The sequence below is a fragment of the Chenopodium quinoa genome, unplaced genomic scaffold (assembly GCF_001683475.1).
Source record: "Chenopodium quinoa cultivar QQ74 unplaced genomic scaffold, ASM168347v1, whole genome shotgun sequence".
In the NCBI taxonomy this organism is placed as follows: domain Eukaryota; kingdom Viridiplantae; phylum Streptophyta; class Magnoliopsida; order Caryophyllales; family Amaranthaceae; genus Chenopodium; species Chenopodium quinoa.
The window spans coordinates 383,147-527,325 of NW_018743893.1; the positions used below are offsets into that span (position 1 = coordinate 383,147).

The 144,179-nt window shown below is 34.1% G+C and overlaps 10 protein-coding genes, 1 long non-coding RNA gene and 2 pseudogenes across 11 annotated transcripts; 2 read left to right on the plus strand and 11 right to left on the minus strand.

Annotated features, from left to right (window-relative positions):
- Nucleotides 1–9,770: 9,770 nt before the first annotated feature.
- Nucleotides 9,771–14,883, minus strand: LOC110686650 (CASP-like protein 4A3). Its single transcript, XM_021863253.1, is given in 6 exon segments — nt 9,771–10,228; nt 11,119–11,254; nt 13,952–14,430; nt 14,433–14,492; nt 14,494–14,715; nt 14,717–14,883. Coding segments are annotated over 6 exon segments (1,182 nt in total). The 5' UTR covers nt 14,807–14,883; the 3' UTR covers nt 9,771–10,033.
- A 2,948-nt stretch (nt 14,884–17,831) lies between these two features.
- LOC110686651 (protein EXECUTER 2, chloroplastic-like) lies at nt 17,832–25,373 on the minus strand. The gene is made up of 11 exons (XM_021863255.1): nt 24,902–25,373; nt 23,494–23,610; nt 23,343–23,408; nt 21,134–21,240; nt 20,965–21,046; nt 19,469–20,155; nt 19,152–19,278; nt 18,895–19,064; nt 18,706–18,780; nt 18,521–18,613; nt 17,832–18,407 (listed from the first exon to the last, which is right to left on the minus strand). The coding sequence occupies exons 1-11, from the start codon at nt 25,256–25,258 to the stop codon at nt 18,306–18,308; spliced, it is 1,983 nt and encodes a 660-aa protein (XP_021718947.1). The 5' UTR covers nt 25,259–25,373; the 3' UTR covers nt 17,832–18,305.
- Nucleotides 25,374–26,251: 878 nt separating this feature from the next.
- On the minus strand, nt 26,252–32,613 carry LOC110686652 (E3 ubiquitin-protein ligase SIS3-like). Its single transcript, XM_021863256.1, has 10 exons — nt 32,356–32,613; nt 32,217–32,255; nt 31,950–32,016; nt 31,744–31,817; nt 31,205–31,343; nt 31,035–31,127; nt 30,834–30,902; nt 28,837–28,956; nt 27,309–27,422; nt 26,252–27,091 (listed from the first exon to the last, which is right to left on the minus strand). Exons 1-10 carry the CDS (start codon nt 32,382–32,384, stop codon nt 26,681–26,683), a joined length of 1,155 nt encoding a protein of 384 aa, XP_021718948.1. The 5' UTR covers nt 32,385–32,613; the 3' UTR covers nt 26,252–26,680.
- Nucleotides 32,614–32,887: 274 nt separating this feature from the next.
- Nucleotides 32,888–34,444, minus strand: LOC110686740 (annotated as a pseudogene).
- Nucleotides 34,445–34,994: 550 nt separating this feature from the next.
- On the minus strand, nt 34,995–36,092 carry LOC110686741 (glutathione S-transferase T3-like). The gene has a single exon (XM_021863348.1). It carries the CDS (start codon nt 36,090–36,092, stop codon nt 34,995–34,997), a length of 1,098 nt encoding a protein of 365 aa, XP_021719040.1.
- Nucleotides 36,093–38,876: 2,784 nt separating this feature from the next.
- Nucleotides 38,877–41,038, minus strand: LOC110686611. The gene is made up of 5 exons (XM_021863211.1): nt 40,652–41,038; nt 40,278–40,523; nt 39,889–39,970; nt 39,340–39,554; nt 38,877–39,213 (listed from the first exon to the last, which is right to left on the minus strand). Exons 1-5 carry the CDS (start codon nt 40,900–40,902, stop codon nt 39,093–39,095), a joined length of 915 nt encoding a protein of 304 aa, XP_021718903.1. The 5' UTR covers nt 40,903–41,038; the 3' UTR covers nt 38,877–39,092.
- A 5,292-nt stretch (nt 41,039–46,330) lies between these two features.
- Nucleotides 46,331–49,860, minus strand: LOC110686742 (protein MAIN-LIKE 1-like). The gene is made up of 3 exons (XM_021863349.1): nt 49,801–49,860; nt 47,152–48,861; nt 46,331–47,015 (listed from the first exon to the last, which is right to left on the minus strand). Exons 1-3 carry the CDS (start codon nt 49,858–49,860, stop codon nt 46,914–46,916), a joined length of 1,872 nt encoding a protein of 623 aa, XP_021719041.1. The 3' UTR covers nt 46,331–46,913.
- Nucleotides 49,861–54,435: 4,575 nt separating this feature from the next.
- LOC110686653 (polyamine oxidase-like) lies at nt 54,436–62,972 on the minus strand. Its single transcript, XM_021863257.1, has 9 exons — nt 62,674–62,972; nt 57,188–57,437; nt 56,819–56,971; nt 56,432–56,675; nt 56,179–56,325; nt 55,924–56,073; nt 55,566–55,820; nt 55,349–55,430; nt 54,436–54,857 (listed from the first exon to the last, which is right to left on the minus strand). Exons 1-9 carry the CDS (start codon nt 62,783–62,785, stop codon nt 54,775–54,777), a joined length of 1,476 nt encoding a protein of 491 aa, XP_021718949.1. The 5' UTR covers nt 62,786–62,972; the 3' UTR covers nt 54,436–54,774.
- A 2,955-nt stretch (nt 62,973–65,927) lies between these two features.
- Nucleotides 65,928–68,622, minus strand: LOC110686654. Its single transcript, XR_002504269.1, has 2 exons — nt 67,286–68,622; nt 65,928–66,173 (listed from the first exon to the last, which is right to left on the minus strand). It is a non-coding gene; the product is annotated as an uncharacterized LOC110686654 (long non-coding RNA).
- A 3,114-nt stretch (nt 68,623–71,736) lies between these two features.
- On the minus strand, nt 71,737–77,304 carry LOC110686655 (polyamine oxidase-like). Its single transcript, XM_021863258.1, has 9 exons — nt 77,092–77,304; nt 74,500–74,749; nt 73,965–74,117; nt 73,498–73,741; nt 73,247–73,393; nt 73,015–73,164; nt 72,671–72,925; nt 72,451–72,532; nt 71,737–72,074 (listed from the first exon to the last, which is right to left on the minus strand). Exons 1-9 carry the CDS (start codon nt 77,249–77,251, stop codon nt 71,989–71,991), a joined length of 1,527 nt encoding a protein of 508 aa, XP_021718950.1. The 5' UTR covers nt 77,252–77,304; the 3' UTR covers nt 71,737–71,988.
- Nucleotides 77,305–79,307: 2,003 nt separating this feature from the next.
- LOC110686656 (polyamine oxidase-like) lies at nt 79,308–85,327 on the minus strand. Its single transcript, XM_021863259.1, has 9 exons — nt 85,079–85,327; nt 84,535–84,784; nt 83,960–84,109; nt 81,912–82,155; nt 81,140–81,283; nt 80,674–80,823; nt 80,306–80,560; nt 79,905–79,986; nt 79,308–79,715 (listed from the first exon to the last, which is right to left on the minus strand). Exons 1-9 carry the CDS (start codon nt 85,203–85,205, stop codon nt 79,657–79,659), a joined length of 1,461 nt encoding a protein of 486 aa, XP_021718951.1. The 5' UTR covers nt 85,206–85,327; the 3' UTR covers nt 79,308–79,656.
- A 17,746-nt stretch (nt 85,328–103,073) lies between these two features.
- LOC110686743 lies at nt 103,074–108,614 on the plus strand (annotated as a pseudogene).
- Nucleotides 108,615–117,693: 9,079 nt separating this feature from the next.
- On the plus strand, nt 117,694–126,778 carry LOC110686744 (transcription factor bHLH168-like). The gene is made up of 4 exons (XM_021863350.1): nt 117,694–117,828; nt 118,628–118,729; nt 118,786–118,956; nt 126,713–126,778. The coding sequence occupies exons 1-4, from the start codon at nt 117,694–117,696 to the stop codon at nt 126,776–126,778; spliced, it is 474 nt and encodes a 157-aa protein (XP_021719042.1).
- Nucleotides 126,779–144,179: the final 17,401 nt, after the last annotated feature.

Sequence of the window (144,179 nt, forward strand, 5' to 3'; positions counted from 1 at the left end):
TAAACCACTTAATTTGAGGGTTTTTTTTTATTATTTTTTTTTGTGCGAACGAGGGGCTAAGCCCTAAAAAAAATTAAACACGTTCATCAACTACATTTGGATAGATCTAGCTAAACACGTTCATCGAATGACTATTTTGACAATCATTTAATAAATGTTATGTGCGAAATAATACCTGCTCTCTTCTCTGATCTCCAATAACCTCCAACTAAAGAAGCATAAAATATTTTATAAATAAATTGTCAATAAGCTCTACGGAGTACCCAAAAATAAAGAATCCATGTTACAAATTAATTAAGGAGAGCCTATAACTTGTTTTAATTTTGACCTCATATTATATTACGAGAAGACAAATAGTTAATTATGCATTTACCAATTTATTGAATTAGTTGAAGGCCTTTAAAACATTGTAATCTCTCGTTCTTTTGATATTAAGAATTTCAAACTGTTGCAAGTATCTCGATGTTACCCGTATTGTATTTGACAATTTTTTATTGGAAAATTTGCTTTTAATGATCCCACCTTTGACTGATTCGCTGTTAATAATCCCACCTTTTAATTACTATCTAATAATCCCACCTTTATACGACATTCTCTTCTACTGGTCCCTTGTGACCGGTAACTTGTATGTTGGATTTTTTTACAAAAAATTTACTAAATGACATGTATCACTACACGAGTGGATAAAAAAAATATAAAAACTAAAAGAATAAGTTAAAAAAATATTCAAGGCGACAACACTTCACCTCCTTGTTCGCCACCTCCCTCCTCACGCACAACACACACAACCACAACAACCACCGCACTTTCTGAGCAACAACCCGCTAAATTTCACCTCCCCGTTCGCCACTCTCTCCCTCATAGCCCGTACTTCCTCAACATCAACACCGCAGAGTGGATAGCAGCAACCCAACCACCCCAATCACACATTGCAACCACCGTCGCGCCACCCATGCAACTCTTACGCATATCAATACCAACCCAAATTTCACCCAACAAATTGTGATTATTGAAGCATCGCAACCCCAATGTTCGCTCCACCATCGTACCATCAAATTCACCCATACTCCCTGCGATTAACAAGAGCAGACGGTTTTCGTTGGGTGAGGGTGGGGAAGGGGGTTCCAGTATTGGGAGGTGGGGAGGGAGGTTTTCGAAGGGTGGAGGGCGTGGGGAGGGGATGGATGCCGGAGGGTTTTGGCTAGGGTGGTGTGGGGGTTTGGGGTTCGCTGGTGGATTACTTTTGTTAATTTTTTTTTTTTATTCTTTAAACTTTAGTTTTTTTTTTTTTTTTTTTTTTTTTTTTTTTTTTTTTTTTTTTTTTATAAATCTATTAACCAATCATAAAGTGACACGTAACACTTTAACCTGTTAAAAACCAGTTACCAACAGGTAAGGGATCAATAAAAGAGAATGTAGTATAAAGGTAAAATTATTAGGTAATAATCAAAAGGTGGAATTATTAACAGCGAACTAATTAAAGGTGGGATTATTAAAAGCAATTTTTCTGTTTTATTTATTTTTTTAAAATTTGGGAGAAATCGTGCAATGCCAATATAAGGGGTAAATGGGTAATTAGGAGATATCATAATTCATACGACAAAAATTTAAAAAAAAAAAAAAAAAAAAAAAAGAAAAGATGGAGGGTTAAAAAAGGCAAATCAAAAGAGGTATCTGTGAAGTTGTCGGACAGAGCCGTATGGTAATTCCGTATACGGTCTTGGGCTCTAAAAAATAACCTGTTTTTATACTGAAAGTTAGAGAAAAGCAAAAAAAAAATTCTTAAAGTCATAGTGCTTCTGACCACTTGTCAACTCCAATTCACCATGTCAACGCGTGTTATCACGCTCCTTACCCGTCATTCTCTTGTCAACACCTCATTCAAAGGCTCACGATTATTTACCAGTTTATGGTTTACCACTATGGACTATGGATATATTTTCTTTGTGACTTCGTCCTAAAATAATTTTTATATCTGAATGATCACACCATATAAGTGAGGTTACTAATTTGAGAGTTACTTATTCAGAAGTTACTCGGTCGGTCAAGATTACTTGGATGGAGAATACTTATTCAGGAGTTACTTGATCGGTCAGGGGTTAGTCGGTCGGTCAAGTATTACTCTCACATAGAAAACACGTTAACCAACTTAATAACCCTAAAATAAATAACCCTTGACCAATTGAATAACCCTTGAATAAGTAACCCCGGTCACACGGTGTAGCCAGCCACACAGAAAAAACACCGAAATTAAAATTATCAAAGTTGATAATAAAATTCAAGTGTGTCAATTATTTTAAAATAGAGGGAGTATATATAAAGGTAATTGTGTAAGATTATTATCAAAAGTAGACATATAACCAAAATATAATGATAGAAAAGAAACCGAGAGAATACTTCGTTTCCTATTATAATCACAATATTTACCCTATTTCACCCTGCCCTATATCTCGAAATATCTCAATTGTTAATTATAAAAGGGGTTGAAGTTTTTGAGAACAAAATATTGATTGATATGCATGCACATTGGAAGAGCGTAAGATTGGGAACAAAGTCTTAGGAAATTCAACTTAATTTTGTGTTGGAACTTTGGGAGTACAATTGAGAGTTGGGAAATTAATAACGTAGAAATAACACTTCCGTACTTGTAAAGTACGTGTACCTCGACTTTAATCACTTTACCAAAATAAATTAAAACAAACTAAATAAAGTACTATTGTTAATTGTTCATAGTAATAGAGCCAAAAGTATGAAAAACAAAAGAGTACCCTTCTTTCCTTATAATTCAACCTTTAATAATCACGAGAATATTTTTTAATTAATCTTGTAAAATGAAATTAATCTTCTAAGATTTGGATTATCTTGGTTGTACGGTCATAAAAGTTGTGCATGCTACCTGGCATGCGCAGTGGTTAATTAATCTCCATTAATCATTAATCTTTGTTAATTATATGGAGCATGTGAACTCACTTATGATTCTTATACAGGTATCTTGTAGATGTGATTTTGGATATGGTGGGTAATTATTTATAATGATGTTCGATTACAAATTTAATTTAGTTGTATAATACAGAATTTTTTTGGTAATACTAGTACGTGTGTATCAAAAGTTGGTGCTAATGAATCTCTTAAATATCAATTATAGCTGTCAAAATTCAGTATTTGTTGATACAAGTCGATGTGTTAATTATAAGCATGCATGTACAAAGATGATAATTGATTTTGAAATGAAACTTCGTTTGCATTTGTTCACATATGACATATGTGAGATCTAATTTCTATTATATGAAGCATATTTTATTCATTGCTTCTCAATTCTTATTAAGATACAACAAGAGCGAATTTGATACCGTAAAAATTCAAACATTTAAGTTTTAAAACAAGACATTTTAATAGGATGAGTAGGATTATTTTCTGAAAAACCACTTACGAAGTGATTTGGTATTTACTAATCTTATATTTTAGTATTCTTTTGTACTCAAAAACTTGTATTACTTTGTACTCCATAGTAGAACATGCCAGCTTTGGATTTTCCAACACAATCACATGCTTAAAGATAGCCTAAAACTCATGTAATTGCAATATTGCATACAATACAAGTATTAGCAAACATATTACTCCGTACTAAAAGAATAAAATAATAATTCTTTATTTGTTCCTTTTAAAAGTACATGCATCCCAAAAATGCTCATCTTCATCTTCTTTAATAACGTATTAATTATTTAAATTTATTTATTTATTATTATTTTTTTATATGGTAAAATATGGGGGTGTCCCTCTTATCACAGGAGGGATTAATATTTTAAATTTATAAGTAAACATTATGAGAAATGTTATGTAAATTTATATTGAAATTTTTTTACAAAATTTCACATGACAATGCATGTTTTCATACACATACAGACATACTTGTAAGCTAGTAAAATTAGCAATGACGAAACTTTGACCACATAAATAATAAATACTCCGTAAAAAAGAAGATTTTAAAAAACGAAGGTAGAACACATGAATGAATAAAATAAAGCCAACAGAATAGAGAGTGGATACAGTATGAAATAAAAAGAGTAGGCCCAAAAAGGTGGGAAAGAGAAGCAAGGGCCAAGGCAAGCGGCAAAGGTGCGGGGCCAAGACGTTTTCGAGCACAGATCGGTGGACTGCAGTGCAGTGTAGTGTGGCCCTGAAAATGAACACAAACACAAACACAATCAATTGCAGTACAGCCTAAGCACGGACGTATGTACTACTAATTTATTATGGACTGTCTTCCTTCCTATGAAGCCAGCTATCCATGTTCACTCGCTTAATTTATGTCCTTACCCTCATTTCCACAGATACTATCATAAATACTTTCCGTACGATGGAGGAGACTTGTGTATCAACTATCTCTGTGACTTTGTGTCACAGTAATTCTGATACCATATCAAAAGATTAAATTAATAGTTGAAGTTTAGTAGAGTACTGATTTTACTAGGATTAGTCCTAATTATTTTTTTAATTATTATAAATTTTAAATATATATCAACATCTGTTAACTATTACTAAAACAAAACGTTGATGACGTCACCATTGTCCACATGTCACTCACATAATAAATTTTTTCCCGCCTAAATGCAAGGATGATGTCAATTTTATTTTTTTTTTCTTCGGAGCTACCATATTTAATAATTTTGAAAATTGATTATTAGAAGTTTTTACATTACAACTATAACCTATCAATTTATCTTTAAAAAATGAAATAATTGTAAATAGCACACTAATAAATAAACTCCTACATTGAAATACAAGTATGTATTAGACGACGTTGAACAGGTAATATATCATAATTTTGATGAAAATCTAAAACTATTAAATTTCAAATATTTTTGTAGAGGGTGCATAATTCTTATTTATATTTATCCATTTTTTTAAAAAAAAAAAAATATACAAGTACAAATTATAAAAATTGATTTTATATAAATCGTGCATCGCACGGGTTCTAACCTACTTCAATTTCTAGTTTTTGTATTTTTTTTAATGGCCTTAATTCCTAATGCACTTAATTGAATAAATGGGTGTTTTTTTTTTTTAAGCATCACCCATCGTTACTTTCGTTTGTTGACAAATAGTGATGTTGGTTGAGGATATTTTTTAAACCTAGAGTACATCAAATGTGTTATTTGCCGAGTAGATCAGGGATTTAGGGGCACTAATTACGTTGCGCATGAACTTTTAAATATCCTTGATTGATGTTGTTGGATTCATTCTTATTCATTTTCTTAGGTACAATGTTTTAGTCGTTTCGAAATTAATATTAAATTTAGACTAGATAAATCCACATTTTTAAATTATGTGTCACAATAAGTGAACACATTGTATTGAGACTCATCATGTAGTAATTATATGAAGTCATCCTCCATTAAACCTTAGAAAATCTCTTGTGCGTCGGTTAGAGATATCTAGGGAATCATAGTGATTAGTTAATGGTAAATAATTAATTAAATTCATAGATATTGATAGGTAATGAACATACAAAATGCACCACTAACGCCAAAATACAAACAAGCTAATTGGACAATTTGTTAACTTTGAAAAAACAACGGATTTGGACGTCGAGTAATGTTTGATTCTTAATATATCCCATAAATATTTGGCATCTTCTTCCAATTTGAGCATTCAAGCAACATGAAGGATAATGAAGCAACGTGCATGTTATATTAATTTTCGAATATAAGAATTAATCCAAAATAATATGGAAATAATAAACATTAAAGATAGATAGTATAATATATGGTTATCATTTTGATGTATGTGGTTGGGAAAAATTGCAATTTTGGTTTTTGGTTGCTCTAAATTAGCCAACAATTTTAAGCAATATAATTCAAGGCTCACATGATGTTGCCTTGGCGATTTTAGTGAATGAAAGAGATGTTGGATCTACCATTTACCATTCATATATATCAAGGCATTCTTGTTTTGAACAAAACTACAAAAGTCTATAATCTTTGTCTTCATGTTTTGTTATTTCTAGTTCTTTAAATTAAATAAGGTTGGTATATTTATGTTAGATTCTTGTGGCTAGATGAATTTAGTTAGAGAGAAATACAAGTTATAAACTTGAAATGCAAATTAAATGGCAAACTTGTAAATAAATCACTCAATATAGTACTGCCCACAGGTAAAATGACTAACATCGTAAGCAGGTGTACTCAAAATATTAAAAATTTGCCCCTTAATATGTATGTTTCGTTTATTGAGAAGACAAATCGGGGCTTACTCATTTGGTCATCACAATATCAAGATTTTGCACTTTTAAGATAAACACATCTCTAAATATCAAACAAATGTGTATGACAACTTATAATAATACTATTACGTATTTATGTGACCATGCATCCTTGCTACTAGCAAATTACAACTTACAACCAATACGGATAAAAGACTCATGTTTATGGTACAAATCGTATAATTGATAAATTCCTGCTTATATATGATCTATGATAAGTCGTGTATCGTGCGTGTTTTTAGAGTCCATTTAGGTAGTTTTCGAGTCTAGATTAGTTGTTCATAGCTTATTTTAGCGTGGTTTGGTTTGGTTGTGATCATATTATGCTTTTATGTGTAGTTTCGTTGTTTTTGATGTATTTCAGGATGAACGAGACTAATTTGAATGGTCACGAGAGTTTGTTACGATGAAGGAGTGGTTTCCCATCGCCCTGGCAGGGCAGCATTGCCCTCGCAGCCAGGGCAAAGGAAGGAGAAAAGATTAGCAAAGTATTACTACGAAGTATCCTGCTCCCATCGCCCTGGCAGCCAGGGGGAAGAGGATTTGTGCTGTTATAAGCTTCGAGGGCAACCAATCGTGGAGTATGTCTTGCGCGTCCGACCGAGCAGCATTGCCCTGGTAGACCGGGCAGACAAAGTACGATGATTGAAGACTTTAGAAGAGGCGCGAGACATGAGAATGCTATGCGCGCCCGACCGGGCAACATTGCCCTGGCTGCCCGGGCAGTGTGTTGCCGACCTATATTTCCTACTTTTTCGGGATTTATTATTTCAAGAGATATAAATACCTCTTGTAAACCCCGATTAAGGGACTTAGTTGTTATTTTTCAGCTTTGAAACCTTCATTAGAACCCTAATATTCTCTCTAGATCTAGATTAATTTGCATTTTGAAGTTTTGATCTTTGTTCATCAACAATTGGTACTTTTCCTTATTCAAGCATTTGGTATTCATCTTTTCTTCCTCTTTTACTTTTATTTGCTTATTAATCATGTTTTCTTCATTGAATATTGTTTTTGCTTCCGTTAATATGTGTGAGTAATCTGTTAATCCGGGATCTTGCGGAACCCGAATATGATTGATGCATGAATTAAATATTTAATTTCTCCAATAATAATCCCAATTGACATGCTTAATTGATTGTGCTTATGCCAATACTAGATTAGAGATAATTAGTATTGTTATTATTCCTTTATTTTAATCGCAACGAGAGTTGGGTTTTAACGGAATTGAATAAATTAATTAAGGGTTTTGAAGTTCATCATGAGAATAGTTGAATGAATGATTAGGAATTTAGAGTAATGTTCTTAATGTCTCTAATTTGCATGATTCCATGAGAATAAGTATGATTGTGATTAGAGAAGCCATTGATAACTCAAGAGAAACCTTTTGGTATTTTCTATGGATTACTTTTCCTCTTGTTAATTGATTTATATATTGGGGGTAGAATTATTATTGTATTGTATTCGTGGTAATGCTTAATCTTGGATGTCTTTAGTATTTGATCTACCATATTATTTAGTTTAATCGTCTTACTTTGATATTTAGTTATTAATTCTCATTTATTTGATTTGGTTACTTGTTTAGTAGTTACTTGAGTCTGTTTAAGTAGTTGAACGATAGTCTCTTTGGATCCGACCTTTACTTGCCCGTCTACATAATAGTGGTCTAGTTAGGTTTATTTTTGTTAGGTTCGCGACACGCCTATCAATCTACTCAGGCCATATCAAGTGTCCCTTTACAGGCTAACCATACAAGGTCACCGAGTACAATTACATCATATATGATTACATTATGTATTCAAATTCATGTTCACCTCAATTTCCATTATAATTAAATGTAATTTGGAATTGTAATTTTTAAGGTGTTGGTTTACAATTTCTCACATTAGTTCCAATAAAGTGTACATAGTACATGATTCATTTATCATTAAAGGAACATCAATTAGCAAGCTAAGGGCTTGTTTGACATCGTTTTTAGTTTTTAGTTTTCATTTTTTTTGAAAACAAAAAACCAAAAATAGGAAACAAGAAAAAGGTGTTTCCTCTTTTCTGTTGTTAGTTTTAAAAATTATCATGATTTTGATAAATTTGACTAATTTTTGATTCATTATATGACATATATCATATGGTTTTACAAAACAAAAAACCAAAAAATAGAAAACCACAATAATGCCAAACAAGTCCTAAGTTGTCAGGCTTTGTCTATAAGCTTTTTGATGGGCCCAAACCAAACACTAAACTGAAACAATTATAGGACATCATGGGCCCAAAGGCTTATTATCTAAGCCTGCAGTTCAATCTCATTAGTGCTGGCAATTTAAACATGGGTCCGACTCATGTTTTGAAGTACTTTGAGAGTTCGTTATGTCAATAATTAATTCATCAAACCAATTAAATAATCACTTTGTGAACCAAATTGATCACTCAATTGTTGGTTGAAGGTAGCCATATTTTTTTTTGTGGTTGTGTTTTTGTTAGGAATATCAATGATTGTTTGATTAAACAAGGAGTAGTTAACTATTCGGGTTTTTATTAGGGCGTGTTCAACAACAACTTTTGAACTAACTTTCAACATCCCACTTAAGTCTAACAATAAAACATCTCCCTTTTTAAATAACAGGGTTTGACACATCTGTATGATCCAAGCCACTACATCATATCTAGGACTTAAAATGCCCACACACTTATGATCCAAGTCACTATATCCAGGATCAATATAGTGATGTGTTGTGCTTACCATGTTAATGTTGTTCTAGATGGTGTGTTTGCATGGAAATTGTGCACATTTTTGGGTTTGATTTTAGGTATTGTGTCTCTTATCTTTTATAGTTATCAATTGTGAAAAGTTTGCACTTTTAATTGTGCATGGTGTAACTTATTGTACAACTGTTTGTGCAAATTTAACCATGTAAACATAGAGCTGTCAAATCATATGCGTAGTTTGAGTCTAGTCAAGTTAGGTCATTTTGATGTTAAGATAGTGGTAGGCGGATCGAATTTTGGTTGGAATCACATCGGATTGTTCCCAAATTTAGCCAATATATCATAGCTCTATGTATGTGTGGGATTATTCGTGTGTCGATGTATGTGCATGTGCAGTTGCGTTTATGTACACACAAATTCATAAATACGTAAAAGCCTACGATGGTCTTATAATCTTACCTAGCCGGTTAGCCTAATACCTTGGCTAAGATACACAACATATGGAACATGAACCGTAATTAAATCCATTCACAATTTTGAATTACATGAACTTAAGTTTGTAAAATAAATTCAACTTTTCGAAAGGCAGGAATTATTTGTGTTAATTGTGTAATCTAATGGCCAGGTATCTTATCGTGCAAGTATACTCAGCAGTAATCAATTAGACGAGGTCCTTTTTGACACTTAACTCTAATAACCTACGAAGAATTAGCTAAGCGCGTATTAGAGAATGATTAGTAAATAAAAAATAAGCGCATATTAGAGGATGATTAGTAAATAAAAAATCTCAATTATTGAAAGGAGAAAAGAAAGAGAACCCATTAAGATTCAGCAAACAATTTATAATGGTAGCCAAAATTATCATCAATGTCACTTTGACAGCATAAGAAAAACTAAACAAAATTATTTGGAACATTATCTCTAGATTTCATTGCCATTATTATTGTCGTATAGACTTATTCACAGATTGAAATTCACCTCTCTATTCCATATATTTCCTGTACAAATTCTATAGCTAGCTAAAAAAAATATTGCTGGTTGATACAGAAATGCCATAACTGTGGTAAATCACGGTAAATCACGGTTGCAGAGGTTGTAGCCTGAAATTAGAGAGCTCATGGCAAACCCCAAGAATGCCAAGAAGGCCATACTAATTGATGCACTAGCCTTCTCTGTAAACTCATCTTTCCCCCAATTAGCTTGCCAGTCATCAACCCTCGAGGCTGCTGCTGACGAGGCTGATATCAGAAGGTATGCAAGTATCTGCAAAGTTCAAAGAAGCGTTCTTAGTAACCATGCCTAAAATAAATTGCTACATAAATTAAGAAAGTTTGATTAAGTAACGGTATTTGAAGACTGAAATCTACATATACATTTGTAGATGAAGTTGACATTTCCTTCTCAAGATCTGTGCTCCAAAAATCAACATGCTCAAGACAAGTCCTCAAATTACAGAGCTATCATAGAGTGTGAAGACTGACATACTAACCCTTATAATTTGATCCTCTAACCACACAAAAGATAGGAATAGATTTCTTAGAAGATGATGACGAAGTTCAGTCCGTATGTTCTCATAATAGTCACATATCCACATAATTATTTCTTCTTCTCTTCAACCATTGCCTGGTGATCATTCCGTAAATTACCTGCCATCTCAAATCTTTAGGTTTCCCTTTACTATCGGAGCTGCTGCAAGTAGTTTGTAGTAGCAGCTTAGGCAGGTTCATAATTCATCTGCCACTAATCATCATCTTGTACTACAACATGCAAATAGGTTCATCTCGTTGGTGATAATTAGAGTACAAAGTCCATACTGTCTCCCATCAGAATGTAGACAAATGGAACATTTTTCTATCTGCTACAACCTAAACATCGATGCTAATGGCAAGTCCTCAAGATCTGCCAAATCCAATCCATACAGAATTAATGCAACCAAACAGTGACCTCTAAAAAGCCTAAATTCATCAAACTGACAACTGTGGCTAATCTAGTATAGACGTATAGTCCATAAACAATTATCATGACTTGAATCTTCATAAGTTCATATTGTGATAAAGCATATATTCCCATTTATGAATTCAAGAACTTGACACGGCATTTAATGTCATAACAACCATATTATGAGTTATAAAAGTTTACAAGAAACTACTTGCCTGATCCATAACAAAATCAAATTGATAGCGGAGATGATGGGTGATCACATGTTTTCCAGTGACCATATGGCTGGTGACATCATATGCCTGAAATGCTGAATATAAAAATCCAAGAATGTTCACAGATAAACAAAACCTGCAATGAAAAACTAAAATGTCACTTTTCTTCAAAAAAAAAAAAAAAAAGGTGTGTGGCTGATAAGTTTGGCTGATTACTATATTCATTAGAAGGAATTTTCGCTCACGTGTCAAATTAAATTTTAATGATCTGGAAGTTGGAAGGGGACTAAGGGAAGTAATATTACAACAATCAGATTTTAACCCAGCTTATGCATGACTTTAGCCATATATTTAGAAACTGCTGCAGCATCAATGCACAAAAGTGATAAGCAGCTTTGACAGTGGATGTATTGCAGGTTGCGCAGAATCAGACTAGTCTGCCCTGCATCAATTATGATTTTAATGAAAAAAAGGGGCTAAACAGTAGTAATAGAGAACAAGAGCAGGACTAGATCTAGGGGTTTGTAAAGTTGTAAGCAGAGAAGGATGTGTGGCAAAGTCATAAACCATGCAGGTGCCCAATTACACTCAAGTTTTGAGTGTTGAATGAAAAACAAATTTTCTTGCAAAAGATTTCTCTAAGTTCTTTAGACTTGTTTGAAACAAGTCAATGAGACAGTGACTTAGACTAAGATTCTTACCTCTACTCTTAAGTGTCCATTAAGACCTTTCTAGAACTTGAAGGTGGTTCATGGATTAGGTCCTGAATTTAAACCCTAAAAAACAATTCCAATCTTTTGGGAGGAAGGCTTTGGTTTTGTTGATGTAGTTTGAATTCTGATAGCATTTGTCCTTAAGACATTCAACCAGTGAGCCACCTATCTTTATTCCCTAAAACTCCAAAATTAATATACCTTAACCATCATATTCAGAATTTTCAACCAACATTTGACCTATCTATGAAACAAAATCCCAAAATATCCCAATTTAATCCATTTAAAGCCCATAAGCTTCTCAAAGACTTTTAAAGCTTCTAAAACCCTCAAAAACGAATCAGAACACTGAAACTCAACCAAACTCATCTTCCAACACCAAAAAAAAAACAATAACACCCAGCTTAAGCATTAACTTTTTTACCCTCACATGCATCAGTACAGGAAGAGAGTTAAGAGATACAAAGGTGGATTAAGATGGACAGAGAGGACTAGAGGAGGGTAAGAAATGACAATGAAATGGGTGTGCTTTATTGAAGTGAGGATTGATGACAGAAAGTTGCTTCTTTAGGATATAAAGAGGAGAATAATAGTTTAGAACACAATTGTATCGAAAGGTGAGAACTGAGCACATACCGTTAAGACTACTCACAATAGCACATAAAGCCTATCAAACCACAATAGACTGCCATTGTAAGTTCTATTTAACATAAAATAACTAATAATAAAAGAAGAAAAAATGATCAGGTTGACCCCCCTTCGTGCAAAAGAGATGTAAAGCTCACATACAATACCATGAACATAGATAATGGGCAAGAACCTTAACAAGCAAGTAGCAATTGCTTCAATAGCCTAACATGCTACCATAATTAAAGATCAATGCCTCAACTACAGACTGTTCTAAAGCTTTGGTTTAGCAAGCTAGACAAATGGCAAATGTCAAAAGACAAGGCCCCCACGTAAAAAGAAGATATTTATTGTACTCAAAACCCGTGCAAGTAAGTAAATGACTTTAAAGTACATACGGTCCGTTTGGTTAGTGGTCATAATTATGGGAAAGATGATAAATTTGTGGGTAATTCTATTAAAAAATCCCATGTTCACTACCATGGTAATAGAACTCCATCCCCATACATGTGATTTTCTTTATGAGTTTCCATTACCACCTTGCAAATGGTAATGGATGGTAATAAAAATTTATGAAGAAAATGAGGGTATAAAGACAAGGCACACTGCACACATTACCATTGGTAATGACATGCAACTTTTTTCACAAATTACACATAAATTCATTATCATTCCCACAATTTATAACCATCCACCATATGTGCCGATATGGAGACAATAATTTCGTACCCAACTAATCATGTTTAATTCAAACTACACGGCAGAAATATATATGCAATTATGCATTCTGTATTGACAACACTATCAATTTAATTAACAAAATTTGAAAAGAAGGATGCTTGATAACCTTTCCAAGAATTTAGGAGACATTCGGAGACAGAACAAATTAGGCAAATTCATATCCTATGACTTTGTTAAGAAAAACAGTTACTGATTCCAGCTACCTTCAACGAAAAGCACAAGATTCAAATTTTGAGAGGAGAAAAAATGATGGAAAAAAAAAATGTACCAATCTCAATCAGCAATAATGCAGAATTAAAGCAATAACTATGCAATATCACTAAAAATAGGGGAAAAAAACTTTGAGAACATATAAATCCCAGAAAATTTTATTAATTTAATGAGCTAAGATGATGTTTCATGAATTAAGAAAATAATACTATTCCCATATTTTTTTAAACACACAAATCATCATCTAAACACTACAGAATTTACACATAAATATAAAATATTTTTATCCAGCAAAAATAAAATAATAGTCAACGAGCTTAGTCTATTGTTTAAGCATTGGCACTTTGGCAGTCAGTGATACACAATACCGCCTCGATTGAATCCCGTTTACATTACTGCCCTTGTCTCTCTTGACACCACCAATTAAAATATAAATTGAAATTAAACCCAACTACATTAAAAATGCCAAATAATTCAAATAAAAACCAATATTTTATGCAACAGCAACAAAGCAGAAATTTAGGGAGAAAAAAAAAAAAAACCTGTATTCTTTGTAACGATCAAAGGAATCACCACTCCAACCCTGAGTTCGATCAGCAGCCATAACCGAGAAAGAAATCAAACAAAACACAATCTCAAAAACCCTAACCCCTAAATTCACTTTCTCAACAACTTCCTCTTTCTTCGATTTCCTCCCAATAATATTCTCAACACCCGGAAACCTAACTTTTCTCTCTCCTCCAATTCGCCCCTTTCTCTCTCCTCCAGCACCCCCCGAAACGACGCCGGTTTGCGTCGGCTCTTCTTCCCGGCGATGAAGGTTGACGTTGACGAGATGGTGCGGAGGAGATGGGAAATTATCGGCGTCTTTGGGAGGTGCAGGTGAAGTTAATGGTGAGTAGTATTTTTCGAGTGCTAAGATTGGGCTGCCATTTTTGGGGAAGTCGAGCTCGTTGTCGTCGGATCGGTGGGGTGAGTCGGATCGGAGTGGGGATTTGGGTGACTCGTCCGAGTTTGAGTTGGGTTTGGACTTGGGCTGGGTGTTGTTGGGCTTGAGTTGGGCTTGGTTTTGGGCTTGGAATTGAGGTTGGAATTGGGGTTGGGGTTGGGCTGGTGGTGGTGATGGTGGTTTAGAAGGTTGAGAGACTGATAATGGTGGTGGGCGAGGTGGTTTATGGTGGGTGTTGTTCTGCATTTTTTTAGAGAGAGAAAATGAATGAATGTGAGATGGGGTAGAGAGAGAGAGAGAGAGAGAGAGAGAGAGAGAGAGGGAGAAGATAAAGCGTGGGAAGAAGAAGAGAGTAATGTTTGTTTAAACTTTGAAGCTTTTCAAAAGGAGTTGATAATGGAGGTTTTTGTGGGTCCTTTTTTTTTAAACTTGTTTGACTGTTTGACATAAAATTGGAGCAGTTTTAGAAATTTTGGGTTCGTTTTTCAGAAAAAAAAAAAAAAGAAATTTTGGGTTCTTATTAATCAATTTCTTTTGATTAATTAATTTTTCCCTTACTATTCCCTTCATTTTAATTTTTTTTTTTAAATAATAATTGTATTAGATTCTTTGTTTATATTTGTTCTTGTAGAAGTATAATTTAAACCATTATTGTCTTGTTCTCCTCATCAATAAAGGGAATATGTGATATTCAACAAAAGATAAATTCAATTTATTAGTAGTAAAAATAAATAATTTCAAAGAACAAATATAAAAGGGTATTAAAAAAATAATTCCACCTTGAGTAGTCGGCTCAAAATAATATCGTCTTTAAGAACTATGGAAACAAATCCACTTTTAACATCAATCTTCTCAAAACGATTGGTTTGTCGATTTTGAGAAGATTGGTGTTAATGTGTTATAGGCGGGATATTTTCAAATTTCTCAAAAGGGGAATTATTTTGTGCATACCGCAAAGGCCAAAGGGTGATTATTCTTTTCAATAAAATTAGGATTTCAACTCCATATATAAACCAAATATATCCAACACTTACTCTCTCCTTTTCCTTTACGAAAAATTTTGGATGAGTCGGACTCACGGTGAGTCCAATATATCTGACAATAATAATCTAATATCTGACAATAATATTATAATATATTAATATATGACAATAATATTCTAATCTCTGACATTAATAATCTAATTTATGACATTAGATTATTAGGTTATTAATGTCATATATTAGATAATTAGGGTTTGTTCTATTCATCTAATTTTCACTTATTTCAGATGTAATAAGTTCAGATAAGTTCAGTTCAGGAGAAATAAGTTATGATAAGGGGTATTCAATTACAAAAGTTTAGGTAAGTTTAGATAAGTTCAGATAAGTGAAAATCAGGTGAATAGAACACATCCTTAAATATCATATATTAAAATATTATTGTCATCTATTAGAATATTAATGTCATATATATATTAGAATATTATTGTCAAAAATATTGACTCATGATGAGTCAGGTCTCATGCAAAAGCTACAATTTAAATTTCATTACTCATTCAATGCTCTAAGCCTCTAATTTACATTTTTGTTCATTTTGTCTCTCCCAAACATGATGGATGCAACTACATATTACGAATAATTAGGTTGAGAAAGTAAATATAAAGGTTATATCAACTTTCAAATCTTAATTTTTCATGACCATTGATGAATGATTCGTTGGTTTTTTTTTTTTTTTTTTCATTGATGTAGATTGAGTGAATGTACGTAGCTTGAGGGTATGAGTGAATTTCTTTTGATTAAACCTTAAAGCTAGCTAATGCATTTATGAAATCATAAGGGTGTCTAGTACATTCATTTAAACAACAAGGTGCGTCATATAAATTTTCTATAAATAATATAAGCTCATCAAAAATAATTTTAAGCTTAGCAAAAATAATAGTGTTGCCAAGATATATATATATATATATATATATATATATATATATATATATATATATATATATATATATATATATATATATATATATATATATAGCAATTGAAAATATGAGTGAGTTATTTGTCCTTAATCTTTCATTCATATTTTGCATGTCAGCCGACCATCTAATTATAAGAAATCGACTATAAAGAGATCACCAATGCAAATTTTTTACCACTTAATCTATTTAATATCCCTATAAATAAGTATGTAAGTACATCATGCCATCATGGTACTATAAATAGATGAATATGTGATTTGCAACTCTTTTCACCAACACAATGCAACGCGGTTAAGTAAAACACAAATGGTATATGGTACCTTACCTCAACTTAGACCACATGCTACATTTTTAATAAGCTACATTGTATATACCAAAAGGCTCACGAAAGAAAAGCATCATCTTCTTTACTTTTTAGCACTAAAATCCTCTAGTTTTCCCCTTTAATTAACCACTAAAAAGTACAAACAAAAACAAAGAGTAAGAAAAACTGCTTTTGATGTCTTAAATTACAAAAAGAATCCAAAAAATCATATTGTTTTGCTTTTATCTTATTCTTTCCACTTAAGAAGTTGAGACTATTTTTGCATGGTTTCCCACTTTTCTTTCATCTTGAACAAATGAACAATAGATTCACAAATCACAAGGTGCTTTTAACAAAGTTATTACCAACTTCTTTTGCTGTGTCTATATTGATGATTACACCTTCAATTATTTCATCATTTTTTTTTTTTTTTTTTTTTTTTTTTTTTGTGCTTTACATTCTTTTAGTCTACCAACCACAAGACCACAAATATCTCCACTCACTCATTCGAAAGGTTGGGCACTATTATTCAGATTATTGTGTTTGAACTTAGCGTACATTCGAATCCAAACTAACGTAATTCAAACAGAATACAAAATTATTTAAATTGATACATACCATTAATTTTATCATCCTAGTTTGTATCTAAATTTTCTAAACGTATGCTTGCTTTAAATAACTTAATAGCAATAAAAGTGTTTATCACATTACTATTCTAACAAATTTTTAGAGCTTCAATGACATATTTGTATTGTTGGCCGTAGGAAGTTGTCAAGTTTATGTTGATTTTTAACTATAATGTCAAATTCGTGTCAATTGTTACGAAACTTAATAGATGCCCTTATGTCTCCTCAATTACACTTTAGAATCTATTGATCACTCTTTCTTAAAAAAAAAAAAAAAATTGTTTCCAGACGTACTAAGTGTTACAAAAATTGAAAAAGTGTTTTAATCATGAGCCGCTACTGACTCCTAGATCTTAAAATTTGTAGCACACAAAAATGTCGTGGCAGTGGCTTCCTATTACAAGAAAAGGGCTTTAAAACATAATTTGTTGATAAAAAATAGCATAAAGGAGTGAAAGTAAGCCCAATTACGTGTGACTTTCTAACTTGGAAGCCAAAGTTGATAATATCAGCATATAACAGATAAATTGGTAAAATGGTAAAAGTTATCTCAATGGAAAATATTAAATTTTAAAAAAATAAATAAAAAGAAAAGCCCTAATCATGTGAAGCTTTTGTATGATACTAATATATTACATGCCCAATATAACTGAAACTTTTATCACATCTCTGAAAGACTGAAATCTACCAAAGGGGAAAAGAATAGAAGAGGAGAAGTCATCTAAAGTATGTATACGAGGTTAAAGTATCACACCTTATCATAAAAGCAATATAGTGTAATAGTTAATGACTATGCACATACATGATAAATAAAGACTAATGTGCTGTAAAGTATCCGGATACATTGTGTTGAAGAGCTGAAGATGTCCGCAGATGGGAGGGTGGGAGCAGTAGTGGCAGCAAGGGGTGCAGCGAGTGGCAAAATTGTTCATGTTGTGTACTAAGGCGCAGAAGCAAGGGCAGTATCATACCAGCCTTTATGTTCTCACAGTCTCTTTCTATATTTTTTCTAAGCTAAGGGTGTAAATGTAAGATAAAAAGATGGAAGTCCAATAGCTCACTCGGGCAGATTTAACCTGTTAAAAAGAACGAGGAAGCTTTGCTCTGGGACAACATAGAGAAAACCAAGATCTGCTCCTCGGAAATAAGGTCCCACACCCTGCATAATCAACCTCATAAGAAACAAATCGTTCAAGAGGAAATAGGATGAATGGACGGCACTTCTGGTTCTCTTGCAAACAATATTCATGGTATAAAACCTGCAATAATTACCTTGCCATTCAGTTGGAGTAGTTCACCCTCAACCCACTTGGGGTTCTTGAATCCAAATTCTGCAATCCTTCCTTGCCCTTTATAGCTTGTTACCTGTACAAAAGCAGATCATAGATTATCGAATTTATAATAGTTGACCAACCTGTGTGAGCACAAATTTTTTGCACATCTTAAGAAAATAGTACCACTCCGAGTTCATCTGGATACATGCTCCGATTGGAAAGACGACTCCCTCTCCCAATTTTAGCACGGAAAGTCACCTGATAGCACAAAACATATAAGCAAGGAAGATTCACACAGTGAATGCAAGAAACAATAGACAAATAGTCGGAGGATATGACAAAAGCATCTGTGGTAGTGGGAAATATACAAACCTGACCAGCGGGAACATTAAGGTCTCCAGTAAGCTTAACAGCCTCAACATATTCGAAAAACTCCATACCTGAGGAGTCCTCTAGTTCATTCCCATTGTTCCAGTGACCAAATTTGCGCCTTAATTGAACTATCTCAGTTCCATAAGGTCCAAAAGAACCAACATATAATCCTGCATGCCATGATTAAACTGTATCTGAAAACACTATTCCAACTCGAATATGCTATGTTACAAAGGGTGAGAAATAGCAATCTTTACCATCAAATGGATCTAAATTGCCTCTGGGAATCTGTATTCTATTAAATTTTGTGTATTCAGTAAGTTTGCTCTTCTTTTGTGCCTGACTGACTGCAAGTTTAACAATTTCACGCACATTCTTGGATACCTAAGGCAGGTTCAGCAGTGTATAGTTAGTCTTCATCTATTAAGGAGAAAGTAGATAACAGAGATTTCAAGTCTTTGCTTGGTAGGAGTGGAAACAGGAAAGAAAAAAATAGAGTTAAACTCTGAGATACAATACAAGATCTTCTTCTTACAGGTGTAACGGAAAACAGTAAATGCAGTCTTTAGCTAACCTTCGGTGATATTTTCTCACTGCCCAAAAATGCCTTGGCAACATCAGAGGGCATGAGATCAGAAACACCTTGAGCTGCCAAAGCAGCTACTTTGACATTAGATGCCAAACTTTCTTCACTTCCACCTATACCAGGAATATGTAAAATGAAAGAATCTTTTTCTGTGTCACTAATTTCAGCTGGTGAGCGGATATAATCCTCTTTAGATAAGACATCATCCTCATTATGGACAATCCCACCAACAAAAACCTTCATATCTAGATCTTTCTCATCTTCACTAGAATCACTATCTCCTTCCATCCTAATCCCATCGCTCTCACCCTCAACCTCATCCAATTTATCAACTTCATCATCAGAATTTTCATCATCTTCCTCGGAATCTTCCTGTGTCAATTGCTTCACAGCATCACTGTCCACGACTTGGTCTCCGATACTAATGTTCATGACCTTAACATTCAGTCCTGGAATTTTATCTTTAAGAAAATTAATCACACTCTTTATTCCTTCCTCAGTAGCCCCTTCAATGTTCAAAATTTTCTCTTCTTGTTTCTCTGCCTTGTCTTTGTTAGCCTGATCATCCACTGCAGACGAATTTTCAGCCTCACTATTTGGTGATTCTCTGGTTGGTTTTGGCTGCAAACTGGCAGAGCTCGTTTGATTACCTTTGGATCTCTGTATGTACACAACCTGCCACAGAAACATATTCTCAGTCATATGCAATAGGTTGAAGGGCTCAATTACATTGGCAACTTAGTTCTTGACAATAAGTACTGGCTTCATTTATCAATCAATTAAGCTAGTATTGCACAACCCCCCTCCCCCCCCCAAAAAAAAAAAACACACACACACACACTGCAACGAGCCAAGATGCTTAGCCACGTGGCCTGATTACATATAAGAGCAGGATCAAGAGAAATCGTGGGAAGGCGAGGTAGTGGATCAGCAATTTCAGAAAGAAGAAAACAACGGTTGGCATAGGTATATAGGATCTTTTTGACAGCTTTTGCTGTGAGAGTTTGTGCATATAAAAAGGGGAATAAGGGTAAGGCATAGGTAGCTTTGGTGTAGTGAATGAATTGTGAGAGTAGTGACCTAAAGTCACCTTGTGGAGATTGGAGAACTCAAGCCACTGTTTGTAAGAAACTTCCTTGCTCATCAATTAAAAAGCCTCCTATGTTCCCTCAACCTGATCTTATTTAAATAAATTTCCCTCACTGTGATTATTGGTAGTAAAACAACAAGATTAGTGTAAAGAGAAATATAAAAAGAAAAAAGAAAATTGGTAAAATGATTAGAGGTCTCATGCAGGCATAACTAGATGGATGGGATGAGACAACAGGGAGATTGTGATATTCAAAGAGGTGCTGGAGTCCCTAGTCCCTCATTTTTCTTTTTTTAGAAAGATATGAACCAAGCAATAAGATATATTCTAGACGACGTTATATTATTAATGAATTTCCTAAAAATAAGGAGATAAAACAAGTCTTACAACTCACTTGCATTGCATATGTACCATCAGTGTCTTTAACAACATATATTTCAAATAATGTGGTTCCAGGAGAGGCAGTTACAAGCTGTCTGTCATCAAGTAAAAACCAGTAACCATTAGTCGCGATTGAAACCTTCAGTATGTCTTCATAGATTATTAGCACAATATCTTCTCACCTTGGTGTGTAAGTACGGCCAATGAACTTGCCAACACCAGGAGTGATACGTACAAGCCGGCCAAATGGGTCATCTGAATCCTTTGCATTGCCTATCCACCACCCCACCTGCAGTTATATGTCAAAGAAAATTAGGGGGGGGGAAAAAAAAAAACACTATATATTCTATAATGGCCTATTTTCAAGTTTTAATACTTAATAGCACAGTCTAGTTTGAATTTCAACAATTAGCCAATTCCAGTATTCAATTGCATAGTTTTAGTATAAATTTGACCTATATACTTTACACTGGAAGTCTTGAAACACTAAAGTACGCCAAGGGTTTAAATTGACAGAAGCAAGTTAGTCACTCTCAATTCCATCTGCAACGAAACCAAAGCATGCCTCCGTCACTTTTTTTTTTTGAAACCAAAAAAAAAAAAAAAAAAAAAAAGGTGACGGAGGCAATAAAGAAGACACTTTCTGTTACAATTCAAAGCTCAATAAACTAATTAAACAGTCATCGAGTCGGAAATGCTAACTTATGGACTATCCAGAATTGCAGGCTGTATTGTAAGGTCTTTAACAATGCTCATGATATGAGAAATCTTCATGCTATCAAGACCACTATCATCACCATTCATCACCTCGCATACTATTATATTAAAGTCAAGATTGTCTTCCAATAATCAGACAGCCAAATGCACTCCCCCCAAAATCCCTTTGACTCAATGATGCCAAGGTTAAATACCACCACAATGTACACTTGTTAAAGTCAGTTACTAATCTTTCTAGCCTTCCTTCTCTTCCACCCCTACTCTAAACAAAAAACAAAACAGAAGAGGCAATAAAGGGAAGCAGACTCTCCCAAATAATAATGAATAACACTCAATTGTATGTTCTACAACCTAGGATTCTCAAACAACCATCAAAACAGTGGTGACTCGAGGTAGCATGACATATTGCCAACTTCTAAAGGACATAGCCTAAGCAACTGCCACATACACACCATAACAGTCTCCCTCAATATTTCTTGAATCATAAGCTAATATGTTTGAGAACAAGATACATATGTCCTGTTCTAGTGCCCCATAAGGCCAAAACCATCCCTTTCATGTATGCCAAGCGTGCAGCCACATAAGACACTAAACGACACCATTTATACATTGAACAAAAAAATATCAAATCACCAGAATCCCCCAATCATGGAGCTCAAAATTTCAAAAAACAGAAAGATAGCAGTACGAAAATATCTAGTTGATAGAAATGGGTTGATTTGTTTAATGTTAAACCAAGAGTCAAGCCTGGTCTTGATTTTATATTTCTTTTAATGCAACAAAAATTTAAGCTTCAAGGCATTTGACCTGTTGAGCTAGAGTCAAAAGGTTAGGAGTGAGCCTTGATCAAGGTACTTGGCTTCACAAAAGCAAATTAATCTTGTATTAAACAGTTAATTTCCAGATAATTCAAGAAAAAGTAGCATGCTTATAATCCAGGTTAGAAATGAGCTTCAATTGAGCTTATTGGCTCTTGGTTAAATAAGTTTTTTGCTATATAAGTTAATAGAAAGTTGCATGCCCAAAATTTATATTGTACTTGAGCCAAGTTGAGTAGCAGTCCAATCTAGCCAAGTAAAAAGTTAAGCAATACTCCAGGAGTCCAGATGTGATTACCGACCTATCACCAGTCCATCACTACATGTTTAATTAATGCAACCTGACAAATAAAGGTCACTAAAAGATAGTCCTCTAGAGAAGAAGAAATATAGCACAGAACAGAAATCACAAATGGCAAGAAATATAATGTACAAACAACTGTAAACTAAAATTACTGCAGAACAGAAAAGCATACTATATGTAATGAGCTCCAGCCGTTTCACTTTCAGCACTAAGTGACCCAATGTAACCCAAAAGCCTTGGCAGCAAGCCACCAAGCTTCTAAATCCAAAATCTGTCCGCAGATTAAATTCTACCCATGACAACTTCTAATAGGCTTAGTCTAGCAATATCATGGTAAAAGTCCACAAGAAGACACCAGCTTACCAAATCAAATTCCAAAAAAAAAAAGGTAGGAAAAAAAAAAAAGCAAATTAATGTTGCCTTCAATATACCAGTTCAAATGAATAAAAGACAAAAGGTGAATAATTGTTTATATCATGCATGTAGAATTCATGGATGCATAGCAAGCAGCTAATTGGGACTCAAGACAGGTCAGGAAACCAATAATATTACCAAACCACTTCCTGTGCTTTTTGACAGCATCGAGGCATCATGGTAACGCTCTTCAGCAATTGCATTCTGCAGACAAAGAACAAAGATTCAAATGAACAATTTTCAGCACGTGTTTCAACTTCAAGGATTACAAAACTAAGCAATAATGTACCTTCAATTCAGACATTATCTCAGCCACAGTGTCTTTTGAAGTAGCTTCCACAATAGCAGCTTTCAATTTTGCAGCTTCTTCAAAATCCTCCTTTTCAACAGCTTCCTCAAGCTGGAACTGCAAAAGGAAAATTAAAAATGTGTAAGTACACGCATTTCTTGAAAGCCAATCCACATTATTTAGAATGAATTGCTGCAAAATTAGTATCAGTTTCACAACACTGGAGGAGTTTCGGTAAATATTGAATTGTAGGATACATATAGATTTGGACTACTTAATTTACCGTTTGGCATTTAGTATATACTCCACAGTAGAAAAGATTAATATATACTGTTTTAAAAAACCTAATAGGAGGAGCATATTAGAACATTTGAAGAAATGTGTTGCAAAAGCCCAAAAAAAAAAAAAAAAAAAAAAAAAAAAAAAAAAAAAAAAAAAAAAAAAACCCTAAAATAGTACTAATTTGCTATTTAACAGTTCTAAGCAGAATCCAAACAGTTAACAGATAAATTGTTCGTGTAACTGCTAATTTAGAAAAATCTAATATTCTGTCATCAAATTGTCAAATTTGCCACCGTGGTCTGCTATTTCCTAACGGTAGCTTCTTTGCAAAACAAAGCCTACGATTCTAGACTTTTAGTTCTTGTTTTCCTAGTTCAAAAGATGGACAAAGCTAGATAAGGATATTATCCTTTATGATGACAGGTTTATTGGCTTACGCTATTTTTCTTACTTGTCAGCCTAAATTGAGTCTAATGAGAGTAAACAATACGGATTACCTAGTAGTCGCGAAAAGAAAATTTGAGACAGCATTTACAATCACAAGATGACTAGACCCTATCAAAAAGTCCCCTCTCAAAACTTCTGCTTCCTAGCAGACAGCTTCAATGTATAGAATTTTAACATGATACAAACCTACTTGCAATCACCACCATCAGAGTATACAACTGGCTGAATTTGCCATTGAGCCAATCAACAAACTCCATTCTTTTTTCCTATTCTAATGCAAGATAAGATTCATTGCAGCTATAAACTATTAAGAAATAAAAAAATAATAATCATCATAATAATAATACCCTTACAAAAAAAATTTCTATATTAGAAACAGGGCAACACTGATCTTCATCACATTTGACAATTTATAAAAAAAAAAAAAAAAAAAAAAAAAAAAAAAAAAAAAAAAAATCTTACATAATAATTCAACAAAATTAAAGGCAAAAAACCCACAAAATTCAAGTATTTCTAATGATTACACAAACTGGGATACAAAATTCCCCAAATAGTAAACAACCCAGAAAAAACAACAAAAAATCGAAACCACCCAATTGATAAAATTCCACTAAAAACCAGAAATTCATATTGAAACTATAAACAGGGACAAAAGTATAAAAGGGCTATATAAAAGTACCTTAAGAACAGAGGAAAAGCTCTCAGCTTGTTCAATTTCAGAAAAGTGACGATTCCATCGATTCCAATCCCAATCATTGCTACTATTAATGGAATTACTAATACTGGTATAATTCTCATTATTGCTGATATTACAACGGCAACACAAATTCGACAAGCTGAAAAATCTGGGATGACCCAAAAAATTTCTCAGAGAAACACTGTTACTGCTGCTGTTAATATGATGTTGCTGCAATTTCTTCAAGATGAAATTGTACGACGAAGAAGATGAAGATGAAGATGGAGGAGAAGATAAAGAGCCGGTAGTTTGGGGAAGAGGGATTGTGCGGCCCATCCCCCATGGGCTCGTCATCGCCATGTTTTCTTCTCTTCCTGATTGTGCAGACTGCAGAGGCAACTCTGTGGGTTCGATGGATTGTTCTTGGAGAGAGAGAAAGGGAGAGTGAAAGTTGTGGGCTTTAGACCTCTTGTTTCTACGTATGTGGATAGACCTTGTGTAGGATTTAATTGTTGGCTAATCACAAGTTGCCACCCCAAGAATGTAAAGAACACACCCGATTCGACCTGAAAAATATCTGATTTAGATTTCGACTTGAGTAGTAGACACAATAATTTATCCCGACTCAAGTTTAAAAATAGGCCCAACTTGACCTGACCTAAATGAATCCGATCTGGACACCCGAATTGACACATCTGTTTATCCGTAGTTATACTATCGCACAACTCTTTTTTTTGGTCGATTAATTGGTACTCCGTACATAGTACTCCTTTCAATTTTTTTCCCTAAACCGTTCTTTTAAATTCTACTCACTTTGTTCATTTCTATATTTTCTCGTACTTCATTCATCCTTTCTTTACACAAACCCATCTTTTTAAACTCTCTCTTACTTATATAGGACGGAGTATGTTTTATTATGATTAACCTAAAGAGTGTAATTTGGGAAAACCTTACAACTACTCCCGTTCAAAAAAAAAAAAAAAGGTACCATAGTTACCCTATAATAAGATAATATGTAAAAACTTAAAAAACCAGGTCAAAACGGTGGAGGTGAATAATCAAACTAGTCCTTTCCAACTAAACCCCTAGCAAAGTATGAGGGAAATTTGTTAAAAAAAAAAAAAAAATAAATAAATCTTTAATCTTGGGAAAAATTGAAACATTACCATTAGAGAGAGTAAACAATGACAAACGTAACCCTCTTTCAAGAACGGAGGGAGCACCTACTAATGAGAGAGTTAATTAGGTTAGTCCAACAAGTTGCGCTTCATTTAATGGTATATGAATAATATGGTTATGTCTTATTGAGGTCTTGGTGGGTCTAAAATAAATAAAAATTTCAAGATGTCAACATGATAAGAGATATGCTGATATATCATTGAAACAATCAAACTCACCTACTGATAATTGCTGTATTGACAACAAAAATATCATAAAGGCATGACATTCACATGAGATAAGATATTCAGAAGGCAAAATGCACTGTAATGGTTTCCTCTTTTGCGTAGAAGGTGCATGCATTAACCTGAATAACTTTCCTTTCAGTTATCCAGGTAAATGAAGCCTGGTTAGCATTATGTACATTTCATTCAATTAACCTCACGGAAAATATAAGTGCCGATTCTGTACTTGGCAAATTCCTGAGACCAAAAGTGAGTTCCTTCACATAGCATTCCCGACTTTATCCTATGAGGCTGCTTAACTTTCATTTTCATCTCTACTATAGGTCCATGCATTTGCAGCTAAGTATACTGCCAAAAATTTTAAGGTGTCTGGAATGCCTTAGTGAGGAGGGGCTGAAGACGGTGCAGCAGCATCATGCTCAGCAGCACAGGGTGAGGGGTTCACACGAGCAAGGCCTGGATTCAGATGCAACCCTCCATTTTCAGCAACTTCCAAGGCATTTTCAGATTCATTACCAGGTCCAGCATTTATAGTCCTTACAGGACGCAGCAAACCATGTAACCTCAAGCGATGACTTTGGCTAGGAGTTTGGGATCTAACATATTGAGTTGCTGTCACAACAGTAGATGAGGGTCGTTCCTGTTCTGAGTCGGCACGAAGATTGGATATTGCACTAAGATCAAGGTTTGGAAATACGGAGCAGCGACACCTAGGACATTTCACATTCAGCCGGAGCCATTGATCTATGCACTCGACATGGAAGTTGTGAGCACAAGGTAAGCCACGAACCTGACCAAAAATTGTAGTTCAGAATAAAGTAAGTATCAAGTACAATAATATGATGATGAGTAATGACTCGTAAAAGGTAGGAACAATAAATTGAGTTGACAATCAGATTATTTACAATATGTATGATACTGCCTAATAAACTACTGCAAATCATAGTATGATAGTGACAACGTAGTAAAACAATCATTTGCAACCGGCGGTACAGAAATATATTTACCTCATTTCCAACGCGGAACTCCTCCAAGCAGATAGGACATTCACTGCAGTCAGTTGGAACAGCTTTCAACATGAACTTCGGCAATTCTTGAATGAGAGCTTCCACTGCTTCCCTCTACATGCAAACAAGGATATTATACATCATTCAGAAATCATATAAAAAATTATCCACCACCATCATCCTCCTCTAAAAGTAAGCACAAGAAAGAAATTTAAAAAAGAGGGGGGGGGGGGGGGGGGGAGAGAGAGAGAGAGAGAGAGAGAGAGAGGAAACAAATGACTAATAAGAGCTAATAAAATACCCATTCTTTCGGTCATTAGAGAGAATGTGGTAGCCAAGACATACACAAGCATGAAAAATAGTACAACCATATGAGATGAAACTAAAGACAGAAATAGGCAAAAAAAAAAAAAAAAATGGGGAGCCAGAATTCAAAGAGAACGAGGAGGTCTTGACCTCAAAAATTGTAATGAATATGGTGGATTACAGTTAATAAAGATCTGGTTATAGATCTGCAAAACTTTTAGTTTCTGCATCATCTCTCTCTCTCTCTCTCTCTCCCACCCTCTTTCTCACACACTCTCTCTCTCTCTCTCACTACTTTTCCTTTCCTCCCCTCCCTCCCTCTCTTTCCATATTCTCTCTGACCAGGTAGAATGGCAGAGTGCAGGAATTGCTAGCCACAAACTGCCTTGATCCACACTGCACTTCATCTAAGTCTTTCAGCTAGCCAGGTGAAGCAAGAAAACTCACGATTGCAAGCATATAGCCTGATGTAGGTCCAGGACTCCAGGGGCTATGCAGATAGCTGAGGGCTTCGATCGATCCAAGAGTTTCACTGCTTAACAAAGGCTAATTGCTATTGGATGATAGGCGCGCTCAGAGTTCCCCATGAAAAGCTTCCATAGATACACTCACTAGCGAAAAGCTGTCATGGAACAACACTAGCTTCATGGCTTGGCAGCATGCCCACACAAAGTCATGGACATCCATTGGTTGGCTCTTTCAAAGGACAATTTTAAGTTCAATTTCAGACATTAGCACATACCAATTTTGGCTATTTAGGTTGTGTAAGGCCTTAGGGTATTTTCGAACTCAAAAATTTTTATCTATAACCTCAAATTAAAGACCTAATGAGTCCATATTCGTGAACTTAGGTTGTTTTAGGCCTTGAGGTATTTTCGAACTCATTGATTTTTGTCTATTACCTCAAACTTCAGGCCTAATGAGTCCATATTCCTGAATTTTAATTATGCATTGGACTTGTACTTGGCAATCTAACCCAACTCTCAATAATAATTCATTATTTATAATCTCAGAAAGTAACTAAAGACAAACCACAATAACTACAGCAGGCAGAATAAAATATTTGAAGCTCTTTAGATATTAAATGGTATTTAAGAGCCAAGTTTAAAAAATAACCAACAGTTATTTTGGAAAACAGATGTCTTTATGAAAACTAAACGTCATAGAAATTTCAACTAGGGATAATTTTCAGGATCTATAATATTTGGAAAATGAATGGTACCTGAGCTGCAGTCAAGTAAAGCCCGGGATGGTATGTAGCAGCATCTTGGCCCATGCCTCTCATCTCTTGCCCAACAACTTCAAATGCCCAATCAGGTATACGTATCATGTCTATCAACACCTGACAAATAAGATATTCGTAAGTTTTTCTACCAGGATGGTGAAGGAAACAAACAACGTAATTTGAGACTCAACAGAAATCAATCAAGCATGCTTATATTTTAAAAAGCACTATTAGAGATTTCACAAAAGCAGGATTGTCGGTCTTTAACACAAAGATCATTAGTAACAATTGCACAATCCATATAGTGTCAGACAAGAAACAGGGTCTTATCATTAATTTCTACACCATCTTCAGGCCGGGGCCAAGCCCTCATCTTGGAAACACTTTTCAGCAGGAAAATAACACCTTTCAACACCATGTTCATTATATCAATAAATTAAGCAAATTTATTTATTGTTTAAGATAAAGGACTAATTTTTTCCAAAAAAAAAAAAAAAAAAAAAAAAAGAAAAAAAGAAAAGAAAAGATAAGGACTAATTTGGCAATAGCTTTTGTAGCAACTTTGAGTTTGTGACAAATCAAGACAACACTAATTCATATATTAGCATTCGACATAGTAGTGGTGATCGTTGAACACTATTGTTTAGACTTTAGAGATACGATAATATTTTGCAAAAAAAACTAAGTTAGTTTGCTTTCAGTGTAGAATTCTTGCAAAAGCTACCAAATCTAGACTTTAGAAACTATAGAGAAGTCATTAATTTAGGTATTGGACTACTTTTAACAGTTGTCAAACATTTATGTTAAACAACTACTTTAACAGCTCATTGAGCCATTATTCATGTGCTTGCCTAGTAAAACAATTACTTTTGCCAAACGGGAACATCATACAGCCCAACATGACATCCAGCCCATAGAGTATGACAAATCGCCAAAATAAATGCTATTTTCCATGCCATCTTGAAGAATATTCTACACCAAACACCACCTCCAAGTAACAACCAAAGACTTGGTAGACGTGTCAACTCAACAGTCACACTCACACACAAACCCAGACTGATCAAATATTACTAAGGCCGAGTTCTCTTCAACTTTTCTAATACAACTTCTTTATATATGAACATCAATCAGGAAAAAGAAAAAAAAGAAAACACACACACACACACACACACACACACACACACACACAATTCTGAGTAGTAAAAATAAGTTTTGATGAATGAAGATCCGTTTTTAACAGTAAAAAATCAGTTCAACAAAATCACTGCTATTATTTTCTCTATTAATCAACAATATATATAATACGGAGTACATAATTAATTTGTAAAGAGTAAAAGAATCATTATAATAATTGACATAAAATACAAGCAAAAATCAGTCATAGTGAGTACTACCTAGTACTAGAAATCAATTTTCAGCAATGAAAATCACAACTGATTGGCAGATATTTGTCTACATCATTAAAAAAAAAAAAAAAACAGTTATAATTGGTAAAAGTTTTATTGATCAACAAAAGTTGGTTTTATTAGCAAAAAGAAGTTCTAATAAAAAAAATAAAGGTTCAGTAGAAATCAATTGAAAAGAACATGGCCTGGAACTAGTGTAGTGCAAAAATGAACATGGTAAAAAACTTGAAAACTACACCAAAAAGGAAACACAAACGTTAGATTAGCCAAAATTAGACAAAAATAAAAGTTAAATGGCTGGATATACTTCATGCAAAGTAGGCTATAATCTCTATATTCATTTTAGTGAACCAGGGAATTAATTGGTGGAGCTAGGTCATATCAAACATGATAACTAAATCCTGGAGATCTTGCAAAAGATGTCTTTATCTACATAAAAAGAGTAATTTCAGCAACGACACAGCAGGTAAAAATAGCAAATTTTAATAAATTTATATTTACTAACAAACCATTTTACCCTTGTCGTTACAGGAAAAAACAAACAACACCCTAATTCAGAGACTATATTAAATAGGAAAAACTGATTACCCTATACTCTGAAACAGGAATTCCTCCCTGATGAGCTCGGAGCATGTGAGCTTGCCTTCGTGATAGCCACTGTTCACAGGGAAGCAGAATGATTATGAAAACTAAAAAGAACGGCTACATTTGAAAATTAAGCAGTATTTTTATTTAATCCAGAACAGCAATGTATCAAAGATGAAAGAATATAGAGACTTTTATCTATACCTTTCCAACACAAAAGAAAGCAATGCAAAATAGTCCTGAATAGCTAAACATCAACCATATCAAGAAACCCCATTTTTGACCTTCTTCAGGCAACTGCACAAATAAGAAGACAACTTAGACTGGTTCATGGATTGCAGGAGAAACAGAAGACATTTGATAAGGTAACCTACACAATCTTTGGCTCTGGTGAACCACAAGGTGCCGATGACAGTCCATCCCCAAAGAAAGGGATAGAGTAACAGAGAGAGGACTGAGAGAACTGCTACTCTACCACAAAAGCGAGCATACCTCTGCTGCCAGCCAAAGTCCCTAATTTTTTTTTTTACCAAGCATTAAAATTTCAAGTTGATGAGCAAACAAAAGTCGTTTACTATGAAATTATGTAGACTTGTAGTGACTCATAAATCAATAAGAGAGCTTCACACAATGACAACAGATTTTAGCAATTAAAGGGGGAAGGGGCAAATAGAAGAGTCCACAGACAAGCATTTTGATGATGAAAAATCAAGCTACTCCATAGTTCCTAACAGTCTTAACTAAGGGAAACTGAGAAACAACTTTTTCCATGTCAATTGCAGCATTTCAACTCTCAACCAAATTGATTCTATCAAAACTATGAATCAAAGACACAAAAAACCAGTTTCATCACAGGTAAAAACGCTGCAAGCACTCGAAAAGATTCTACAAACCAAATAGAAGGAATGCTTACGGTCCCATTCCAGCCGAGAGTCCATTATCCACAAACATCAAAAGTCGAAACACAAAAATAGTAGTGTAATCAACCTGCCCATCAAAAGTTGTAACACATTGAATCATCAAACCATATGCAACCTAGTTCAACCAAAATCGTCGAGGATTCCGGGTAAAAATTACCACAAATCAACAAGCGAACAATAAAATAAAATCAAAACCCACCACAATCCATATGTGCAAAGGGTGTGTACAAAGATGGTATCGTTTCCAGTTAATAGCCACTATAATTCTGAGATCAATGTTGTCAAAGAGCACAATTCTTTAATAATCAAAACCAACATAAATCCCTAAAAAAGCATATAATTTATTAATTGATTACACTATTTATATTGAAGATTAACACAGAAAAACTCAAAATCATTGATCAATTTAGCAATTAAATTCATCCAATAAAAAAAGATTGAACAATATAATCACGTTAAAGGATACACACTAGTGGCGAGCATCGACAGAAAGAATCCATCATACCTACGAAATATGATCGAAAACCAAAATTCATCAAAATTAAACTCGATTTAACAAAAGAAATAACAAAATTGAAGTAGTAATTTCCAGAATAGAGCAGAACCATTTGAAATCGACGCCTCTGATAGCCATTAAAGAGAAATCAAAAACCCTAAATTGGGGATTTCTAAAGTGAATTGAATTGCATTATAAAAAAATCAAAATTCGATTCAAAGAAAAAGGGTATTGAATGTTGATCGAATCGAAAAACAGTAAAGGAGTGCAGCAAAATGAAACGTTCACGCCAAAGTGCAGAAACAGTGATTGAGAGGAAGAGAGAGAGTTTAGGAGAGAGAAAGTGGTTTGTAAGAGCACCATTATTGGTGAAAAAAAAAATGGTTCATGGGTGACTATCACCCTTTCTCTCTCGTCCACATCAACCCAACAAACCATTTACAATATTCACTCTTAACAATAAACACTAAACAATGGTTCATCATCAATACTCCCTACCCCACCTTATTTTATTTTTGTAAATATAATCTTTTTGTTTCATAATTATAATTTATTAACCGATGTCAATGTAATTAATTGACGTATTTAATATTTTAATCGTGATTACTAATTAAGAAATTATCGCGTTTTTTTATCAGCTTTTTAAAAAATTAATTCTTGTGATTAATATTTTTTAAACAACAACGCAGCTAATTTTAATTAACATAAAAAAAAGGAGGTACAAATCGTGATTACAGTTCTACAACTATAATCTAGTACATTTTATTTAAAAAAAAAACACAACTACACATCGTTTTGTAAGATGTCCTTAGGGATAACCATTTGTTGTAAACCTAGTTGCCTAAGTTTTCGTTGTTACCAAATTTATTCCATATATGTTCGACCAAGTCGTTTTTTAGCTGCAAATGAGTCTGTTGATCCTCAATCTCTGTTCTACGAGACAAGTATAAGCCGATATCCACAATACGATCAGTACGGTACTCGGTAGTGTCCTCATTAGCGTTCCCTCCAGCATTCATAAACTCATTGGTATTAACGTTATTTTGATACGTCTCTCGTTCATCTTCAACGATCATATTATGTATTATGATGCAGGCGAGCATGATATTGTGGAGTATGTCGGTATCCCACGCCTAAGACGGCTTTTTAATAATGGCAAAACGAGCTTGAAGGACCCCAAATGCACGTTCAACGTCTTTTCTTGCAGCTTCCTGGTGTTTTGCGAATAAACGATCCTTATGAGTTTGTGGACTCGTAATGGATTTCACAAAAGAAGCCCATCTAGGGTAGATTCCATCAGTAAGATAATACCCATTCGTATAATGATGACCATTGACTACGAAGTTGACAGGAGGTGTCCGACCCTCTAAGACGTCTTCGAACACAGGGGATCGATGAAGCACATTAATATCGTTGCAGCTACCTGGCATCCCAAAAAACGAATGCCATATCCATAGATCTCTGTCCGCAACTGCCTCCAGTATGAGAGTTGCAACTCCTTCTCTTCCTTGATACTGCCCCTTCCATGCGTGTGGACAGTTCTTCCACTCCCAGTGCATACAATCAATGCTACCTATCATGCCAGGAAATCCACGTTCTTCCCCAATACGTAGCAATCTTTCCATATCTGCGATGTTTGGACGGCGTAGGTACTGATCCCCGAACAGGTTGATGACACCTTCTGTAAACTTTTGGAGTGCCAATCGTGAAGTAGCCTCACTTATACGGACATACTTATCACAAGCGTCTGAAGCACACCCGTAAGCTAGTTGTCTAACGGCCGCAGTGCACTTTTGAAGTGGAGACAAACCAAGACGACCTGCCGCATCTCGCCTTTGTTGAAACCAAGGGTCATGTTGGGTCACTGCGTTGAGAAGGCGCTCAAACACATGTTTACGCATTCGAAACCGGCGCCGGAACAAGGAACTTGGATAAACTGGGACTTCCGCGAAATAGTCATTGTATAACCGTGCATGACCTTCTTCGCGTCCCCTATCCTTTCGGGGCTCAATAGATTTTCGTCGGTGTTGCTGAGTGGCAGCCTGAATAATTGGTGGAATGTACTCATGCATTACGTGTTGTATCATAAGACACACTTCATTACGTTGTTGAACTCTAAGCTCCCTTCCCTCATCATCCGAGTTAGATGAAGATGAAGGGGAATCGGTTGAGCTTTCGTTTAAACTATTTGAATTCATTTTGTACGTAAGAAATGTAAGATAGAGTGAGGTTTGCTAATAGTAACTGCAAACGATTTATGTGTTTGTGTGTATACAAAATGAAAGAATGGTGTTTATTTATAGTGAACTAATTTGTAATTCTTCTTCAGAAATAGCTGAATATAAAGAGACAAAGATCACATGAGATATGACAAACAATGAATTACAACCACACAGAAATTGAATGGAGAAGAAGGGTTTCACATGGGCTATGACAAACACTGGATTAGAACCACACAGAAATTGAATGGAGAAGAAGGGTTTCACATGGGCTAACAAAGGGGAAATTAAGATACTGACACAATTATATATAAAGAGACAAATTGATATAATTGAATAAACAGAATAAGATCACATGGGCTATGAAAATGGGAAAGTGGAAAAGATACATTTTATTGATTAATTGATAAAGTACAAACATAAGGAAATGAGTACAAGAGGTTGAACTGGAATTGAAAACTTATCACTACTGAAAATGAAGAACAACAAAGGAATTGAACACACTTAACTACAATAAAAATAAAGGACACTAAGCATCATTATTGAAACGTTGAATATTGTTCCGAAGTATTACTATCATTTCGTCTTCCCATTGCTCTCGGTTTACTTTCTGTTCTAGACGAGATAGTTGCTCCCAGTTGATCCTATATTGCTCTAGCTCAATTTTCCGTTGTTTCCTTGCCTCCTTGCGCTCTTGTATTTCAAGTCTCTTCATTTCTGCTTCGTTTGACACATTCATCGACTCCCCAAAAAGCTGCAATCGAGTGTTGAATGTTTCTAATTCCTTAAATGCTTGACTTGATGGAGCTTTACCCTTCAACCTCGACTTAGCCTTTTTAATACCTTCAGCACGAGCTACTCTCTCATCACCGACACCCACGCTGGTTGGTGTGGTAGGTGAGGAATTGTCACCCTCATCCCGTGTCCTCTTCCCACTACTTCCGCTCCCTACAGACTCATCCGTCAGTGGAGTTGAATGTGGACGTCCCACCGATGGCTTGAATGTTTGTTGGTCCAAGAAAGACCAGAATTTGTCCCACTTCCTTAGTTGGATCCATTCCTCGTAGAAGGTGAATCGTCCGAACGAGTTCTCATGGATTTTGTGGGCCTCTTGGATAACATCATCTTCGTTATAGCCACTTCCCTTTCGCTTTCGGGCCTTATCATAGCTTCCGCACCACTTTAACATGGCTTCAGAGATTCGCATCCACCTTCCCTTCAAACTACTAATAGTTCGTAGGGATATTTCATCTGGATTCGATTCCCTGGCAGCATCGTATGCGTCCAAGACTCTCTTCCAAAATACACCCTTCTTTTGATTTGTGCCGATAATTATGTCGGTGCTGGTGTTCATGTAGCCGGATATAAGAGCCGCAGTTTCTGATCGCGACCAACCTCTATTGTTTGAACCACCAACACGATATTCAGGAGTTGATTGGAGTGGTTGCTGTAACATTTGACTGAAGTTTTGATGGGGAGAAGGAGTTTCATTTCCCTCACCATCATCCTCACATTCTTCATTTGCCTCATCTTCTTCAGATAAGACATTGCTCGATTCCCAAATATTGGGATTCGGTTGTTGTGACGGAAAATAACCAGATGCAGCACCATATTCACCGTAACCCATTGGTATCATGGATGGATGTGGGAAATTTGAACTGCTTTGAGAAAAATTAAAATTTTGAGGGAAATTTGGTGGATTATATGGGAAACTTGACTGGGGTATTTGAGGATAAACTCCAGAAAAATTATGGGGAATATTTGTGGATGTTTGTGAAAAATTTGGGTGAATTGGAGGAAAATTAGCTTGATTCGGGATCATATTTTGACCCATTTTTTTTTTTTTTGCTTTCTATTTGTTTTGGGGTTGGTATTAGCATCCATAATTATAATTTATATTTGGAAAAAATAAAAATTTAATAATAATAATAATAATAATAACAATAATAATAATAATAGAAATAATAATAATAACGATAATAATAACGATAATAATAATAATAATAATAATAATAATAACAACAACGATGATAATAATAATAATAATAACAACGATAATAATAATAATAATAATAATGATAATAATAATAATAATAATAACGATAATAATAAAAATAATAATAATAATAATAACGATAATAATAAAAACAATAATAATAATAATAATATTAATGATAATAATTAAAAATAATAATAACAATAATAATATTAATATTGGTATAAATAATAATAATAATATTGGTAATTATAGAGGGGATTTTTGAAGAGAAAAATATAGTAGAAAAAAATGAATTTTGAAAGTTGAAAAAAATATATCAATATGGGTGTCTATTTATAGAGGGGAAAAAAATAGAGTCGTTGGTAATTTTTTTTTTTTGATTTGTATTTTGTAAAATATATCCGTTGCAAAATTACAACGGATATATTTAAAACAGTGCACACGTGTCAAGCAGCGGCTGGGCCAAGTGGCGCGCTCCCAGCCGCTGATTTCTATTTTTTTTTCTGAGCTACAACAGCAAAACGACGTCGTTTTGCACCATGAAACAGCAAAACGACGTCGTTTTGCTATAATACCAGTCCAAAATATTGGTGGGGCCCACAGCGAATTAATTCATGGAAATGCTTGCTCCTGCAATGGAACCCATGACCACTCAACATGAACCATTAAAGGTTTGCCATTAAGCCACCACTTTATTTGTTTATTCATTGTGAACAATTAAATAGTTCACCCTTAAAGATGCCCTAAGCACTAAGCAGGGGGTTGAACTGACAACTGACTACTGAAGAAGACTGGTGAAGATTAAAAGAAAATGAAAATGGATCATCATTTTTTACTAAATAAAGAAAATTCTAGATTATGGAAATTTTGCTAGCAAAATGGAAGGTCCTAAATTGTAAAACACTTTTATTATGGATGATCCAAAATGAAGAAGAAATTCATATTTGTTAAAATTTGATTTATACTGAGTATAATTTGTAGATATAAGATTGTATCTTAATTTATCTTACTCGCTCGAATTGTCTTGTAAAAAAAAAATAAAAAAAAATAAAATAAAATATTTGTCTTGCTAGCTCGAATTTAGGTACTTCCTCGGTTTTGTAATAATCGCAATCACTTTCCTTTTATATCTGTTTCATAATAATTACAACACTTTTCTTATTTGATAGTGAGGGATAGCTTAAGTGGTTAGAGCTTCCCTCCCGCTCTTAGGAGATCTTGAGATCGATTCTCATCACCTGTATTTATCCTTCTTTGGTAAGGACTAAGGACCCACCCTATAATTTTCCTACTATAGTAACAATTAAATATATCTCCACTAATTATACTTTATATTATAAAATTCTTTTTTTTGTCCCTACCCTATTTTCCTACTATAGTAACAATTAAATATATTTCCACTAATTATACTTTATATGATAAAATTCTTTTTTTTGTCTCTACCCTATAATTTTTCTAAACACCTACTTAAGAAACAAAGAGGTACATATTAAGTATTTCAATTTTTGCTGACTCACGTACGAACAAACGTATGCCTTGTGTATGAATTTTGTGATTCTATTGTTTGTTATCCCTAGAAAGTTATTGTATGTAGGGACTTCTAATTCTATCTCATAATAATCAAATAAAAATAACAACAATATACTTTGTAATTTGTTCTCTATTAATTTTGAGTGGTCACTTTGAGTATACAAATAAGAGCGTATGAGCGGTTTATATTAGCACAAAATAAATTTCAGTTTTTTTTTTAGGGAAATAAATTTTCGTTAGGGATAACTTAGGAACAAAATAACCTTAGGGGTGATTATGTAATTGAAATGAGATTCGTTTTAGTAATTATTTGTTAACTTTTTCATGTGGTCAAACAACCAAAATAAAATGTTTGTATATGGCGGCTTTCAAAGTGGTCTATTTCTAGTTTAGCATTGTCATAGCAGACTTAGCATGTACAAGAGAATTTCTGTAGTAAAAGTCAAGAGGAGAGGAAACCAACAAGCACCCAAGGTAAGTGAGACCTTATGGAAATTAAGAGGAGATTCCTCAAAATTCTATAGTTAAGTCGCCTTCTTACTAATCTACTGATGCGAGACAATTTTCCTATGAAACCTCTGCACTACAAGCTAAAGTGTCAAGCAGGGTCGAATCGAGCCTCTTCAAAGCGCACGCACCTCATAACACTATACCAACTGATGTCACAAACATGGTGAGTTTACTGCAGGAAGTTTCAAATGGCCTGGACTATAACAACTAGCAAGATTAGCAACTATCCAGGCGTCCAGGACATTGGCACGGCCCTTGGCCAGTGCATAGTTCGACAACGTGTTTGCTTAGGCTACTTAAAATGTTTTCATGAGTTCAGCAACATGCACAAGCACTGTATTTGATTCTGAAGAGCAGAGCAATTGACCAAACCTCAGAATCCTTCCTAATTTATTCATTATCACTGCAAAATGCAAATTGCTTAACAACCTGTGCTTGTTAGGGCTATTGCGGTTATACGTATGACTTTGTAAATGTTTCTCATACACCAGAAAGGCAGAAACAAGATTTGTCATACTCATACAGTACTCGATCAGCATTCACCAAGTATGTACAATAGATGTGCAAAAATTGTACGAAGAAATTAGTCTACCTACAGTTAGGTGGATTATAGCACTTATATACGTTTGATGCAGGTTTCTTGTATTCAGGTATACTCTTTTCATCAACAAACCTCACCTCTCCTGGGCTGAAGGAAAGATCCCTATGCCTGAAAATCGAAGTGATAGCAACAATAAGTTATAAATCCTAATGATATTAGACTAAAGCAATAAAATTCTTGCCGTAGAAGTTGTGCATATATGGTCATATGGATTATTGAACATTGTTAGTATACCTACGAAGATCAAGTCCAACTAAGCCAGCTTGTAAAACTGTTAAATTGTCAGAATCTGGGGACACGATGATCACAGTATCTCCGGAGTACTGAGTTTCAAGTATCGACATGAGCTGTGTTACACGTACAAACACATCTTCCACACTCTCGTTAGGGGTTCCATCATCAATAGGAGGCGGCTTTATGTTGGGAGATAGACCATCTGATGCATAAACCTGCTTAAGCACTTCAGCAGTAAACAGAAGAGCACTACATAGCAATTCTGAAATTATTGTCAATTTTCAGAATTTGGTTTGAAGCATTGAGAGTAACATGATATATAGTCGCATTTTGAGCTTAGCTTAAAACTTAATCATATAGTTAGTACTGTAAAACTAATCATGTTAAACTTGAAAATTGACCACAAAATAATTAGAGCTACATTTTCTTGTTACTTAAAACTCAAAAGGACTAGCAACAATGTATAAAGTATAAGCACATAATTTGCCTTAATTATTGCTATCTCATTCAGTATAGACTAAAACTTATTCAAATGGATCATAACCACACCTCTGTAACAGATTCTAGCGCCTTTCCTTCATAAGCCCCTAGCCCGCGAGCATCCAGAAAGCTATACTCAGGCACTATGTGGCTACAACAAAAGCAAAAGAAGAACATCCAAGTCATCTAAAAGGCTAGACATTTACTTACTGACCATCAACTTAATAACCCAAATTTTCTTATAAAAAAGCACATCAATTAGACTATTACTTTATAAATTTCTCTAACATTGATAGAAATTAACAGTCAAAGTCGTCAATAAGTCCATATAAATCAAATTAGAGTAATTTCATGAACTGAACAGTGAAATTATGCTCAATTCATCTTTGATCACACATTATTGAGAACAAATTTGCTCAATTTAATCTCAATTATTAAACTAATTGAATAAAATTTACCTACGATCAATTTTATTAACAGAAGCAATAACCTCAGCAGTTTGGTAAGCTCTTTGAGTAATAGAAGGCCAAATCCAGCAACTCCCATCACAAGCACCCATTTTCTTTAATTCCAAAGAAGCCCTCACTGTCTGTCTCTTCCCATTCTCCGACAATCCGCTATCGACCGATGTTTTCGCAACCGGGTTCGTATTGATCACCCCCAAGCTTTCATACTGTGACTCCCCTGCCCTCACCAGAAAATACCTTCATCAATTCCACAAACCCCAAAAATCATTTTTTTAAACAAATGAAAATTTCCATCTAATTCAATACAAATTACTCAAAATGTACAGATTATTGAAACAAGATTAATGGTACTTAGTTATATGTACCTGTTGTTAAGCCGAAATGGGGGCATTTGGAAGAGTCCTCGGGCATCGGCGGCGGGTGGGGGTAAAATGGGAAATTGGGAGGTGAGGAGAGAGAAAGAAGGGGTAATAGAGAGAGAAAGTGAGGTGAGGAGATGACGGCGGTTGAGATTGCTAGAGTCAGTCGAGGAGAGAGAAGGGATTGGTGGTTGTGGCTGTGGTTGTGGTGGTGGAGGAAGGTTGGGTTTGGAGGTGGATATTGTTACTGACTTCATTTTTTGTGTTTTCAAAAATTGGTTTGAAATTCTGTTTTCTGTTATCTTGGACAAGGTGCTGGTAATTGTGATAGCTGAAAAGTGAAGGGTCAATTTACATCCGACATATTTGATTGTTGTTAATGAACAGTTGTAATGGTAATGATTTTGTAAGTAATTTTACCGAAAAGATTTCATATCAGTGTCTATGGTAATACTATTCTCATTTCAAATACTTTATTTTCTACGCAAATATTCATTATCATCCATTACTATTTTAGAAATGGTATTGTGTAGTCTCAAAGATTTGTGAACAAACACATGTATGTAGGTATTTTTTGACATGGTAATGAGTAATGACCGTAAAAATTTGTTGCAAAATTATATAATGTGTTATCAAGCCTTGGGCTAACCACGTGGTAGTGATGCTGATAGGCACAGTTCTCATCAACTTTAACTTCAGTAAGATGTTATTGTACTGAAAAATCAAATAAATTGCGAAGTATAGTGGATTGATCCTATATTAAGGTCTATGGGATCATATAATTATCAATTTGGTTAATGCAAAAGTTCTTTTGCTTTTGCAGAGCAAATTGCACTTTGGTATTGGTATAAGCGCTTTGGGCCGGACTTTGGGTTGTAGCCTTTGTAGGCATTGATCCAAATATCAAAACGATGTCAGTATCGTTTTAAGTAAGGTGATACAGTTTGGGGCTAGAAAAAGTGTTGTTACTCGTTAGTGCTCATATTGTACTTTATTATTATTTTTTTACGTCACTTGTATTTACGCGGAGTTTTAGGAGAGCTATTTGTTTTAATATTACAAGCTATGAGACACACGCTACGTGTGTACAACATAGATATTTTACTCGTAATATTGTTATTGTAGATTTTTTCAAAAATCGATACTTTCATAAAAACTTTAAATTAAAGATCATATTAAAAAAAAAAATAGATGATAACAATTTACTCAACTTCTTGAACCTTAATCTTAGAAAATATTGTTGATTGTTGAGTTTTTGTATAAGAGATTCAAGACAGAGAAAACATTTATAGTAATATTACGTATATAGCTAAGAAGATGTGTATACTTTTTTCTTTTTAATACATGTTAAGGTTTTTTTTTTTTTTTTTTTTTTGGAAGGAACTATATTGGTGTTAATTTTCTTAATTTTAATAAAAGTATGTACGATTATCTTTTAACAAAGGTTTTTTTTTTTTTTTTTTTTTTTTTTTTGGGAATCTTTTAGCAAAGTAAAACATGGATCTTTTCAATAATAAAAAAAGATGAACGTGGTTTTAGGGTTGGTTTTTTTTTTTGATAATAATATTGGTTTGAGGGTAGTTAGTTAGTTTTATTTTTATTTTTTATTATAAGGAACAGATGTTTTTTATTTTATATATTTTTTTTTGAGCAGTTATGAACATTTACAAAAAATGAATAGTAATTTAGCAAATTGAGAAGGGCATTTTGAGAAAAAGGTAAATTTATCAACCAAGATGTCCTTTCTCTTTATATAGTACTACAGATATTGTACAAGTGGGAGCAAATAGGTGATTAATTTATATTGATAAAAGTATAATGTGAACCATAAAAAAGATCGTATGTAAAAGAGAATGATTTTTTTAATCATATATATAGGGACCATGAAAGATAGAGAAATGATAAAATAATTTGGGTTGGGTTTAGAGAAGAGAGAAAAATATTAAAATATAGTACAAAGTTACCAAATATAGAAGTGATGCATTTAAAAACAACACCCAAATAAGCTAAGGCAAGTGATGCATAAAAAACGGAGGGAGTATGTGTATTTATTTACTCCGTATGATAGAACAGAAAAAGTGATGTTAGTAAATTCAACAACATAAATTTAAAATAGGGAGCTACAATGAGATTTTTTTTTTCCTGCTCCGTTTAGTTATGTTTGATATAAAATAATTTTAATGAAAAAGTAGTTTTCATGGAAAAAATAATTTCAAGGAGAACCAAGATTACAAATTAGTTTTCCTTTGTTTGGATCCTTGCAAAAAAAAAAAAAATAAAGAAATTAAATATAGGAGGCAATGTGTAGTAATAAAAAAACTGAATCGCTATTCGTCGTTCGCAAATTACTGGGTGACGTTCACATTTTTAATTGAAATGACTTTTTTGCCCTTGTGAGTATTTTATCTATTTAAGGGTCCACCATGGGTAAATTTAGTTACCGACAACATTAAAAACATTACCGAGCCCACCACTTGTGTTAAAAAAATACCGAGCATTAAAAAATCCCGGTTCCACCATTGTACGGCAATCCCGAGGAATTTTAAAATCCCGGGGCAGAAAAGGAAAGTGTACGGAGTGGTGTTTTACGATGGACGACGACAACGTTCACACGCCGGAGGATTTGACGGAAGAATCTGTAAGTATTGCGGAATTTTTTTTTTTGAATATAGGACATCCGCCCTTTATTTCCGGAAATCTGGGGGAGATCCGCCCAAAATTTCCGGATGTCCCCCAGTACATCCGGAAATTTTATCCGGATGTGAACATCCGCCTGAAATTTCCGGATGTATTGGGGGACATCCGGATATTTTGGGCGGATCTCCCCCAGATTTCCGAAAATAAAGGGCGGATGTCTTTTTTTTTTTTTTTTTTTTTGTTTTTTTTACGTAATTGTTATTGTTATTATTATTATTATTATTATTATGGTTATTAATATTAGTTTTGTTAATTTTGTAAATTTTTGTTATGATTATGATTATTATTAATATTATTACTACTATTATTACTACTATTGTTGTTATTATTATTATATTAGTTATTATATGTTAATGTTACGTAGTTACTGTTGTTATTATTAGTAGTATTATTATTGTTATTGTTATTATTATTATCATTAGTATTATTATTGTTATTTTTATTATTATTGTTATTGTAATTGTTATTGTTATTATTATTATTATTATTATTATTATTATTATTATTATTATTATTATTATTACTACTACTATTAATACTATTAATATTATTATTGTTATTTTTATTATTATTATGATTATTTGTATTATTATTGTTATTATTATTGTTATTATTATTGTTAAATTTAAAATACTAATCCTTGTGTGTTTTATTTGTTTGTGTTGTTATTTTGTTAGGATTCGGAGGTTGAAGACGACGGTGACGTTGTGAATTACAGTGCACATTTTGTGACAGACACGGTTTTTCTAACGTTTGACGATGCAGTTACATGGGCGGATGCTGTTGCAATAAATCTGGGATTTATTTTGGTGAAAGCGTCTTTCAATAAACAGAGGGATGGTCGACCAGTTCGATATTTAAGATGTGACCGGGGACGCAGGAGTAAGCCGAGAGATCTTGAGAACGCAATTCGGAAGGACACCAAAACCAAGGGCATTAGTTGTCCTTTCTACATCAAGATATGTTATGAGTTCGTCACCAATACTTGGTTTATCCGGGCGAAAGATGATGTAACTGGGACCCACAACCATCCAATGATTGCGTATCCAGAGGGTCATCGTAAAATTAGTGGGTTGAGCCCGAATGCGAAGCAGGTTGTGCGTGACATGACGAAGTCAAAGGTTGCACCGCGTAACATCATGGCGACTATTGCGGAGCAATTTCCTGATGATCATCCAAACATCAGACACATCTACAACTGCCGGAATGACTTCAGAGAGGAGATGTCTGATGGGAGAGGAGTTGTTCAGCAATTTCTACATTTGGCGAGACAGAGTCAGTATGTTTACTGGGTCATGTCCGATGATGAAGGTGTTTTACAGCACGCCTTTATGGCGCATCCAGTCATGGTAGACATCCTACGGACGTACCCCTATGTGATCGGTATGGATTCCACTTACAAGACTAACCGATACGGGATGCCGTTTTTTGAGATAGTTAGCGTGACACCGACAAATCAGAATTTTCTCGTCGCTTACGTGTTCATGCGCAACGAGAGCACGGCAAGCTATCGATGGGTTTTGCAGAGGTTGAGAGATGTGATTGGGTATAATAAGGAGTCGTCGGTTTTCCTAACAGACCGTGAGCTTGGGCTATGTGCTGCATTGAGGGAAGTGTTTCCAGGAACCTCGCACTTACTTTGTCGATGGCACATTAACAAAGATGTGGAGGCTCGGGTCACTGCTATGTTCAAAAGCAAGAAAATCGGTGCGTCTTTAAAAAACGGAAAATGGAAACGTATCATGGACGCTGCAACCGAGGAAGATTATGAGGCTGCTGTAGAAAATATGAAAGATAAGTGGGCAAGTTTTCCAGCAGTGATACAATATGTAGAGAACACATGGCTTTGTCATAAAACGAAGTTCGTGACATTTTGGACAAACCAAGTTCTACATTATGGCAACACCAGCACTTGCAGAGTTGAGAGCCAACATTCGGCCGTGAAGATGTGGTTTGATTCCTCGACAGGTTTGGTGTTTGCTTATTGTACTTCATGTATGTAGTTTTATTTAGGAATTTCAGTTACAAATCATAACTGTTTTTCTTTGTAATGTGCAGGTTCTTTGGATACCGTATGGGTTCGAGTTCATAGCCACATTGGTAATCAAATCATCGCAATTCGTAATGGTTTGGAGGCATCTAGGTCGAAGATAGGTCAAAAGTACCGACAGTTGCCACTGTCACGTATAAACGGGAAGGTGTCTCAGCATTGTTTGAAGGTTCTCGATGAGGAGACAAGGAGGATGAGGGAGCTGAGTTGTCAAGTGCACGAACGATGTGGATGTGCAATGCGTGTGACCCACGAGTTGCCCTGTGCATGCTAGATACATGATTCTCTAGCTGCTGGGACAAGATTGTACATAAGGCAAATTCACCCGTTTTGGAGGACCTTGGTTATTGGTTCTGGAGACGGTGGGACGATGCCTGGCAATGACTCGACCGAGGATGCCGCACATTTTCGTTCTCTGATGGAGGAGGTGTTTGATAGTGATCCTGCTGTTCTTCGAAACGTGTCTCGCATCATTGAAGAGGAGCTGCATCCGGATCATTCCGATCTCAGAGAGCCTGCTGTAAACCACCGAGTTCGTGGTCGACCAAGAAACAATGATACAAGACGTGATCGTTCTTATTTTGAACATGTAAACCGCCAACTGAACACGGCGCACGACAAACAGGTACGATTGAGTGTTGTGTTTTTCACATAAATCAGCGTTCACTAAACTATTAACTGAAACCTACATTTGTGCAGGAGATGTAAACGACATTAGCCAAAGCCGTTATCGACACATGCTTCCAGGGCCGATGTTGCCTTACATCACAGGATGGAAGGATGTCATTGGCGATGGGAACTGTGGGTTTCGTTGTGTGGCCGAGTTCTTCTTCAGTGATCAAGGTCGATGGTATGACGCTCGAGAGACTATAGCGAATGAGGTCCTCGGTAATCGAGCCCTATATGAGAGGATTTATGGACTTGGAAGACTTGAGATCAATGTGCAGCGTATTCGATGGGACGGTGGGGCGGTTGATTCCCGTCATTGGATGGTTGCAATACAAGATTTATTTCCTATTGCGACTTGGTTCAACGCAGCGGTTATTATTCTTGGTGTAGGCCAAACACCAACTTGCTACTACCCATGCCTCACGATATTGCCGTTGCGGGCAAGAAGGGGGGTCACAGCACCGGAGCGAGAGTTTGTCATCGCTACAGTTGGGGCCTCACATTTTATTTGTATTGAACTTGCACCTGATTCGCCACTTCCCTCGGTTGCAGGTTGGTGGACCGAGCACCACGACCCAAGTGTTGACGGTTGGGATCAGCGTTACGAAGCTAGAAGGAACATGTGGGATGCCTTAATTAGATATTGAACATGTTGTTGGCGACAAATTTATGTTAAACAGTTGTCGTTATGTAATTTGCAACGAATTGAACTTAATTAAACAAAATATTTACTAAACCACCAAAACAGTTGTTCAATACTTAAAGTACGTAACGAATAAATAGTACATAAACGAAATTCGTACAAGGGAAATAAAAAAAAAAACAGGAAGTTCACAACCCCATCATCGCCCTCTAATCAGCTCGTAGCGCCTCAGCCATTGCTCTTGTATCACGCGATAGGCTCGGATACTCCTCCAGGGTCCTGTTGATGATCTCCATAGACCGACCCATCCACTTCAATTAAAAAAACAACATATTAAATAAATCACAAGTTTTTTTTTAAAAAAACAACATATTAAAAATCACATATTATAAACAACATATCAAAATAGCAACTTATTAAATTATACCAAAAAATTCAACTACTTACGTAATCCGTGTTAGTTCTCTCTGGCAGTGTGCGACTCTCATGTGATGACGCAACTGGAGAAACACGTGGATGAGAAAATCGGTACAACCACTGCATGTAACCAGGACCGACTGTAGGAGCACCACCACCAAGTCTGGTGAGGGCACCTACCACGACACTAAAAGACATACCAGGGACAAACCGAGTCCACATCACAGATGTCATCTCTGGCGGAAAGTCAACCCGATACATCTTCAAGTTCGTCGGTCTCTTAGCCTTCTCAGGCCTGATAATGGCTGGTGGAATGCCCTGGACGTATCCAAGTTGCCGAACCACTCGATCAGGCATGTATGGCTCAATGATGCTACGATACTGGATGCAGCCAATGAAAAGAGTAGCAGGCACGCGTCGTGCTGGATCAACTCCGTACGGTAGCCAGTTAACTTCATTGTCCGTCAACTGATCCAACCTAGCCCGAAAAGCGAGAAGGCGCTCCATGCTCTTGTTAGGGCACCCCGATCCAACATCCCAGGCGGACGCACGAGGAATAGCAAGCTCTCTGGTCAAGGTCCCCTGCTGAGGCCGGAAACACGGAAAGTACTCGTAGATCCACGCCTGCAGAAGCGTAAGGCAGCCAGCGATAGAATCAGCATCTCTTCGTGATGCTGTACCCAATTGCCGGTACATGTATGCTAGCACAGCAGAACCCCAGGAGTACTCACTAATCTGAACATCCTCAACAAACAGCTCGTTGAGGAAGGAAGGATGAGTACGGTTTCCACTTTTGTCCAAAAACAAACAACCGCCGAGTACTAACCACAGGTACACCTTGTAATGGAAACTGAAGGGCCTCTGCGCCTCCAAGGTCGACTCTACTATCCTCTCAGTCAGGACCCCACTACCCTGCCATATGGTTTTGGTACCGCACTTCTCATTCAGCTCTTCCTCAGTCATATCTAAGGTAACCGAGCACGCGTCCCGTAAAACGTCCGTGCTAGGAGTAGTGGAAACCATGGTACCGTCGACACGAAGCCCTAGAATATGATACACATCATGCAACATGATCGTGATCTCCCCAAAAGGCATGTGAAACGTGTTCGTGTCTGGCTGCCATCTCTCAACAAAAGCAGAAATTAAGGGCCAGTCAAATCGCCGAAACATGATCCCGGGTAAATGAGATAGACCAGTGCCATCGATCGGTTCCAGGTGCTCCGGCGGAAGACGAGCGCGCCAGTTACCCAATTCAGAACACAGCTGTGTCCTGCTCAAACACCGCAGCACGTTTCGCTCCTGCCCACCCCATATGTAGGCAGACACGTGACCCCCAAAACTCGGAATGACGGTACCATCCTCAGGCCCACCTGACATCGGCTCCTGCACCACCCATGAATCTGACGAGCTGGTAGAAGCTTGACCTGGTTCACTACTGCTAACATATCTCCCATGGTCACCCCTATACACAGTACGGTAATCCAGAGGGTCGTACTGTGCATCTCCAGCAGATTGACTTCCTCGATCTTCATCCTCATCCTCATCTGATGAAGGCACTCCAGTAGACGAATACATGGGGGCGCTCCCCTGTGACTGGTGGTCCCCCGACCAAGCACCAGCAGTCCCATACTGCTGCTCATGCTGAAGCGGTGCATGTGAAGGTCCTGCACCACTTAACTCCCTCCTAACAGACGCATTCAAACGTCTTGATCTTGCATGACGAGGACCAGAACCCTCAATCTGCATTAAAAAAATAAGTACAGAATCATATTTCAATAATAAAAAAAATCAAATCAAAACTATAATAAATCAAATCAAATAAACAATAATAACAGCATTACAAATAATAACAATAATATTATTCTTACAATACTAATACACTACTAACAATAACAACACACTAACACACTACAAATAATTTTAACACAATAACAGACCAAATCAAAACTATAATTAACCACAAAACTGCCAAAATTTAAACGCAACAACGACAACCCAATAAAAAAACAATTACAATAACAATAACAACAATTTAAGTAAACAACCATAATACATAACAACAACAGCAGCAAAAACCAATACAAACCAAACCAAATTCACATAACAATAACAATACATAGCAACAACAAACTTATTAAAATAAAATCAAGAATTATTGGTAAACTATAATTATTGTAAAACTAAATCAACAAAAAATACATATCAATAACTATTGCAAAACTAAATCAACAAAAAAATTATTTTAAAGCCACAAATGAAGGACACAAATTACTTAAAAAAAAAATAAAAAAAACAAAAAAAAGTTAGGGACACAAATATTTTCATATTAAAACATGCACCAAATCAACAAAACCGAGGACAAAAAAAAATGAAGAACATAAATTAAAAAACAAAGGAAAAACAGAAAAAAAAACGTGGAAAACAGAAAAACAAAAAAACAAAATAAAAAAAAGGGGAATAATAGAAAAAAAAAAAAAGAAAAACGTGGAAAACAGAAAAACAGAAAAAAAAAAAAAAAGGGAAAAACAGAAAAAAAAAAAAAAAAAAAGTGGGGAATAACAGAAAAAAAAAGATAAACGTGGAAAACACAAAAACAAAATAAAAAAAGGGAAAAACAGAAAAAAAAAAAAAAAAAAAAAACCTGGAAAATGGACATCCGCCCAGAAATTTCGGAAGTACTTCTGCCTGAAATTTCTGGAAGTTCCCTTGGACTTTCGGAATTTCTGGGCGGATGTCCATTTTCCAGAATTTTTTTTTTCAAAATTCAAAAATTTAAAACAAAAAAAAAAAACTCACCGGCTCGCCGCCGCTAAACCTGGGCACCGGCCGGGTTGGCCCGCGTGCCGCCCGGCACGGCCCGCCGTTCGGCGCAGCCCGGCACGGCCCGAAGTCAAGCACGGCACGGCACGAAGTTCAACTTCCGTGCCACGGGCCGTGCCACGGACACGGTTGAGAATTCCCAGGCACGGCCCGACACGAGCACGGGCATGGCCCGCAGGCACGACCCGCAGGCACGGCCCGCAGGCACGGCCTGCAGGCACGACCCGTAGGCACGGCCCGCGGACCAACGACTATAAAACGGCTAGTTTTTTGCCAAAAATTCTATAAATACTCACCTCCATTTCATTCCCAAATCACAAAATCACAATATCTTCTTCTTATCTCTTATATTCTCTAAATCTCTAATAATCCTTATTTTCTTAAATTCTCTAATTATTCTCTTAAATTCTCTAATTATTTTCCTAATATCGGAAAAAATTAAAAAGTTCGTAATCGTAATTAGTGGAGCGTTGAAGCACGGTTGTAAGATCTAAACTAATCTTAAATTTATTATTGTTTTATTGTTATTATTAGAATAATCTTGTTTAATTATTATTGTTGTTAATTGTTATTGTTGTTGTTATAATTGTTGTTATTAATTATTATTATTGTTACAATTGTTGTTATTATTTATTTTTGTTGTTATTGTTATTAATTAATATTATTGATATTTTTATTGTTAAAATTGTTGTTATTAATTATTATTATTATAGTTAACCACTTTTTATTAAAAAATTAATTGTTAATTATGGCATCGAACAACCCATCATCTAGGTCTAGGGGGAAAGGCCGACTTATCCGTAGTAGTAGTTCTAGGGAACCACCAAATACAACGAGCCCCCAAATTACGAGTCAAACCAATGACCTCATTTACTTCCCCCCGGGCTATGAGCCATATAATACGTCGGGATTTCCAGCACCACCACTAAACCAATTTCCACTACCACCATACCAATTTCCACCTAATTATATCGGTAATCAACAAAACTATTGTTCTAGCCAAGGTAGCCAAGAAAGTACCCGAATTCCCTCCGGTTCTACCCCTTCTACTGCCACTCCCACTAGTCCCACTACTAACCATCACACACATCATGAATGGTTAACCGAAACTGAGATGCTACTTTTGAAAAACCGAAGGAGTGAGGTATGGCGTTATTTTGTCCTAAGTAAAGATGGTGAACAATGGGAAAAATGTAAAACATGTAATAGTGTATTCACGGCAGTTACCAAAAACGGGACGGGACACTTATCTAGACACATGAAAGCTTGTGCAAAACCAGCTAGTGATCCAACCCAGCCCAAAATTTCCCAATTCCATCCATACGGCTTTACATACAACTATGAGAGGGATAGGGATGAACTAGGAAAAATGATAGTACACGCCGAACAACCTTTTCTTTTCTCGGAAAGTGACGCATTCAACACCTACATTAACAAAGCACTACAATCCCAACATAAAAGAATCTCTAGGAAAACCGTTCGTTCCGCCGCAATGAAAAATTTCCTAGAGTACAAAGTCCGGTTACAAGCCGAATTGAGTAACCTTAACTGTAGAGTATCTTTAACAGCCGATTCTTGGGATAGTGGTTATAAATATCACTATTTATGTGTGACTTGCCATTGGGTAGATGATCAATGGATGTTACAAAAAAGAATAATACATTTCAAAATGCTGGAATACCCACACACCGGCATTAACATTGCTCACCATTTAATGCAAGCAATAGACGAATACAACCTTCGAGATAAAATGATGTCTATGACTTTTGATAATGCAACCTCTATGACATACACAGCTAATCTTATCAAACAAAACTTAACCGATGTACTATTAGACGGTGAAGCTCTTCATACTAGATGTGTTTTCCATGTACTTAACTTATGTGTACAGGATGGAGTTCGGGCAATTGGCCCATACTACAGCAAAATCAGAGATGCTATTATGTCTATTAATAGCTCTAACATGAGATACCAAGAATGGAAGAGTTTTCTAAAACAACAAAAGATAAGGGTAATAAAAATTAGAACCGATTGCCCAACTAGGTGGAATTCCACCTATGACATGTTAACAAAGGCAATTGAGTACAAGGGCCCGTTAACATTATTTTACAACCAAAAATTTCCACAAAATGCTTTGTATGATGATGATTGGAAAAACTGTGAAAGATATATGCAATTTTTACAGTTATTATATAACATGACGTATTGTTTTTCTACTGTTTACAATCCTTGTGCTCAAAACTTTCTTTCTAATGCATGCTTACTCGCCCAACTTTTCGCTGATCATCGCGATCAAAGTGATTATGATCAGTATCTTCCAGCAATGGAAAAAAAGTGGCGTAAATATTATAGTGAGATTCCTTTGATTTATATTTTTGCTTCCATATTAGATCCTAGGCAAAAGTATGAAAACACATTTATGTTAGTTGACATTTACTTTCAATGCATGTTTCTTGACGATGATGTAGAAAACTATAAGACTAATGTGAAGGATCAGTTTTTTGCTTTATATAGTCTATGAAGCCAAATATGGCACCGTTCCTCGCTCAGGGCCTTCCCAACCATCCAAAAACGTAAGTAAGAAGGCCAAACATTTATTTTCACAAGCTACTAACTTGATTTCAAGGTTTTCAGGTGATTCATCAATCAGGAGAACGCAAAGCGACGTCTCGGAGTTGCAGATGTACCTGAGTTACGACTTCACCAAAGGCATGGACGACGATGAGATAAACAACCTCGACCTCCTTGCATGGTGGAAACAACAAAGCTCGAAGCATCCAACTTTGGCGGCAATGGCACGAGACATTCTTGCTATCCAAGTTTCCTCCGTCGCCTCCGAACGAGCTTTCAGCGCATCCGGAAGGGTTTTAGACGATAGAAGAACAAGTCTAAAACCCGAAACACTAGAAATGTGCGTGTGTTTCAAAGATTGGTTGGATGCGGAAAATCGCTCACAAGACCGTTCTTACGACCACAACGACAACGAAGAAGGAACCTCCGCTTCCGGTTCGGGTTCGGCTAGTTCCCAATCTATGCAACTAGCCGATGACCTTGAAGGCGAAGGCGAAGACGAAGACGAAGACGAAGACGAGCAAGAAGAAGGAGAAGAAGAATAGACAATTATTGTATATTGTACGATTTTAAAAATATCAATTTTATCATTTTCCAATTTTTGTTTAATACCATCATTGTATGATTTTTATCATTGTTATCATTGTACAATTTTCTCAACTCAAGTAATAATAATATAAAGTACGCATTATTCACATCCAAAGTCCAATTTGCCTTTTTTCCCCGTTTTGTTACAATTTGTAAATTCATATTAAAAAAAATAAAATTATACCAATTACTAATAAATCATAAACATTAAATTTTAAAGTAATAGTATAAAGTAAATATATAAATATAAATATTGAATATACAAATTATAAAACATAAATATTCAACTTATAATTATAAAATTCATAACTTAATAACTTATAACTTATAAGTTATAAACTTATAAGTTACCTTATAAAACTTATAATTATAATTTTATAACTTATATACATTATAAACTTATTAATTTATAATGTTGTCATTAAAAAAAAAAAAAAAAAAAAAAAAAAAAAAAAATGAAAACTGCACCAGCCCGCAGGCCGGCACGTGGCCGGCACGGCACGAGCCCGCCAGGCACGAGGGCCGTGCCGTGGGCTGGCCTGTGAATATGGCCGGCACGGCACGGCACGGCACGAACCAGCCCGTGGCCCGCCAGGCACGGCCCGCGGCGGCCCGGCACGGCACGGTGCCCAGGATTAGCCGCCGCTAACGCCGCCACCACGACCACCAAACGTCAGCCTAACTCTCCGTCGGTCTGCCATTGTCGGATTCAACGTTTGATTGCAAGTTTTGCTTGTGTTTGAGTAGCCTTCTTGGTTTTTTTTTTTAAAAAAATAAATTCTGATTTTTTTTTCTTCTAATTTTCAGATTTTTTGGAAGGTTTTAGAGAGAGAAAATGTCAAAGAGTGATTTTGTGAGATGAGAAATGTCTCGTAAAGCCCTAACTTACTTTATCGAGTATTTATATACGGAGGGCAATTTAGGAAATTCATGTAAAAAATGTGAACGTCACCTAGTAAAATGCGAACGACGTTTAACAACACCCAATTAAAAGGAGGTAAGGAGAAGGAAGGAAAATCTGGCTTTCTTGTCTTGTAAAAGAAAATATTCATTCTCCATCATTAAGGATGCAAGTTTTCAGTTTCACCATTGCGAAAATTTGCCACTCTTCACAAACCAAACAAAGACAAATGGAAAAAAAAAATTAAAGGGGGAGAAAATTAATCAAATTTGCTTAAAAACACAGTCAAATTAATCAATCAATGGCGTTGTTTTTTCTAATATCACGATATTATCTTTGAAAAATCAACCCCATATGTCTATTTCCACCATTTGATTTGATCAATAAAAAACAAGCTCAAGTGTACGTCATTCAATAATTGAGGACATGAACTATTTAGTACAAAAAGAAGACAAATGATATTAATTAGCACGAGATTCAAAATGATCTAAAATAAACACGTTGGTCCACAAACACCTTAATATTTATTCTCCTAACACAATCATGCATACTCATGCATGAAATGCATTACGTACGGAAACTTCTAAAAGCCACAAGAAAATTGAAACCTAATTAAAATCAACACCGAATTTGCAAATCCTAATGAAAACCCCAATGATTTTCTCTCTTGTTCTTTGAAATAAAATTTCATAAGAACATAATTTAAGCTTGGATTTTCATTAAGCAATTACAACACAACTTTATTCTTGAAGCATAAAACTCGGTACAATTAATCACATCCACCAATATAAAGATCCTAGTCTTGGTGACATCTTTTTCTTGAGCAACTTGTTGACCTCATTTGCTGTACTCGCACCTACCATGATTTACCAACAAAGTTAGATTCATTATGTTCGTTGAAGATGTAAAAGTTTTAAACAATGAAGAAATATCTGCATATTAATCATGTACTCCGCGTGTTATGTGATCCTAATTTTTTTTTTTTTTTTTTTTTTTTTGAAAATGACCTCCGATAAAATGTGGACTAATTAATTATTAAGGGATGAGGAAAGAAGGGGGAAGAAATACCTGCATAAGAATGAGGCTTATTAAGACTTGAGGGTTTCATGTGTAGATACATCAATAAAACAGATTCAAATACTTGTAATAAAAATACATAATAATGGGAAGTTTAATGACCGATAGAGTTCATGCTAGTGACATAGATTGATGTTACTAGGAGCCCATCCTTGATTGTTTAATTTGTTTGTGCTTCAAAGTCTTGTGTTTTTATTTTTTGTTTTTGATGTTAATAAAATTTCGCAAAATTAATTATTTAGGGACACAAAAAGAAAGGGGAAGAAATACCAGCATAATAAGCACCATCTGCATATCCAAAGAGTTCCGCGTGTGTATGCTCTCCAGTGAAGAAGACATTTTCAACTGGAGCCTAATACATATGCACAAGATCACTTAAATTCATTACATATAGTCTTCCAAAATTCATGCCGAACAACAACACTGATTATTTCAAGACTATGTATAGCAAAACCCTTATAGCGAGGCTTATATAAATAAAACTTACCTTAAGGTTGTTATGCTTTTCAGTTGTGTATCCAACAGGCCAATTAGTGAAAGTGCCTCTGTATAACCTATCAGAATACCATCTAGGAATCATTATATCAGTAGCATCAGGAATGTCATCTCCAAATATTTTGCGCAGAACTTCCATTGCTTCTGCTTTTGTTTTCTCATCTGGTTGTGCCTCTATCCTCTTTGACTCGTCGTCTGTAACTGTAACGAACAAAATGTTGGCTCCTGGATACTCCATTTCTAGTTGCTGCAATCATACCAAATTTACATGTAATTTTTTTTTTTTTTTTTCAGGCAATTGAAACTGAAAGTTCGAATTACACTAGGTATTTATATTTCACAAAATGTACCTGCCAAATTGCATAATATCCACGCCTTTCATGGACATAAAAGAAAAACTCGTTTCCTTTTCCGGTAGGCCAGAATTTCTTAGGGAACTTGAGGAAGATCTTTGTGTATATACCTATGCTGAATTCATTAATGGCGCGCCTTTTCCAAAACTGCATTTCATTCAAGTTGATTCCAAATTGGTTGAGTTGGTACTATAACAGTAATACCGGAAACACACGTGGTCTTACTTAATTAGCTAAGGATGAAATACTTACGGGTAATTCTGGTTTAAAAGAGATGAGATCACTTTGGAGAACACCAATACTCGGAGATAGAATGACAGCTTGGCCTGTGTATACTTTGCCGTCTTCTGTTTTTATTGTCACTATTCCACTCTTTGAGTAATCAACCTCTTTCACAACCTGTTAAATTAAATTCACGACAGATAAATGAAACTTTTATTTGAAGACGAATGGAGTATAAGATACAAAATATAGGATTACATAGTAATTTAATATCTAGGTATACCTGTTTAAAGATGACCCTAGGGTCATTGACAGTATCATTGGTGTAGGTGAGGTAAGTTTTGGCAATTTCATGAACAATGCTCTCGAATCCTCTGGAGTCAGCTACGAAATACTCACCCTCACCAAAAAGACTAAATTCTGGCCTTGGAATTATATGCTTAAGACTTGTTACCCTTGGTGCCTCTGCTTGCTCGCCGTCGAAAGAGTAGAAGTCAATCATCTTTTCTAGGGGTGTTTTTGGCTCCCTGTATGTCCAATATTTCAATGACTAATATCATCAGTACGTAAATGTCACATGTACTAAAAAATACATATAATATGAGATCTTATTAGATTTATATTACGTGTATTTTTCAAATATGTAATTTTCATAATTTTATTCATTTACCTTTTATTAAGACGTTCACCTGCCAAAAGGGACATATCGTCATCTTTCCCTTTTTCAGCATTAAACCTTTCTGATATCTTTTCTGCATAATCTTCATTACTCTCCGCCATGTCTAATGCCGCATCCACCTCTTCTTTCGAATACAGTCCACCCCTTTAAGACAACAATAATATAACAATGAAGTTAGTACATATTTACCTATCAATCGCCGTTAGTTGTTTATTTAGGCTTTGTTCTCTTTAACTAGAGTTATCTACACTGATGACTCTATAGTTACAAAAACAACAACAAAGCCTTAGTCTCAAAATGATGACTATATAATAACAATTGGTATAAAAATTTATTTATGAATTGATCCAAACTACTCACTCTTGCTTGTAGGTGTTATATGAGACATTGCTGAAGTCCGAGTAAAAGGACTTAAGCTTGATTTGCTTGGCGATTTCATACATGGGATTCTTAAGAGGACCTTCTGCTCCGTGAAGCCAATTTGCTCCCTTCTCAACAACATGCCCTCCAAATTCAGTCTTGTGAATCCTACCACCAATCCTATCTGTTGCTTCCAAAATGATAAAGTCCTTGATGCCTTCATCATGCAGGTTCTTAGCTGCTGAAATCCCTGAGATTTGTAGTAGAACGTATAGTACATTGTTAAAATTGCAACTCGTACTTTTTATTAATTTATTATTATTGACTTACCACACCACCTTTGACATATATTATTAAACCAATCCGATCTAAAGTAAAATTCGATTTTTAATTATCAAATCTAATCCAATTAACTTTCTTATTTAAATCCAATCCGAATTAGAATTCGGATATTTGGATCCGATCTGAAAATTCAAATTAAATTGCCTTGCAACATTCTAGGTCCTAATGTGATTATTAAAACAAATATGCAATTATAAAATTCAAATCTTGAAAACATAGTTGTACATGATTAATACACAACTATTGTAATTAACATTGTTTTAAACAATTAATATTAACGTAATTTAAAACATAGTTTTACCTGATTACTATAAACAATCTTTATTAGTAAACTCATGTTTTCATATATATAAAAAATTTCAATTTAATCCAATCCAAATTAATGCTTCGGGTTGAATTGGATTGAATTTTGATTGTAATCTGAATAATAGACACCCCAAATTTTAGTTATACAGATTCATAAGTAAAAAATAACAATTTTGCAAAGCATTTAGCAATAGGTACAAAATTACAGTTTTTTTTTTTTTTTTTTTGTTTATTTCAGAGAATCTTATTGAATAATCAATTCCATTTTCTATTAATCTCCTTTTATTTTTTCACCATTTACAAGTTGTTTTTATTTTATCTCCTCTCCTCCATCATATCGTATCTCAACATTTCTTATAATAAGTTAATGATAAAAGATCGCCTTATTCAAGAATTTATGTAAGGATTTTTGTATGGATGCTCAATCAAAGGGTGATGAACTATATATAATTATATCATTTCAACCAAAATTAAAATTAAATGTTCACTTCATCAATTGGTGCTATCATGTTAATTAATAATTATTTTCTTAGCTTATAATTATATTATATAGACTTTAATATATAGAGCATGTATAGGTTTTAATTCCCTACTATATATGTGTTAATATGTAATTTGAATGTACTATACGTTTAGGTTTAATTTCCTATAAGTCATTACTTCGTATTTTTAATAACTGTTGATTGTATTAGTTTATTACTCAAAAAATGACAATTTTTATACTATAATTACTTCAACAATACTGGTTAAAATCTTAAAATTTACTTTAAAATCATAACTATAGTGCGCTCCTACACTTTTATGAATAATGCAAAAGTTATATATGGTACAACTAATATAAAAACACATGAAGATCGAAATAATAAGAAAATAAAGTTAAAATAAAATAAGTAATGTCAACCAAAAAAATTATTAAAGTTCAGCATAATTATAATGAGCCAACTAAACTTAAAATAGGATAAAGGAAAGGTACAATTTTAGAAAAGGAAAATAATTGTGAATATGTAAATACAACCCTAATTGACATCGAAATAAATAAAGCAGCATACAACTAGGTTAGTTTGTTAGGTAGTTAAAGTCTTGGGGGTTAGCATGCATTAAGATCGAATACCTTCGTTCTATGTTCGTCTGGAATCAATCTTCAGGTTATAGTTAGACTATCAATTGTAATATTTAGGTATGGATAGAATATATGGTCTAGTTAAAATATATGTAGTATATAATTTTATTTGTTATAAAATCGGATTATATGCAATCGACAAAGTAAATTACGAAGTATATGTTTCTAAACATGAACTTTTTTATAATTTGAGGTTTACACAGCTTTTAAAAAATGGTCTTGAAAAGTAAGGACAATCACGGATGGTATCTTTCTTGTCCTCGTTGAAAATCTTTTTTCTATGTACTAATTACTTTATCATATTTTATTTATTAGAGTAATTAATACATTTATTTTGACTCATGTTATGACTTACGGGATTAAGGTTTTGATTGATTGGGGTAACTAAAACCTTCACTTTAACTTTATATTTCTTCTTCTTAAGTTAGGTTTTGCATTATATCAAGTGGAAATGAATATGGGCAAATAAATAAGTAAAGGGTGTGATCAACTCTGGCATGGTAGTCTGTAGACCTAGAGCACAAGATGGGTTTGAGTTCTAAGGTAAACAACCTAAGAAGAAGCTACGAACAAAGGACAAACAAACTACTCGTAGGATGGAGGTACAAAGATTATGTTGAGTTCATGAGCAAACTCACATGTAAGTGAAAGTGTTGCTCCACATTAATGTTATAACAACCACTTAATAGCTGCAATAAAAGCTACTCCGTAGCAAATAAATATTGTGCAACGTGTTAAAATCACTTGTGTTATGTTCTTGCTTATTCTTTTTGTTCTTAACCAAAAAAAAAAAAAAAAAAAAAAAAAAAAAAAAATCAGAGAGCGGGATTGAAATCAGACACTTACAGTCAAACTTGGAATCGAACTTCATGTAACAATTGAAATTCTTGAATTCGGCTACTCTAAATCCAAAAACAGAAACCCTAAACCAATATTTATCTTTATCATCGAGTTAGTTGAATTCTAAACAGTACGTACATCCGTACATCCACTTCACTAAAGGAAGTTGTTGCTCAAATTATTTTTAGTTATACGGGTTATTGCTTTTCCCCTACTTTATTAGCAAGAGATTAAGTTTCCAAATTAAATTGTGTTTGTGATAGATTTAGTTAGGTGGGTATAGGTTAATTTATTGTAAGACGAGTTAAAGTTATATTAAAAGTATTTAAAGTTACCCTTTATACTACAAAAGTTACCATTTCACAAATAATATATATTATCTTACAAAAAACATATGATGTACTAGATTAATCATATTAGCCTTTATATTATGTAATCATGAATCTATAAAAAATTACACATTAAAATAAAATTCAAACCAATGACAAATTAAAAGTTATCCTTTAAGGGGTTAAAGTTTCCATAAAAATAGTTAAAGTTACTCTCAAACTGACCGTTTTACAATAAAATTAACAAACACCCGCCTTACACAAGACTTATTGAAGATTAATTGTAATAATAGAAAAAATAAATGAAATAACATAAAATTAAAATGTGTTAAGTATAATGGTTTTGTGGATACTATTTAGAGAATGTATAGGTTTTAATTCCCTAATATTTTAGGTAATTTGAATGTACGTATAGGTTTTATTTCCCATAAATTATTATTTTTAATAACGTTGAATTGTATTAATTTATTATACAAAAAATGATAATTTTACACTATAGTTACTTCAAATTTATTGAGAATCTATTGTTTAAAGCTCAAAATTTACTTTAAAATCATAATTATTGTGCGCTCCTAAACTAGTTTTGTTTTTTTGTTTTTTTTTTTTGTTCTACCCGCTTCACCCTTTGGGCTAATCCGGATTCGAGAATCAATTGTGGGTGGTTAGGTTCCACTCCCCTCCTAATATTTGTTGTGGGGGGATCGAACACACGGTTCTCCCTACCAAGTGCAGTACCAATCACCAGTGCACCAACAATCAATTGGTGCTCCTAAACTTGTATGAATAATGCAAAAGGCATATATAGTTGCACACCATATACAAAAACACATGAAGTAATAATTAATAAGTTTTAAAGTAAAAAAAAAGGAAAAATTAGAAATAATAATCCCAGCTTTCATGAATATTGGTAGAATAATCCTAACTTTTGATTATTATAAAATACTCCGAACTTTTTGGTGGTTCCTCTTTTTCTTCAATCTCAAAATCCGGTGACCGGTTGAATAGGTTAATTTTTTTATTTTTTTTAAAAAGTGACACGTGTCACATGTTAATTGGTTAAAAAAACTAAAAACAAACAAACAAAAAAAATTAAAAACAAACAAAAAAAAAATAAAAAAAAACCCAGCGGTCCCAACCAAACCGTTGACGCCAATAATTTGCCACCCCTTAATGCCGGCATCTGCCCCAACTCCGCCGGTTTCCCCCTTCCCTCGCCTAACCGTCGCCCACTGTTACCCCTCCCCCCTCCCGCCGGCCAATTGCCCAGCCACGCACGAAATCCCTTTTCATTTTCTCTCTCCTCTTAATTGCCCCTGGCCACTAAATCCGGCGACCTGTGCGCCGCCGCTCGCGAAACTCCTTTGGAATGAATCCCTTCCCTACTCCCAAAAACACGTAACCCACCCCTGAAACCTCCGTTTTCGTTGGTGGGTTTTTGGGGTTTTGACTGGTGGCTGCGATTTAGGGGTTACGGTGGTTGCGTGGGGTTTCGGGGAAGGGGGAAAACGCCGACTCAAGGGGTGGGGGGAGACGCGACGGGCTGGGCTATGGTGGTGGAGGTTAGGGTGGATCGGTGGGGTGGCGGGTTGGGCTGTAGTGGTGGAGGTTAGGGTGGATGGGGGAAGGGGAAGCTGGGTGATTTTCTGAATTTTTTATTTTTTTTAATTTTTTGACCAATCAAGATTTAATTTTTTTTCTGTTATTGTTTTTTTGTATAATTTTTTTTTAATTTTTGGACCAATCAGGACTTGACATGTGTTAAGTGACCTGATATAATAGGTCATTGACTTTTGTTGACCAGTTAGGGATTGAAGAAAAAGAAGAACCCCCAAACTTTGGATTATTCCAGAATAATCCAAAGTTGGGATTATTCTAGCAAAATTCATGAAAGTTGGGATTATTATTCTAATTTTTCCAAAAAAAAAAAGGTTAATTTAAAGAAAAAAATTATTTAAGTTTAGCATAAATATAATAAAAAGAACAAAACTTAAAAAGTTAAGATAGGATAAAAGAAAAGGCACGAGATCAGAAAAGGCAAATACTTGTGAATATATAAGTATAACCCTAATCCGACATCGAAATATATAAAGCCATTTACAACTAGGTTAGTTAGTTAGTTACTTATTAGATAAAGTCTTGAGGGTAGTACTAATATCGAATCCCTTCTATGTTCGTCTGGAATCAATTTTCTGGTTAATGAGACTATCAATTGTAATATTTAGGTACGAATCAGATTGACTACCTGATCAAGACCATTAAGTTAAGATGATATACTTAATTACGTAATATATAATATTATTTGTTATATATGTGGATTATATGCAATAATTGACAAAGATATATACTGTATATGCATGTTTCTAAACATAAACTTTTTATAATTTTCCATATAATACGTATTAAAGAAGGAATATTGATAAATCAAATATGCATTAAAAACTGTGCATAATATGAGGTGTAAACAACTTTTTTTTTTTTAAATGGAGGGAATAGCAGTAAGTATTAGTTTGTTCTCTTGAAAAGTGAAGAAAAATGCGTGTGTGTCTCACCGGACATTCCAGCTCCAACAATGATGACTGAAGGGAATGAAGCTGCGGAAGCAAGAGTAACTAAGAATACCATGAAAATCAAAAGATGAAACTTCATTGCTTCACCCTTCATTTTTTGCCCAGGCCTAGAAGAAAACTTTTACGAAATTAATAGTTTTTCTATATCTAGAGATATATTATATAAAACCCTAGAAAAAGAAAAGTAATGGCAAAGTATTGTAGTAACGGGCTATAACGTATCTATATTTATAGGCCACTTGAAAAATAAAAATATCAAAAAATGAGGTGGAATTTAGAGTTACAACATTGTATGAGATAAGGTTATAACGTATCTATATTTATAGGCCACTTGAAAAATAAAAATATCAAAAAATGAGGTGGAATTTAGAGTTACAACATTGTACGAGATAAGGTTATAACGTATCTATATTTATAGGCCACTTGAAAAATAAAAATATCAAAAAATGAGGTGGAATTTAGAGTTACAACATTGTACGAGATAAGGTTATAACTTATCTATATTTATAGGCCACTTGAAAAATAAAAATATAAAAAAACGAGGTGGAATTTAGAGTTACAAATATTTCAATGATTTAACAGTAAATAGTGATAATGAAAAGTACTTGTTTCCAGCTCTGCAAATAATCAATAGCCTTCTTACTGCCTTAAACGTCCAATCAACAACCGAGATAAGGTTATACGGCATGCATCACGTCCCAAAATTACGAGAATGCATCACGAAACTACTACTATACTCATGAACGATACAAAGTAATTAGACCAATAAGAGTTGGTTTAAATGGTAAGCAACTTGATGTCGCTTAAAGGAAGGTCTCGGGTTCGAGACTCACCGTATACAGAAACTCTTGTTGGGAGACTCACCCACCATAAGTCAGGTGTGCAACTCGGATCGGACCCGCATGTAGTCGGAGCTAAACTCCGGTGAACTGGGTGGGCATCCTAAAAAAAGATACGAAGTAATTAGTGATGACCAATTTAATTTGTGTTTCCTATCATCATTAGTGACTTGTTAATATTGTAATCCCTTTGCTTGTGTTTTTCTATACTTTAGGATGTTCTAATTTACTTAATTATCATATTTTCTTTACAGGGAGTGATCAATACCTTTACTTTAGTTTTTTTTTTATTTTTTTTATTTTTTTTTTTTAGAGTGTATTAGGTTTTGCGTCAGGTCAATAAGAGTGGTTATTGGGCAATTAAATAATTAAGAATAGGGTACAATTCAAACCCAGCATAGTAGTAGACAGTAGACCTAGAGCATGAAATGGGTTTGAGCTATACATCGAACTAGGAAGGATGTGTATTGTATGTAACTACGTATATATATATTACTTCGTATATAATTAGCTAAAGCTAAGGTTGTGCAGTGACACATGCATACATGTACTTAAATCGTGTAGTTCTAATTAATCACTTGAGATTTTTTGCTCAATATATTGTGACTCGTCACCTACCCTTGAATCCTTGATTGGCTTGAGAATCCCTGTGACCTGTCACCCTTGGGAATGGGTACTCGTTCTTCTTTATTGAAGAGAGTGAAATTTTTAAGGTGGAGGGGATGTACCAAGCTTGGTATATTATCCAGCCTTTCATTCTTAAAAAAAAAAAAAAAAAAAAAAATTTAAAGACACCCAACTTTTGAGTCTTTAAACTGAATTATTTGCTTCGTAATTGAAGGAGTTTGGTAATTATTTTCCATATTAATAGAGTTTCAATTTAGTTATTTTTGTGTATTTGTTCATAGGATCTTGCTAACGAACACCCTCGGTACGTTAGATAAGCATTTAAAATATTCCCTAAAGTGACATTAATTTAGGAATGCATGCCAAATTAAATTCAGGCGTCCATCGGTGTAATTAATGTTCATTTTAATCCAATATTTCTACTTATCTTATCTAACGCTCTCGGGGCGTTCATTAGTTTTTGTCATTTTCAATTTTTTAGTTATTCTTTAGAGAGAGAAATAGAAAATTTCCAGAGATAAATTCTAGAGATCGAAGACAAGGGATGCGCACTTCAGAATTTTGTCATGATTTTGATCGTCATTTTGTTAATGGTGTGATTGTATGAATCTGTATGTTGAATTTGAGATCAATGTGACAAGATTGAGTATGATGTTCTTTATAATATATTGTTTTGTTCCTTGCTATTTATAACTCTGAAATCAATGTTCTTTATAAAATATTGTTATGTTCTTTTTGTATATTTTTTATGTTCTTTTGATATATCCCTTATGTTCTTTTGTTTAATCCTTTATGTAGTAGTTCTTCTAAGTTTTTGTTCCTTTTGTTAATCTTGTATGTGTTTTTAGCGCCGATGTTCTTTGAATTTAGTCATTAGAGCATCCACAATGATAGTATAAAAGAAGTTGCTTGCAATTTATAATAGTCGGAGCCACATGCTCACCATTGTGGAGCTACATACTCACCATTGTGGAGCTACAAAGGTTGTAACTAAGGCCAAACCTTGTAGCTCCATGGAGCTACAAGGTTTTGCTCCTCCCAATATATTGATTTGTTTAATATTTGTATGTATTTGTTTTATGTATATTTTTTTTTATTTTTTTATTTTTGATTTATTATTATTATTCCCAATTACAAAAATAAATAGCTAACCATTGTGAAGGTTGTAGCTTACATGTTGTAGCTTATTTTAACAAAGAAAATAATGATATGGCAATTGTTAGCTACAAACATAGGTAGCTAGCCTATGTGGATGCTCTTATGTTCATTAAATTTTGCCCATATGTTATTCTTTCTTTTTTGACAAATAACATATGTTATTCTTAAATTAGTTTTTAACGCCATTTTTTAATTAAAATTATACTTCCTCCGTCCCTAAAAGAACGACCCTTTTGGAGAGTTTTCACGGGTATTAAAAAACTTAAATGGAAAATACAAGAGTATGGGAAAACTAATAAAAGTACATTGAAAGATAAATTTGTATGCGATTTGCAAAAAATTAGAGAGAGAAAATAATACTCCCTCCGTCCCCGAAAGAATGACCCTTTTGGATTGATTTCGCGGGTATTAAGAAACTTAATTTGCAAGTACAAATATATGGGAAATTCAAGTTACAATAATTTGCAATTAATACATAGAGAGAGAAAGTCCCTTTTTTTGTCCTTAATCGATTTTCCAACAGAAAACCTTTAGGTTTTTTTTTTTTTAATCTTTATTCCATGTACAATCAAAATGCAATAATAATAAGGGACTAATCCATGTAAAATGATATTAACCACTAAGATTTGAGTATTCTTTTACAACATTCAATAAAATCAAAGTACACAGATTGCAAATTTGGCAATTTCATTCCTAAAAATATTTTTAAACATTTGATAACACCCTAAAAAAAAACAAAAATCTGCGAAATCACTCTGTAATCCACCGTCATCATGCCTTATTCTACGATTTGAATGTTGCTGTTGAAGCCTTCATTTCTGTTTTCAACAAACACATCGTTTCCAGAAAACATTAACCCTAACCAGAAAATCATCATATCAAACGAAAATTAAGATCAATGAAATTCCATCCAAAACCCTAACCCATATAATTAAAAATCAAAACCATGACCCAAAATATAATCATATCAAAACGAAAATCATCATCATTGAATACACAATTAAGAAACTAAGCTAATTAAAGGAAAAAAAAAATCAAGGGTAGAGGGTAAGATATGCAATACTAAGTGCTATAAACCGGGTCTTTTTTAGAAATTTTTCGGGGGCTGATTCGCAAGGACTATGCGAGCACCGATTTGGATTTTTTTCCCCAATTTGTCAATGAAAGTGGCTGAATTGAGGAGAGAGAAGAAGATAACACTACTAGAAAACAGTTAATCAACGACGGAAAAAATCCGTCGGAAAACCCTGAAATTCCGTCGGAAAGCATCGTCGGAAGACCCTTTGTAGGTATTTTGCGATATTCCGTCGGAAAGGTCTATTCCGACGGAATTTCCAACGGATTTTGTTCTGTCGACGCTTTTGTTGACTTTCAGTGAAAATCCGTCGCAAGGTTCCGACGGAAATTTCCGTCGGAGTGGGATATTGTTCCGACGGAAATTTCCGTCGGTGGGGTGAAAATTCCGTCAGAAAAATTAAAAAAAAAAAAAAAAACAGCCCCCCACCCCCACCCCTAACCCACTGCCCCACCCACCCCTAACCCACTACCACCCCCTAACCCACCACTGCCCACATTAACCAACCCCCACCCACCGTAACCCACCCAGGCTACACCCTTAACCCTTTTCAACACCACCTGCGCCAGCCCAAACTGGCCCACGCCCACATCCACCACCACGCCTAACCACCTCCAACCCATCCATGCACACCCACATCACGCCTAACCCCACACCACCCAACCACCTTCACCCAGAATAAATACAAAAAAAAACAAAAATTCATTAAAAAAAAAACAAAAAACGGAACCAGATTAAATAATACAAAACTGAATATACAAAATCAAAATAAAAAAAAATATAAAAAAACAGATCTAATACTCAAACGAAAAATTGAATATACAAAAATCAAAATCAGCAAAAAAAACTCAGAAATTCAAAATTACCTCACAATACAAAATAAAAATAAACATACCTTTTGAAATTTCATTTTTGTTGGGTTTAAATGGTCAAACTCGACCATGAAAATTCCAGATCTGGAATTTTCAAGGTCGAGTTTGAACAAAAAATCGTTAAATTGTAATTAGAGTGGTACGGCGGTGATGCGTGAGGACGACGGTGGTGCGTGAGCACGACGATGCTGCTGGTGGTGGTGCGTGACCACGACGGTGCGTGAGCAGAGGAGGGCGAGGAGAGGAGAGAGAATGAGAGAGGAGAAGAGAAACGTGAGAAGATAGAGGAGGGAGAAGGGTGAGGAGATGAGAGGATGGAGAAGTAGAAACGGAGAAGAGAAGAGCGAGGACCACGACAGTGCGTGAGAAGAGAAGGGAAAGAGGAGAGGGGGGAGAAGGAGAAAGAGGGAGAAGGGAAAGAGGCGGAGTAGAGGAGTGAGAAAATAGGAAGATCCGGTTTTTAAATGTAGGGTTTTGTTTTTTTTTTTTTTTTTTAACCTGAATTCCGACGGAATTTTCCGTCGGAACATAATTTTCCGACGGATTTTAGTTCCTTAGGAAGTTCGATATTCCGATGGAAAAATCCGTCGGAAATCTTCGACGGACTTTGTTTCCATTGGAAATTTAACGTTCCGACGGAATAATCCGTCGGAAATCCTTTATTTTCCTACGAGTAAATATTTCGTTGGAAATTTCCTACGGAATTCCTACGAAATAAAAAATCCGTCGGAATTTCTAATTTTTCCGACGGAAATTCATGTCCGTCGGAAACTGTCCGTCGGAAATAGATCTATTTCTAGTAGTGTAAACTAGGGTTCTTCTAGAGAAAAAACCCAAAACCAATGAAAATATGAAGAGAGATAAAGAAGGGACAGAAAAATATAATGGCAAGAGAGAAAAATAGTGTAGAAATTTAGGGAGTGGTTGGCACAAACATTTGAAAAAATTATGAGGGTAAAATAGGGAGAATGAGCTAGAAGACAAAAAAAATTGAGAATATATGGGTAATTTTATGATATTAATAGTTGTTGGGAAAAACAAATGGGATGAATATTTTGGGATTAATCTAGCCAAAAGGGTCGTTCTTTCTGGGACGGAGGGAGAAAAAAAATACATGGAAAAAGCAAAATTTTCACGGGGAAGCTAATTTTGCACAAATATTATTGTAAATTGGAGGGTATTTTAATGTAAATGAGATTAACATTTTTGGACTAAAATTTGGCCAAAAGGGTTGTTCTTTTAAGGACGGAGGGAGTATTAATTTTGAATATCGTGGAGTATTTATTAATTATATATTGTTTTTTTAAATTATTATTTAATATAATATTAATTTTAATATAGTAAGCGTGTTGACTGTTGAATATATGCGTATGCAATCTTATCAAACTTATTGAGCTAATTAATCTTGGAACAAAAATTAAGAGGATATGCATTATTAGAACGCATTTAACCTTGATCAGTACGCAGTATACCTTGACATTTAATACAAATTTTCTTTTTTTTTTTAGAGAGGTAATATAACAAATATTTTTTTAGTTCCCTATAGGTAGCCCTTAAGGCTATAAATAAACATTTAATAATCTTCTTTATTTGGTATTAATTTAGAAATATATGACAAAATTACGTGCAAATTAGTTTAATTAATGTTATATTTTCATTTTTTTTTTTCATTTTTAGTTCCTTATTTATAGCCCTAAAGACTATATATATTATATTCCAATTTGTTAATTATTTGTCATTTAGCTTCCAATTTTGTTATTATTTTGTTAATTGTTCTTGACACTACTTAATTATGGGGAATTGAAGTAGGAACACAGCGTGACATATGACATGAAATTCAAAATAATGTGACAAACACTATTTAATTATGGGGCATCTCTCGAATCGTTGAAACAGACAGTGTGACATTTGACATGAAATTCAAAAAAATGTGGCACGTGTTTAATCGGACATTGACGATGAGGTCTACGACACAATCATTGAAAAATATGTGGCTACTCACTCCCTCCATTTCTTTTTTATACTAGTAACGTTTTCATTTTTTGAGTTTTCCTTTTATTTTATTTTATTTTATTTTTTAATACAAACCCAAAGCCACTATTTACATTTACCAAATTATTTACCTATTTCCAAAACAAATGTTCTCAATTACCTACTCCCAAACATTTTTCTTAACACCTATGAATAAAACTTAAATGCATGTAACTTTAGAAAAGAAACAAATGGAGTACAATTCATTTCATACCATCACAAAAGTACGCAACTACTCTCTTTGTTGTTATTTTAATGCTCCACTTTAACTGACACATACGCTAAAGTAGATATTTGATCAATAATATCTTTAATAATCAATATCGTATTTATATGAGTATAAGAAAATTAATTATATTGTATTATGTGTATATATAATATATATAGAGATTCCTGGCCAATGACAATGACAATAACAAAAAACTACACAAAAAATCTCATTAATAATTGAGATTTGAGACGAGACATCTTGTTTTATGCATGAGACACCTAGATTGCACATCAAACCTCTTTTAATTTCCAGCAAACATAATTGAGATTAATTACTCGTACTGTAATATTTTTGAATTAGTGATCCAACTTGATATTAATCACTCTCGCCGTTACTGAGAGAGGGTTATGTTTATCATTTTAAGCGTCCCTTTTAATGATTACATTTCAATTATAACAACATAGAAACAAAATACTCCATCAGTCTTTCAAAGATTAATTGCATTGTGTAGTTGAATCAGTTAAGAGCCAACATAGAGTCCACAATATCTGCTGAACCACTGCTGCTCGGATATGAAGTCATGATCATATTCATCACTAAAATCACAACCACCTCCATTGTTAAGTAATAAAGATGTGAAATGGGCTTAACACGTTTGTAAACTAGGTATAATATACCACATGATTCAACCAAGTAAGTGAACAAGCCATCAATTTTTTGTTCTGCTTCCAAACCACGAGGCTTAATGACATTTTTCATATTCAAAGTAACGGGATCAATTACTACAAGCAGACCCTTCATACCAACGGCATAAAAAGTACCCTTATACGCAATTATATCTCCAAAGTGAGGACGGATTGTTCCGATGTGGTCACATTTGGATGATTCATTTTTAAAGAGTGACAAATGACCATCAAAGGCAAGAGACAAAATATAATTATTTCCTGAAATTAGAGACGAGAGCACGAGCACCTTAACTGCCACCATATAATCGACATTACCGAAACAACCAACCAGTCATCAAGGGTGTATGTTCTAGCAACTTCAAATATTATACCGTCGAGAAAATTTACCGTTGTATTCAGTGTTGGCATAGGTTGAAGTATATATATGTACTGTGCTGTGTGCAGGAGAGATTATTGGATTCATGATGCGCCAATTTACCATATTTTGCGTGCATCTTAAAAGGGTAGTTAATGAATTCAGATGGAGCGACGGTGCTTGATCGAAACAGAGGAACACGGAGAAAGCATCGGAGGAGAAAGGGACGAACGCCATGAGGTGCAGACACTACGGAGCCTGCGGCGATCGGTAATGGTGGTGTTGAGGCAAGCAAGCAAGAGGGAAAGTATGCGACTAGGGAAAGCATGACATTTTTATCTTGTTTATAATAGATAGATAGATTGGGATAAACTAATATGGAATAATAGAGATTGAATTTGAAGTTGGATTACTTATATTAGAAAAGTTCAGAGTTCCAGTAAGAAATAGTCACGAACAATAATATGGATTCAAGGACTAATTTTTTAAAGTTTTTCGGAAAATTTCTGGGAAACTACCTTATAAAATCGATTTTTATGAAAAAGTTATCTGGATTAGCTATAGTTGTTGGTATATAGTGACAATGTTTGTAGTTTTGCATTATTCCCTAAAAGCTTGATCAATGTACTCCACAAGAATAGTATCAAATTAATTTAATTATTCAATTATACACATGCTAAATTTTAGTTTCTTCTTTTACTCTTGCCATGTAGTGTGTTACTGTCACAATAAAAATAAGAGCATAAGTTTAAAGTATTGTTAGGTTGACATGAGAATATATATATATATATATATATATATATATATATATATATATATATATATATATATATATATATATATATATTTCATTAGAATTAAAATCACACATTAATTTTTCTAGAAATTGGCTAAGCATATTTGGTTGTTAAGAATATATTTACAAATCATGAGAATTTTGTGTTTTATGGGGAGCTTATTGGTAATTTATTACTAAAATTTTGAGGGCATTCAGTTGAAAATTCACATGAATTTGTCATTTCTACGTTTTCACTTTTTATGGTCAATTAACAAATCCCTATATTCAAAATCATACAATTTTTTAATAATTTCCCTTTTTTTCAACCAACAATACCTAAAGTCATTAAAAAAAAAATTAATGGATTTTCGATTTAGTTCAAAAAAAAATTATACAAAAGAAAATAATTAATGTGAGATTCAAAATATTCTGAAATAAAACATGCTGGTCCACAAACACCTCAATTTTTTATTTTCCAACACCCGTGAGTTGCATTACAAACAGAAACTTCCAAAAGCCACAAAGAAAATGAAACTTAATTAAAAAGACCACTTCACTCTCTTGTTCTTTGAAATTAAATTTCAAAAGAACATAATCTAAGCCTGGATGTTCATAATCAATTGCATACACCTTTATTCTTGAACCATAAAACTCGGTGCAATTAATTACATCCACCAATAATATAAAGATCTTAGATTTGGTGACTTCTTTTTCTTGAGCAACTTGTTGACATCATTTGCGGCCCTCTTACCTACAATGATTACGTGATAAAGTTAGATTCATTGAATTGACAATAAATGTAAAAGTTTTAAACAGTGCAAAAAATGTCTACATAATAATTATGTATTTCCGTTTAATACAATCTTAACTTTTTAAAAATGACCTCTTATCAAATGTGCCCTAAATTATGTAAGGACCCCAAAAGGAGGAGGCCGAAAGAAATGTCTATATAAGAATGAGGCGACTAAAGTCTTGTGATTGTATTATTTGTTTTTGAAGTGAATGAAATTTTACTTAATTATTTTCAAAAAAAAAAAAAAAATCAATTCTTGAAATAATGACCTCTAATCAAATGTGTTTAATTATTCAGGGGACGCGAAAAGAAGAGGGGTCGACGAAAGAATTACCTGCATAATAAGCGCCATCTGCATATCCAAAGAGTTGCGCATGTGTATGCTCTCCAGTGAAGAAGACATTTTCAACCGGAGCCTAATACATTTGTTCAAGATCATATGCATTAATTATAAAGTCTTTTCCAAAAAAAAATTGAATGCCACTGATTACTTTCAGGACTACTACGTATAGCAAATAAACTTATATATATCGCGAGGTAAAGATAAAACCTACCTTGAGGTTGTTATGCTTTTTAATAGTGTATCCAACAGGCCAGTTAGAGAAAGTGCCCTTGTAAAACCGATCAGAATACCATCTTGGGATCAAAATTTCAGTAGCATCAGGAATGTCATCTCCAAATATTTTGCGCAGAACTTCCATTGCTTCTGCTTTTGTTTTCTCATCTGGTTGTGCCTCTACTCTCTTCGACTCGTCGTCTGTTACCGTAACCATCAAAATGTTGGATCCTGGATACTCCATTTCTAATTGCTGCGAATATACGAAAATTGTACATTTATTTATTTTTTTTATTTGTTACACACTTGAAACCGAAATTAAAGCACATATTTATTTTTTACCTGCCAAAATGCATAATATCCACGCCTTTCATGGGCATAAAAGAAAAACTCGGTTCCTTTGCCGGTAGGCCAGAACTTCTTAGGGAACTTAAGGAAGATCTTGGTGTATATACCCAAGCTAAATTCAGCAATGGCGCGCCTTTTCCAAAACTGCATTACATTCATGTTAATTCCTCAACCAAAATTAATAAAACTCGAATAGTCTAGGCCGGCCTTGGGGCATTGTACTTACGGGCAATTCTGGTTTAAAAGAGATGAGACCACTTTGGAGAACACCAACACTTGGTGATAGAATTACAGCTTGGGCTGTGTACTCATTGCCATCTTCTGTTTTTACTGTTACTATTCCACTGTTTGAGTAATCAACCTCTTTCACAACCTGTTAAATGAACATTCACGACAGATTAATTAAATGAGACTTTTATTTGAAGATGAAGGGAATAATTAAGATTCTTAGACTTGTATCTAGGTATATATATATACCTGGTTAAAGATGACTCTAGGGTCATTGAGAGTATCATTGGTGTAGGTGAGGTAAGTTTTCGCAATATGATGAACAATGCTCTCGAACCCTCTAGAGTCAGCCACGAAGTAGTCATTCTCACCAAAAAGAGTATACTCTGGCCTTGGAATAATATGCTTAAGACTTGTTACCCTAGGTGACTCTGCTTGCTCACCGTCGAAAGAGTAGAAGTCAATCATCTTCTCTAGGGGTGTTTTTGGCTCCCTGTCCACCAATATTTCAATGTAAATAATATCATCGGTAAATGTCATCACATGTACAAATCTGTAGGACGTTTAGTAGATATAGTGGTTGTTTGGCTGATATATAAATACATACATCCTACTTTGGTAGTTAAACATTCTAATGCAAATCTAGTTCTACTATTAAACTCAATATTTGTATTGTAGCACACGCACATTGTATGATAACTAACGTTGTTAATTACCTGTGGTTGAGACGTTCAGCTGCCAAAAGGGACATATCATCATCTTTTCCTTTCTTAGCACTAAGCCTTTCTGATAACTCTTCTGCATAGTCTTCATTACTCTCAGCCATGTCTAATGCCGCGTCCACCTCTTCTTTCGAATACCGTCCACCCCTTTAAGACAACAATACATAACAATCGAAATTGTTTAGGCTTTGTTCACTTTACCAGATATTTACGTGCTATTATACTTCCTTCGTTTCATATTAGATGATATATTTCATTTAGGCACGTTTGCCAATGCATAGTTTCTAACGCAAATATCCTTTATTACGTATTAGCAAAAATTATAAAAATTTGATGTTTAAAAAATAGATGTTGAAACAAATCTAGACTAAAACATGACTATTTTTTTTCTCAACACGAAATCACAAAATTAAGTAAAAGAAAGTTATGTGAATAATGCACAAAGTCAAATTGTGTCATCTAATTTGGAACGGAGGAAGTATATGTTAACAGTTAGGTAGAAAAATTAATTTACGACTGCTCTACTCACTCTTGCTTGTAGGAGTTATATGATATATTGTTCCAGTCCGAGTAAAAGGACCTAAGCTTGATTTCCTTGGCGATCTCATACATGGGATTCTTCCGAGGACCTCCTACACCGTGAAGCCAATTTGCTCCCATCTCAACCGCATGCCCTGCGAATTCGGTCTTGTGAATCCTACCACCAATTCTATCTGTTGCTTCCAAAAAGATGAAATCCTTGACGCCCTGATCATGCAAATCCTTTGCTGCAGAAATTCCTGAGAATTATTGTAGAAAAATAATGCACATTGTTAATGTTGTAATAAACCAAACTACAATGTTTTTGATGCAACAAAATGAGAGATTCATATATGTAGACAAGTTCGAAACTTTACAACCAGATTTATTGGCTCGTGTCAAAAAAAAAAAGGGGAAAAATGCTTTAAGGAGGTTGCATATATGAGAGTCTCAAAAAAGAAATAATAAGTTAATTCACCAAGTTATGTGTGATTTTACCATGCATTCATAAAATAATATTAAGTAGGTTAAATTTACCTTATCTAAGTATCTTACTACTTATTTCATATCAGATTAGAAAAAAAATAGGTTCAGATAAAAAATAATAACATAAGTTCATATTAGGCCTTATCATTTTACTTGCAATATTTTGTCACTAAATAATTTTAATTCTGTAAAGAAGAAAAGTACTAAAATTACACACTTCGTATATGGAAAACACACATTAATACAAATTTATATGGCATCATTTGATATTTTCTCCCCGTATAGATTAGAGTATATGAGGTCAATGTTGGTCAAATCAACCAATCTGTTAATTTCATATCAAATAAAATAAATTAAAATTAAATTATATCAGATCTGAAAAAATACGTTCAAATTATATCATATCAGGAAAAACAAGTCAAACCAAATTAGATATAAACAAAGATAAGATGAACCAAACATAGCTTAATCTAGTAAATGTATTATATGCTTATATACCGCCTTAAAAATAATGCAAAAATAAGTATCATAGTGACTTGGCACTTATGCCAATTGCCAAAACACCACACCTTTGACCATAAGTAGTTTTTAATTACACAATTCATAAACAAATATACGGAGTAAAAAAAAAATTACCCCCCATAGAAAGTTTGCAATAAGAATTTATTTAGATGATTATTAGTTTTTCCTTATGTGAAAATAAAATAATGCAAAAGGTAAATAGTAAAACTTATAAACATTGGAAGTAATAAGTTAAGTTAGAATAAAATAAGTAAAATTTACCAAAAATTATTTAAATTTTGCAAAAATAAAATGGGATGAACCAAACTTTAAATAGGATAAAAGAAAAAGTATAACATCAATAAAAGCTTATAATTGTATGTAAAGAAGTACATACAAGTGTATAACCCTAGTAAAAGACATCAATTTAAAGAAAGCAATATACTTCGTATATACTTAAGTTGTCAAATAAAATGTACTTAAATAAATGACATTGAATTTAAGAGAATTAATGTTGTGGATCTGATTCACAATAATAATAATTGTGGATCACACCCAATGTACATTGTCAGCCGATGTGATTTTGTACATAGTGAACCTCATTTTACATAATGCATGACCTTAATTAATTTTAACATATTGACCTTTATTAAAACTTGTGTGTACTAATTAATTTACAATTAGATAATTGTATGTTTACTTAATTTACAATTAGATAATTGTAGCATTTGAGATCCACACGTGCAAGCCAACTTTATGTTGAATATAATGACCCTAATTTTAACATAGTGACATTTTATTATTTATATTGACCAGTATATTAAAACTCTCATTATAGTATATTTATATCTTATGCTCTTTATTATAACACAATGATTTCTAATTTAACATAATAACATTTATTTTGACATAGTGACCTTTTTATTAATATAACGACTTTAACTTTAAAATGTTAACATTTAATATAGTATAGTGACCTTTTTAATTAATATAACGACTTTATCTTACAAAGTTCAACATTTAAACATAATAACCTTAATATTAGTGGTCCGCATAAATTAATGTGAACTAGGTCTATTTAAGAGTTAATATAAAGAATGTTCTAAGAAGTAAGAATGTCAAAATGTTTGATCGATAAGGACTACTATATTCGTCTGAAATTAGTTCTCATATTGTTATTACACTATCAATTGTAAACAATAAGATACGGATTGAGAATTGAACTACCTAAGATATATATATATTAATTACTCGTATTTATATATGTTAATATATGGGATTTGGATTGAGAAATTATACTCGCTCCGACTAAATCCATTTGTTTACACTTGAAGTCCATAAGGCCAATGCAAATGCAAACTATATTATCAATAAAGATATAAGTTAAACACATATTTATATTTATGTGTGATCTTGATTGACTTGTCTCGGTTTATAGTTTTCAAGCGTCAGCATTTTATAAATTGTAATAATACATATCTAAAAAATATTGATAAATCAAACACGCATTGACAAATGTGCAAAAGTGACTTGTAACAAGCAAATTTTAAAAAATGGAGGGGAAAACTTGATTAGTTCACTCTCTTAAAAAGTAATAAAGAAACAAGTGTCTCACCGGACATTCCAGCTCCAACAATGATGACTGAAGGGGATGAAGCAGCAGAAGCTAGGGTAACTAAGAATACCATGAAGATCAAAAGATGAAACTTCATTGCTTCACCCTTCATTTTTTTTTTTTCTAAATTATATTTTTCTATATGTAGAATATATAACATAAAAAAAAAAAACTAGAAAAAGATAAGTAGTGTGGCAAAGTGTTGTAGTAACGGTGCATAACGTATCTATATTTATAAGCCAATTGAAAAACAAAAAAAAAAAAAAAAAAATCAAAATATGAGTTGAAGTTTAGTGTTAGGTGCCACGTAGTAGCCTATTACTCGTACAAGTATTTCAATAATTTAGCAGTAAATGAAACGTGATGAAAATATTACAATTATTATTATATCAAAATTCCAGCTCTGCAAATTATCTATAGCCTTAAACGTCAAATCAACAAGCTAGATAAGGTTATAATGTATGCACCACGTTGATAAATTATGATAATGAATGTGTATTATATATGCTACTGATAGTGATACACCACAAGCTAAAGCTAAGGTTGTGTAGTGTACTAGATCGATCATGTACAATCTACGTAGTTCATTCGAAGTTAAGTCTGATTACCGTTCTAATTATTTATTTGCTTATAATTTTTGGTATTGCATTTCCTATTTGTCAACCATATTAGGAAATAGTTTCCTCAAGCTTCTAAATCCATAAAGAGTAGTCTTGCTAGCTAAATTCTAAACTAGAATACTAGTTTTACTGAGTAAAAATGTGAATCCATATATTATATACTTCTTCGGTTTCTAATTGCAACACTCCTCTAAAATGAAAATGTTAGAATAGTTGCAACACAATATAAAAGGAAGATTTTTATGGTGAAAATTGTACTATTACCTTTATTTAAAACTCATGGCCTTCTTGATTATACTCTTAACCTCATTTTAAGTGTATTATATCATGTGAAGTCCACTTTTCTTAAGTATTGTGATAAAGTGTGTGTTGCAACTATAAGAAAACGATGAAACTATATACTAAGTAAACTTTGAAATTAGGCCGAAAATGAGTTACTTACACAGAAAATTAAGATAATATCTCTAACCTCTGATCTGATTTTCCAAATTGAAGACAACAACTAACCAACTACCATGAAAACCTAACAGTCCTTAAGATTAAGACGTACTGTACGTACTGTGCCCTCACTCTTGAAGAAATCTGAAATCCTTCATCGTTTTAGACGCGCCGTGCTCAAAGAACCCTTCTTCAATCACTTATCGCAAAACCAACAATAATCCATATATACTTAACCCAAGCACGATGAACTACAAAAAAGAAACCGGACATTTATTAAACTAATAACTAATTAAACCGACTTAAAATAGCAAAGAGGATTGGAATCAAAGACACCGAAAGTCAAACTTGGAGTCGAACTTCATTCGACCTTAACATGTATGTGGCAATTGAAATTCTTTCGGCTACTCTAAATCCAAAAACAGAAACCCTAATAACCTAATCTTTACCTTAATCATCGACTTAGTCGAAGTAAGTACATCCACTGCACACACTGAAGGAAGAAGCTGCTCACATTTTATTTAGTTTTATGGGTTGTTGCTTTGCCCTACTTCATTAGCAAGAGATTAAGTCTCCAAATTAAGTTGTGTCTGTGATGGATTGTCTTTTCATTTTTCACACATTAATTTTAATTTATTAATGTCTTGATTAATAAATGTCGATTTGGTGAGTAACTATCTTTTTATTAAAAAAGTTGTGGAAAATTACCCAAAAAAATACAAAATATTTGGGTAGGACTACCTTTTAACAAAATCAGTCATTTGTGAGGCCCTCCTTTTCGTTTCACCTTGAACTACCCTTTTATTCCAGAATACCTTATCCAATTATATATTATCTCAGTAATATTTACATTTTTTTCCTCATTACTTCTACTATTTGTTTTTTTTCTTACACTTATCTGAATTTTCTTAATTCTTCGATTTCTCCTTATATATTACTTTATCCATTTTTTTTAGATCCACTCACTCTTTTACACTCTCTTCTTTTATTTTGCCTTAATTCTTGTGCAAACATTAAAAGTTAAAAACATTTTAAAACGGATATATTACTTTTAACAACTTAATTACAACCTTACAAGAAATTTAATTAAGTTCGAAGATAATGAGGTCACTCATCCAATACACCAATGCTGGGAGACAGAATAACAAGGTCGGCTAATTGACACAATATTTCTTAAATTTCCATCTTCCGTTTTTTACTTTACACTACCTTTTCATGGGTCAATTTCTTTGACAACCTTTACAAATTAAACTAATTCTCACACATAAATAAATACGAATATAGGAAAATCACTAGTACTCCAATGACAAATTGACAATTAAGAAAGTTTCATACAAAAATATCACATTGATAATTGAGATGGCACATCAAAACTCTTTTCCAGAGTCCTAATCAGTATAGTACGGAATATTAATGAATTTATAATCCAACAATATTAATTAATTACTCCGTAATAATTAATTAAGGACAGAAACCCAGGCCATAGTTATTCTTGTTTGGAGCTCAGCTATCCACTGCAACTCTTATTCCTCAAGCATTTTATTACATCCTTTGCAGTATCAGCACCTGCAAAATCATATCCCACGTGATTTGTAAATTAATAAGCTGATTACTTTTACGTTCTGGTCTTTAAATGTTATTCTTATTTTGACGGGTGAATTTTTTTTTCTCTCAAAAAATAATACTTAAAGTTGTAACAATTTTTAAATATGGAAGTAAATATAATAAAATAATTGATGATATGGTCCCAAGTACCTGAATAATATGCACCGTCGGCATATCCAAATAATTTGGGGTGTGTATGCTCTCCTGTGAAGTATATTTTACCAAATGGAGCCTATACCAACCACAAATAAAATTGTTTATTTTAGTAAACATTCTTTTCATAAATATAATCAAATTAGACGTGCAAATTTCATATAATAGCATTAATTAAAGGTAATATAATGGTGTAAGCCCAACAGTATTAAATTAAATACGATTAATTTAATTTTATTGTGCTAGAGTTAGACTACGCTCGGGCAATCTTTGACCAAGTGTTGTCAAATCCTTGCTCCCGGTCAAATCCGGGGGTGTACATTCGTATTTTGTAAGATTAATTACGAGTATATTTTAGTGGTGGTAAAATAATACGGAGTAATAAGAGACAAGTTTACCCTCAACTGGTCATGGCGCTCTTGAGGATAGCCAACCGGCCAATTAGTGAAACAACCACGGTAAAATCTATCAGATTTCCAACGAGGAATCATAATATGTGTTGCGTCAGGGATGTTTTTCCCAAACATTTTTCTCAATACTTCAATTGCTTCTGCTTTTGTTTCTTCATCGGATTGTTGCTCTACTCTTATAGCCTCGTCGTCTGTTAATGTTACAAACATAACGTTCGATCCTGGATATTCGTTATCCAAATGCTGCAATTTGTTTTCATTAGCACGTACTTATACACTAATACTAAGTAATTAATCATGCACGTACTTTAATTATCTAGCTATGGAGTAATTAATCATTTTGATTAATAATGTACCTGCCAAATCGCGTAATATCCTCGTCGTTCATGAACATAAAAGAAAAATTCAGTGCTGTTGCCAACAGGCCAAAATGTACGGGGAAACTTGAGGAATATCTTGGTATAAACTCCAATGCTAAACTCTGCGATTGCGCGCCTCTTCCATAGCTGCTTAAGTCAATTTAAGTACGTGTACATCATTAACATAAGTAAAATAACAATTATATTCTTATAACAAGAACTAATTATTCTACTTGTTATGATATAATATAACACGACAGCTAATAAAAAGTACTAAGTCTACTCGTTATGATATAATATAATACGACAGCTAATGAAAAATACTAATGTATTAGTGAATGCTTATAATTATAAATTACTCCGTTTATGGTAATTACTGATCTCAAATATATACAACGATTATACGAAATATAATTTTTATTTGTTACAAGTCCTTGGTATAGTGGTATAATGAGTAACTTACAGGAAGTTCTGGTTTGTAGCTGATAAGTTCACTTTGTAACACACCAAGGCTAGGAGACAGAATAACGAGTTTGGCATGGTATTGCTTCCCATCTTCCGTTCTTACCGTTACTCCACCTTTTGATTGGTCAATCTCTGTGACAACCTGTATCAATTAAATACCTTAATATTAGTTTTATGTACTTCTTAATTACGGAGTATATAACTTTTTGATGCAAAAACGGAGTATATAATTAGCATAGTGGATGGATATTCATATAATACTGGTATATATATTTCTAATTTCTCGACATTCTCGATTAGAGAATACAATTCAACTAAACAACTGGCACGCATTGTAAAAATAAATAAATAAACTCAAGTTGCATGCACTTATTTAGAAAGATAAGATATTTTTAATACGGTAACATGACTAAATTCAGATGATTTAGGGGGGTTTAATGTCAACATTAGTAAATAATAATAATCTATTTAGAAAAGAAAGATCTAGCCAAGTTCCTTAATTAATACTTCGTAGTATATTATGTACGGACAAGTCAAGCCTAAAAAAGAAATTAAGCCGTCCTTACAAAAATAATTGAGAATTCACATTACTTGAATATATAATCAAATTATTGGTAAGAAGAGACGTACTATTATGCTAAATTTAATCAGCCATGAACCCATGAACATGTATTAAAATTTTATATTCCATAGATATAGTTAAAAAATAAACTCACGATGATGATTATTTAAAAGACGGTGGAGGCATAAAATTTAATAGTAGTACGTACCTGATTAAATTTGACTCTAGGATCATTGATAGCACCATTTTTGTAGGAGAGGAATTGTTTGGCAATAAGATGAACCAAGCTCTCAAAACCCCTAGAGTCAGCTACAAAGTATGCATTTTCACCAAAATCATGGGACTCGGTCATTGGTAGTACATGCCTCAAGCTTGTTACCCTTGGTGCCTCTGCTTGTTCTCCATCGAAAGTGAAGAAATCCACCATTTTTTCTAGGGTACTTCTTGGATCGCTGTCATTATAAGGATAGTATATCAACTTTTCACCACTTCACCATCGTAAATACACCATAGATTAATATACAACTGTACAAGTATTATCTGTCCGTGTTTTATCCAATCAATTTATCAATTGTTAAAAGGGTTTAGGCGGCGCCCATAAAAACTATAACTTTTCTATATAATGTGAGATAGATGACTCAATCTCACTTGTGAGTGTCCTTAGAAATTAAATTTGGATCTACACATGAGTTCAACAACATTATAATATTAAGTTAAATATGTCTCTGTCTAAATGAAATTTGTTTGATTTGCATTATCTATCAAAAATAATCACTCATAGATGATTCAAAGTCTTTTCTTTTCTTTTCTTTTTTTTTTCACCTACTACATTAACAATTTTAAAGTATATCACAAACTTGTGGACTATTTCCAATTTTCCATTATTTTAACCATATACTTATACTACCTCCGTTAACAGTTATTTGCAACGATTAGACATTTTTCCTCTCTACTTTATGTCAAATCGTTGCAAATAATTGTTAACGGAGGTAGTATTATTATTACAAAAATATAAAAATAAACTAATTATGTGCAAGGCAAGTACACCGAATTTTTTTGTTTCAAAAAAAAAAAAAAAAAGTACACCGAAATATTTTTGAAGCATTATCTTATTTCTTTCTCCTTTTTAAGTTGTAAAGGTTGTACGTGGGATTGTGGGAAAGTGGGATAAACCAATGGAATTATGTGCAAGCCAATAGAATTCATTTTCTATTATCAATTTATCATATATTCACGTGAACAGCCAATAGTAAGTCATACTATGATACTAATACAGTGGACCAGTGGTACTATGGTATCCCGATTTAAAATTTCCCTTCTTTTTATTTTTTATATAGATAGATATAGAAATACTCCCTTTTTTATAAACCAATTGAAATTATTATTATTATTATTATTATTATTATTATTATTATTATTATTATTATTCCCTTCTTTTAGAAATAATAACATTGTCAAAGTTCGGCAAATTTAACACATCCATTAAAATAAATAACGATATTTTTTAAAATCACACATTACAATGTGTACGTAATTCTAAAATGACGACTAGAGGAGGAAACAATTTATTGCAAGTATAATACGGAGTAGAATTCATTCTCTTTTTTCTTTAATCTTACATAGTTGTTGGGCACTTGATTGTCAATATCTCCAATGGTTAAGCAAGGGATATGATTGGACTTGCTTGTACAGAGTAATAAATTTTAAGTCTTTATTTATTAGCTTGACCTTAAGAGCTAAAGATTAAAATTAGCTTCAACAAGCTAATTTGTTTGAAAAAAATTCCAAAAACATGAAATGTAGATATATTAATAAAATTAAATTTGAAAAGCTAATTGAAAAGATGGGGCTCATTTAGCTACGTACAAAAGGGAACAAATTTGCTTAAAATATTATGTGATCACATGGCAATGCAAGTTATTTTGGCAATTAATTTATCATTGAAAATGCTCTTAGCTCACAACTTGACTTGAAAAATCAGACTGTGAAGGCCGCTATCAATTAATATAACAACCTAAGTGACTAATTGTAATCATATAGTCCATTCATCTGAATTTAAAACAATGTTTAAGTACTCATATACTTGTATTTGGATGTACTATATATATTATATAGTCACATAATTTATAATCAAACAAGTTCAAAACATTAAAAGGATTACAAAATTGTAACATTTAAAATTGATATATATACTCCAAAAAAAAAAGAAATTTAATCACGTAGTAACTAGTTATTATTTAATTTATAATTACTTACGTTTTCTGGAGGCGTTCAAGACTCAAAATGGACATATCATCCCCATTATTCTTCGAATTCAAAACCTTTGAGAGCTTTTCACCATAGTCTAATGTTTTTTCAGCTTTACTAAACGCAGCATCTACCTCATTTTCCTTGTACTTTCCACCCCTATACATAAAATAAATAACAATAATAAATTCATTAAAAAAAAAAACACACAAGGGTTAGGTAACATATGTAATAATGTAATGTATTATAATTTATATATAATGCTAAAATAAATGATTTTAGGCGTCTTTAGAGTCGGTTTGTTTCATCTTATTTTACTACATCTTACCTTATTTCAGTTAAAATAAGTTAGACAAAATAAGATAAGAAAAACTAATTACATATGCAATATATATAATTATATCAAGTTTAGAAAACATAAATTCAAATTTTAAATAAAATAAGTTCAAACAAAATAATATAACTTGATTTTAGATAGTAAAACAAGTTTAATTTAAACAAAATAAATTAAGTTAATAAAATAATTTTAAGCAAAATCAAATGAAAAAAACATATCCTTAATGTACTGTTAAATTATTACGTACTCTTGCTTATAGGTGTTGAGTGAGACATTGTTGAAGTCGGAGTAAAATTTTTTAAGGTGAATTTTTTTAGACATTTCATAGAGAGGGTTTCTCTTTGGACCTCCTACTCCATGAAGCCAATTTGCTCCCATCTCAACTGTATGTCCTGCGAATTGAGTCTTCTTGATTCGGCCACCGATTCGATCGGTTGCCTCTAGTATTAGGAAATCTTTGATCCCTGCATCTTGAAGTCTTTTTGCCGCCGAAATCCCTAGAAAATAAATGCTTCAAATTTTAGTATATTATGCCATTTTTCTAATGATAGTGCTCGAGGGTACAACACTCCTCCAATGTTATTTTTTGCGCAAAAAAAATGTACTCATAATGAATTTACACTAGTAACGTGACAACTAAATCGAAATATAATGGAGATAGTACTAGTAATTATAATTTGTACCATCAATCTAGCATAATGCAAACACAAATGTATTATCGCAAGTACATATTTATATAATTAGGATTTAGTAAATGTACAAATGTATGGTACGTAGTACTCAGTACGTACCTGACATTCCGGCGCCGACAATAATGACGGAGGGGGATGAAGATAAAGCATAAGCCGAGGCTAACAAAAAGGGGAAGAGGAAGAAATGCTTGAGCATGATTATATTAGCTCGAGCTAACACCCTCATCTTGTGTTTTGTAAGGTGGAGTGTTAGTTGCTTGGGATTTTCAAGAATTAGCAAAGGAAATTACTCTAATTATAGGGGTCAATTAAGGCCTAAAGTTGTGCTTAGTAATATTATATTTGCTCGAGATTCACGAAAGTATTCTTCGAGTAGTCAATATTTATACATGTAATTAACAAGTGGTTTGTCCTAGAAAAAGATAATCAAATAATACTCCGTCCGCTGATGGAAGCATTACATTGTCTGATTATGTCCACTCCTACATAATTAACGCATATGTTTTTTTATTATTATTATTATTATTATTATTATTATTATTATTATTATTATTATTATTATTATTATTAAAACAACGAAAACCTACAAAGTCATCTGAATTACAAGAAATTAGTGGAAAGTCGAGATACAATCAGGGCCCCCGCCTCTCTAGCTATAGCGAACGGCTGAAGATGTGAGCAGCTGCTCGAGCACCTATATCCTGAGTCCTAGCAAACGCCTGAACCCGCCCCATATTTGTCCCGCTTCAGCTGAGCAACAACCGACACAACACGACCAGCAACAAAGTCAGACAACTTAGATTGTGTTAAAGGAGAATACCCCTTCAAGTCAACACACACATCAAGCTAACGAGTACATTAAAAAGGTGTCAAACAAAGCTTATGTTCCATGTGACACTCTATTCTCATGTCATAGCTCAATTTCCATGTCATCGATCTACTCAATTAACAAAATAATCATTGTCATTATTAGGTATATTAAACACGTGATCGCTTGAAATTAAAGGAAAGTGGAAACTGTACCACCAATCTATATCTATACTTATATATTAAAAAGCATTTCTAAAACAGAATATATATATATGCTACGTGTCACCTTTTTTAAGCACTATAAACATGACATGTCAGTTATATGTGCCATGTATGATTAATTTAATAGCAAAATCTTAATCCTTTTTTATTAATTAATTTAACTTTTAAGTAATTTAATTATTATTTATGATTATTACTTTTTTTTTTTGAAGTCTATTTTTGATTATTACTTATTTAGCACTTGATTTTTTTTTCTATAAAATAATTAAATTAAAATCTCTTTGCTTATAATTTGTTAGACAATAAAATCTCTAATATCAAAAGATAAATTTTATATTTGAAATTTATTTAAACTCTCATTTCTCGTTCGTTGCAATTGAATTTTTTTTCATTCTAAATTAATTTTAACATTCTTTTTCCATTATTTGGTCAAAATGTATAGGCACTGAGCTCAAAACTTCTCAAAAAAAATGCCTTTTGTATATGTAGTACTTCGTATATTATAATTAATTATTAATTACTAATTAGTAATATAAATTATTATTATTACTACTACTACTTTTATTAGCATTATTATATTCAGATTGTGCGTTCATACACGAGCTGTCATTATGTAAAACAATAAATACAGAATAATGTTATTTTGAGTTAATATTAGATGGTGGGAAACATGTTTGACAATTTTAGTTTTAGATCACCATGACTGCTGGTAAATTAACTTCTTGTTTTTTTTACCTTATTTTTGCTAAATTGAAGCTATTTTTCAATAAGAAAAACTTATTTTTAGTGACTCTCTATAGGGGATGGTCAAAAATTGGTTCGGACCGGAAAAATGGACCGGACCTGACCAGATCGAATTAACCAATCCGGTCTCCGGGTTGAAAAATTTGTTTTCTTGGTCTTCGGTCCGACCCGGTCCAAAACCCTATATAAACTGGTCTTGGATCGAACCGATTTTTTGCTTAAAATTATGCATAAAATCTTAAATAATGATTAAAAATTATCCTTAATAAGATTAGAAAACTTTAATTGTATGAGCTTTTTTGTACTAAACATACATAAAAAGATGTTAAAATATTGTTTTCCCTTTATTCTTTTTGAGTTTTCCATAAAATTATTGAAAACTTAGAATTTTTTTCTTAAAAAATTTGAAAATTGGTCCAAAGCGGTCCAGTCCAGGTTCGATCCTACCTTAATCGGTCCGGTTTTCGGTTCTTGAAATTCAAAACTTCGGTCTTCAGTTCGAGTTGGTCCGATTCGGTCTTCGACCGATGAACAACCCATTCCCTATTATATTTCTTCTTTAAAATTATTGATATTTAATGAATTAAACTTATTTTTATTGAAATTAACTTTTACTACTGAACTTGTGCATTATATTAAACTAGGTTAAGTCTCGTGCCATGCACGATTATAATTAAATTTTACAACAAATAAATTATAAATAATGGTGTTAATTCAGCAATAATTTGTCTAAAAAAATTATGTAACAAAATAAATTGAATTTTAGTTTATACCAATACCACATACGTAAAGGTTATTGAATTGGATTGTATAAAAAAATAATGTAAAAATTTAGAAGCTATAAGGTTTTATGTAAGAAAATTAAAATATTAGCTTAGATTAGTACCCATATACGAACTCATATACATTTATCCTTAAATTGTTGACACACTTTGACCGGCATAATATGAAAATTTAGTTGATTTTATTTTAGAATATTTAGTATTCCGTAATCAATTTTTTAAATATATTTTTAGTGAATAGTAGGGGTTTTGATTTTTTAAATAAACACATTAGTATTTGGAGTAATTAGATTAAATTTTCCAATATATGTTATGTATACTATAATAAAATGATTTTGTTCTTATAAACGTTACGTTTCTTTTTTTAATTAAAATAAATTATATTGTCAAATGATAAAAGTTGGAGGAAAAAAAATTGATATTGATAATATTATAATAATCTTGGAAAATAATATATTACAATATCTTATTTTCAATCTATGTTAGTATTTTTGTAACTTCCTAGTATATAAAATATATGTAAAAAAAAAAAAATGAGTATAATTGGATTAAATATGTTGTCAAAATGGAAATAACTATTATTGTAGGTTAAAAAATGAATGTCATTAAAATATTGCAAAAAAAAAAGGTGGGAAAATTATTAACCAGAAAATGACAAGTGTCATTCCAAGTTTCGCCTTTAGTATATAATTATTTTTTATTTTTCTCCTGTTTTCTATTGCACACACCTACTGAGCAATCAAAGATAAAATAAACAAAGGGTCAAATGGTACCAAATGTGTAAAGGCATAAACAAAAGACACGCCATATACAACTTTGGCAAACTTTTTAAAATCTCTCATGAGTAGATTTGAATGAGTGTGTTTTCATTATATTAGTTTAATCATTTGCTGTTATCAATTCTACCAAGGCTAAAATTTTTTTTTGGCACTAAATCACTGATGCAAAAATGTGACTCAGTAACCTTTTAAGAGTCCTAAGATCGCTCCTAACCTATATTAAGACTTTGTCATATAGTTGATTACGCAATTTTGAAGTGAATAATATGTTTATATGTGTATATTTAGCAAATATGTCACCATAGTGCTATATGACTAATCCAGCTTCGTATACGCAATCGAATCAAAATTCCCTAAAAAATCTTTGAATCGAACCCCTTTGACCAAAACAGAAAAAATCATGCCAAAAATTGATGAAAGAATTTAAACAAGGAATGAATTATGTCCAATGTATTTAGCTGATTAATAATGTGGCCCAAAACCATGTATTAATTAAACTAGTATGGAAATTAAAAATAAAATAAAATAAAAAATAAAAAAATCCCCTAGTCCACACCCATGCTATACTTTTTTTTTAAAAAAAATGTATATTTCTTTGATTTGTTTCAATTTTTCATTGATCGATCATAAATATAAAAATAAAGTATTCGTACGTAGAAACTAGAAAGAACCTATAAATTATCTCCAAATAGATTTTGATTTGGAATCTGCAGAATTCAAAATTGTGACTCAATAATATAACCTCATAACGTTTAGAAAGACTATGCAATAGTTGGTTACGCGATTTTGAGATGATGTATAAGAACAATTATTGTGTATATCTAACAACTTTAACAAATTATTCGTATATATCCTTAGTCCCATATGATTTACCAAGTTCATATAAGCACTCGAATCGAAACCATAATTCTCTGATACCGGAATCGAAATAGAAGGAAATCATGCGCCAAAAAAAAAGGGGTTTGAACAAGGAATGAATGACCTTAAGTACTTTGTATATGTTTAATTAATAATCTATCTAACCAGAGTAATGTTTTATGCTAATATTGTGATGAAATAAGCATTAACTACTCAAGTAATTTGCACCAAAAATAAATACTTCCTATTTTATTTTTTTTTATTCCTTACAATACTTTTTTTCATGCTTGCAGATGCATTATTTTAATTGCTAATATCTTTAATTACCAATATATAAAAATTGTATACATTTGATATCAAAATAGTATAAATCGAGAGAACCTAACGATTCCAAATGACTACTCGTATAGTCGTATATTTTTGTTAAGCTATAAGTCATTAAAGCTAGCTTAACCAAAGTAAAGCAATGAATAGTACGTATAAAAGTCAAATTATTATATATATTGCAAGTATAAATTGGCACCTTACCAAGAAAAAGTTCGCCATATATTCATTGCATCCGACACTTCTGCAATTCTACTAAGTTGTACTTGTATTGTATTAAATCTGTTTGGTAAAAAAATAATAATATTTCAAAGAAAAAAATAATAATCATCATAAATATAATTGTATTGTAATAAAAATTACAAAATCAAATCAAGTTTTTTTTGTTGAAAAATGTATCAACTAGTACGTGAACATGTTTTGTCTTAAATTATTTATTTTGAACTTATTTGATGTTGTCTAAAATTATTTAAACTTAATTTAATATGATTTTATAGTATTAATTATTTAAACTTATCTTAACTGTTAGTTTAGATGAACTACCACGAGAGGGGGGGTGGATTGTAGTAGGTTATGTTTGGGGTAAAAATACCCTTGACAAATGGACCTATGTTAATGCAACATGTGTCCCTAAGCTCAGCGCTCTATGAGCCAATTAGAGCATGACATGTGTCATTCAAAGGGGAAAACGGGCTTTAAGCCCATAACCCTAGAAACTGTAAAACGGTGGAAGCCCATCAACTAGGTTAAATAACCTAAGAGGCACCTCTCCCAAAAAACTCTATAAATACTGATCATTTACATTAGTTGAGGAGGGATTCAATTATTGAATACACATACAATCCACACAAATCAGAGAGTGAAACACTCAAACATTGAGGCTGTCTCAGACAGCCAAAAGATCACTCCTCTTCTAAGAGGAGCCTGATCATATTTACATTCCTCACTTTACTCGTTAAACACGTTCTAACTTGATCGTCGGAGGCGGAACTCTCACCCCCGGGAGTCTCCGTTGTTTTGCAGGTACAGGCAGCCGGAGGTCAGTCTTGGTGTTGTAACTCTTCCGCAGGACACTCAAAATATCCCGAAATATTTGGCACCGTCTGTGGGGAGAGTACTACTAAGATGGCTTCACAGCAGTCTGTACCACCTGCTACTATGAAATGGCCTACGATCGAAGTCAAGGACCGAGTGCCTCCTCCCTATCCTAAATGTCTAAGTCGGCTTAAATGTCGACCTACCCAGACAACTTTCAGAATACTTCAATAAGGTATTCACATTCTAACCGAGAGGGTTAGTCAGGCGGCATGTCCGTCTAAACCGACTCTCAGATTATCCACTCGGTCCGTATGTGCCTCAGCAGCCATACATGCCGTGTGGACACCCATGCATGTAGCCGGCCCCTTTTTAGGGGTCAGGCGGCAAAAATGTCCATTAGGACTAGCAGCTCCGCCTGCAAAAACCTTGGGGAACAACCTCTTGTGTTCTCAAAGAAATAATCTTCTGGTGCGAAAGCGCTAGATTGCCAAGTAATACAGGCATCATGAGGTCATACTTGTCCCATGCTTAGACAGGCGGCATCATGCCACCAAGCAGCCTCTCAATCAGCCGGCATGCTCAGGCGTGTTGGCATACAAGCGGTAGCTAAGCCGACTAAAGGAAGTTCAATTACTTTCAAGCCCAGCTATATACAGGCGGCCTCAATGCTGAGTCCGATGGGTCCGTCCATGCGAGTGAGCAGGGGCTGGTTAATATACAGTCGTCCACGAGCTCCCTTGTAAGCATACCATACAGCCGAAACTCCCCCTAACAAGAGCATGCAATTGCACTCAAAGGGGCAGCCGGCATAATCACGCTTGGAAGAGGCGACACTTTTTCATGCCCAAGTTTGAATGTCAGCCACAAGCGGCATAATAAGGATGCTTGTGTGCTAGTCTCTTCTTGGATATACGCGGCAGCCGTATGGTTATAGCAGCCGGAAAGCTACCAACCTCCAAGCATCCGCCCGGGTGGCCATGTACTACAGGCGTTGTGAGGCCAACTGTCAAGCACAGGAGGCTTCATGAGGCCGAATGTCAAGTGATACAGGCGTCATATGGCCGAATGCCAAGAGTCAGACGGTCAAGCTTGTAAGCTATTCTTATTATCATATCATTTTTATGATGGTAAAAATAAAAAAAAAAAAAAAAATGGGAAAGCGGCCTAGCTGCATGGTTATTTTGGTGGAAAAAGAAAAGCATGTAGCACTTAAGTAAATATTATACATGTGTAGCATGCTATTAAATTACTAGCCACACGGCACTTTGACAGCAAAACTTGTTGTCATATGGCAAGCTCCATTTGAGAGCATTAGGTGGCAATCCACTATTATAAGTTTCACATATGTTATTCTCATGCATGAGAACAATAAATTGAAAGCTTGCTTGATCTCTCATGAGACGGCAGCCGTATGGATATAGCAAGCGGCAGTCGTAATCAAGAATAGCCACAACCAAGAAGTTGTTGTGAGGGGCAAGATATACAAACAGCACTACAAGAAAACAGCTGAATTCCGACGGAAAAATTCCGTCGGAAACATAGGAAATTTCGTCGGAGTCAGTTTGTCATAACAGCCCTTGTCGGAAATTCGACCTTTTCCGGCGGAAATTCCGTCGGAAGGCGTTATTCCGACGGAATTTCCGACGGAATTTCCGACGGATCTAACTCTGTCGGCGCTGTTTTTGACTTTATTTGGAATTCCGTCGCAAATTTCCGACGGAAATTTTCGTCGGAGGTGGGTAGGTTTCCGACGGAATTTTCCGTCGGAAGGGGTATATTCCGACGGAAAATTTAGTCGGAAAAGTCAATAAAAAAAAATAAAAAATAACCAGACCCACCCCCACCCCACCCCACCTGCCCAGACCACCCCCACCCCCACCCTCTAACCCACACCACCACTAGCCTAGCCCACCCCACCCCCTGCCCCCTACCCACACCACCACCAACCCACCCCCACCTACCCCCTTACCCACCCACACCACCTACCCCCCCGCCCTTAAACCGGACCACCAACCCACACTACCCACCAACCCACACCATCCCACAACCACCACCCAAACCCGAAACCTTCCAAAAATACAACCACCACCACACCTCACCTAGACCCATCTAACCCAGACCCACCAAACCCTAACCCCTAACCCGAACCCACCCATCATACCCACCAAAAAACCACCCGCAACCGCCCAAAAACTACCCACAACCGCCCAAAACCATAACCACAATCGCAACGAACAATGTTTAAAATAAATAAAAAAAAAACATACCTTTAAATTGAGTTTGGCTTTGAATGTCACCTCGAATTTATTTTAATATGGCCAAATTCGACCATGAATCCTCTATATCTAGAGGTTTCATGGTCGAATTTGACCAAAAAAAACCATGAAAAACCAAAAAATCCAAAAGAATGAAGGAGGAAAGAAGAGAAAAACCAAAAAAAACATGAAAAGGGAAGAAGGAGAACAAGAAAGAGAGAGGAAGGAGAAGAAGGAGGACGGAAAAAGGGAAGAGAAGAAGAAGAAAGAGAAAGGAAGGAGAAGAGGACGAAGAGGAAAAGAGGACAGGAGAGAGAAAGGGAAAGAGGAGAGGAGAGGAGAGAGAAAGAGAAACGAGAGAAAGAGAGGGGAAAGAGAGGCGGAGAAATGAAAGGGGGGGAAATCTGGTTTAGGGTTTTTTTATTTTATTTTTTATTTTTATTATTTTTTTTTAAATATCAAAAATCCGTTGGAAAAGGTTCAAAATCCGTCGGAAATTACCGACGGAATTTTTTCCGTCGGAACTATAGTTAGGGTTTGGTTTTTTTGTTTTTTTATTTATTCCGACGGAATTTTTTCCCTCGGAATTTACAGCTTCCGACGGAATATCCCGTCGGAAATATTTTTCCGACGGAATATTCTGTCGGAAGCTGTTTTTTCCGAGGGAAAAAAATCCGTCGGAATATTTCCGAGGGATTTTCCGTCGGAAGCTGTTTTTTCCGACGGAATTTTCTGACAGACCCAAATTCCGTCGGAAATCTTGAAATTTCCGACGGAATTTAAGTCCGTCGGAACGTTTCCGTCGGAATCCGGCTTATTTCTTGTAGTGCAGGCTCTCATGCGTGACCAGGGGCTGCCTAGTATACTTGGGTGTCCGAGAGCTCTATTACAAGCATAGGACACAAGCGGCCTTGATTTGGAAGCATGCAGCCGGCCAAGTTCCTTGGCTAAATCAATGGTGTCATCCGGCACCATCCATGCCTAGCTCTCCTTGAATTAGCATGTGATGCATGAGGAGGCGACATTATGATGCATGAGGAGGCGACATTATGATGCAATGAGCTCGATTTGAGAGTATGCAGCCAGCAAGCCTCCATTTACATGCATACAAGCGTCTACCTGAACATTCGCATGAACTTTCGGCCAATCAATGACGAGCTTTGAATGCAAGATGAATGGCTTGTTATTCCAAAAGCATACATCCGGCAATATCCCAGCCAAAGAAGTCAGCCGGCTGTGAGTATGAGAAATGTGATGCACCTAACAAACCAAACATCCGGCCAGCCCAAGCCATACAACAAGCATTAGCACCGGCTGTATATATGCGAGCTAGGCCATGGGCAGTCCGAATGGAATGCGTATTCTTCGTCTGCCTTCTTTACTCACCTACATTTGCACAATAATCCAGCAGAGGCATGGGTCAGGCGGCAATTATAAGAGCAGCCACCCAGCCCCATCTCCACATATACAAGCGGCTCCCATGATGCGTGTGTGATGGATAGCTTCCTCGGGCGGCTGTGCTACTTGCCTAGGAGGCCGAATGTTTTACTCGTGAACAGGGATGGTTGTGCTACTTGTGGTGAATTGGTTGGCATGGATATAAAGCATCAAGCATATAAGAGAAGGACAACCGGCACCATCTCACCTAAGAAGAGGTGGCCATTGAAGCCGGTTGTGGATACTTGAATCATGTGATGCCTCCAGCCAAGACATACACCCGGCAAAGTCCTAGACCGGATGTATAAATAGCCACAGCAAGTCTAGAAGGCGCCTGGGCTTAAGTATATTCTTTGATCCCCAAGCTGGCAGGTGGCTGCACTATCCCAGCCAGCATTTGGTGATCCGTCAGGCAGCAATACTAGCGGCATTTAGTGGCAGCAGCCGCATGAAAAAAGCACGGTAAGGTTGAGGTGCCTCCGGATACAAGCCAACCGCCATATGTGCAGCCGCAGAGCATCCATCCAGGCAGCCAAAGGTAAAGCCGGCTGTGTGAATGCATGTTTCAAATACCCAGTTAACTCGCAAGTGGTACACAAGAGGCATCATACGCTAGACAATCACGTATATGCCGCATGTGCATTACAGGAAATCTTGCGTCGTGTGTGTGCATTGCAAGAAGTGTGGCTCCTAGTCGCCTGATAAATTCAAGTGTCCATGAGGCATGTGTAATGGGCAGGTGGTTGCCTGAGTCAACTAGATCAGAGGCTGTGGATGCAATGAGCAACTGATGCAATGAGCACAAGTATGGCGTAATGAAGCTTAGCTATTGTTCATTACAGGCGACATCCAGGAGTGCGTTTGAATTGCAAGAAATCTTACCGGCTGTGAGTGGTTAAGCTATGATTTTAGCATATTAAACCGCATGTGTAAAAAGCCGGCTGTGGGTGTGTATCAACATGATGCCCAGCTAGAAACAAGGCATCCGGTTAAAAAAGCAAGCGGCTTGGAAGTCGCATGGTGCTACGGCACGTCCGGATGTCCTAAGCCTGAATAATCGGCACCCTCCTTGGTTCTCAAGCTGGCAGCAATCCCAGCGCTACACCAAGGTGGTGATATACCCGGCACTATCCCACCCACCATGCATCAGGCCAGCTATACTCATCAGTTGTGTGTATGCGAATGAAAGCAAGCGGCATGGTTGCGAGCTGCGTTTGTAGCTTGGTTATCATGAGTATTATGATAACATTTTGATTAAAATAATGGATTGATCAAATCATTAATTAAAAAATGATTGATCATTATTATGATTATTTTAATCGTTGATCAAACCATTATTTAGAAAATGGTTGGTCATTATTGTGATTATTTTAATCATTGATAAAAAATAAAAAATAAAAAAAAAACCAGCCAGTTTTAACCACCATTGAAGCCGGTTGTGGGTGCATCCTTGCTAAGCCGCTTGTATGTATGTGGTTTGAGCCATGAGTTGTCCGGTTGGGTGATACTCTTGCTACACCATTGAAGTCGGCTGTAGGTGCAATGACCAATGAGCAGCCGACGCTTAATGGCATTATCACAAGTCTTTGAACCTGCCTGTGGTTGCATACTCTCTGAATCAACCGTCTGTGCCATCATCTTTCCTGGGTATACTTCAGCAAGCTCCCTTGATTTTAAACTACAGCAGTCGGTCAACCGTCTGGGGTATCATCAAGCAAGGCTTTAGGGAAACGCCTGGGTACCTCAATAATTTCTTATTTTCTTTCCGTGTGTATGTTGCTTGAAGTCTTGTCGCATGTATATGGGTTGACAACCCCCTGACACTTGAATTTGAATCTGAAACCAAGCGGCATGGTAGAATAACCGCCTGGTGTAGCCCGGTTAGCAGGAGGCATCTCAATAGAGAGCCGCCTGTATAAGCCGAGAGCAAATTCGTTTCTCGAGCTCAGTTACTCGGCGTCTCATGGCCGCCTGTCACCATTTGGAGAGCTTGGTATTATGAATTAAGCCGGAGGCATCTCAATATCGTCCAACGTATTGACAAAAATCCTCCATCGGAAGGTACCATTCTAATAACTCAGTATGAGTATTGTGTGCTTCCTTATTATTATTGATTGGTTTTCAATACCGCATCCTACTTGATTTTTTGAAAACATTTAATATTGGTTTAAGTCTCCCTCAAGGGCAGCATACCGACCGAAAAAGGTCTAAAAGTATGTTGAACTGGCTTAAGTAGAACCACCGCCTGTGCAATGTGCAGGTGGCAAAATTCAAATCAACCATCTGCTCCAACATGAGTAGATATGAGCTAAGTCTAAACAACTTAGCGGCTGTGTTGTTTCTCTTAGAACAACCAAATTAAGGCCTATGGCTGGAATGATCAAAATAAAGCCAATGGCCGGATGATCAAATTGAGGCCAATGGCCGGAGTGATCAAATCAAGGCCAATGGCCGGATGATCTTATTAAATTAAACAATCCGTCTGCTCCAACATGAGGAGGCGTCCGGCGACGCCCATTTGGGTGAATTCGATGCAGAGAGCATCTCCCATTCGGGTGGCACATTTCACTATAAACTTAACACAAATGGCCCTATCGACTGTCAAAAAAGGCAAGTTCGCAGCCGTTTGAATTGATCAAATGAGACCAAGATAACAAAACTGTCGGCTGTTAAATACCAGCGGTATCCAGTTACTATCTTGGTCAGATGCCGCCTGCTGTTGCTTAAAAGCAATACCGTCGGTTAAATTTGAGGATATAAGCTATGTCCAAAAAACTTAGCGGCTAAGTGTTGTTCTCCCTTTAGAACAACTCTATGAGGCCAATGGATGGATTATATTTAAAACCATCTGCTCCAAACATGAGCAGACATAAGCTAAGTACAAAAACTTAGCAGCTAAGTGTTGATTCCATTACGAACAACCTAAAAAGGCCAATGGCCGGATAATATTGAGCGCTTACCCCCTACTCGATGGTTGACAGTCCACCTGATCTGGGGCTATCGGCATAGTGGGGCTAAAAGCAATAAGAGTCGACATCTGTCTAGTTCAGCGGCAATCATTATTATGATTTGATTAACTTTGAAAATGTCATACCGTTCAAGGTATCAAAATTTTCCAAGTTAATCAAATCCCTCTTTTATTGAACTAGAAAAATGCCAACCAAAGAGGCTTAAAGGGTCTCATATTCGAATGGAACAATCCCTTAAAAGAGAGATTACTCCTTTCGAGGGGCTAATGTTTGGGGGTAAAAATACCCCTGAAAAATGGACCTATGCTAATGCAACACGTGTTCCTAAGCTCAGCGCTCTATGAGCCAATTAGAGCATGACACGTGTCATTCAAAGGGGAAAACGGGCTTTAAGCCCATAACTCTAGAAACCGTAAAACGGTGGAAGCCCATCAACTAGGTTAAATAACCTAAGAGGCACCTCTCCCAAAAAACTCTATAAATACTGATCATTTACATCAGTTGAGGAGGGATTCAATTATTGAATACACATACAATCCACACAAATCAGAGAGTGAAACATTCAAACATTGAGGCTGTCTCAGACAACCGGAAGATCACTCCTCTTCTAAGCGGAGCGCAACCTGATCATATTTACATTCCGCACTTTACTCCTCAAACACGTTCTAACTTGATCGTCGGAGGCGGAACTCTCACCCCTGGGAGTCTCCGTTGTCTTGCAGGTACAGGCAGCCAGAGGTCAGTTTTGGTGTTGTAACTCTCCCGCAGGACACTCAAAAAACCCCAAAACAGGTTCTAATTAAGTCAATCTTTTGCGGAATATGAAAACAAAACTTAAAAGGAATGTAAAGAACACAGCAAGTTTTACGAGGAAACCTTCCAGGGCCCAACTAGAAGTAAAACCTCGACCGTTCTCGGGATTTGCAGATAAACTTCACTATAATAGGGAAACACCTAGTTACAACCTATTACACACACACCTTTCTCACAAGTTCCTCAGTGGACACTTGTGGCACTTGCTACCTGGTAGGACCCTATCCTACCCAACCTAAGTCCCACACTTAGGTTCACTCAGCACTCCCAAAGTGCCTACACTCGGCTTCACAGTAGAAGCTCACACTCTGTGCACTCACAGCTACCACACGAATTTTTGAGAATTCAAACTCATAAGCTAAACTCGAATTATCATGAATTCACACTCACCCCAAAAACAATTACAACACTAAGACTCACAGTATATATAAATGGAAAACTACACATGAAACCCGAAATCAAATGATAAAGCTTAAACCTTTGACAAACTTACTCTTAAGCACTTAGTGGTTTTCATGCTTAAACTCTCACTTTGCTTCAAAGTACTTCTTCTTTATTTATAGAAGTCGTCAACTAACAAAGTAGGGTTTTAGTAAAATGATAAGTTAAAGATGAAACAGAAATTCAAACTTATCACCTTGAAACAGAAATCAAATCAAACTTAATCACGTTTTAAGAAAACCTTTTCTTAATTAAATCCGTTTTATAAAAGATAAGAGTTTTATATGAAAAAGATAAATCCAAGTAAAACAGATTTTAAAAGATAAAATCAATTAAATACTTTTTCATAAATTCAAGATAATCTTTTACGAATTACTTAGCTTGCCAAGCTTTATCTGATTTCTAATAAGTCCCATGCATATCAACCAATCATATATTTACATCAACCTAAATAACAAACTTATCTTTAATACAACCTAATTTATGAAGTTCATCTTTCAGTTGATATCTCGAGCTCTGTATTAGTTCATTGATTGATGAGGTCACGTTCCAGCATTACACTAGAACCAGGTCATTACAACCTGTCGATCTTTTCCAGCATTACACTGGAACTTGATATGTTCCTGTTAAGGAACACCTTGTAGTTCCATCCAGCTTAATTTAGAGAACTTCTTTCTGAAACTCTTCTTCTGGATTTACTTGTCATCCTTAGTCTTCTAAAGTTCCTCTGTTCCAGTCCTCACTTCAACTCCCAGAGTTTACTTATCCTGCAAACATCAAAACACTAGAAAACTCTTATTAGACAAAAGTTTGCTCAACCATCATCATCATCATCAAAACCTCATAAAGGTCAACATTAACTTGTTCTGTTTTGCCTGAAATTGTTTTCTTTGAGTTTTTTGAACTTATTTTATCTGAAATTATATGTGTTTAATAAAAACAATTTCAGTTCATTAATAAACAAATTTAATAATGAAGTAAAAATAGATTCACTTTAGTAAAAATGAGTAAAATAATTCTAGTTCAGTGAAAAATTAAGTTTAGTTAAATTTAAGTTTAGTTTAATAAATCTCTACCTTTTTCGTACCTTTTAAAACGTACTTGTATGAGATAACGAACTCTTATAAAAGTGTTTGGACAATTATACCCTCTAAAATGTTTATTAACTTATTTGCCCTTATTAATGTTAATTGTCACTTCTTTTGAACTCTTAAGAATTGTGTGCGGACATTTATACCCCTAAAAATATTTATTTACATATTTTCCCTCATTAATATTATCAACAACTAAATTTGTGATTTAAGGCCAAACCGAAAGAGCACCTCGGACATGACAATTTATAGCGCACGCATCGCAAGCGTTAGCCACCCTAATTATATAAAGTAATTAACAAAACTCTTATGAATAGTGGATGGACATTTATATTCTGATCCTAAAAATGTTCTTTTACATACTTGCCCCCATTTGATTTTAAAAGCATTAAAATTGTCTCTTGAATCCCCTAAATTGATTAATCATTAGTATATAAAAAGTCATCTATCACTCTTTCCGTTTCTTTTTATTTTTCCTATTTGATTTAAACACTATTTAATATAAAGTATTAAAGAGACTAATACTTATATCAATATATATGGAGTACAAAAATTATATATTTGTGTGATATATTGTTTAATTTATTCAATTCATCCCAATAAGTACTTAAAATTTATTAGACACTTATTATTTCTAGAACTCGATATTTTTTTTACTATTTCTTCGCTAAATCAAAGTAGCTCTACTAAAAATTCATTAACTGCACAACTAAACAACAACCAACACATAAATAGTTATAATAAAATATCATGCCAACAGGCATAGAGCATAGAGCTATTGGGGTTACTTTGTTATTTAAGAATTACTCAATAAATGTGTGATAAGGGGTTACTCGATCTGTTTATTAGTGTTAAATGGGTTACTCGGTTTTTTACAAGCGGCCATATAGTGTAGCCAAGTAGCCAACCGCATAGAAAACGTATCCTTTTTTTTTTTTTTTTTTAGAGAGCCACAATGGCGGGGGTTGGGAATCGATCCTAAGATCTCCTGAAATCGGAAGAGAAGCTCTAGCCACTTGAGTTATCCCTCACTCTCATTATTTGTAATTATTTATCAAATATGAAAATTTAAACTTTTATATACTCTGTATATTTTTAATCAAAGGGAAACTAGCAACTTATTTAGACCTTAATTAAAAATTTTGAAAGAAGTCTTTCAAAATTTTTTTTTGAAAGAAGACTTCAATGAAACACGTTAAATCAAAAAGTTAAATCCGGTACACCTCCTCGTGAAAAATACCAAGAAAGCTAGAAAAATAAAATAAAATATGAAGTACTTAAAACGAGGGTGGGAGAATTTTGACAAGTTGTCTTAAAAAAAAAAGGGACTTTGACAAGTTGGATGGTGTTTAGACTGTTTACTTTGGCTACCGCCAAAGTAAATTAAATACTTAGTACGGCGTATTAATTAACAAAACGAACCTTCTATGTTGATCTTACTTCCTTTGTTGATCTTAATTAATATCCCATCTACTAAGAGTCTAAGGAAAATTGTATCCTTGTCAAAAAGAAAAAAAAAAGAAAAAAAAAAAAAAAAGGAAAATTGTATCTTTACTTATATTAACATTTTTTATTCAATTAACAATTAGAAAAAAAAAAAAAAATCTAGGAATCACATTATTGTAAGCAAATGTAGCAAGATTGATAAAATCACAATTTTTTATGTCATAATGGAGAAATATCTATTGTCACTAATAAACCTTTAAAAGCAAAAGAATAAACAATTTTGCATCTGGGGTATAATCTAAATATAATCAATAATTTTGTAACACATTCATTTTGTCTCATATTTCTTTTTGGCTTTTTTTTTTCTTCACAAATTCTTATATGTGGCTGATCACACCGTGTGGCCAGCCATCATAGAGGTTACTTCATTAGTATTATAGGAGTTACCCATTCAATGTTTAAAGGTTACTTCGTTAGTTTTGGTGCAAATTTTTGGGGTTACTTTGTTAGTGTTATAAGAGTTACTTCGTCAGCGTTAGGGATTACTCGGTCAGTGTTACAGAGGTTACTTTGTTCTTTTACAAGCGGTCACACGGTATGACCAGCCACACACAAGACTACTGTTTTCTTGTTTTTTTTAATTTGTCCAATATTATCTTAGAATGGAGTCTTACTTATCTTGTATATGATGAAATTTTTAATCAATTTGCCTTCTATATATTGTTATGTGAGCCTTACCCTAAACCCAAGAGGCAACAATTATATATAAACCAGCAATTTTAAATTTTTCATACAATAATAAAATATTTAAAATGCATACTTTTTCTTTTGTTCTTCTTTTTTCTTATTCTTTTTTAAATTTGGGATTTACTTAGTCAAGTACACATAGTCACGTTCTCACCTATTCAAACGGTCAATCTTACATTCTTACGCTTACCAGATGGAGCGTGTATCTAATTTTTTATTACAACTGGATTAAGCTAATAATTATGTTGATAAAGTTATCCACAAAGTTATTAAATATACAAGTATTTTGCATCAAAAAACATAAAAATAAATATACAAATATGGGATAACTTTGTGGATAACTTTTTTATTTAATAACTTTGTGGATCATTTTTTTTTTTTTTTTCCGAAAAAAAAAAAAGAAGTTATCCAATTCCATACTTGTATATCTACTCCGTAACAAGACTTGCAATTTGCATCAGTATCATTTTTATAATAACTACTACTCTGTAAAAATTGTAGAGCCAATTTTCATCTTTTAATCACAACACTCCAAACTGTTAATCCATTTTTTCATGTCTCATGATAATGATCAAAGATTCAAACCCATAAAATAACTCATGGCTGATCAAAATATTGGTTTCATCATAGTATGACTCAAAATAAATCATCACCAATGTAAATCGCCTTTTAATATGCTCTAATGACTCAAAACTAAATTGAGTCTTGAATGTGATTGTTCTAAGCAAATAATAGCACCCAAAAAAAAAAATGAAGTGTAACATAAAATTTAATTAGCACATTAATTTTTTTACACCTTTGTTAAAGAACAAAATGAGATTTGGGTGAACTAGCATTGAAAGACCTTAACAACTTCGGTTCCAACAAGACCTCAATTGAGCTAATACAACTATACAAGTATGTAATAACGGGCTCCATCATGGGCTTCTATTTGATTAATATAGGGCTTCAAACCCAACATTAAAAGATAATGTAGTGTATCCTCTAATGGGCTGGGCCTCAATCAGAACAAATAAATAACAACAAAGTGGGCCGGATAGCATATACTCTTCAAAATCTCTGATTCAAACCTGACCTGTGTTGGTAATTGGCTACTATGTCACCTGAGATGTACAAACATTAGGGTAATTGGTTACTATCTCTGATCCAAACTCACTTTCTAGAAAAGATGGTGTTTAAATACGGATTACAAAATACTCTCCGTCAATTAATATTTTTTTTGATATCAGTGATTGCGTATAAATAAAATTTATAAAAAGTTGAATATTATTTGAAAACTTTGACCATATTACAAGATATATGAAGAATTTTAAGGAACGAATGAAATATTATTGACTAATGTCCACTACGGAGTATTACGTGGTTACGTACATTGGGTATGCCCTGTCAATTTGTACAGGCCTTTGGATGTGCTGTTTGGACATTAAATTTTGTAAAGGTATCAATAAACAAACTAATGTCCAGGTAAAGTGTTCTTAAAGCTTGTTAGTTGTTACATTTTTTATGAATGATTATTGTTGGATCTATATTTTCAAAATTCATCATAATGGAATGGTTCTCCATATCATCATTATTTATTTACATCAATTACTAACCTCGTGGAACCTTGCTTAACTTATCATACATGATTGATCAAATGTTTTTTTATTATAACATAGTACTGTATATATAATGATAAAAGAGAAGTAAACTTTATATAAATGTATGATTATTAATTCATTCTCTTACTACATGTATCGAGACATCATATCATCATCTATTTTCAGCCTGAAACAGCTTGGCCATATTGTTTATCTCTTGCTTGCTCTATTTTTGTATAATCGCAAAATTCTCAAGAAGTTTATGTGGATGCAATGTTAGATAATTTAGTTACTCCGTAAAATTTTAGGTTGGAATAGGTAATTGGCCTTGTTTACAAAGAACCAACTCTTCTAAGTTCTTTTTGTAATAATAAACCCTTAAGCACAATACTGCCATCTCGGAACAAACAATTCTTCTGTTTTAAAACAATGATTACACTTAACTTTTCACACTTGTTAATATTAAAGTTTGAACTTTAACATATTATATCATAAATATACTATATTTGTAAAATCGTGATATTGTAAAAGCACATATCGAAACGAATCTAACAAATTAAAAGTCCATATAATTATTTTATATTTTAATCTGTGATTGTGTACTATAAATCGCAAATGATGGTTAAAACGAAGTGTGTGAATAGTACCATAATTTAAACCGTAACCATTATATTGAAGCGGAGGGCCGGGACTATAGAGTAACTCCTTCACTTGATGTAATTTTGTCATCTTATGGGTGGAGATGCTCAACAACAACAGGATGCTTTGCAATTTGCATATTTAATTTACCCTCCAAAGCTGGAAGGTTATATTATATGCTGACTGAGAATACGTAGTAAAGACTAAAGACTAAAGAGCATGGCAGAAAAGATGTGGTAAGGAAACAAAATTGAAAATTCTTATTAATAGTACATCGTAAAAAGTAAATTCCACTATATATTTTGTGGTTCAATTCATTGATAAAGGATGTACGTGCCCACATGTTCTGCTTCTTCTGATTCTTGTCTTGCTTTATAATTATGGAGCTCTGGAATTTAATTCATGTATTGCTTACAAAATTTAATTTGGAACTTGTACATACTTATTCAATAAGCATAATCAGCCCTACTTACTATTAGTAGAGGTGATCGAGTACGGTCTGGTCCCCTATTCCGATTCTAGAAAAATTATTTAAGTTTGATTTGTAACATTGGTATCATTGATATGTATGGTACAACTTCTTGAATACCATTTTGGTCTTTAAAATGCTAGTCTGCTCGTAATATAATGCCCATTTTACTAAGTTTGATTTTAGGTAAGTTAATGATCAACTCGATCTATTGTTTATCACATTGTATATTTACATGTATGTTGATTAATTTTCCTAGAATGTTTTTCGATGTACCATAGTCAACTTGACTATTTTAAGCCAATCTTACAATTGTAGCCTTGTCTTAACTCTTCTAGATACAAAGTTAAAAATTGAAACTTGTAAGGAAGCAATGTCAGTAGGTACAAATGGTATTTCTTGAGCTCATAAAATTATCAATATAACATAGTTTTACCTCTAGTTTATTAATTAATCTCATCGTTAATCGTAAAAACTCGTCGTAATTAGCAACTCCGATTCCCGTTAAATATCATGGGTTGTTGATGTCAATTCAATAAGCTATACATACAGTAGTTTAGTTCAGATTCTTTATAGTAATGAGTTGATTGTTTATAATTAGCCCCATACTTTGTTAACTGTATGTAGCAGTAGCCCATACTCATCCCACATTACTCTATATAGAAACAAGTCAAAATGAAGTCAGAAAACTAAAGAGATTCTTTGCTTCAACAATTAGGAGTAAATGTCTCTTGTTTACTTTGTTGCATCTTTTTTGTCTTACTTAATTAAGTAAAAAGCCTTATATATAGGAGGCTGCCTAAAAGCAATATACTCTTAATAGTAAAACATGATTATTTTCTTACTTTTTTATGATTTTAAATGTAAAAGAAATCCTAAGCTAAGATCATGATATAATAGCTAGATATTCTTGTTTTATTTTCATCATTTTAGAATGGGATAACTATTGTTACGAGTACAAGTTAACTAAATTTGCTCATCTAATTTATTTCTGACTAGTCATTGGCTCATATAGTTAGTAATCTTTTTAGATTTAGGTAAGGGTAAATTCATGATTTAATCAAAACTTTGTAGTATAGACGTAGTACTCCCTCCATTTCATAATGTTAGTCTCATTTACGTAAATCGATGCAAATATTTAATCGCAAATATCTTTAATCTCACAGTAGTAAAAATTATAAAAATTAGATATTAATAAAGTACTCATCAAGACGAATAAATCTAGATCTCATATAACTATGTTTATTCTTATATAGAGAGAGAAATTTAGAAGATTCTCTCTAATTTTTAATAGTCAAAAGATTTTAAATGAGAATAACATATGAAACAGAGGGAGAACTTAAACATCAATTTTATCATGACCTCGCCAATTTCAAATACAATATAATTTTTAATGACTTTTCAACAATAATAATAGCCATAATGTGGTTTATAAAATGAGAATCATCTCTCCCAAGAGTCACAATCTTGTGGCCCCCAAAGGTATAAGAAGGTCCATTTTGTGAAAAGCACATTTTTTATTATTTGGTTTGAGTAAGGCTAATTTCTTGACAATTAGTATTGCACACAGTAATAAGAGTAACATATATATGAATGGTATAAACTTTTGTTTTTCTCACTTTAACTTTTTTTTTTCCCAAAAATGTAGTATATTAAAAAGGATTAATTAGATGTTAGGTGTCTAAAATAATACGAGTGAAGTATTTATTTAATTTTCTTTATTATTAATAGTAAGACCAATTGGTTAACAGTACGCCACCTAACAGTCACACTAATTAATTTTCTTTCCAACGATATAAATATTAGCCATTAAGCCACATACAAAATCTTTGTCAAGGAATCTTTTAATGGATAATTATTGAAGCATAACAACAAATAAATTGTACTAATCTCTCATTAAAACCTTCTTAAGAAACCTTAATGTCAATTTTAGAAACCTAGTAAAATTAATAAACACATAAAATTCTCTCTCTACACTAATATATATACATACATTTGTCCCCTTCTATCCTGCCAAACTCCATTCAACCTACATCTCATAAAACCAACAGTGTCCAAACTACTCAACTTTCACTTGATTTTGTTCTTATTCTCTTATTTGTTCCTACATGTTAGTTTTTTTTTTCTCCTTTCATTGAATTATTCACTCCTTATAAGCTTTTTTTTTTTTTTTTTTCAAACAATTGTATTTTAGTTTGTTTTGTTATATTAATTATTAATGTCATTTTATAAATGCAGGTCTCATTTGCAACAGATGAACACAAACAAAACCCATTTTCACCAAAAGCCTCATTAATCCGTTATTGGAACACCCACATTTCCAACAACCTTCCACAACCCTCATTCCTCCTCTCCAAAGCATCACCCCTCAACGCCGTAGACACCGCCTTTTTTACAAAACTCGCCTCCAAAAACACCCTTAACACCCGCCTCTCCACCTTCTGCTCCGCCGCCAACTTATTCTGCGAGTTCGACACGTCCTTGCAAACCCACCGCCGTCCACCAACACCTCCGCACAAAGATGACGCCAACTTTGCCTCCTACAACAATAAACAATTCACCACTTATGGAGGGTCCCGTGTTGGCGGAGCTGATACGTTCAAGAACACTCGGATAACATCAACATGCCTGTTAACTCGTTCACTCGTTATAGCCCTAACACGGCGGGTCATGGTGAACGATTTACGAGTTATTCAAATAATGGCAATGTTGCTAATGATAGTTTTAGCAGTTACGGAGCAGGTGGAACGGGTGGATTAGGTGAGTTTAAGAGCTACGAGTCAAACGTAAATGTTCCTAATCTTAAATTTAGTAGTTACAGTTCTAACGGTAATAATCATAAGCAATCATTTAGTTCCTATACTGAGAATACAAACTCTGGTACCGAGGTTTTTACCTCTTATGGTAAAAATGGGAATGGGTCCCTACTGAGTTTAACAACTACGGTAAGTCATCAAATATTGTTGGGTCAACTTTTGCCAGCTATGGGCAACTGGCCAATGCGGCGAATGATTCGTTTAAGGGTTACTCGTCTAACGTGAATAACCCTCATAGTACTTTTAAGAATTACGGGGCTAAGGTAAGTTCGGGGGTTGAGAAGTTTGAAAATTATAGGGATGAGGCTAATGTTGGGGATGACACGTTTCAAAATTATTTAAGGGATTCCACGTCTACCAAGGCGAGTTCTGTTAATTATGGGAAGTCTTTTAATCAAGGGCTCGATAAGTTTAAGGGGTATCGTAAAGGTGCAGTTAATCGTCAAATTGAGTTCAAAACTTATGGTGTTAATAATTCTTTTAGTGGTTATGCTGATAAAAAGGGGGTTAGTTTTACGGGGTATACTCAAAGTGTACCTCAAGGTGGTAAATTGGTAAATAAGTGGGTTGAGGAGGGTAAATTCTTTAGAGAATCTTTGCTGAAGCCTGGAACTGTTATGAAGATGCCTGATATTAAGGATAAAATGCCTAAAAGGTCATTTTTGCCCCGGGTTATTTCCTCAAAATTACCATTTTTGACATCTAAGTTAGGTGACCTAAGGGGAACCTTCAAGGCCAAGGAGAATTCTACTCTAGAGCGCGTTATTGTGAACGCGTTAGGTGAGTGTGAGAGGCCGTCGAGCCCTGGTGAGACCAAACGATGTGTTGCTTCGGTAGAAGACATGATAGATTTTGCAATTTCGGTCTTGGGTGACAATGTGGCGGTCCGGACCACGGAAAATGTGAATGGATCGGGTAAACAGGTCGTGATCGAGTCAGTAAGAGGGATAAATGGTGGAAAGGTGACAAAGTCAGTATCATGTCACCAAAGTTTGTTACCTTATCTACTTTACTATTGTCACTCTGTCCCTAAGGTAAGAGTGTATGAGGCTGATATATTGGACAAGAAAAGTAAGGCTAAGATAAATCAAGGTATTGCAATTTGTCATCTTGATACTTCAGCTTGGAGTGCAGGGCATGGAGCCTTTTTATCATTGGGTTCTGGGCCGGGCCTAATTGAATTTTGTCACTGGATCTTTGAAAATGATATGACATGGGCAGTCGCGGATTAAGTAAGAAGACACGCGAAATATGAAAGATCAAATTAACTGTACTTTTGATACATTGCCGAGGTTTTGTGTTTTTGTTGTATTTCTAAAATGTCACAAGATTTGTACGGAGTACTACAATATATTTATGAGAAAATTTTACCTAAGTATTTGCAATCAAGTGTATTATTAATTTGAGCAATTTAATTGCTCCTAATTTGTTACTAAATCTATGTTCATTAGTACTTGAGTAAATTAACGTTAATGATGATGTTTGGAATATTGAATATGCTCATCATTTCTCATATTCATGCTTGGATCGGAGGGCAGTTACTGATGATTTCTAGTCCCACAAACAGCTGCTAGGCTGCTAGCAGGCGTGTACTCTACTGCATAATCATGCCAATTACTTCATATTTTTCCTTTGGCAACCTCTGCCCCAAAATTAAGTTGAACATTCATATGTACGGATACATCTTTAATGACGTTACAATAAGCATTATAAAATTAATTTTATGCTAAAAACAAATTTGATACAAGTTATAACAAGATCTCACTTAATAGTATTTATCATTGTATATTAATTAAAATTATAAGATCGATTTTACTAAGTCTGATTTTCAAAAAAGTACGTACGTACTCCTTATGTTCTTAATAATTCCGCTCTCTTGACTTTGGCACAATGTTCAGTGCATATTTTTTACTATTGATTGTATTGTGAAAACTATAAAAAAAAATTAAGATTATGCAAATTTTTTATACAGTATTAAGAAGAGTAAAACTGGATTTCACATACTATTTTATTTCTTGTGGCCACATATATAATAAGTTAGCCAAAATTTCATAAACAAAGTTAGTACTTTGTACGAGTAATATATTGCACTTAATTTAGGGCGGAAAATCGGATAGCCATTATGTTGTAAGTGACCCAGTGACATGACCAGTACTCTTTACTACTCCATAAAATTTCCCCTAAATCTCTATTATTCATAAAGGGGAACGTGCTCAAAAGATCATCATTTTTTTGGTTTAATTTGGGGGTTGGGGAACATAAATTAGCTCCTGTTATATATACAGATAACTTACAGGAAAAATTTAATGGATATCAAGGCAGAGTATTATAAATATCAACCCTGTTTCTTTTGAATAATTGAACTTGCAAAACTTGACTTAAAGATGCAGTTGGTGTACATGTCCTTGCGCAGATGTGATTTTTGGATAAGATAGATATACTCATAAGAACTTTTCAGCTAATCCAGTAAATATTTCATTAATTGTCTTCCCTATCTTCACATGGCCAATATGTATTAGAATTTTTCTCAAGAATTTAGTTCTTACATAATGATAGAATTATGTATCTTTTAAATTCATAAATATTTCCTCTGTTTTTTATTAGTTGACACATATCATTTAGACACGTTTGTCAATACATACTTTTAAATGTAATGGTATATCAAGTAATGATGCACCTTCCTCAGCTCAAAAAAAAAAAAAAAAAAAAAGTAATGGTGCACCTTAAATGCAACAATGCTCGTGATGACATCTACTAGAGCTAGTAGTAATGCAGGTCTTAATTGACCGCTATAAAAACATCCTAAGGATAGCATAATTTTTGGATCTTTTTTTTTCCCACATATGCTACTAAGTATTTCTTTTGCAATTTAAATTCTACATGTTTAACTACAACTCATAACGCCTAAATCAAGATGTTTTGAAGATGTATCGCTTCTATATATAGCCTCTAGATCCTAAAATCTAAATGTAACACTGTAGTAGCTAGGCATTTCATTAGCTTTACTTGTCTCTAATCTTATTCACATTTCACTTTGTTTCATGCTAACCACTCCACATTATCATCTCTATTAACATTATACTCCACATTATTGCTAAAAGCGCACGGTGCAGTGTGTGCATGATACACACTCCTACCACACTCAAACTGACGAGGCACTAGCACACCCTCCGGACAACGACGCAATCACCCGGGATTACGGCCAGTAACCGGACTCCTCGGTCTCTTTTGACATATTTGTCATTCCACGGCATATAAGGAATAACTAAGAACACATCAAGAGCTTACTCATAGTCATCTAGCTTTCGCATTGCACTACCATGAAAAGCATGCATGTTAAAGACGACAGAAATCCCTTAGAAAAGAAGTAACGCACAAGTATCAATAAAGGATGATCGATATATATTCTCAAGTATGATTGCCAATAGGTGGTCGTACGTTAGACGTGTCCAATTTCAGAATAAAGGAATTTGGCATGACAAAATTGACAATGTAGTTCAGTGTTATACAATCATCGATATTGTAAATATACCCTAGCTTTATTCCACTATATATAGTGCGCATGTATGGAGCGACCCCTAACATATAGTGTACGTGTACTATTTACTAAGGTTATACTCAGTAGTCAGCCTTTTTATGACGTAAAAAGCATGTAATTCCACCTGTTGTGTCTTATTGGTTTTTTTTTTTTTTTTTTTTTATAACAATTGTGTCTTATTGGTTAAAATGTCCATTGATTAAAGATATATACCATATTAGTTAATTGTTCGGACTGGGCCAAGCCCAAGCTCAAGCCCACGATCATCTGTAGATAACTAGATACTTTTTTCTTCTTCTTTTTTTTTTTTTTTTTTTGAATAAAAGATAACTAGATACTTCGTATAGAAGAATTTGGATACCAAAAATTAATAATTTTTTTTTTAAAAAAAAAGCAAAAGAAAGAAAAAAGAATCTTAATGTAGTTGGGCGTAAGCGTAACTAAGCGAGTATAGTGACAGAAAAGGATTGGCAATTAGGCATTTTCATGACCCAATGGGCTCCAATGGCCCATATCAGATTGTTCTTGGGCTTGGACATCGGCATCCAAGTTTGAATATTAAAAATTTTAATTAATAATAACGAGGTGCATTCTTTTTTTTTTTTCTTTTTTTTTTTTAAGTTGGGATAAAGATCTCTTTGTTAAAAATATTGCTAACTATTACTCAATATTCTATAAAGTAAGCGTGTTTAATACACCTCACAAGAAGCCCGTATGAAATTCCAACCCATAACTTTTGTAACACGTTGGCTCTAATACCATATTAAAGGACCAACTTAACTAAAAATTTAAACTGATAATTGAACCCCAGGATAGTTTATATACTCTATCAAATTTATGCTAGCATTGATTTTTGCATGATTTAAGCCATTTTTCATTCGAATAGCATGTCAAATGAACTAATATAGTTGAAGTCAAAATATTTTTCCAATTAATTTCCTATTTTTCAAGGCCAACCAAGCATTGATCTTTTTTCAATTCTATAAATAACATGTCAATGTATTTTTTTTATTATTTTTTTTTACTTCTATTAATAATTATCTTAAACAATTTGATTATTCAATACTAATGGGTATTATAATAATTCTTTAATTTAAGGAGACACCACCACCTTCCACTTCATTTATATAATAGGGAAATTGTTCCATATACCCCTGAGGTTTTAAAAAATGCACCATGTATCCCTGAAAACTTTTAAATGCACCATGTATCCTTGAGGTTTGTAAAAACTTGCACCAAATACCCTTAAACTCACAATAAATGTAAATTTTGTTCAATTGAGACCCCATAAGCATTAAATTCAGTAAATTATTACAGTTTAATGCTACTATAATGCTAAACTATTTAATTATCAAATAAACTTAATTAATAAACCAAATTCTACACCCAAAAGTTTAGGATTTAGAATGATCGGCGGAGTACAAATTTTGATGTAATTTATGCTTTCAGGCGGTTTTACTACTCTCTTCGTTTTTTTTAATAAAAAATGCATCACTTTGATTTTTACACTATTCACATACCATGGTTGACTTAATTTTTTCACCTCTATAAAATAAATATATGTTATTGTATAATATATCATTAGTTTAGTCATAATATCTAGTTTCATAATATAATTTTGTTATAATTTTTACTAATAGACAATTAAAGATATTAATGGTCAAAGTTGCATCTTGGTAAATGTGTCGGTCAAACTGATGCAAATAAAATAAAATAAAAAAAGGGAGTACGTAAATATAAAGTACTAAAAGTGAGTCAGTATATGGGCATAATTTTAATTTGATAAGTCAATGATATGTGCATTTGTTATAGGATTAGGGTATTTGGTGCATTTTTTTACAAACCTTAGGGGTACATGGTGCATTTAAAAGTTTTCAAGGGTACATGGTGCATTTGAAAGTTTTCAGGGGTACACGGTACATTTTTTAAAACCTCGGGAGTATACGGAACAATTTGCCTATATAATAAAGTTAAAAAAAAAAATTCAATACTCTTACCAAGGACAAATCAAATAAAATAAAATTGATTTAAAAAAAAATTGCATAAGGGGATGTTACTTATCAATTAATCACCTACCCTCACAATATTTTCGTTTTCTTAATCACCTCTGATCTCTGATTATATGATTTATATCCACTTTGTTCTTACGCTCACCTAGGGGTGAAACAAATTTGGTTTAAAACCAAACCGAACCGAAAACCGAACCGAATTAGGAATATGGTTCGGTTTTTTTCTTAAGTGGTTCGGTTTCGGTTTGTAAAATCAAGAAACCGAAATTGTATGGTTCGGTTTCGGTTTCGGGAAATGAAAACCGAAACCGAACCGAATTTCGGCCCATACTATATAAGGCAAAAAAAAAAAACCCTAATCACTCTTCTCAGCCTCTCACTCTCTCCTCTTCTCTTTCCGCCCTTTCTCTCTCCTCTAATCCTCTTCTCTTTTCTCCATTTGTGAGCTTTCTCCCTCTCGGTTCTCTCTTTCTCCTTTCCTCTTCTTATCTTCTCCAATCTCTAGTTCTCTACTCTGTCCTTTCTCTCTCCTCTTCGATCTCTTCTCCACTTTCACTCTCTTCTCCTCTTCGACAGTACGACCAAGGAGGCAAGGACGACCACCTGGGCACCAGTGTTCACATTCTAAAGGTTTTAAAGGTCAAATTCGACCATGAAAACACTAGATCTAGTGTTTTCATGGTCGAATTTGACCTTTAAAACCCAAATTCGAGGTTTTTCGGTGGAATGTGAGGTATGTCCTCTTTTTCTTTCTTTTAATTTGGTTTGAGTTTTTTATTTTTATGGTGGTGTATGATTGAATTGTGGTGGTGGTAGGTAGTTTTGGGTGGGTTTCGGGTGGTCAGGATGGATGGTGGGTTTCTTTAGTTTTTGGTGGGTGGAGGGGTGGTTTTTGATGGATTCGGGTTGATGCATGATGAGTGGGTTTCGGGTGGTTTTTGATGGGTTAGGGTGGATGGCGGGTGGGTTTCGGGTGGTTTTGGGGGATGGGTGGTGAGTTTCGGTGGTTTTGGTAGGTTAGGGTGGGTGGTGGGTGGGTTTTAGGTGGTCAGGGTGATGGGTGGTGGGTGGGTGTTGGTGGTGATAAGGTGGGATGGTAATAATTAATACCCTGGATTGGTTTGGTTTTGTTTGGTTCGGTTTTAATTGGTTTGGTTCGGTTCGGTTTTTTTGCAAAATTTGATGTTCATGAGGCTTGATAGGAAAATTCGGTGCGGTTTGGTTTTTTTTAAGAAAACCGAAATTTAGGTGGTTTGGTTCGGTTCGGTTTCAAAGAGAAAGTGGTGCGGTGTGGTTTGCAAAATCAAGAAACCGAAATATGGTGGTTCGGTTTCGGTTTGGGCCAAAAACCAAACCGAAAACCGAACTTTCACCCCTACGCTCACCCACTCTTTTACATTATTTTTCTTTACTTTATTAACCACCTTTTTCTTACATTTACCCACACACTTCCAAGTTTTCTTAAAATTAACACAAATTGTATATATCTTAACGTCATATGGAAACAGCGGTAATAATTATCAGCTTAGTTGAAGTTTTTGCACCTTAATTAAGGCTATGTTTGGTTCACCTTATAATTATTATTTATGCTTTTAAATTTAAGTTAAGTCTGATCAGATTAAAAAATACTACCTTTATGAATTATTATGTGTAACTTTGGGTACTATTTATAAGATATAAAATATTTTATAGTTGCACATAATAATTTACGGATATAGTCGAGAAAAGCATAGAGGTCGATGATAGAGCGTTCCTACACAGGTTCACATTTGATCCAACATTGTTCATATGCAATTAAAGCTGATGTTCTTAAATTAGGGAAAATATATACAAGTTAATATCCTATATTAACAAGTTTTGTTAATATAGGGGTGCTCTTGTCCTTTCATCTTTTATTTTGGGGACAAATCTGTAAAGTTATACAAAGTTCTACAGGGACCACTAAACAGCCGTCTAACTCACCATTGCACTCCATTAACGAGGAATTTAGGCTCTGTCTTCTTTTGGGAGAGGCGATTTTGACGTAGGAAGATTAGCTGTTCATTTCGACAAAAAAGTTCAGCGTCGGAAAGTTTGATTTCAATTTTTAGGGGTTATGATTTCTACTAGTCGGACTCCCGGAGTCAGATTGCTTAATAAAATATATTTTCGGAAATGGAAACGGGCCAACGAGTCCAAACCATAGCTATGATGTAGGCGACAGACTTTTAAAGCCATCTGAGTTTGTTTAAGGCCTGAAAATAGCATTTGAACATTTTCCGAATTTTATTTTTTGCTTATTTTTGTATTAGGGCTTTGTTTAGACTATTTAAACGTTTTAGCCGTCTTTATTATTCAGCTTTTGACATTTTAATATTATTCTTAAGGGTTTTACTCTTTTATGGTGGATTTCGGAGTTTTTACAGATTTATCGATTGTAAATCTGTTTTTTCATATTAGGAATTGCGCTGGTTTTTCCTCCGATCATTCCGACTGCGTCAGATTTCCATTGAAATTTCATCTCATGCACCATTTTAAGCAAAATCATAATCAAAACCAATTTTGAAAATTCATAAAGACATAAACCACCATATTCATATTCATAATATACATATTAAGGGCATGCCTGGAATTCCAGAAATTATGAAGGGGGTAATATCTAATGGGATGGATTCTACTTGAGTATTGATTTAGAGAGTAATATTTCATTTTCTATGGTTTGGCAACAATCCTGGGGTAAAGACCACCACTTCATGGCAATCGGCGCAACCACCATGTCGTTGATAAATTTGAGATCACCACGAGCATCGCCTCACTTGAAAAATCAAAAGCCGTCCTAACGTTTTGTTCAACTATCTCTTCAACCAATGGCTCCGATTCAAGATGCTTGTTTGTAATTCGCCGAAATTGATGAGCTATGGCGGCGGCTAGCAGCTTCCATCAGGCGGCTATATTGGTGGCCAACAGCTTCAATTGGGCGGAGGGATGTGGAGGTGAAGGAGATAGTATATAGCAAGGGAGAAGGAAGATGTAGTGTAGGCAGGGGTGAGCAAACCGGGTAACCGGTCAAAATTTTAGGATCCGGACCCGGAATTGGTTGGGACCGGGTCCTAAAATTTGGAACCGGTACAACCGGATCCTAAAATTTAGGAATTGGAATTGGTTCCACCGGGTACCGGTTCCGATTCCGGATACCCACTTATATATATAAGTGTTGAAATATAATACAAATCATAATTTTTTTTTTTGGTGTATTTTTACTTTTAGCATTTAATATTTATATTTTTATATCCATTAAGCTATTTTAATTATATTAAATATTTATATACATTAAGCTATTTTAATTATATTAAATATTAATATTTTTATTTTATTTTACTAATTAGTTACGTTCAACATATTTTTGTTTTTTTAAATATATTTTGTACAATATATGTTGGGTAACCGGTATAGTAGAGCAGAGAGAAAAATCTAGAAGTTTTAAGGTTTTGTTTGATAGTGGGTTGAGAGTTTTATAAGCAATTGAGCTTAGAAATTAAAATGGGTTGTACATAACTCTTTAGTTTCTTAAAAACACAAACAATCCACATACTATATCATATACAAGCGGGTACCTAGTGGGTATCGGGTCCAAAATTTTAGGATTTGCGGTCCCGGAACCGGTGAGACCAGTTCTGGGTCCGGTACCGGGTACCCTGGATCTTTGCTCACCCCTAAGTGTAGGAGAGAAGAGTGTTTTTTTTTTTTTTTTCTTCTCTTCCTATAGTGGAAATAGTTATGCCAGGGAAGAGGTGGGTAATTATTAACCCCTTTTTAGGAGAATAGATTACCGCACTAATTAATTACCCTAGGTCCAAACTTTTATAAAAAAATCGAGAATTATTACTCATGTATTTTTTCCCCTTCCATTACACACATTCCAGGGAGCCCCTAAATGGCAGATAATCCCTTCCGAACAAGTAAATCATATTCCACAATTTCATAATTTCGAATTGCATTCACACTCACTGATACTAACTAGTAATTGAATAATAACATCATTGGCAAACTTTGAGCCCCAATTAACGATAATTACGACACTACAGCTCGAATAAATAACAATTGCAAAACCCACCAACATTAAAATTAAATTAAAAAGAAGAAATTACATAATACAGATCGCCAATAACAGAGATGAAATGAATTGCTTCAGATATGTGGATGTCCTAACGTCTTAAGCTAGAAGAGATTTTCTCCCCATGAACTACCGTACTTTTCTTCAACTTGATTATGTTTTCTCTCTCCTTACATTCTAGAACCCCTCCATACAGAGTTAAAGAAACATTAACGTCCGTCAAAGACCAATATCTAACGGTGTAAACATTGTAAAGTTTGTCCACCTCAGCATTAGAATATAAAAAACATAAAGAGCTAACTCCAAGGCAATTTATTACAACAATGCCACTACACTAACGACATTCATTAATATTATTGGGTATTAATGGGGACCGGCTCAATAAATTAAAGACAGGTCCCAAGAAGAAGAATTCGGCTAGACCATATATAAATATATTATTTAAATTAGTGTGAAATAAAACATGCGCAAAATCAAAGGTACCACTAGGAGTCTAGGAGTCTTGGTCTTACTAGGAGTAAAGAGTATGTACGTCTCCTAGCAACAAAATCCATAAGGGAAAATTAAATAGGGCGATTAGACCGTTTAATTATTTTTTGTTTTGTTTTGTTTTTTTGGTATTATTTCTAGTGCAATTTCATACCGCACTAACGAAAAAGACCTAAATAAATATCTCCAAGTAGAAGTGTGAAAAGGCATGAGAAACGGCAAGATCTATAAACAGTAAAATGTCATGGAATCTATATATATAATATAATTAATCATCAAAATAAGTATAACTTAGTTGCATGCTTATTACAATAATACGAGTATCATGAAAAGAAGTTACGAGAACCCTTCTTCATCTTCAAAGCATCCGCAACAAAGAAACAGTAGTAGATCCCATTTCAATCAACTTTGCTCCAATCTCACTTCTATCATTCCTCCTCAACATTTTCAAAATTCAGTGGTGAGCATACAATCGAATTCGTATACTACCTCCATTAAATATTAGTTGCAACTTTTGAATATTTTATATCTTATAAATAATAGCCCAAAGTTGCAACTAATAATTAACGGAGGTAGTATATTATTTCCTCCACTGTAATTAATATGCTATATTTCAAGCTTGATTTTGTGCTACCGACCTGCTACGTATATAGATTCAAGCTTTTCATCTTGAATGCAATTATACAGTTTGCTGGTCATATTGTATTTAGGTTTATTTTTCATGTCCCATAAAAAAATATAAATATAAATATAAATATATAAAAAAAAACCAAGTCAATTCACTAGTCAAAGTTGTAGGGAATAATATGTAAAAGGAACCAATAAGTCAAGTCACTTGTCAAAGTTGTAGGTAGAGGGGACCTTCCACCGGGGCCATTTGAGACCCAACCCTCGATAAAATTATTATAATTAATTAGTTAATAAACTTAAATAACCTTATTCTAGTTATAAATATTAGGACATAGCGATTAAGATCCGCCACTGGTTGTAGGGAATAATAGGTTTTTTTTTTTCTTTTTCTCTTTTTTTTTTTTTATGAAAAAAATACGGTATATATTTTTAAGCTGTAGATGTTGCCCTAGATCGATATTGTGGATTTAATTCAAGGACTAAGGAAAACCTAGTATTCATGAGTATTTTTAATTTAAAGTTGATAATAACCGCCTTTAGTTGTTCAATTAATCGATATTTTAGAGCATATTTTACAGAGTTATATATGCATGCTATTTAACAAGCTAAACTTTGTTATATATATGTAGGATATGCTATGTCAAGCTGATAAGATAGAAAAAGCAACAAGCTACATAGTGGATTTGAGAGAAAGAGTAGAGAACTTAAACAAGAGAAAAGAGCAACTAATGGTTAACCAAGAAGGAACATCCTCAAATACGACGATGATGACAAATTCTGGCACCAGATTGAAGTGAAAGATTTGGGTAGTGTTATAGAGGTGCAACTGGTGGTGCAACAAGACCGCGATATCAAATTACATGAAGTGATTAGGGTTCTTGAGGAAGAAGGGGCTGAAGTTGTCAATGCTACCTTCTCAACTTCTGGGAACTATATCCTCCACACTCTCCATGCTAGGGTATTTATGCTAAATTTTATATCGAAATATTTATTTGATTTAAAAATAATATAGAGGTCAAGTGAATTTACGTAATGTGTTACAAACTAATTTTGTTTTAATTATGTGTTATTTGAACTAATAATTTCTGAATTCATGAACTGGTTATTTTTATTTTCAATTTTGTAAGGAGTATTAAGTTTAATACGGAGAATGATCCAAAGTGAAATTACAAATTCTCCAAAAAGGTGGGTATACCTTAATTTATTGTAAGACGAGTTAAAGTTATGTTAAAAGTATTTAAAGTTAACCTTTATACTACAAAAGTTAATTATTTTTAAAATAATAAATTTTATCTTACAAAAAACTTATAATGTATTAGATTAATCATATTAGCCTTTATAATATGTAATCATGAATTTATAAAAGCTTATACATTAAAATAAAATTCAAACCAACGACAAATTAAAAGTTATCCTTTAAGGGGTTAAAGTTACCGTAAAAATAGTTAAAGTTACTCTTAAACTGACCATCTTACAATATAATTAACGTACACCCGCCTTACATAAGACTTATTGAAGTTAAATAAAACGCTAATTTCTTTTTACAAGAAAGATAATTTTTTTTTATTTTTTTTAATATAATCCATATAACATCTAAAACGGAATTTCTTCCTAAACATGAACAGCTAGATGAAAAATAAAACATTCAATCACATTTCTTCTCTAAACATCAAAGCAAATAGCTGTATATATACATAGTAATTAATCACAAACTTAAAAAAAAAAAAAAAAAAAAAAAAAAACGGATATACAATAACTATTGTACATCTAGTGTAAAGTTGCCTTAAAATAATCAAAATTTACCCTAAAATATTAAAAAGTTACCTCAATATAAATAAAAGCTACCCTAATATAAACAAAATTTATATATGATTTATTGGTAAAGTTATTCTATGTAAATGAGTAAAAATCAAATCTAAGTGAGTGAAAGTAATTATATTATTACCCTTATAAAATTTATCCCATTGCCTATTTATATTAAAATTACACCATGTTTAAAGTTACCCAAAAAAGGTTAAAAGTTACCCTATATTGACTAAAAGTTACCGTAAATTAAAACTTTCGATCGATGTAAATTAATATTATTGTAAATTGGGTTATACATAAGCTTTTGGTAATTAATAATGGCATAAATTACTGTAAATAAGTATAATTAGATGAAGGAGGCTTTCACTTGAAGCATTGTAGTATCAACATGTCACAAAATGTAACATTATGTTAGTCATAATATTATTAAATTAGATCAAATGCTAAACTAAATGTGCAACTTTTTTAAAAAAGTTATAAGGATTTATATGAGTACACCATACCTGTTTTCTTTGTATACCGGAGTACAATATACTTCGTATATAATTTGTATTTTTTCTAAGAATTACAAAAACATTTTCAGCATTGAAAAAAATTATGCACATTCAATTCAATTGAAAAAAAAAATGACATTTATTCTTCGTTTTCATTTTAAGAAATTTCTCATTAGATTCCAACCTTTTTTTTTTAAGGAAGATTTCAACCCTATCTAATACCTCCCTTTTATATTTTTTTGACTCACTTATTGCAAATATATAATTCAAGAAAAAAAATTGAAAATGTTGAGTGGGTGTAAAAAAAAAAAAAAAACTAAAGAGAGAGTGTGAAAAAAATGGGTAAGTGCAAAGATAATGTAGAATATATATAGGCGTGTAAAAAGGTTAGTAAAATATAAGTAAATACAAACATTTAAAAAAATCGGATGTACAATAAAATATTGTACATCCGCTATAAAGTTACTTTAAAATGATCAAAAGTTACCTTGTAATGAATGAAAGTTACCCATATATATAAGTTACCCTGATATAAATAAAAGTTATTTATGTTTTATTGACAGAAGTTACCTTAAAAAGTCTAAAAGTTACCCAAAATTCAATAAAAGTTACCTCGATATACAATAATAATACAGTACATCGGATGTATACATAAGTTTTTTATTAGTAAAATTACGTGAAAATGCAAAGGTATAAATATTGTAGGAGTAAAAGGGGTAAGATTGTAAAAAAAAAAAAAAAAAAAAAAAAAAAAAAAAAAAAAAAAACTACATATGTCAAAAATCTACCTTCAATTGGTTGTTTTCACATGTTTGAAATTTGCTACAGTAATTAATTGGAAAAATTGCCAATGGCTAGGGGTGGGACTTCGGTCTGGCAGTTCGGTTTGACCTCAGTTTGAAACGGTTTCGGTTTGCGGTTCGGGTTAAAACGGTTTCATTTAGACGGCGGGTCGGTTCAGTTCGGTTTTGATTAGTCACAGGTCGGTTCGGTTTCGGTTTATTTTTGTACGATTTAAGTTCGGTTCGGGTCATAAACGGTTCGGTTTATAAACAGTTTGGGTCATAATCAGATCGGTTAGAAACGGGTTGCTTCAGGGGCGGATTTACTCGGGTCAATGCCGGTTCGGTTTTTAAACGGTTTGGTTAATAATCGGGTCGGTTTGAAACAGGTCAGTTCAGGGGCGGGTTTACCCGGGTCAATGCCCGTTCGGTTTATAAACGGTTCGGGTCATGATCTGACCGGTTTGAAACGGATCGGTTCAGGGGCGGTTTTACCGGGTCAACGTCGGTCCGGGTTCATATCGGTTCGGGTCATGAACGGATTATTTTAAAATGGGTCGGTTCAGGGGCGGGTTTACCCGGGTTAATGCTAGTTCGATTCATATCGGTTCGGTTTATACTCGGTTTGGTGCTAAAATCGTTCGGGTTAGTTTGGTAATCGGTTAAATTGGATCGGGTTGAAATCGAGTTCTAAAAAGTGGTTTTGACCAGTTAGTGCGTTTTGTTTTATATTAAGTTGGGACTAGTATTTCCATTTCATTAGCGGGTCGGCATAGGTTGGTGAAAAAAATAATGGATCGAGTAGAAATTGGGTTTTAAGAGATTTTTGACCGGTTAGCTATTTTCGTTTTATATAAAGTTGGGACTTCGTCACTTTATTTTCAGACATCGGATTATATACAATTACACAAATCTTCATTTATTCAATTATTCTATATCATGTTAATATGTTATGTTTCAAGTTTGGTTATACTCTTGTTGTTGTTTATTCGATATTATCATATTAGTCTATTACAAATTTATAATGTATTAATGTATTATTGTTTCATTATTAAATATATATTATTAGGTTATCAGCTTCTTGTTGGATTGTTTTAGATATCGTGTCATGACCATGTTTTGATGAGTTGCTACTTTGAATACGATAAATCGATTCAGATATCAGATTATATAGAATTATAGAAATTCTCATTCATTCTATATCATGTTAATGTGTTATGTTTCAAATTTGGTTATAGTCTTGTTGTTGTTTATTAAATATTAGTCTATTACAAATTTATAAGGTATTAATGTATTATTGTTTCATTATCAAATATTATTAGGCTATCAGCTTCTTGTTTTAAAGATCGCGTCATAATCATGATTTGATGAATTGGTACTTTGAATATGATAAATCGATAATTGATATTGTAATAAACTAATAATTTAATGTTACGGAACTATATTTGGATGTTTAATTAAAATCACGATTATTCAATTTTCCATTAGTCTAATAAAGTAATAATTGACAATTGTTTGTAACTATTCCATAATTTTGGTGTTAAAGTTATATTGCTGAATTACTTTGTTGTCTTACCCTCTCTAATCACCTTTTAAGATTACGTGCTTACAAGGCTGCAACATATATATGTTGCAACTTGCAAGTTAAAGAAAACGGGTGGGGAAGTAGAAGTATTCAATTAGATCGATCATCAACTGTTTTAAGTTTTAATAATCAGATACATTTATCGATTATCTATACATATCAATGATAGTATGATACCAATCGTACCATACATTATTATTTATTACATATACTGATATACATATAACTAATATACATTAAATATGTCATATTGAATCAATTCCAATTTCCAAACATTTGTGTTTCTTACAATTTATAAGTTACATAAAGTTAAGAGTACAGTAGTGTTTTTATTAGTACGTAGCTATGAATAAAAAAAAAACATATTATCCAAATCCATTATCCCATGATCCGTGTCACCGTCTTATATTAAATATCAGCCATTGATTTGCATGTCATCTAACGACCTATCATCGCACACATTCCAATTCACGATCCGTGTGTTTTCTTTTCCACCAATCAGATCACTCTTACCATCGTCTCTTTAGTACTCTTTTTGATTTCTCTCTCGTTTTCTTAATCCTCTTCTGTAATATTATCAATTTTTTGAAGCCATGGCTGCTAATATGCTCACTGCTCTCTCGTTTTCTCTCTCATCTCCTCTTCCTTCTTCCTTTCTTCTTCTTCCTTCTTCTCCCTTCTTCCGTCTATGTTCTCCTTTCTTCCATCTCGTTTCTCCGTCTCCGTCCACCGGCACCACGCACGACGGTTTTTATGGTCAAATTCGACCACGAAACTCTAGATCTAGTTGTTTCATGATCGAATTTGGCCTTTTAAAACCAAATTCGAGGCCAAATTCAGGATTAATATATAAGGTGTTTTCGTTCTTCCTTTTTATATTTTCTGTTTTTCTTTTAATTTTTTTTTCAAGTTGTGGGCAACGGAGGGGGCCGAGTTAGGGTGGGTGCGGCGGCGGTTAGACTGGGTTCGGGTGGGTGGGGAGGGAGGATTTTTCGAGGGAGGGAGGGAGTTTTATGGTGGGTGAGCAATTAGAGTGAGTTGGGGGGTTTCGAGGATGTTGGGTTTCGTGGGGGTGGGTGGGGTGGGGTTACGGTGGGTTCGGGTTTTTTTTCGATTTTTTTGTATGGGGTGGGGTGGGGTGTGTTACGGTGACGGTGGTTGGTGTGGTTGGGGTTGGGTCTGGTTTTTTTTTTTTTTTTTTTTTTTTTTTTTTTTTTTTACAGTGACGGTGGTGGGTGGGGTGGGGTGGGGTTTGTTAAGGGGGTGGGGTGGAGTACGTTACGGTGATGGTGGTAGGTGGGGTGGGGTATGGGTCTGGGTTTTTATTATTTACGGTGACGGTGGTGGATGGGGTGGGGTAAGGTTTGGGTCTGGGTTTTTTTATTTATGGTGGGTGGTGGGGTGGGGTGGGGTGGGTTACGGTAATTATGGTGGGTGCGGGGGTGGTGTTAGGGTGGGTCTGGGTTGACGTTGGTGGGGTGGGGGTGGGTTACGGTAACGGTGGTGGGGTGGGGGTGGGTTACGGTAACGGTGGTGGGTGGGGGTAGTGTTAGGGTGGGTCTGGGGTGACGGTGGTGTTAGGGTGGGTTACGGTGGTGGGTGGGTGGAGGGTGGTTGGATTGGGTGGGTGGCCAAATTTTTTCATTTTTTTATTTAATTTATAACTCCTAATTTAGTTATACAAGAATATAATTTTAATTTTATAATAGCAAAAAAATTTACAAATTTAAATCAATAATTATATGTAAAAAAAATTGTACTGTTAAATTACATTAAACATCAAATATATTTCGTGGAATTCTAACAAATTGTTAAAGGCTGTAAATAGTTCAATTTGAATGGAACGGGTTGTAAACGGTTCGGTTTAAATAGTTTGTAATCGGATCGGTTTAAACGGGTTGCGGTTTGAAAATAGTTCGGTTTAAACGGTTTAATGGGTTATAACAGTTCGGTTTAAACGGTTAGCGGGTTGTAAATGGTTCGATTTAAACGGTTTTTTCCTACGATTTAAACGGTTTCGGTTTATAAACGGTTCGGTTTAATTAGTTAGCGGGTTAACATTAATCGGTTCAAACGGTTTCGGTTTATAAATGGTTTGGTTTGTAATTGGTTTACGGTTCGTAACGGGTTAACATTAATTGGTTCGGTTCGGTTTCGGTTTGACATTATACGGTTTAGTTCGGTTTTCGGTTTAAAATTAGCGGGTTATAAACGGTTCGGTCCGTGATGGTTCGGTTCGGTAACGGACGGTTTTACGGTTCGGTTTGAAAAGTCTCACCCCTACCAATGGCCCATTCTTTTTAAATAATACAATCTTTGGATTATACCTAAATATTACAACCTTTAAGAGGTCTCAATTTTAAACAAGACAAAATTTGCAACCGATTAAACAGATTGGCCAAGACACGTATTGTCATATAATTGGTGACTTCTTTTTTTTTCCTTCTCTTTCTTCTTTCTTTCTCTTTCCTCTTCCATACTTCTGCCCACCTTCCTCTCCTCGCTGCACCTCCCTTTCCGGCCACCCGCTGCCCCTGCCCACCTCCCTTTCTCTTTCCCGCATCCCTTGCCTAGCATGTCGCTGTCCCCCCCTCCGTCGAAATCCAGAAAAAACCCACCACCTCTCTCGAAAACAACTGAAACGCCCACCCTTCTTCCTTCGAATCAAAATGCAACCTCCAATTGATGTTGATTTGCGATTGTTCCTGCTGATTTTGATTTGCGATTGTTGTTGATGTTGATTTAATTTAGACTACCAATTGATGTTGATTTGCCGTTTCGGTGGTGATTGAAGGGAGTATATGAGAGAAGAAAAAGGTGGCGGCGGTGGTATTAAGGGTAGTAAGGGTGGCCGTTGAAGGGTATGAGAGAAAATGGGGTGGTGGTGGTATAAAGGGTGGAATGGTGGTGTTGGATGAGACCTGAGAGGAGAGAGAGGGTGGGTCGACCGGCTGTGGGGGAGCTGGGCGTCGGTTGTACCGTCGCCGAGGAGGGTTGCATGTGGTGGAGGGAGAGAGGAGGTGGCTTTGTGGTGGCGGAAGTGATGGCTCGGTGGTGGGTGTTTTTTAAAATATTTTTATTAATAATAATATTAATAAATTAATGATAATTAATTAATTAAATTGACAAAACTAATAAAGCAATGACACGTGTCATGGTAACCTGTAAAAACAGGTTACCAACCGGTTATGTCTTGTTTAAAATTAGCACCCCCAAAGGTTATAATATTTAGGTATAATTCAAAGGTTGTATTATTTAGAAAGAATGGACCAAAGATTGTATTATTCTTGGCAATTTTCTCTAATTAATTTAGAACTGTAATCTATAACTAATACTAAAGTAATTACCGTTAAAACCGTCACTATATACGTGGCAGCTTCTTATAATAAATTTTTCCTCCAAAACTATTATTGACAATATTATTTTATTTTAACTTTTTTATTTTTTATTAACTTTTTCAAGGTAAAGCTAATATTTAAAAATTATTTATTAATTATACATTTTTCTAAAAGGATTTATAATTAAATTGACTAAATACACAATTTCTATTCCTATATATTGAGTAATAATAATTGACAGTTGGTCTCTTTCACATTCTTTTTTTCTTCCTACATAGGTTTTTTTTCAAAAAAAACAATCTGCTACATATTATTAGTGATTGTAATTTTGTAGAGTTTGGATTTTTCACTCTTTATTAATTCTTCAAATTTTCTATAATGAATAAAAACGAACGCTAACATATTTAAAATTTTATTATACCTATGAAGTAATTAGAATATTTAACATCGTGTCCTTCATTCTAGCTTAATTAATCTAACGAGAGGGGTCATGATTTGTTATATTTTGCTTAGAATATTTATATTACACACTTAAAATTAAATTTTTTATTATTAAAATCGTGCATCGCACAGAATTAAGCTAGTAATTATATAAACTACTCCGTAATCCGTATTCAATATGTGGCAATTAGATAAACCGACCTTAATATTTGTAGCACTTAATGTCAGATTGAGGAAGTATAACATGGAAATTTGTCTTATTCTACAGGCTCGAAATACCAGAATTGGAATTGGGACTTCCAGAGTGCAGGAAAGATTACATGAGCTGATTTGATCTTGTGTATTTTGAGTTTCATATAAAGATATACGTAGTATGTATCATTTTTTACCGTTGATTTTAAGGGTGTTTAGTGTTTCTACATTTGCAAGGTTAATTGTTTATGTTACTTCGTACGGAGTACATTTTAGATAAAGACTTTCTCTTGTCAAATTTATTGTTTCCTATAGATTTTTTTTAAAGGGATAATATTTCCTAAAATTTTATTCTAACTATTATGGAGCATTTTATATTTTTTTTAATTTTACTCTCTGGAGTCTGGATATTACTATCTTTTTTGACACACTAGATATTACTATCTTAAGTTTATTAATTTGTGAGATTTTACTACCGAAACTGATTTATTTTCGGCAGCTAATCCGACCAAATGGGATCTACGCACTGGTTTACCCCCATCCCCTTTTGCCCGCTTGATCTTTTAATTTTTTTTTTAAAAAAAGTAAGATATATGAAGGAGATTAGTCATGTCTTCTCGCAAGACCGTGACCTAAACTATCAAGGAGTAAAAATAAGAAATTTTACTTTAAAAAAAGGATTTATATCTTGATGAGTCGGAGCAGAAATTCCAAGAGAGGCAACATAATTTGCTGCCCGATTGCCTTCCTGATAGATATGCCCTGCCTGAAAACTCGAGAAAGAATCCAAAATTGTCTTGATATCCTCCATAAGAAGATGAAATTTTCATGGACAGCTAAAATGACCCAATAAAATATTGATGACAGTTAGATTATCACCTTCAATTAAAATAATCGGGAAATATTAAATTCCCTAGTCAGTAAGAGCCCATTGCGAAGGGCAATAGCTTTTGCAAGGAAGGTCGGACAAGTGCCTAAATTGTAAGTACGATTGCCCACATGATTACCCAAGTGGTCCCGAATTACAACACTTAAAGTAGCAGAATTCTGATTAACTAAGTCATCAAAATTAAGTTAACAATAACTAATGGGGGAGGAGATCGACCAAGAGATGATGGGAGAGGGAGTGGGGGGGGGGGGGGGGAGGCGGAGGGGTTGCAATAGTAGGAATATGGATGGCATCAAGAAGAGAACAAAATTCCCATTCCTTAAACAAAGAGAAAGCTCAAACAAAAACACTATGAATATTAGCCGATGGATTCTTAAAAATAATTGATCTTTAATAGAGTAGTAGATCCATTAACCTTAATTATATGGTGAAACTTATGACCCTTCTTCACAAAAAAAAATAAAAATAAAAATAAAAAAAATAATGAAACCTATAACCCAAAGCTCAAATTTTTATTTTATTTTCAACAAAATCTAATAAGAGAGCTGGGATTTGCCCCTTCCACGCCCAAACCTCCCCCCCCCCCCCTCTTGACTTTTACTCCCAAAACTTATAACTTTAAATTGAGCACTGTACTATTTGTGTTAATTACCAAGCTATATTTTTTTTATTTGTAAAATAACTCAATTTGAAGAAATCCTCGATTATTTGCATAAGCACTCTTATGTTTTAGGTTTTGAATAGGATGAACAGCAGTCATTTTGCCCTAAAAATAATGTGAATGGTGATAATAAATGAGTGCAATAATATGAAGGTAATAATTGTGGCAACTTGGGCTCAATTTTAATAATTGATGAAACTCCCAAATTTTTATATGAATCAAAATACATAACCATAAATAAAATTTTAAGGCAATTTTTATAGTTTGATATGCTTTAATTTAAATGATCACCAATTTTTTTTTTTTTTTAAACAAAGGTAGCATAGATTACTTTGGCTAAAGCCCTAAATATATTACATCTATCCTAAGCATTAGAAGCTTGCATAAGCTCAAAATGCAAGCACATAACAGAGTTCATCAAAAGACTAACACAGTAGCAAGTTTCAAAGTTCATACAGACAAAGCATAAAAAAGACAAAGAACTAATTCCGCTATGGGAGAGGCTGAACACCCATTGCACGAAAATCTGCATCATAAGTTGCCTTGGCACTAGCTGAAACTACATAGTGGGCTTGTGGCCAATTAATATGCATATCCATGGCATACTTAGATAAGTAATGAGCCACGAAGTTAACTTCCCTGGGAATATGGCTGAGGATAACAGTCATATCCCTATTCCTTAGCAATCTGGCTACATCAATAACCACAGCAACAAGGTCATGGTGCATATGATCAGATTCCTTGTTTAGCATCCCTTTAATGGCTTCAGCATTCGTCTCCACCTCCAGAAATTGGACAAGAATGGCTCTAGCATAGTTTAGCCCTTCGCGTAAAGCATAAAATTCTGCAGCCAAGGCAAAGGGAGCATTATATTTGCTGGAAAACGCAAAGTACCATTCCCTTTATCCGTTCTAAAAACTCCACCTCCCCAACCTTCTTCAGAATTCTTCCATGCTCCATCAGTGTTGAGCTTGAGAAAACCAGCTATTAGAGGTCTCCAACTGGGGATAATGGTAGAGGAACCTTGAGAATAAGTCATTTTCTCCTTTCCTTTTGCATTTCCCTGTAGCACAAAGGTGTTGATTTGGTAGTCAACTATAAATCTGTTAAACACAGAGTTACAATTGTATATATCATTGTTTAAAATAACACCATTCCTTAACTTCCAAATATGCCACATTGCCATACAGAAAATGGCTTTCCATTTTTGAGTTTGAGACAAATTAAACTTTAAACAAATATTCCAATCATAATTCATGAATATATTGTAATTGAATTTTGGTGGGGGTTTAACTTTTTGGAAAATCATTTTCCACAAGATGATAGAAGAAGTGCAATCCCTGAACAAGTGAATGAATGACTCAGAGGTAGAGTGGCATCTTGAAGAAGAGCTATCAAAGTTTGGAATTTTATTAGCAAGAAGAGAAGCTGTAGGGATAATAGAAAGGATGCAATTCCACATGAACATTCTGTATTTAAAAGGGACTTTGATTTTCTAGAATGATTTCCAACTGAAGGAGAAAGGTAAAGGAATGGAAGAGGGAGTAGTGGGCACGAAGTGGGCTGATTTAATATTGAACACACCAGACACATGATGCTACCATCTAATTTGATCAGGGGAAGAAGAAGAATCAATGATGGAAAGAGGAGTGCTAAGAATGAGGCTACAAACATGAGCAGGAAGTAGATGCTTGATATCATCAATATACCAGTGCCCACTCCTTATTATATTTGAAACTCTCTAATGGAATATAGAGTTAGGGACATCAGTGTGAATAAGTTTGTAGAGAGGAGCATCCCCAACCCAATGATGATACCAAAGAGAAGTGTCCTTTCCATTGCCTATCCTAACAATCAGCCCTTAAGAAAGCAAGCTTCTACCATATCCCTCCACATTGGGGATTAGGAAGAATTAGGAATGCAATCAAGAAGATTGGATCATCTGAAATATTTATCCTTTAGGATGTTAACCTATAGCTTATCAGGTTGGGTTAAAATAATCCATCCCAATTTGGCCATTAATTTTAAACAATCCATCTTGTATGTGGTTGGCCACAATGTGTGACCTGTTGTAAAAGATCAAAGTAACCCCTGTAACATTGATCGATTAACCCCTATAATACTAACCAAGTAACCCCTGTAACATTGACCGAGTAACCCCTGTAACACTAGCGAAGTAACCTCTATTATTATGGCTAGCCACATGGTGTGTCCAACCACAAATAAGAATTTGTGAATTTTAAAACATATCATTAATATAAAATTTTTATCTATACAAATAAATCATATGTGTCAATCTAATGGTTAGTTGTTACCTACGTGGCACGATACTTACGAAAAGTTGGAATGTCATATCTCTTGCCCTAGCTAATCGTACAGCTTAAGTTTTGTTATATTGCGTGACTTGATTAATCATACAACTTTATATTTTAAAAAAAATGAATAATTAATATTTTATGTCTATTAATAAATATATCATAAATATATTTATTTTGAAGTAATCTTTAACACAATATTATGATATATAAAAATAAATTTATAAGATAATTTTTGAGAGTTATAATCTAATTTTCTTTGAATAAAATTATAATTTAATTCCTACATATGAAATATTGGTATTTTATCGAAAATTAAACTCTAAACCAATAATTTTATCCTAAAATTCTATCCAAATTTGATTGAAAATAAAACTCTAAACTAACTTTAATTTTTTATCCTACAAAGTCTAACTTGTAAGGCTTTACATTAATTCAATCAACAAGAACTACTTAAGAATGTGGGAACAAAACCTAAAAATGATGTATAATTTCAACTTAATTATACAACAACCAATCCTAATCAAAGTATTACAAACCAAGAACCAAATAAACAATGTAATTCAGAAATTACAAAAGAAAAACACTAATGTGAAAGATACTAAACTTGCCTCAACTCCAAGCCTTTGATGATGAACATGAACATGAGAATCTATATGACCACTTGAGTCTCAAACCTTGATACTCTGTCTTAAGCGTGTATACACTTTCCTAAAGAGGTTAATTTCCCCCACAACGGTGCTTGGGTTCAATCCGTAAATCCTCTTTGAGATACAAAAGACAGCACTTCGTTCTTAGCACAAAGAATCGAAATATAGATGATAAATTCACAAAATTTGGTTAAGTTTCAAGAATTTTCTCACAAAAGTTTGCAAGAAGTTTGAGAGAAAATGTGGAGAAAAGGTTGGGAAGAATTCTGTAAGAATGAATCCCTGTCTTCTTTCGTTAAAACGAAAAAAATTAGAAGCCGAGAAAATAACCGCAAAAAACCGCAGAAAAAGACGCAGTGCGGGCGCGCCAAATATAGGCGCGGGCGCGCCACAAGGAGGATCGGGCGCTCCTACAGGAAGAGCGGGTGCTCCTACCCAGTTCTGCCAACTTTTTGCATTTTTCCAGAGAGTTGGCACGATTTTTACGCGGTTTTGTCGCGAGCTGCGCCAACCTTGCGCGGGCGCGCTAAACATTGGCGCGGGCGCTCCAACCTGACTCTCTAAATCATCCGAAATAAATCAAATGATCACCATTTCTCTCATACACTCTAAATCATCTAACATAACCAAATTTTTTTTATTAAAAATATATCCAAATAAAGCATACGTGTCAAAATAATTATCCTTATATGTTGCCTATGTGGCGCGACACTTGGCGATAAGTTAAAATGCCAAGTGTTGTTGTCTCGTGGTCTGGCTAAGAGTTTAGCTTTATATATTAGTTACTTCCTCCGTTATTTTTACTTGACCCGCTTTGACTTTAACACTATTTACCACCCCTCCTTTGTCCGTCTTTTGTGAATAATATGTAAGGAAAAACATATTCATGTGGGATCATTTTGAATTCGTCTCAATATGTACTATCATAATATATATCTTTTATAATTTTTACTTTTGGAGAATTAAAGTTTTTGATCGTTAAAGTTTTGCATTGGCAAGCATGATAAAAGAAACAGGTGAAGTAAAAAAGAACAGAGGAAGTACTAGTTTTGTGCCCAGGCGATGCTCAGATTGTTGATAAAATTTTACGATAAACTTTTTGGCTTGAATGTCCATTAATGCGGTCAAGTAACCCCTTTTGATAATGCAGGATATTTAGACATACGATATTTTGTCGCTTATTTATAGAATAATGTACTTTTTGTAGTTTTGTTTGTAAATAGATATCTATATTATTATTGACTTGAAATTATTTTTATTGAACTGAAAGTATTTTTACCAAACCAAATTCATTTTTACTGATTAAACTTATTTTTACCGATTCTCTATCATTTTTGTAACTAAATTAAATATATTATAAATGAATCTTATTTTAAAGAACTTTTTAAAACGAATTTTATGATTGAAATAAAATCGAGTTATAGGATATTTATTAAAAGTTATGATTAATTTTGTATATATGAAACATTAAATAGTGATAATAAAACTGTATACAACATTTTTATCTTAAAAAATCTATCCAAAAATTGCTTACTTAACCTCATATGGGTCACAATAATACCTAGTTGCGAGACCGGCTTTATTTATTAGTGATATAATATGATATGATATTTCCTCCGTTCTAGTAATATTGCAACAACTGGACTTTTTCACTATTCATTACGCTTGTTTGATTACATATTATGATTTATACGTAAAGTAAAATATAGTCATATGGGATCTTGTTAGATTCGTCTCGTAAAATACTTTCACAATATCAACTTTTTATAATTTTTAATTTTATGTAGTTATAGATATTTAACATATAAAATGTGTTTTAAGATGCGTAATTTATTTCATCCTTGTTGCAATATATGTGGAACAGAGGAAGTAGTACGAGTAACAACTAACTCCTTTATTTTATTGAAAATTTGACTAACTGACAAGTAGTACAATGTAATTGTGCAAGTAATCAATGATGATGTGACAAAGGGGTTAAAAGTTGCACAACAAAAATGTGACAGGGGGGGTTGTTACACAGGTTCCATTGCCTCCTTCGTTCTATTTCCTCTGCTATCTAATTATTACAATTGTTAGATTTTTTTTAGGTAAGGGGGGATTCATATAAACATAAGTAACAACAAAGTTTGTTAGCTACCCATAGCATATCTCAAAATTACATCCTGCGCAATTTCATCGCAAGTACCGAAAGCTAAGTCTTGCTGTAAAGCATTTAAGCAAACAAAAGGAGGAACGTCTATATTACAAAGCTGGTTCAACATGCTTAAATGTCCTCTTACATCTTTTTCTAGGATGTCCGCCACCTTGTTTTTCCCTCTTTCCCCATAGAAGAGCTTGATCTCAGTTAGTTCCTACAATTGCAGCCTGTAATAGTTTAGCTTTGGGGTTAGAGTGTGAGTTAGGTTGTTTATATTTAGCTCTTCTACTAGATATTTACAATCAGTTTCAACATGGCATCTTTGCCACCCTTTCCCTTTGATCCAGTCAATTGCTAACACAATGGCTAGAAGCTCAACATCTTTGGGAGAGGCAGAGATACCCCTCCATTGAAACCCCCCTTTCCAATGGCCTTTATCATCTCTATAGACATCTGCACAACCATATTCCTTCGAGGGGAAGACAAAAGAAGCATCCACATTTATCTTGAGAAACGAGGGAGGAGGAGGATTCCAGGCTATTTTATTGGGCTATGATCTAGCTGGAGTGGTTTTGGTTGAGTAAAACCATTCAGTAGCTGCCCAAATACACTGGGAGACAGACTTTTTAATAAGAGTATTTGATTTTGAAAACAACCATTGGTTTCTCCTTTTCCAGATATTCCAGATAGCAAAGGGAAAAAGGATGTTCCCATGTATGCAGATGTGTGAAAGCTTTTTTTGTTTAAGAATTCTAGGAATCCAGATTTAAAGATGTTCATCTATTTTTCTTGAACAAACCAGGTTGGGGTCTATCTCATGCCAGAACTCAGATGCTCTGGTATAGAAATAGAATAGATGATCTACTGATTCTGGTGAGGCTAGGCAGAAAGTACAGGCACCTGAAGTGCCTATCTTCTTGTAAACAAGGTTTGCTGCAGAAGGGAGTATATCCCACATTAATTTCCATCAGAACAGTTTTATTTTTGGGTAGGTGTTAGCTGTCCATACAGCCTCCCACTCCCAGTACTGATGTTGGTGCTTGATGTCATGACATATTTTGTGATCCACTATCCACATTTTTGGCAATTTGGAGTCAAATTTCCCCAATTTTTACTAGCTGGTGAAGTTAAAATTAGGTTTGTTGGAGAACAAGGTTGCATCAATCCTAGAGAACAGAAGGTCATCAATTTGAAAATTGATTGTTTCTTCTAGTTTAAACTTGGAATGAATAGGGAGAGAGATTAGGGTTTGAGATTGGCTATTTTTGTTTAAAGGGCCCACCAGAAGGTTTCTCATGGCATCAGTCTGCAACCAACAATCCTGATAGAAGTTGATGGTGCGACCATTCCCTGGTTCCCATTGGAGGTTGTACTTAAACAATTCCCAGCCTTTTCCCACTGCATTACAAATGTGTGAACCCTTATTGAAAGGTGTGGGGTTAGATTTATTTTGGATGTACATATTTCTCAAAGAGCAGTTTCCCAGCCCAGTTTGCTTGACAATCAACCATCCAACAAGTTCTAGCAAGCCCAATTTGATTTGACTCTTCATGGTTTACAAACCCTAGGTCAGCTTTCTCTTTTTCTTGACAAATATTACTCCAAGAAACCCAAGTTATCTTCTTCTTATCCTCCCCCCCCCCCCCCCCCCCGAGAAAGTTTGAGCAAATAGAGTCTAGCTTCCTAGTTATGAATTTTGGGAGAGAAAGGTATGACATAAGATATCTGGAAATGTATAGCAAGGTTGATTGGAGAAGAATAAATCTACCCCCCCCAGACAAGGAATTTGATTTCCAAGTAGCTAAGCTAGCTTTTTTCCCAGTTTATCAATTAAAACAGAAAGGTTTCTTTTACTAGGTTTTTTTCAGTTAAAGGGAAACCTAGGTAAGTACCTAGATCATCTGACTTACTGACATTCATAGTTTGCTCAAAATCATCAATGATGTGTAGAGAGGTGTTTTTTGAGAAATAATGTGGCTTTTTCCTCATTTATCTTCTGGCCAGACATGTTGTAAAAGGTTTTGAGAGTCTGTGATAGGGAGTTTAAGGTTTCTTTGTCAGCTGAGCCAAAAAGCAGGACATCACTTGCAAATAGGGGGTGTGAGATAGCAGTCACCCCCCCTCTAAATCTGAATGGTTTCCATCTATTCTGCAAAACATTCCTCATGAATTTTCCTCGAGAGATATTCTAAGAAAATGATATAAATATAAGGGGATAGGGGGTCTCCTTGTCTAATTCTCCCAGAAGGAATAAGTTGCTTAGAGAGCTTCCCAATAATCAGAATTTGTGAAGAAACAAAAGTTATGCAGGACATGATGAGAGAAATTGTGTTTGGGCAAAAATTGAAGTAATGCAGGCAGTGGTTTATGAAGGGCCACTCTAGCCTATCATAGGCCTTTTCCAGGTCCAATTTTAAAGCAAAGAGCCCTTTGGAGCCTTTCTTTTTCCTCGTGGAATGAAGAATTTCTGGAGCTATGATGTAATTTACTTCAGTTCCCCTTCCTTTGAGGAAACTACTCTTGGTGAAATGAGGGGGTGGAGGTGGGGTCTAATCCTATTGACAAGGATCTTTGAGATGATTTTGTATGAGGTGTTGACCAAGCTAATTGGTCTATAACTGGTGATCTGAGAAGGATTCTGAACTTTTGGAACAAGGCAGATAACAGTTTTGTTTAGCTCATTTGGGATTGTTTTGCTGTGAAAAATCTGGGAGACAAAAGAAAAACAGTCATGTTGGATGGTGGGCCAGGAAGAGTGGTAAAAAGAGGCATGGAAACCATCCACTCCGGGTGCCTTTAGCTAGAGGCCCCATAGAAAATATGGCTTCCTTGATCTCAGCTAGAGAGGGAGCTGAGGCAAAGCACATTTTATTTGACCTCATGACTGATTCAAGAAATTTATATGACAACCCTCAGAGGTGAAAATTGTTTTGAAGTGATGAAAGATATGGTCATGGATTTGCTCAGGTGAGTCAAGCCACTCTCCCACACTATTCTTGAGAGAAATTATTCTGTTTCTCTTCCCCTTAATAATGGAAGAACAGTAAAAAAAATTTGTATTTCTATCTCCTTCTAATAACCAGTTAGTTCTAGCTCTGTTTGCCCAAAAGATTTCTTCTTGCTCTAGGATTTGGTCTAATTGGGTTTGTAGCTTGTTCTCCAATTCAAACAGAAAGGTGTTGTTTGGGTTTGCTTGGAAAGCTAACTGAGCCCCATTTATTCTAGCTAGGATGTGTTTTTTTTTTGTTTTGTGAGGGAGCTAAAATGGTCTGTAGCCCAAGATATAAGGTGCCCAAGATTTAAGGTCAGAAGCTAGGTGGGAGAGATTTTGGCATAAATCAGAGCTGTAAGACTTCCATAGGTTATCAACTAAGGGCAAGAAGTCAGGGTCAGTCAGCCAAAAAGGTTCGAATCTAAATGGTTTTTGGCCTAGGAAATTTACTTTTTTTTCAAGGGAAAGCAACAAAGGGTTATGGTCAGATGACAACCTTAGCAGCTTTTTAACCACGTCATGGGGAAAACATAGAATCCAATCATTGTTAGCCCAAAATCTGTCCATTCTTTCAAAGATTGGATTTTTCTTTTGTTTATTGAACCAGGTGAACTTATGGCCTACATAGCCTAAGTCAATGAGCTGACAAGCTGTCATTGCATCATTATAAGCTCTCATCTGATGCATAGGGTGTGTATTTCCCCCCCATTTCTCATGGTCAAAGCAAATTTCATTAAAATCTCCATAGACAAGCTAAGGCATTGTAATTTAACCGCTTAAATTTGTAAGAGACTCCCACAATTCTAATCTACTTTTATGTAAAGTGGAAGCATAAATAGCAGATAACAAGAATTTTTGAGTCGAGTTTACCTGCACTACAACATGGATAGCGCGCGGTTGCTTGGCAACAATGTGAATGTCGTTGTAGCCAAAGTTCCACACGATTAGAATCCCTCCAGAGAAACCCACCAGATCCATCACCTTGAAGGAATTGAAAGGGAGGTTTGCAATCAACTCTTCACAGCTGGATTTACACACTTTTGTCTCGGTAAGTATGATGATATCAGGGTCATGATCTTTGATAAGTTGGCGGATGTTTCTTTTGAACCCATCCCGAGCTATTCCCTTAGCATAAAAACTTTTACGACCCTGACATACAATAATTTAAACCATTAATGTAATCAATTACTATCTATAAGTAAAAGTTATAAAAATTGAATAACGAAAATGTTAAGATTAATTTAACAAGATCACAGTTGATTATATTTTCTTAACATAGAAATCACAATTGATTGTCACATAATTCACATGACAATGAGTGAATAGAGTAAAAACTCAATTGTTGCAATTAATATGAAGTGATTGGACATAAATTCTCCAATAGTATACTATTGTAGCTAATTATGGCCCTGTTTTTTTGAGCTTCTAAGCAGAGCAGAGCAACGTAGATGTCAGCAAAGCAGAGCAGAGTAGAACATCTTATTTATACTTGGCAGAGGTGTGCAGGGCTAGGCAGGGCAGAGCAGATTGTAGTAGAGTAAAGCAGACCACAACAACTCAAAGGAACAGGGCCATACAATGATTAAAAGTTTAAAATTAGGATTTTTTTATTTTTTTTTTTATTTTTTTTTTGTGTGATATGAAAAATTACTGTATGCCTTTCAAATTTTGTGAAAAAACTACCTTATAAAAAAATAATTTAAGAAACTACCTTATCAAACACTAAACGTTGTAAGCAGCTACCCTATGCCGCATTTAACAATGAAAGAGAAGAGGAGTTGGGGTTATAAGGGGGCTATTGGGAAACTGAGCGGGAAAAGGGTGGGAAATGAGTCATTAACACTATGTTTGGATAACAAACAATGGTGAAGGAAAAAGGAGGGGAAGCAAAAAGAAGGAACGGAAAGGGAGGTGAAGGAAGGGAGAAGGTGAACTTCCATTTTCTTTCCATATATCTCCAACAATTGAGGGATTTGGTTTATTAAAAGGGGAAGGAAAATGGATCTTTCCAATTCCCTCCCCTTCCCTCTTTGCATTAGGTATCCAAACAAAGGATGATGCATCCTTCTCTTTCTCTTCTCTTCTCTTCCCTTCCTTCCATTTCTCTCTATATCCAAGCATATCGTAAATGCCTCTTATTTAATGCAAGAATTCGGTAGAAGGTTGCTTCTAACGACATTTCGGCCCCGTTCTTTTGAGCTTATGGGCAAGCAGGACAGAGTAGAGCAGATTTCAGCAGAGTAGAGCAGGTGTTAGCAGAGTAGCAGAGCAGCTCAAAAGAACAGGGCCTTAGTGTTTTATAAGGTAATTTGAAACAACTTTTTTTATAAGGTAGTTTTTCACAGTATTTGAGATTTAGAAGGTTGTTTTTCACAATAATAATAATAATAATAATAGTAATAAATCTTTAAAATTAACATGGATTATTGCATTGCTTACTATGAACTTTTCCAAAATTGAGTTATCTATATTGTTAGTGCTGGTATCAACTCTATCACGCTTTCTTACATGAGAACCAATTGAGCTTAAAAAAATGTATGTAACATGAGTTTTCTTATACCCATGCTAAATATTTTACTTGAAAGAAGGGTGAAAGAGATTTGGACCCGTGACTTTAATATATGTGACATTAACTCTTGATAATTTTTAAAAATTATCTCAATCAAAAGCTTAATTTAAGCTGATGGTTAATGTCCATAACTGATTTATATGCTCTATTAATTACCAAGTAGCAACATATATTAAACATAAGCGAATATCAGAGTAGAATTTGAAGAGAAATGCATTCCGGCTCTTGCGGTGACCAAAATATTATAGTACTAATAATGATGTATTGAAAAGTAGCGACAAAATGATTGATGGAAAAGTATCTCAACATTATTCGGCGTTTGTCATAGGTTCGCCATCAATCAAGAGTCACTTTCTAATACTACGTAGTTACGTAAATTATTTATACTGTTTTCTTCCACGAAGTTTCCAATACTAAATTTGTACTGTACTCTTCATAGCTCATGCGGTCATGCTTGTTCATAATTTCATATGCTTAGCTCATGCTTGTTTCTATTACTATGACCATGTTTGGTAAAGAGTTTCTTGGAAAACTTTTAACTTATTAAGCATTATTTGATGTTTGACCATAATAAAAAGTTAATTTAGGTGTTTAGTAAATAGTTTATTAAAGAACTTTTTGGGCTCAAAAAGTTTCTTTAAAAAAAGCTCATTATAATAAAAGATTTTTGAAATTAGCTTATTGAACAAATAGTATTTTGGGTATTAAATACACTGAAACAGCTAAAAATAAATATCTAATTACCAAACACTTTTACACAATAAGTTATTTACAACCAGCTAGTCAAATCGGTTAATATAACCAGCTAGTCAAATCGGTTAATATAACCAGCTAGTCAAATCGGTTAATACAATCAATGATTACGATCCCCATAAAAAGGAGGGAGGAATTACATATATGTATATATATATTTTTTAATTGGAAAGGTACATAGTACTAGTAATCTCCCTGTCTCAGGGAAGGCTACTAGAATCTAAAAGTCTCCCTATCTCATGAAAGAACTAATAGACGAAAGAAAAAAAGAAAACTACAGAAAATTTCACATACATAAAAATTAATAAAGACCAATGTTAAAAAACAAGCTTCTTGACGAAACTACCACGGCAACCACGAAGCAGTGGATGGCAATGTCGGTGTGGCGGCGAAGAAACTCTGGCGATGAAACATAAGATCGTTGATGAGGATGGTCAAGAGCAAAGGCAACTAGAAGCGGAGACAAGCAGCTGGCAGAGCAGCAACCAAAGCGGAGACTCCAAGACTAAGAAATTTTTGAGAAAACTACAACATCAATTAAAAGGAAATAGAAAAGAAAACCCCATATCCCACCACCCCAAACCCCCCCCCCCCAAAAAAAAAAAAAAAAAAAAAAAACTACAGGTAGACAAAGATGAGATAAATCTCGCATCAAAGAGGCATGTTGGCAAACAAAATTAAACATAAAAAATATAAGTTTCGGGAAAAAATAATAATAATCGAAGGCGAATGGAAAACAAAGCCAAATATCATGAATCTAATTAATTGGACTAATATCACAAACAGAATTCTCAAAAACCAAAAAATTATTAGCCATAAAAAATAATCAAAAACAAAACAATAGGAAATTTTGTCAAAAACCAGCCATTATAACTGTTTTTTGTGAAAAAAACACCCATTATAATATATGTTGTAAAAGACCACCCAAACTAAATTTTTTGTTGTTAAACCACCTATCGCCGGAAATTGGACTTTGATTAAATTTTCCGTCGTTGACCTTAGCACGTGCCTTGCACATGACTTCCCCTTCATATTTTCCCTTTTCACATTTCCTCTCTTCTCTCTCCATATTCTAACACTCATCCTCTCATCTTCATCATTCCATGACTCCTAACCTTTCTTCATCTTCTACTCCTCTCACTCTTATTTGTCTTTAATTTGTTAATCAATTTCATGTTCTTTGTTTCCTTTTTGCCCCAAATTAAAGGAACCCAATTCATTAAATAAGCAACAAGTAGAGATGGCAACGGACCAGATCTGGTTGGATCCGGATCTAGATCTGTTTTAAGTATATGGATCCAGATCCAGATCCGCGGATCCAAAATTTTAGGATCCAAATCCAGATCCATTGGATCTAACGGATCCACAAATCTGGATCCGGATCCACATGTTTTTTTAAAAAAAAATAAAAAATTAATCACTTTTAAAACTTTTGTTTGTACAAAAGGAGCTAAAATATATATTTATAACTTATAAGTCCAATTAAAGAATATCTACATTATTAAACCATTATTTTTCCAAAATAATAAGTAAATAATTAAAGTTTAGTTCATAAAAAAATAACAAACAAAGTATGTAATGCTAGAGAAACTTATAGGTATATATTTATATAAGACTATTCAAATTAATTAATATATAAATCTTAAATAATATCATAATAAATATATAAAAATAAAAAAAACGTATCTACGGATCAGATCTGGACCGGATCCGGATCTCAAAAATAGGATCCAAATCCAAATCCACGGGGTTCAAAAATTAGAGATTCGGATTGGATCCAGGATCCATTGCCATCCCTAGCAACAAGTGAATTCGTAATCTGTCATCATCACCTTCCCCACCATCGGCGACCATACAACAGTAGCAGCGGCAATAGAAGCTACATGGTAGTGGTCGGTTGGTCGTTGGTCATGGTTGCCATGGATAGTTGCTTATTGTTCGTAGATCTAGGGTTTGGGTTGTGGTTCAATTTCAGGAGGAAAAAAACAAGGGATACAATAATTGGATGGGGTAATTGATTTTCCACTGAAGCGTACCTCGAGCTTTAAGTTCGCCATTGAAGCCACCTCTATTTTTGGGTGGGGCTAATTTCCGGGTAGGGTTGTGGCCTGGGTACCGGGTAAGTGGGGTTGATTTTGTGTAGGTGAGAGGTTTTATCGAGGTGGGATACGAATTAGGGATAATTCGAAGGATGTTGCTACTATTCAACAATGGGTGATAAGAATTTTAGAACTTAAGGAATAGCAATGGAGATTGAAGAGAGAACAGAGGAGAAGAGAGGAAAGAGAGGAGAGAGAAGAGAGGGTACCCAAAAAAATCGAAGGAAAAAAAAAAAAAAAAAAAAGGAAGGCGGAGGAGGTCATTAAAAATCACGTGTTCAAGTTAACACCGGAAATATGAATCAGGTGGCGTTTCACAACAAAATTTTTATTTTGGGTGGTCTTAAACAACAACTTTTATTTTGGGTGGTTTTAAACAAAAAAAATTGGATTAAAAAGGTGATTTTAGATAAAATTTCCATAAAACAAAGTGAGTGAAGCAAAATAAAACAAATTAAAATAAAAAGTAGGCAAAACAAAGAAAAATACAAAAAATACGGGTATGAGTAATTTATACATTATTCTGTACGATTGTTAAAAGAGGGTCAAGTCAATCATACCAAAGAGACCATTCTAGCTCAAAGTTGCTGGACATGAGTCACATGATAAATTACTCATTACGTACTAAGAACACGTGAAAAACCATAAATGAAATTTCGAGGGCCCATTTTCCTTCTTTTTCCCTTTTTGTCTCTTTCATTTTATGTTCAATCTAATTAAACAAATGTTACTTCATTAATAACGTTAACTAAAGGAATACACAATTAACTTGGCTAATTTGTCATATTAGTCACCCATGTGACATTGGTGTAAAAGTTACTGCTGGTGACAGATTAATATAAAAGTTAGCAAGTTGTGACAGATAGGTATAAAAATTAGACAGCGGCGATATATTGGTATAAAAGTTAATATGTGATGACATATTGGTATAAAAAGTTAATATGTGTTGACATATTGGTATTAAAGTTGGCTAGTGATGACGTTTAACTTTTATTTTTATTTTTTATTTTATTTTATTATAGAATAATAAGCATATATTGTAAAAATGATTATTCTTATTTTTGTAACTTAAATCTATTGTTTTTATTCAAGATAGTTATAGCAATTAAGCTACATTTAATCCTCTAAAAATTCATAGAAAAAACTAACTCATATTTATCTCTTACATTTAAATTTGTAACATCAACTTTAATAACTTTTAATATCAAATAAAAAGGTAAACTACATAGTATATAAAAATTGATATTTTGAAAGTATGTATGAGATGGATCTAAAAGAACCTACATGAACTCAATAATTAAAGCAAAAAATGTGGAAACAGTGTAAAAATTGATAAAATGGCTATTAAAAAGTAACAAATATACTCCCTTCATTTTTTTTAAATGCAACATTTTTCTAAATCGGACGCTTCTTTTAAGTGCATCACTTTTTTTTGACACCTTCTCTTATATTATACTAGTTTTTATATGCGTACACAAACATATGAATATCAATAATGAAAATATAAAAATAAATATTAAAGTACTATATTATATTATCTCCATTGTGATTAGCTGATCGACTCGCCAATTTGGAGTCATGAAGAGAGGGTTATTTATTTTGATTCACCTCGGATCGACATAAATAACCTTTTTAGGAAGGATGTTGTTGGTGTGGCTTGACCACGGTTTATAGCCTAATTTGCTTTCTATTTGAATAAACGGCCTTGACCCCCATTTGCATGAAAAAAGGCCCCCATTTGCATGAAAAAAATATTATCTCCATGGTAGTTGATGCATAAATAGACATGTAGTCAATGTTTGTTTGAAAAAAAATTAAAGTAATCAAATATAGCATAAGAACTTTGTGTTTGTTAGTCACGTATTTTCTTAGTTTGCACCAATTTGCCTGTATAGGCACATGCACTCATCAACCCAGTCAACTTTAAATACATAGTCGACGATGTGAAATTGTTGTGGATTAAAGTCTCCATATGATGGACGTAAAATCCAAGAATAATCTTTAAATCCGCATGATTTTATTATTAGGAAGCAACCATGCAAGACATAAATAATCTTTATTAAAACAACATATTAGAATAATGAACGCAACATTTTAATAAGTAAATAAAAGTTAGGAGATTGCATAGAGTAAATGGCAAACCTGTTGCAGTAGCGCCTTGATTTTAGTTTATGAACATAGCAACATGTGTTGGGTTACTTCATGCATTAAAGTGGCTCTCAATGAACCACTCTTATAAATATAATAGTTTTGTGCCCCTCGCGATGCCCAGATTGGTTGATGAATTTGAAGATAAACTTTTTATCTGCCAAATTTTGAAATATATCATTGCAACAAAATTATTTAGGAATTGATGTGCTTTTCTGACGATTTAAATTATGCAGTAGGCATTTAATGACTAAAAACAATATTAGTGAGAAGGTTTGATTTTAAAAAAAATTACCAAAGTAAGTTTGAAATATTAGAAATTTCTAAAAA

Excerpts from the sequence above, each read along its gene's own strand:
- LOC110686653 (XM_021863257.1), bottom strand. The coding sequence starts at position 62,785 with ATGAAGGGTGAAGCAATGAAGTTTCATCTTTTGATTTTCATGGTATTC. Across the intron at positions 56,972-57,187 it reads TATAACACCTACAAGCAAGA|GGGTGGACTGTATTCGAAAG; the intron begins GTGAGTAGTTTG and ends GTTGTCTTAAAG. Across the intron at positions 56,074-56,178 it reads CTTTTAAACCAGAATTACCC|TTTTGGAAAAGGCGCGCCAT; the intron begins GTAAGTATTTCA and ends AATGAAATGCAG.
- LOC110686656 (XM_021863259.1), bottom strand. The coding sequence starts at position 85,205 with ATGAGGGTGTTAGCTCGAGCTAATATAATCATGCTCAAGCATTTCTTC. Across the intron at positions 84,110-84,534 it reads CTCAACACCTATAAGCAAGA|GGGTGGAAAGTACAAGGAAA; the intron begins GTACGTAATAAT and ends TTTTATGTATAG. Across the intron at positions 80,561-80,673 it reads GATATTACGCGATTTGGCAG|CATTTGGATAACGAATATCC; the intron begins GTACATTATTAA and ends AACAAATTGCAG.
- LOC110686652 (XM_021863256.1), bottom strand. The coding sequence starts at position 32,384 with ATGGCTATCAGAGGCGTCGATTTCAAATG. Across the intron at positions 32,017-32,216 it reads TCGATGCTCGCCACTAGTGT|AATTATAGTGGCTATTAACT; the intron begins GTATCCTTTAAC and ends CATTGATCTCAG. Across the intron at positions 28,957-30,833 it reads TTCCTGTTTCAGAGTATAGG|GTGTTGATAGACATGATACG; the intron begins GTAATCAGTTTT and ends CTTATTTGTCAG.
- LOC110686655 (XM_021863258.1), bottom strand. The coding sequence starts at position 77,251 with ATGTTATATATTCTACATATAGAAAAATATAATTTAGAAAAAAAAAAA. Across the intron at positions 74,750-77,091 it reads TGTTGGAGCTGGAATGTCCG|GAATTTCTGCAGCAAAGGAT; the intron begins GTGAGACACTTG and ends AATAATTCTCAG. Across the intron at positions 73,394-73,497 it reads CTAGAGTCATCTTTAACCAG|GTTGTGAAAGAGGTTGATTA; the intron begins GTATATATATAT and ends TTCATTTAACAG.
- LOC110686741 (XM_021863348.1), bottom strand. The coding sequence starts at position 36,092 with ATGGGTTACGGTGAATATGGTGCTGCATCTGGTTATTTTCCGTCACAA.
- LOC110686742 (XM_021863349.1), bottom strand. The coding sequence starts at position 49,860 with ATGGACATCCGCCCAGAAATTCCGAAAGTCCAAGGGAACTTCCAGAAA. Across the intron at positions 48,862-49,800 it reads TCCAGAAATTTCAGGCAGAA|ATTGAGGGTTCTGGTCCTCG; the intron begins GTACTTCCGAAA and ends TTTTTAATGCAG. Across the intron at positions 47,016-47,151 it reads AGAGAACTAACACGGATTAC|TGGATGGGTCGGTCTATGGA; the intron begins GTAAGTAGTTGA and ends TTTTAATTGAAG.
- LOC110686744 (XM_021863350.1), top strand. The coding sequence starts at position 117,694 with ATGAAAAGAAGTTACGAGAACCCTTCTTCATCTTCAAAGCATCCGCAA. Across the intron at positions 117,829-118,627 it reads AACATTTTCAAAATTCAGTG|GATATGCTATGTCAAGCTGA; the intron begins GTGAGCATACAA and ends ATATATATGTAG. Across the intron at positions 118,730-118,785 it reads AGAGAAAAGAGCAACTAATG|ATTGAAGTGAAAGATTTGGG; the intron begins GTTAACCAAGAA and ends TTCTGGCACCAG.
- LOC110686651 (XM_021863255.1), bottom strand. The coding sequence starts at position 25,258 with ATGGCGATGACGAGCCCATGGGGGATGGGCCGCACAATCCCTCTTCCC. Across the intron at positions 19,065-19,151 it reads CAATTTAGATCCATTTGATG|GATTATATGTTGGTTCTTTT; the intron begins GTAAAGATTGCT and ends CATGGCATGCAG. Across the intron at positions 18,781-18,894 it reads TTAATGTTCCCGCTGGTCAG|GTGACTTTCCGTGCTAAAAT; the intron begins GTTTGTATATTT and ends TTGTGCTATCAG.
- LOC110686611 (XM_021863211.1), bottom strand. The coding sequence starts at position 40,902 with ATGAAGTCAGTAACAATATCCACCTCCAAACCCAACCTTCCTCCACCA. Across the intron at positions 40,524-40,651 it reads CCATTTCGGCTTAACAACAG|GTATTTTCTGGTGAGGGCAG; the intron begins GTACATATAACT and ends GAATTGATGAAG. Across the intron at positions 39,214-39,339 it reads GTTGGACTTGATCTTCGTAG|GCATAGGGATCTTTCCTTCA; the intron begins GTATACTAACAA and ends TTCGATTTTCAG.